At 40.9% G+C, this 144,179-nt stretch overlaps 1 protein-coding gene and 1 long non-coding RNA gene across 3 annotated transcripts; both read left to right on the top strand.

The window, feature by feature from the left end:
- The first annotated feature begins 50,311 nt into the window (after window positions 1-50,311).
- Window positions 50,312-112,038, top strand: LOC126483760 (cAMP-dependent protein kinase type II regulatory subunit). 2 transcript variants are annotated; one of them, XM_050106905.1, is made up of 8 exons: window positions 50,312-51,010; window positions 59,524-59,612; window positions 67,996-68,079; window positions 68,187-68,293; window positions 68,375-68,636; window positions 80,052-80,210; window positions 80,290-80,392; window positions 108,905-112,038. In XM_050106905.1, exons 1-8 carry the CDS (start codon window positions 50,797-50,799, stop codon window positions 109,033-109,035), a joined length of 1,149 nt encoding a protein of 382 aa, XP_049962862.1. In that variant the 5' UTR covers window positions 50,312-50,796; the 3' UTR covers window positions 109,036-112,038. The 2 variants fall into 2 exon arrangements, with proteins under 2 accessions (XP_049962862.1, XP_049962863.1); XM_050106906.1 differs by lacking the exon at window positions 50,312-51,010 and adding an exon at window positions 51,287-51,323.
- Window positions 112,039-135,394: 23,356 nt separating this feature from the next.
- On the top strand, window positions 135,395-136,042 carry LOC126485088 (uncharacterized). Its single transcript, XR_007587905.1, has 3 exons — window positions 135,395-135,415; window positions 135,570-135,680; window positions 135,840-136,042. It is a non-coding gene; the product is annotated as an uncharacterized LOC126485088 (long non-coding RNA).
- Window positions 136,043-144,179: the final 8,137 nt, after the last annotated feature.

Below are 144,179 nucleotides of genomic sequence, written 5' to 3'. Positions count from 1 at the left end.
GTCTTACCATTTAAAACCTGGTCCCTAAATCTCTGTCTTACCATTATATAATCTATCTGATACCTTCTAGTATCTCCAGGATATACAAACATAGTGATAATTATCACCTTCAGAGAAGATCAGCATGTTTGCATGCAGCTCACGCTCACCAGAAAATTTTGAGAAATGGAGGGGGCCAATGACGATGTGCTTGTCTTGTTCATCTGACTTGCTTTTCTTCTCCAGGTCATAAACATTAACCGATATGCCCATATTCTGGGCCTCAAATTTAGGTATATCCTGGATCTTGACGCCAAACTCTATATCATCAAAGTTATAACACCTACATGGTATGTACTGGGATACTCAGGATGATCTCTGTAATTGTGCTTTCCTTTGCAAGCCAGGATTGACCCTTTCTATTTTCAACATTAATGCATGCATGCTTATTAGCTATATCTTTGGGGTGCTTGATACAGCTAGACCCTCCATTTACCGGATCGTAGACATGTATATGGATGTCCAGTGTCCAGGTGTAGGATTCTGCTGAGTACTTTAGCTGAGCCTTTCACTTCCATCTCTGAAAACCGGCCCAATATAGCACTCAAGGTGGATTTACGAAACCACTTGGCGATTGATGTGCTCCATGTTGTCACGTCATTTTGCCCTCCAAAGATAGTGGATACTCGTCTCTTCAAGACCAGACTCAACTTTTTTTTTGGGGGGGGGGGGGGGGTGCGATAATTCAATGCAGAGCACAGCACAGCATTTAATGGCGGGATACAGCGGATCATTGACTACCATGAGAAGCTCTGTTTCCACAACAGGAAGGCATGCGCTTAGAAATTCAACAGCGGTACACTCCTGCCATGTTTTCGATCCTAGTGAACGAGACTCACTCCTCAAAGGCGTCGGCAATCACCAAGTACTGCAACTATGGCACGGTGTCACTGACCTGATGTCTTTCACTAAAAGGGCAGGGCAGAGAACTGCCACTATCCACAGGATCTTCAGTAATACTATTACAACTAGAACTAGTTGGTATGCTACCTCGCATGATGGCGCAGGAGAAGACTCCTGCGAATCGAGCTGTGGTGAGAGAGCAGCAGCCTGTGGAGGCCTGAGCGATGGGGTAGCAGCGGCGGTCGGTGCAGCAGCGGCCAGCCCCCAGTGAGAGTGGCTGGTGCTTGATGCAAGTGCCAGTGGAGCATAGCATATGACGCTAGCTCTTCCCCCACCATCAATTAGCCTGTGGTAAATTACAGATGTGCTTGCAGTCACCTGCAGGCTTTGATGTGCAACGATAAACGGGTTCCGAACGTCTCTTTGATGGCTGTTTAGCCACCGCCACCGGTATGCGCACAATGTTATGTTGAGATGTGACCGCTGTAGAAGAAGAGCAAGTAGAGATAAAATAAACAAGTACATTGTCTGCCGGTGCTGGCACGGTAAAAAAATGAATTCTAACGATAACTCATGGTTATACAAGCAAAGTGAGTAATTAAATTTTTCGGTCTGGCTCCAGGGCATAAACAATTCATCTGGTGACTCAACCACACCCTCAAAAAATGATCATAATCGTCGTATAGAGGTGACTGATCATCGCCTAGAACAGACAAGATATATAAATCGATTTGTTAGAGAAAAAAACAAAAGTTCCTATACTACTACTAGCACTACTAATAGAGAAAGGTAATCTTTTCTTAAACTTACAAGTATGCTGCCTGGCCATCTCATTATTATTTGCTGGAGGTTGCTCCCGCATCTGCTGATGAACAGCCTCCAGCTGCCTGTCTAGTAAATCGAGTTCGTCTAGTGCTGTTCCTGTAACAAGATGAGAGATAATTTTATTTATTTTGAATGCTGGGTTACACTGAATGGTCACGCACATGGATATTTTTCTCTATGCTTATGTGAGTGATGTTCTCGGTTACCTACAGTTGGTAGCTGAACACCATTATGTAGTGAGGCAGTGCTACGTCGAACAGCAAGCAGCTCTGCCTCCAACTCGATTTGAATTTGTCTAAGGTGATCTAGAAACAAACAAAAAATGAACACGTAGCACATAGACATTAAACACAGACACAATCCATTAAAGAACGCAGCAGTCTGTGTAGACCGTGGTCAAAAACAGATATAACACAGAGACATTGAACACATACACAATCTGTTAAAGGACACAGCAGTCTGTGTAGACTGCAGTCCAAAACAGACATAACACAGAGCCATTGAACACAGACACAATCCGTTAAAGGACGCAGCAGTCTGTGTAGACCGTGGTCAAAAACAAATATAACACAGAACATAGAACACAGAGATATTGAGCTCAGACACAATCAGTTAAAGGACGCAATAGTCTGTGGATTGTGACCGAAACGGCTATTTTGAACTCTGAAGAAGTACTTACGAGGTAATTGACTGTCGTCTCCTCGAAGGCGCTTGCATCCACTGATGCTGCTGTTGCTGCTGCTGGTGCCACGCTTCACGTCAATGATTAAAATGGAGTCGATAAATCTCGTACAAGCACAGAAGCAGACTGATGGTGAGTTCGGTTATGGTTTGACTTATATAGCTTTTAATACGCCGATTCACATCACTGATGCAGTAGCCAATAGGAGCGTAGCATTCTAGAGGTGGTGGGGGGTTGGTGGTGCTGTGTCATGAATGAGTGAATGATGACCCCGCTGCTAGTGAGAAAAACATCGAACTTCCCATTTGATCATTCAATCTCAAAGTGATATAGCCGGTTATCGAATGTGATTAAAATAGGATTAGAATTAAGTACTTCGTTAGATGCGCGATGTGTCGCAAGTGTTCTGGTAGAACGCGATCTCTGGAGTCAGTATGCACGTGCAGGCTAGACGCTATGACGTGAGCATTCGCAGGCGGGAGGGCTATACACGTTAGGTGTGGTACGTTAGGATGGTGGGGAAAGAGGAAGCACTGCGACATCTCTCTCTCAGCACTTGACTACAGGTGGGGCGAGGGGTGACATGTCTTTCACATACTGCAAGCGACGATCTTGGATTACACAATGAAAGTGTGCTCTTGTTGTGTCCTAGACCGCGTGGTGAACACACTGCTTGCCAACATCTTGGGTGATGTCACAGACGACAGCATCCTCTGGTGCCAGTACTGTGTAATAAACCACATGGTGAATATGCTGTTTGCCGTCCACTGGGTACTAGACCTCGTGGTGAACACAATGTATGCCACCATCTTGGATAGCTGTACTCGCGTCGTCACCTTGGAAGACAGCGCCCTCTGCTGGTGGTACTGTGTACTAAGTCAGTTGGAGTCCGCACCTTGTGGTGAACATACTGGATAGTCGTAGTGGCTCAAATTGTTTAAGTAAAGACCGGTGAATGATTTCGACAGTTGATGATTAGCAAGCATGTTTCCAGAGTCTTTTAGTGGTTTGCATGTCTGTAGGCAATCCATGGAGAGGCGCCACACCACCTCTTCTGCAATGAAAAAGTTCAAAGCTACCTCCTCAACCGGTAAAGTCATGACAAAGGTCTTCTGGGACTCTGAGGGGTTTATTCTGTTTCATGTCCTCCCTCATTGTGCAATGAACAACTCTGAAGTGTATTGTGGTACTCTCAGGAAACTGAAGAAACAAATTCTGCATGTTAGCCGCAACAAAGTTGCATAAAACTTCTCCTTCCCGAAAAAAGGCCTCACACAAGACTGCAAACCTCAGAGGAGCCCACAAGATTTATTGGACTGCAAGATGAAAGCAGAGCTGACCATTTGCAGCACAGTCGACAGAACCGATTGTGGACCTCTGGTACAGAGCCAAGTGGAGGGTCTGAATCAGAGACTCATCTATCTATCTATCTATCTACATCCATACGCCGCAAGCCACCTGACGGTGTGTGGCGGAGGGTACCTTGAGTACCTCTATTGGTTCTCCCTTCTATTCCAGTCTCACATTGTTCGTGGAAAGAAGGATTTTCGGTATGCCTCTGTGTGGGCTCTAATCTCTCTGATTTTATCCTCATGGTCTCTTCGCGAGATATGCGTAGGAGGGAGCAATATACCGCTTGACTCCTCGTTGAAAGTATGTTCTCGAAACTTCAACAAAAGCCCGTACCGAGCTACTGAGCGTCTATCCTGCAGAATCTTCCACTGGAGTTTATCCATCATCTCTGTAATGCTTCCGCGATTACTAAATGATCCTGTAACGAAGCGCGCTGCTCTCTGTTGGATCTTCTCTATCTCATTAACCCTATCTGGTACAGATCCCACACTGCTGAGCAGTATTCAAGCAGTGGGCGAACAAGCGTACTGTAACCTACTTCCTTTGTTTTCGGATTGCATTTCCTTAGGATTCTTCTAATGAATCTCAGTCTGGCATCTGCTTTACCGACGATCAACTTTATATGATCATTCCATTTTAAATCACTCCTAATGCGCACTCCCAGATAATTTGTGGAATTAACTGCTTCCAGTTGCTGACCTGCTATATTGTAGCTAAATGATATGGGATCTTTCTTTCTATTTATTCGAAGCGCATTACACTTGTCTACATTGAGATTCAATTGCCATTCCCTGCACCATGCGTCAATTCGCTGCAGATCCTCCTGCATTTCAGTACAATTTTCCATTGTTACAACCTCTCGATATACCACAGCATCATCTGCAAAAAGCCTCAGTGAACTTCCGATGTCATCCACAAGGTCATTTATGTATATAGTGAATAGCAACGACCCTACGACACTCCCCTGCGGCACGCCTGAAATCACTCTTACTTCGGAAGACTTTTCTCCATTGAGAATGACGGTTCTGCGGCCGTGTAGGCTGCAGATTCTTCGACTCGTGCCAGAGGATGGTTGGGTTTCGGGTTCTGCTGAATAGGTAAGGTGTCCACTATATGCAGGAGGCGGCTACACGCATAGCAGGCGCTGTGTGGCGTGGACTGGGTGGTTTTTTAGGTTAGAGGGTCTCGAGAAAACACAAGAAGGGCTTCAGTCACAAAGGGTGCAGGCTGAACACGGGAAGAACGTAGATACAGCAACCATTGGTATAACAGTTGTAAAATTGTCGTAGCTGTGTTGGGAAAGTACCAGAGCTCCAAGGGCTAATAGAGAGCACTGATGCTCAAATCGTTATAGGCACTGAAAGCTGGCTAAAGCCGGATATAAGCTCAGCCGAAATTTTTGCGAAGAACCTAATAGTGTTCCGAAAGGATAGGCTAAACACGATTGGCGGTGGCGTATTTGTTGCTGTTAGAAGTAGTTTATCTTGTCGCGAAATTGAAGCAGATACTTCCTGTGAGTCAGTATGGGCAGAGGTCATTGTTGGCAACCGTAATAAATTAATAATTGGGTCTTTTTAGCGACCTCCGAATTCAGATAATACGGTTACTGAAAGGTTCATAGAAAACTTGAGTATGATTTCAAACACGTACCCGACTCAAACGATAAAAGTTGGTGGTGACTTTAACTTACCTTCAATATGTTGGCGAAAATACATGTTTAATTCCGGAGGCACGCATAAAATATCATCTTAAATTGTGCTAAAGGCATTCTCTGAAAATTATTTCGACCAGTTAGTTCATGAGACCACAGGATTAGTAAACGGTTGTGAAAACACACTTGACCTCCTAACAACAAATAATCCTGAGTTAATAACGAGAATCAAAACCGATTCAGGGATTAGTGAACGCAGGGTTGTCGTAGCGAGATTGAATATTGTAATCAAAAAATCATTGAAAAATAAGCGAAAAATATACCTATTCAAAAAAGCAGATAAAAATTCACTTGACGACCTCCTGAGAGACAATCTCCACTTATTCCAAATTAGTAATATAAGTGTAGACCAGATGTGGCTTAAATTCAAAGAAATAGCATCGGCAGCAATTGAGAGATTTATACCAAATAAATTAACAGAGCTGATCCTTCTTGGTATGCAAAACGGGGTAGAAAACTGTTGCAGAAACAACGAAACAAACATGCCAAATTTAAACAGACGCAAACTCCCCAAGATTGGCGATCTTTAACAGAAGCTCGAAATTTAGCGCGGACTTCAACAGTTTACACAACGAAACTTTGTCTCGAAACCTGGCAGAAAATTAGAAGAGATTCTGGTCGTATGTGAAGTATATTAGCGCCAAGAAACAATCAATGCCTTCTCTGCGCGATAGCAATGGAGATACTATCGAAGACAGCGCTGCCAAAGCAAAGGTACTAAACACAGCCTTCCGAAATGTCTTCACAAAAGAAGACGAAGTTAATATTCCAGAATTCGAATCAAGAACAGCTGCCAACATGACTAACGTAGAAGTAAATATCCTCGGAGTATTGAAGCAACTTAAATCACTTAATAAAAGCAAGTCTTCTGGTCCAGACGGTATACCAATTAGGTTCCTTTCGGAGTATGTTGATGCATTAGCTCCATACTTAACAATCATATACAACGTTCGCTCGACGAAAGATCCGTACCCAAACGCTGGAAAGTTGCACAGCTCACACCAATATTCAAGAAAGACGGTAGAAGTAATACACTAAATTATAGGCCCATATCGTTAAAGTCGATATGCAGCAGGATTTTGGAACAAATATTGTGTTCGAACATTATGAATGACCTCGAAGAAAACTGTCTATTGACACATAGTCAACATGGGTTTAGAAAACATCGTTCCTGTGAAGCACAACTAGCTCTTTATTCACATGAAGTGTTGAGTGCTATTGACAAGGGACTTCAAATCGATTCCGTATTTCTGGATTTCCGGAAGGCTTTTTACACTGTACCACACAAGCGGTTCGTAGTGAAATTGCGTGCTTATGGAATATCGTCTCAGTTATGTGACTGGATTTGTGATTTCCTGTCAGAGAGGTCACAGTTCGTAGTAATTGACAGAAAGTCATCAAGTAAAACAGAAGGTAGTGTTATAGGCCCTTTGCTGTTCCTTATCTACACTCCTGGAAATTGAAATAAGAACACCGTGAATTCATTGTCCCAGGGAGGGGAAACTTTATTGACACATTCCTGGGGTCAGATACATCACATGATCACACTGACAGAACCACAGGCACATAGACACAGGCAACAGAGCATGCACAATGTCGGCACTAGTACAGTGTATATCCACCTTTCGCAGCAATGCAGGCTGCTATTCTCCCATGGAGACGATCGTAGAGATGCTGGATGTAGTCCTGTGGAACGGCTTGCCATGCCATTTCCACCTGGCGCCTCAGTTGGACCAGCGTTCGTGCTGGACGTGCAGACCGCGTGAGACGACGCTTCATCCAGTCCCAAACATGCTCAATGGGGGACAGATCCGGAGATCTTGCTGGCCAGGGTAGTTGACTTACACCTTCTAGAGCACGTTGGGTGGCACGGGATACATGCGGATGTGCATTGTCCTGTTGGAACAGCAAGTTCCCTTGCCGGTCTAGGAATGGTAGAACGATGGGTTCGATGACGGTTTGGATGTACCGTGCACTATTCAGTGTCCCCTCGACGATCACCAGTGGTGTACGGCCAGTGTAGGAGATTGCTCCCCACACCATGATGCCGGGTGTTGGCCCTGTGTGCCTCGATCGTATGCAGTCCTTATTGTGGCGCTCACCTGCACGGCGCCAAACACGCATACGACCATCATTGGCACCAAGGCAGAAGCGACTCTCATAGCTGAAGACGACACGTCTCCATTCGTCCCTCCATTCACGCCTGTCGCGACACCACTGGAGGCGGGCTGCACGATGTTGGGGCGTGAGCGGAAGACGGCCTAACGGTGTGCGGGACCGTAGCCCAGCTTCATGGAGACGGTTGCGAATGGTCCTCGCCGATACCCCAGGAGCAACAGTGTCCCTAATTTGCTGGGAAGTGGCGGTGCGGTCCCCTCCGGCACTGCGTAGGATCCTACGGTCTTGGCGTGCATCCGTGCGTCGCTGCGGTCCGGTCCCAGGTCGACGGGCATGTGCACCTTCCGCCGACCACTGGCGACAACATCGATGTACTGTGGAGACCTCACGCCCCACGTGTTGAGCAATTCGGCGGTACGTCCACCCGGCCTCCCGCATGCCCACTATACGCCCTCGCTCAAAGTCCGTCAACTGCACATACGGTTCACGTCCACGCTGTCGCGGCATGCTACCAGTGTTAAAGACTGCGATGGAGCTCCGTATGGCACGGCAAACTGGCTGACACTGACGGCGGCGGTGCACAAATGCTGCGCAGCTAGCGCCATTCGACGGCCAACACCGCGGTTCCTGGTGTGTCCACTGTGCCGTGCGTGTGATCATTGCTTGTACAGCCCTCTCGCAGTGTCCGGAGCAAGTATGGTGGGTCTGACACACCGGTGTCAATGTGTTTTTTTTCCATTTTCAGGAGTGTATATAAACGATTTGGGAGACCATCTGAGCAGCCGTCTTCGGTTGTTTGCAGATGACGCTATCGTTTATCGACTAATAAAGTCATCAGAAGGCCAAAAGCAAACTGCAAAACGATTTAGAAAAGATATCTGAATGGTGCGAAAAGTGGCAGTTTGCCCTAAATAACGAAAAGTGTGAGATCATCCACATGAGTGCTAAAAGGAACTCGTTAAACTTCGGTTACACGATAAATCAGTCTAATCTAAAAGTTATAGATTCAACTAAATACCTACGTATTACAATTACAAACAACTTAAATTGGAAGGAACACACAGAAAATGTTGTGGGGAAGGCTAACCAAAGACTGCGTTTTATTGGCAGGACACTTAGAAAATGTAACATCTACATCTACATCTACATCTATACTCCGCGAGCCACCTTACAGTGTGTGGCGGAGGGTACTTATTGTACCACTATCTGATCCCCCCTTCCCTGTTCCATTCACGAATTGTGCGTGGGAAGAACGACTGCTTGTAAGTCTCCGTATTTGCTCTAATTTCTCGGATCTTTTCGTTGTGATCATTACGCGAGATATATGTGGGCGGTAGTAATATGTTGCCCATCTCTTCCCGGAATGTGCTCTCTCGTAATTTCGATAATAAACCTCTCCGTATTGCGTAACGCCTTTCTTGAAGTGTCCGCCACTGGAGCTTGTTCAGCATCTCCGTAACGCTCTCGCGCTGACTAAATGTCCCCATGACGAATCGCGCTGCTTTTCGCTGGATCATGTCTATCTCTTCTATTAATCCAACCTGGTAAGGGTCCCATACTGATGAGCAATACTCAAGAATCGGACGAACAAGCGTTTTGTAAGCTACTTCTTTCGTCGATGAGTCACATTTTCTTAGAATTCTTCCTATGAATCTGAACCTGGCGCCTGCTTTTCCCACTATTTGTTTTATGTGATCATTCCACTTCCTAAGTATTTTACGGTCGTTACTGCTTCCAATGATTTACCACCTATGGCATAATCGCACTGGAATGGATTTCTGCCCCTATGTATGCGCATTATGTTACATTTATCTACGTTTAGGGAAAGCTGCCAGCTGTCGCACCATGCATTAATCCTCTGCAGGTCCTCCTGGAGTACGTACGAGTCTTCTGATGTTGCTACTTTCTTGTAGACAACCGTGTCATCTGCAAATAGCCTCACGGAGCTACCGATGTTGTCAACTAAGTCATTTATGTATATTGTAAACAATAAAGGTCCTATCACGCTTCCCTGCGGTACTCCCGAAATTACCTCTACATCTGCAGATTTTGAACCGTTAAGAATGACATGTTGTGTTCTTTCTTCTAGGAAATCCTGAATCCAATCACAAACCTGGTCCGATATTCCGTAAGCTCGTATTTTTTTCACTAAACGTAAGTGCGGAACCGTATCAAATGCCTTCCTGAAGTCCAGGAATACGGCATCAATCTGCTCGCCAGTGTCTACGGCACTGTGAATTTGTTGGGCAAATAGGGCGAGCTGAGTTTCACATGATCTCTGTTTGCGGAATCCATGTTGGTTATGATGAAGGAGATTTGTATTATCTAAGAACGTCATAATACGAGAACACAAAACATGTTCCATTATTCTACAACAGATTGACGTAAGCGAAATAGGCCTATAATTATTCGCATCTGATTTACGACCCTTCTTGAAAATGGGAACGACCTGCGCTTTCTTCCAGTCGCTAGATACTTTACGTTCTTCCAGCGATCTACGATAAATTGCTGATAGAAAGGGGGCAAGTTCTTTAGCATAATCACTGTAGAATCTTAAGGGTATCTCGTCTGGTCCGGATGCTTTTCCGCTACTAAGTGATAGCAGTTGTTTTTCAATTCCGATATCGTTTATTTCAATATTTTCCATTTTGGCGTCCGTGCGACGGCTGAAGTCAGGGACCGTGTTACGATTTTCCGCAGTGAAACAGTTTCGGAACACTGAATTCAGTATTTCTGCCTTTCTTCGGTCGTCCTCTGTTTCGGTGCCATCGTGGTCAACGAGTGACTGAATAGGGGATTTAGATCCGCTTACCGATTTTACATATGACCAAAACTTTTTAGGATTCTTGTTTAGATTGTTTGCCAATGTTTTATGTTCGAATTCGTTGAATGCTTCTCTCATTGCTCTCTTTACGCTCTTTTTCGCTTCGTTCAGCTTTTCCTTATCAGCTATGATTCGACTAATCTTAAACCTATGATGAAGCTTTCTTTGTTTCCGTAGTACCTTTCGTACATGATTGTTATACCACGGTGGATCTTTCCCCTCGCTTTGGACCTTAGTCGGTACGAACTTATCTAAGGCGTACTGGACGATGTTTCTGAATTTTTTCCATTTTTGTTCCACATCCTCTTCCTCAGAAATGAACGTTTGATGGTGGTCACTCAGATATTCTGCGATTTGTGCCCTATCACTCTTGTTAAGCAAATATATTTTCCTTCCTTTCTTGGCATTTCTTATTACACTTGTAGTCATTGATGCAACCACTGACTTATGATCACTGATACCCTCTTCTACATTCACGGAGTCGAAAAGTTCCGGTCTATTTGTTGCTATGAGGTCTAAAACGTTAGCTTCACGAGTTGGTTCTCTAACTATCTGCTCGAAGTAATTCTCGGACAAGGCAGTCAGGATAATGTCACAAGAGTCTCTGTCCCTGGCTCCAGTTCTGATTGTGTGGCTATCCCATTCTATACCTGGTAGATTGAAGTCTCCCCCTATTACAATAGTATGATCACGAAACTTCTTCACGACGTTCTGCAGGTTCTCTCTGAGGCGCTCAACTACTACGGTTGCTGATGCAGGTGGTCTATAGAAGCATCCGACTATCATATCTGACCCACCTTTGATACTTAACTTAACCCAGATTATTTCACATTCGCATTCGCTAATAACTTCACTGGATATTATTGAATTCTTTACTGCTATAAATACTCCTCCACCATTGGCGTTTATCCTATCCTTGCGGTATATATTCCATTCTGTGTCTAGGATTTCGTTACTGTTCACTTCCGGTTTTAACCAACTTTCCGTTCCTAATACTATATGCGCACTATTTCCTTCAATAAGAGATACTAATTCAGGAACCTTGCCCTGGATACTCCTGCAGTTTACCAATATTACGTTAACTTTTCCTGTTTTTGGTCTCTGAGGACGGACGTTCTTTATCAACGATGATAATGTCCTCTCTGGTAAGCCGTCAGGTATTTTATCGTTTCGCCCAAGGGGGGGTCCCTCTAACCTAAAAAACCCCTGTGTGCACGCCACACGTACTCTGCTACCCTAGTAGCTGCTTCCTTTGTGTAGTGCACGCCTGACCTGTCTAGGGGGGCCCTACAGTTCTCCACCCAATAACGGAGGTCGATGAATTTGCAACCATTATAGTCGCAGAGTCGTCTGAGCCTCTGGTTTAGACCCTCCACACGGCTCCAAACCAGAGGACCGCGATCGACTCTGGCCACTATGCTGCAGATATTAAGCTCAGCTTGCACTCCGCGTGCGATGCTGGTTGTCTTCACCAAATCAGCCAGCCGCCGGAAGGAACCAAGGATGGCCTCAGAACCCAAGGGGCAGGCGTCATTCGTTCCGACATGTGCTACTATCTGCAGACCTACTAAGGAGACTGCCTACACTACGCTTGTCCGTCCTCTTTTAGAATACTGCTGCGCGGTATGGGATCCTTGCCAGATAGAACTGACGAAGTACATCGAAAAAGTTTAAAGAAAGGCAGCACGTTTCGTATTATCGCGAAATACGGGAGACAGTGTCACAGAAATGATACAGGATTTGGGCTGGACATCATTAAAAAAAAAAGGCGTTTGTCGTTGCGACGGAATCTTCTCAAGAAATTCCAATCACCAATTTCCTCCTCCAAATGTGAAAATACTTTGTTGGCACCGACCGACATAGGGAGGAACGACCACCACGATAAAATAAGGGAAATCAGAGCTCGTACAGAAAGATATAGGTGTTCACTCTTTCCGCGCGCTTTACGAGATTGGAATAATAGAGAATTGTGAAGGTAGATCAATGAACTCTCTGTCAGGCACTTACATGTGATATGCAGAGTATCTATGTAGATGTAGATGGTTTTCTTCGTCCATTCCATGACGTGGATCTCACACCTCCCGACTTCCATCTGTTAGGTTCAATGAAGGGTCCCTTCTATGGACAGCAGTAAATAGGTGGTGGGAAGGTTATTGATCCAGCAAGATATTGGCTCTGATGTCCACCAGTAAAGTGTTATGACGTCAGCACACAGGCGCTCCCAGTAACATGGCATAAGGCTGTCACATTGAACGGAGAAATAGGGTTTTGTAGCCAAAAGACTGGGGAATAATATGGTTTATTGGAATCCTGAATAAAAACAAACTGCTTTCAGAAAATAAAGAGTTGCGTTACTCACTGAACACCCCACGTGCACAACCTGGCACGTCTGGCATTGTGACATCACGGTGCCTGTCCAGTATTTCAAGTTTTGGATTCTGACGTCATCGAACATGACCCATTATTGAAAGTGCGCACCATTTCGAATTTTCCGCCAATTCATACTTACGACAACAGCCTACTTCCTTAAGAAACACACCAGCACAATTGAGAGTATTTTGATTGCCTGCGAAAATTTGCATTTGTGGCGGGGTGAAACATGTGAATCATAGATGACGTCATTGATGTAATAGAGGACATCATCAGTGACGCCATAGGAGGAGGGGAATCATCATCCTTTGTTGTCTGAGAACTCTCCTGATTGTCAACTAACCACTCTTTGCTCTCCATTCAGACTCCATGGATGTCTGCAATGCATTTCTGATTGCAAAACACTGCCTAGACTTTCCAGCGCTTCACTGGTAAAATAATGGAGACTCATCTACATCTACATCTACATGGTTACTCTGCAATTCACACTTAAGTGCCTGTCAGAGGGTTCATCGGACCATTTTCATACTACTGCTCTACCATTCCACTCTCGAATGGCGCGTGGGAAAAAGGGACACCTAAATCTTTCCGTTCGAGCTCTGATTTCTCTTATTTTTTTATGATGATCATTTCTCCCTTCGTAGGTGTGTGTCAACAAAATACTTTCGTATTTGGAAGAGAAAGTTCGTAATTGAAATTTCGTAAATATATCTCACCGCAAAGAAAACCGCCTTTGTTTCAGTGACTGTCATCCCAACACACATATCACATCAGTGATACTCTCACCACCATTACACGATAATACGAAACGAGCTGCCCTTCTTTGCACTTTTTCGATGTCCTCCATCAATCCTACGTGGTAAAGATATCACCCGCGCAGCAACATTCCAGCAGAGGACAGATAAATGTAATCTAGGCTGTCTCTTTAGTGGGTCTGTCGCATCTTCTTAGTGTTCTGCCAACAAAGTGCAGTCTTTGTTTCGTCTTCCTCACAGTATTATCTATGTGGTCTTTCTAATTTAAGGTGCTTGTAATTGTAATTCCAAGGTATTTAGTCGAACTGACAGCACTTAGATTTGTGCGATTTATCGTGTGCCCAAAATTTATTGGATTTCTTTTAGTACCCTCGTGAATGACCTTGCACTTTTCTTTGTTTAGTGCCAATTGCCACTTTTCACATACATAAATTCTCTCTAGATCATTTCGTAATTGTAATTGATCGTCTGATGATTTTACTAGTCAGTAAATTACAGTGTCATCTGCAAACAGTCTAAGGGGGCTACTCATATTATCACCTAGATCATTTATGTAAATCAGGAACAGCAGATGGGCCTATGACACTACGTTGTGGAACGCCAGATATTACTTCTGTTCTACTCGATGACCTACCATCTATCACAGTAGTGGGACAACCTATGTATCACCCCACATTCCATTGTTGCCAGATGTATCCAAGATGGCGGCGATGACGTCATCAAAGATGGTGTCGTGTAGACTTGGCAACACTGCAAGATGTCATTCAAGATGGCGACCAGAGTTAGCATTCGAGTGTGGATCCGATGCATGTTACATCCGGATTGGTGTTGAGCTGCGGATCCACAATATGCCATGCATGGGATTGGGTTTGGAGGTGGATCCATTGCACGCAATGTACAAAGCGTTGTTTAGGATGCAGATCCACAATCTATCACACCTGGAGTTAGAGTTCGGGTGTGGATCTCTCATGAACTATATATACGGAGCTATGTTTGGAGACTGATTCACCATGCACCAGATCTACTATAGGGTTCACAGGTGGACCAACCACGCACTACATCCGGACACGTATTCTGTGTTCAAAGTTTGGTCGACCAGCGGATGGGACTGGGTCCTGATAGCCGTCCACAAGGCGTGCATATACACAGACATACAGAAAGCAGAGCAAATGCTCTCTGAATGTGCAGGTGACTGGATACAGTCGAGTGCAGTGCTATATTACACGTCCCGATCAATGCATTTGGGCTAGGTGGTGGCAGCTGTGCTACATTTACAATCAATTTTACAATGAATTATGTAATGATTGTATATATAGATTTGACCTCAAATCGATACAATTGCGAAAAGTGACGAGGGAATAGGTATATATTGATCGAATATAGAGCCTAATGTGGTGAATTGAGGAAGTACTTTGCTATCATATACAACAATTTGTATATGGGACCAAGTATGCTGCAACAGGAGGAATCCTGGAAAATATGGACATCGAAACAAAGGGAATAAGGGAGGCAGTCAATTTTCTTTTCCCGTTGAGGCTGCATTTTACTGTATGTCTATTGAGGTACCAGTGATTCCAGATGCATCAGTCAAGTGACATAGCATGTATTCTACTCGTATACAGCTATGCATTCCGTATGTGTTTTAAAGCACCGTCTACTTGCGATCTTTAACGGTAAACCTGTCGGTCATCAGTGGACTTCCTTCTCATGTGTGAAGAAACTTGACACACTCCTCTAAAGGAGCTTTGATTTATGTGATCGCCCCTGTTTCATCTTGGGTGTAAAATCGAGACTTCAGGGTCATAACTAATGTAGCGGTAAGAGCTTGTGATGCGGAGCAAAACTCTATGTACTCATTTGCCCGACTGATGCGCTGTTTACAGAGTCAGTGACGGAATGACTTGTAATTTTCACGTTGGATGCTGCTCCTGTGCGTTTATCTGTTTCCTTGTAGGATGTATTCCCTGCTACTAACTATCATTTTATGTAGGCCTTATGCAGGCATCGTATAATTTCTGAACTGTGATCGGATTTGAACAGTGGACGTTATATGTCTCCACAAAGCTATATTGCGCTCGTATCATGCAAAGCAAATGTTTTACGATTCGATAAAGTAGTTCAACATAGAGAAACTGTGAAGAAGGATGTGTGTCTGATAGGCTGGAAAGATATTCGATCTAACATTATAGCCCGTTTTTAAGTGCAGAACGTTGTAGTCTTAGGAATGTGTGTGTTTATGTTCTCTATCTTACCAGTACCTTCCAGGTACAGATCCCAGACTCTAGAACAATAATTTGGAGTTGATAGCTCCGTTGATTAAGGTAAAAATGTGTCCAACTCAATTTGTCTCGAACTCCATCTCGTATAAAAATAAGTCTTTTCTTGTTCTTCTTAACTGTATTGTATTACATTACGGCACTTTGAAATCTGTTACTGTACATCGATAAGGAGTGCTAAGCCCCTCGACATGGTCACATCTTGAGAAATCTCCTGCACTTGGATGGGTTGGGATTTGGAAAGCTATATTCATTCACGAGACGTGGAGTGTAGCGCTCTTCTTCTGATCGCTTGGAGATTAATTCTCTAATGGTGCTGCAGGGTGGGTCAATCAATGACTGTGTGAGGTTGCTCTTTTACGCTAAGAGGGTGATAATGCTCTCTGACTCCCATATTCTGAGAGATAGATCGTAAATTATAGACTATGCTCGAGGTGATAGAAATATGTAGAGAACTGTCTTGTATACTTTGATGATTTATGTGTTCGAGAATTAAGAGTTAATGGACATTCTGCTCAGTCATCTATCGATGTTCCCAATGATACTCGCAATGTGGAGAGGGCATGGTTTAGCTATGATTCTGAAATTGGGGAAACATGCTGTCACATCATTGGCCGGTGCTGAACTTAGTGTAAAATTCTTTGCACTATCAAGTCTGTTGGTTAATATTACAGTACAACGATGGTTTCTTTTCCATCACATCAGCACATTGGTTACCACATAATGATTGAGTGACAATAGCTTGTTTGAGTTGGGGAAGAAGTTTTGTGGGTGGGTGGCAACTTCTGGGGGTTGCTAGCAGCGATCACGTACATGAGTGCAAAATTACGAATAACTCGAAAGGGAACGCCGAACCATCATCTATTCCGTCATGGTGACATATGAATTAAAATGTAGAGGACATGAATCACTTTCGGGCCGTAGTTGGGAAGCTCTCGACAAGGCTGCCAAACTCTTCTAGTTTCCTCATGCTGTAAGTGTGTTTTATTTAAAAATGATTCAGTGTTATGCTATCCACCGTAAGAATATGATTTACGTCATGTGATGTCTAGTTTTCTGTAAGAGGTCGTGGATCAGAGCGTCTTAATGTCAGTTTAGAATCTGACACAGATCTCGAAGTCGTGGCAGAAAACGAAATGCTTGGTGTTGTACAAAAGCGTGTTAGAAAGCAGTGTTTGAAACAGGAGCAGATTGAGAGTCTCATACTATAATTCGCTTAGAGTATAGGTGATGAAAATTTAAAGTGATCTATGCGGTGTTTGTATGTTCAATATGATCGTCTCCACATAGGCAGCTGCGGTTTGATGTGTCGGACTTGGTGAACCCTTAGGAATGCCGTGGTGGCTGCACGCTACACTATTCTGTGGAAGTATTGCGAAATTTCTTTCTCTGCGCTGGAGGCCCACTGCAGCTATACGTAACTGCACGCGCATCAGTGCCTAGGTGACTTGTAAATAGGATGAGCTTTTATAGTTAGTAATTTGTCTATGTTGGAGGGGTAGAGAATAATGATGATATCATGTCTGGCTGATTGATTTGAATGGACGCGGATGTGTAGTACTTGTATCTAGTTTGGGGTCGTAGGACACATAGATGTGTAGAGCGTGACTAAAGGAGGTTGTAATTTTACTGTAGCAGGCAGGTTCGAGGAAGTTGACTCGTTTAGAGATATGAGAGTGCGTGAAATATGATTGAAATGTGGGTGTGAGGCTATGCAAGTATGTATTGAATGGAGAGACCTCATTCCAAATGATGGATATAATTTCTAACATACAGCGTAACACTAGTGATCTGAGAAGCTAGTGTACGTTTTTCCCCTTAGGACCTCAATCGACACATCATCTACTACTACTGTTTGTGCTCCTTCTCAATCAGTCATCGCCTAGAACTCAGTGGATATATCGTGGAACGTCTGATATGGTCTCGAGACAGAACGCGATGGAAATAGTATAAAAATAATAATGAGCGTATGGCATTGGTGGCGGGGAGACCTTTAACGCCACTATGGCCACTTGCGAGTGAATGAGGATGAAATGATGATAAGTGACACACAACGGAACCCAGTCATCTCGAGGCAGAGAAAATCCCTGACCCCACCAAGAATCGAACTCGGGACCCCGTGCGCAGGAAGCGGGAACGCTACCGCAAAACCACGAGCTGCGGAGGAAATACTACAGAATTATACGTTTGAAGGAGTCGCAAATACCATGTTCCTTGGCAAGAACTTCCAAAGTTTATTGATTTTATCACGAGGTTGAATCGTTGGCTCATAATATGTATATGTACGATCACTGTCACGGTATTTGCCAGGAAAACACCACCTCATTCAGAGGTAATGTTTTACCTCGATTTGTAAAGCAGGTATAGCATTTAACATGGATACTTGTGTGCACCTGTATAACGAAGGCTGCATGTGACAGAAACATGCAGCAACTGTTGGGATAGAGTTTTTTGCTTTAACATCCAGTCGATTACGTCTGTGACATGGTGGTAGGACTTGCAAGAAGAACTTAAGACACATGCACATGAACCGTTGATTTTGGGTCAGTATTATTTCGTATCGTAGGCAAACACGTATTCACGAAATATATAATTTTTCCGGATGCTATACAGGTGCAAAAGATAACTGCACTGTTTCTGTAAAATGTGTATATATTGAATTGTAAAGTTAGTGTGGCTTACATTGTTTAAAATGTGAAATGTGTATATATTGCATTGTAAAGTTAATATGGTTTATGTTAATATGGCCTGACTAGAGAGGATGATTGTGTGTCCGTGAGGGACGTATAGATTGAGCACATCGATAAAGACTAGGGTATGAGAGAGTTTTTAGGTGGAAAATTATAAGCGCTATAGATACTGAAGAACAGCCATCGAGAGGAGCATTACGTGTACAATGATTGATGTCAGGTTGTAGCAGCAATGGTGATATTTAATTGTAGTTAGATTGGTAAATATATTCTGGACTTCGAATATTCTTGTCAATCTGGTATATATTTGATAAGGTGGTGACAATTTTGCAGGTTTAACTGACAATGCAATTTAGTGATCTGTGTAAAATAACCACTGGAAGTCGGAGAAAGAATACATGGATGGTGCTTTGATATCTGCGGCATAAGTAATACGGCGTTTAAATTCGGTAAGAGCCAATCAGAATGCTCGATTCATTGACATCGTTTGTGGTGTGATATAGGAGTCTCTACGTAGCAGAGGGATCGTTTGCGTAATTTGAAATCTGGAAGGGTAAGACGTTAGGATCGCTGGGGAGAATGCATTCGGCGTTATTATCATAAACAGGTTCTGTTAGTTACAGTGTATTGATAATTTTTACTTATGGACCGTCTGACAGCAACTGAATAAAACACAATTTTAGTGCCATGCGCGTTTCGCTTTTATTTTCTGCAAGGCATCATCAGTGGCCTGGAATATGTACATATGTTAGCTATTTAATTTTAATTTTTCTCACTGTGCCTATAGGTTATAAACAGTTCTGGTGGTTGGTATTTCCTATTAAGTAGTAATGTTTTGAACTGTACTTACAGGTTGCATGGACAATTTCTTACATATTACGCTCCTGTTGCATTTTTGGTGTTGTTCTTGTTCTTAGGAATGCCAATTTGCGGTTTTTTTCCCACATTCCACAGCACTATGAAGTGAACGCTTGTTTCAATACAGTGTTTTGGTTTCTGTTACCGACTGTCAAATGTTTTTGCCAAAGATCGAATATTATTGCCAAACTTTCGAGTGTAAATATTGAAGCATCTGTGATCTGTTCCTGGCTGCATTTGTGTGTGTGTGTGTGTTAAGGTGTATTGTGTATTTGTTTTTGTTTTCTGGTTCTGCTTATGTGTGTGTGTGTGTGTGTGTATTTTGGTGTGGTATTTTTTTTGTGGGCTGTGTGTGTGTGTGTGTGTGTGTGTGTGTGTGTGTGTGTGTGTGTGAGAGAGAGAGAGAGAGAGAGAGAGTGTGTGTGTGTTTGTGTGTGTGTGCGTGTGTGTGTGTGTGTGTGTGTGTGTGTGTGTGTGTCCAGATGGTGTGCGGAAGAATTTTTTTTGTTTTATATTATCATTTCCTTTATTAAGTGTAGTAGGGAGCCTGTGCTGATGTGTGTGTGTGTTCATTTATCACATGTTTCAGAAACACACACACACACACACACAAATGCAGACACGAACAGATCACAGATACTTCAATATTTACACTCGAAAGTTTGGCAATAACATTCGATCTTTGGCAGAAACATTTGACAGTCGGCAGCAGAAACCAAAACACTGCATTGAAACAAGCGTTCACTTCATAGTGTTGTGGAATGTGGGAAAAAAACCGCAAATTGGCATTCCTAAGAACAAGAACAACACCAAAAATGCAACAGGAGCGTAATATGTAAGAAATTGTCCATGCAACCTGTAAGTACAGTTCAAAACATTACTACTTAATAGGAAATACCAACCACCAGAACTGTTTATAACCTATAGGCACAGTGAGAAAAATTTAAATTAAATAGCTAACATATGCACATATTCCAGGCCACTGATGATGCATTGCAGAAAATAAAGGCGAAACGCGTATGGCACTAAAATTGTGTTTTATTCAGTTGCTGTCAGACGGTCCATAAGTAAAAATTATCAATATACCGTAATATTACACGCAACTGAGGAAGAGAGGACTACAAAAGTTGAAGAGGTTCTGTTAGGGTACGAATTTCCGTGGATACAAGCTGAGGCATCAAGAAAGCAAGCATTAACTATTTCTGGGACACTATACAATTCCCGAGAGGGCGACTTGGCAATTATTTTTTTACAAAGCGATTTGGTGTAAGAATAACATTGGGAACGTTGGTAGATCAGTTTCTAATTATGCGCGCGGATTTGGCGGTGTTGTGTCGGTCACGCTAGGGCGGGTATGTGCGGTTGAACGCGTGTGTCATCACGCTCTGTGCTATTCTGCTTTCAATGGTAAAGACAAGTGGCGCCTGGAGATGCCTCGAATATGAGACTGGCGTGAACGCGCTTTGGAATGCTATGACAGTATAACGATGACTGCATACAGGGTGTTACAAAAAGGTACGGCCAAACTTTCAGGAAACATTCCTCACACACAAATAAAGAAAAGATGTTATGTGGACATGAGTCCGGAAACGCTTAATTTCCATGTTCGAGCTCATTTTATTTTCGTCAGTATGCACTGTATTCCTCGATTCACCGCCAGTTGGCCCAATTGAAGGAAGGTAATGTTGACTTCGGTGCTTGTGTTGACATGCGACTCATTGCTCTACAGTACTAGCATCAAGCACATCAGTACGTAGCATCAACAGGTTAGTGTTCATCACGAACGTGGTTTTGCAGTCAGTGCAATGTTAAAAAATGCGGAGTTGGCAGATGCCCATTTCATGTGTGGATTAGCACGGGGCAATAGCCGTGGCGCGGTACGTTTGTATCGAGACAGATTTCCAGAACGAAGGTGTCCCGACAGGAAGACGTTCGAAGCAATTGATCGGCGTCTTAGGGAGCACGGAACATTCCAGCCTATGACTCGCGACTGGGGAAGACCTAGAACGACGAGGACACCTGCAATGGACGAGGCAATTCTTCGTGCACTTGACGGTAACCCTAATGTCAGCGTCAGAGAAGTTGCTGTTGTACAAGGTAACGTTGACCACGTCACTGTATGGAGAGTGCTACGGGAGAACTAGTTGTTTTCTTACCATGTACAGCGTGTGCAGGCACTATCAGCAGCTGATTGGCCTCCACGGGTACACTTCTGCGAATGGTTCATCCAACAATGTGTCAATCCTCATTTCAGTGCAAATGTTCTCTTTACGGATGAGGCTTCATTCCAACGTGATCAAATTGTAAATTTTCACAATCAACATGTGTGGGCTGACGAGAATCTGCACGCAATTGTGCAATCACGTCATCAACACAGATTTTCTGTGAACGTTTGGGCAGGCATTGTTGTTGATGTCTTGAATGGGCCCCATATTCTTCCACCTACGCTCAATGGAGCACGTTATCATGATTTCATACGGGATACTCTACCTGTGCTGCTAGAACATGTGCCTTTACAAGTACGACACAACATGTGGTTCATGCACGATGGAGCTCCTGCACATTTCAGTCGAAGTGTTCATACGCTTCTCAACAACAGATTCGGTGGCCGACGGATTAGTAGAAGTGGACCAATTCCACGGCCTCCACGCTCTCCTGACCTCAACCCTCTTGACTTTCATTTATGGGGGCATTTGAAAGCTCTTGTCTACGCAACCCCAGTACCAAATGTAGAGACCCTTCGTGCTCGCATTGTGGACGGCTGTGATACAATACGCCATTCTCCAGGGCTGCATCAGCGCATCAGGGATTCCATACGACGGAGGGTGGATGCATGTATCCTCGCTAACGGAGGACGTTTTGAACATTTCCTGTAACAAAGTGTTTGAAGTCACGCTGGTACGTTCTGTTGCTGTGTGTTTTCATTCCATGATTAATGTGATTTGAAGAGAAGTAATAAAATGAGCTCTAACATGGAAAGTATGCGTTTCCGGACACGTGTTCACATAACATATTTTCTTTCATTGTGTGTGAGGAATGTTTCCTGAAAGTTTGGCCGTACCTTTTTTGCAACACCCTGTAGAGGCATGAAACTTTCACCGGTGTTCGGTGGCGGTGGCTGGCGGGTGCGGCGCATTGCGCGTCCCTGGCCGGTCGCGCCAGGAGCTGCGTCTAGGTTAACACGTATTTGGATAGGAAGGATGTATGTAAGGGGTGTGGTCGCCTCATGCTCGCGCGACCCTAGCGGGAGCCTGTGCGTCGTTTGCGAGCTAACAAACGCCTCACTTCGCGGTCCTGTGGGCAGGGTGTGGCGGAGGGTGCTTGCAAGTGTTGATTGCATTATTTTGCGAGCGTGTCTGTAGGCTGTGCTATGCGTTATTTGGACAGTTTACATGTACTGAGCGTCTCTACACATCACTGTGCTGCATTATTTAGGGGGAGTCTGAATGTCTGTACTTAAATTATTTGCGTAAAGTAAGAGTTGTTGCGTGTCTGTAGACTGTGTACTGTGACCCCTAGCATAAAATGACGAGTGTTTTGTGTCAATGTGATAAATGTATTCGATCCCTAAATAAAATGTTTCAAACTAAATAGAGTGCACTCCTTCTTTACTCCCACCAGCAGCCCAGCACAGGCTGAGTCGTTTTCCCACCATTATCCCTCACCATCTTGGTTTACGTCCCGAAACGATCGACAGCATCCTCTACTGGTGGTAGTGAGTACTAGACCCCGTCGAGAACACACTCTTTCCTGCCATCATGGATAACTGTACTTCTACATCTACATCTACATCTACATCTACATTTATACTCCGCAAGCCACCCAACGGTGTGTGCTGGAGGGCATTTTACGTGCCACTGTCATTGCCTCCCTTTCCTGTTCCAGTCGTGTATGGTTCGCTCGAGTCTCTCTAATTTTACATTCGTGATCTCCTCGGGAGGTATAAGTAGGGGGAAGCAATATATTCGATACCTCATTCAGAAACGCACCCTCTCGAAACCTGGACAGCAAGCTACACCGCGAAGCAGAGCGTCTCTCTTGCAGAGTCTGCCACTTGAGTTTGCTAAACATCTCCGTAACACTATCACGCTTACCAAATCGCCCTGTTACGAAACGCGCCGCTCTTCTTTGGATTTTCTCTGTCAACCCGACCTGGTACGGATCCCACAATGATGAGCAATACTCAAGTAAAGGTCGAACGAATGTTTTGTAAGCCACTTCCTTTGTTGATGGACTACATTTTCTAAGGACTCTCCCAATGAATCTCATCTGGCACCTGCTTTACCCACAATTAATTTTATATCATCATTCCACTTCAAATCGTTCCGTACACATACTCCCAGATATTTTACAGAAGTAACTGCTACCAGTGTTTGTTACGCTATCATATAATCATACAATAAAGGATCCTTCTTTCTATGTATTCGCAATACATTACATTTGTCTATATTAAGGGTCAGTTGCCATTCCCTGCACCAAGTGCCTACCCGCTGCAGATCTTCCTGCATTTCGCTGCAATTTTCTAATGCTGCAACTTCTCTGTATACTACAGCATCATCCGCGAAAAGCCGCATGCAACTTCAGACACAATCTACTAGGTCATTTATACATATTGTGAAAAGCAATGGTCCCATAACACTCCACTATGGAACGCCAGAGGTTACTTTAACGTCTGTAGACGTCTCTCCATTGATAACAACATGCTGTGTTCTGTCTGCTAAAAACTCTTCAATCCAGCCACACAGCTGGTCTGATACTCCGCAGGCTCTTACTTTGTTTATCAGGCGACAGTGCGGAACTGTATCGAACGCCTTCCGGAAGTCAAGGAAAATGGGATCTACCTCGGAGCCTGTATCTTAATATTTTCTGGGTCTCATGAACAAATAAAGCGAGTTGGGTCTCACACGATCGCTGTTTCCGGAATCGATGTTGATTCCTACAGAGTAGATTCTGGGTTTACAGAAATGACATGATACGCGAGCAAGAAACATGTTCTAAAATTCCACAACAGATCGATGTCAGAGATATAGGCCTATAGTTTTGCGCATCTGCTCGCCGGCCTTCTTGAAAACTGGAACTACCTGTGCTTTTTTCCAATCATTTGGAACCTTCCGTTCCTCAAGAGACTTGCGGTACACGGCTGTTAGAAGGGGGGCACGTTCTTTCGCGTACTCTGTGTAGAATCGAATTGGTATCCCGTCAGGTCCAGTGAACTTTCCTCTGTTGAGTGATTTCAGTTGCTTTTCTATTTCTTTGACACTAATTTCGATGTCAGCCATTTTTTCGTTCGTGGGAGGATTTAGAGAAGGAACTGCAGTGCGGTCTTCCTCTGTGAAACAGCTTTGGAAAAAGGAGTTTAGTATTTCGGCTTTACGCGTGTGATCCTATGTTTCAATGCCATCATCATCCCAGAGAGTCTGGATATGCTGTTTCGATCCACTTACTGATTTAACGTTAGACCAGAACTTCCTAGGGTTTTCTGTCAAGTCGGTACTTATAGTTTTACTTTCGAATCACTGAACGCTCCACGCATAGCCCTCCTTACGCTAACTTTGACATCGTTTAGCTTCTGTTTGTCTGAGAGGTTTTGCCTGCGTTTAAACTTGGAGTGAAGCTCTCTTTGCTTTCGCAGTAGTTTCCTAACTTTGTTGTTGAACCACGGTGGGTTTTTCCCGTCCCTCACAGTTTGGCTCGGCACGTACCTGTCTAAAACGCATTTTACGATTGCCTTGAACTTTTTCCATAAACACTGAACATTGTCAGTGTCGGATCAGAAATTCTCGTTTTGATCTGTTAGGTAGTCTGAAATCTCCCTCCTATTACTCATGCTAAGCAGATAAACCTTCCTCCCTTTTTTTATATCGATATTTACTTCCATATTCAGGGATGCTGCAATAGCCTTATGATCACTGATTCCCTGTTCTGCGCTTACAGAGTCGAAAAGTTCGGGTCTGTTTGTTATCAGTAGGTCCAAGATGTTATCTCCACGAGTCGGCTCTATGTTTAATTGCTCGAGGTAATTTTCGGATAGTGCACTCAGTATAATGTCACTTGATGCTCTGTCCCTACCACCCGTCCTAAACATCTGAGTGTCCAAGTCTATATCTGGTAAATTGAAATCTCCACCTACGACTATAACATGCTGAGGAAATTCATGTGAAATGTATTCCAGATTTTCACTCAGTTGTTCTGCCACTAATGCTGCTGAGTCGGGAGGTCGGTAAAAGGAGCCAGTTATTAACCTAGCTTGGTTGTTGAGTATAACCTCCACCCATAATAATTTACAGAAACTATCCACTTCTATTTCACTAAAGGATAAACTACTACTAACAGCGACAAACGCCCCACCACCGGTGGCATGCACTCTATTCTTTCTTAACACTGTCTGTGCCTTTGTAAAAATTTCGGCAGAATTTATCTCTGGCTTCAGCCAGCTTTCTGTACCTATAACGATTTCAGCTTTGGTGCTTTCTATCAGCGCTTGAAGTTCCGGTACTTTACCAACGCAGCTTCGACAGTTTACAATACCGATTGCTGCTTGGTCCCCGCATGTCCTGACTTTGCCCCATACCCTTTGAGGCTGTTGCCCTTTCTGTACTTGCCCGAGGCCATCTAACCTGAAAAACCGGGCAGTCCACGCCACACAACCCCTGCTATCCGCGTAGACGCCTGCTGGGTGTAGTGGACTCCTGACCTATCCGAAATCCCAACACCCTATAGAGCAAGTCGAGGAATCTGCAGCCCACACGGTCACTGAACTGTCTCAGCCTCTGATTCAGACCGTCCACTCGGCTCTGTACCAAATGTCTGCAGTCAGTCCTGTGGATGATGCTGCAGATGGTGAGCTCTGCTCGCACTAGCGAGACTGGCAGTCTTCCCCAAATCAGATAGCCGCCGGAAGCCAGAGAGGATTTCCTCTGATCCATAGTGACACACGTCATTGGTGCCGACATGAGCGACCACCTGCAGATGGACTCACCCTGTACCCTTCATGGCATCCGGAAGGACCCTTTCCACATCTGGAATGACTCCCCACGGTATGCACATGGAGTGCAAATTGGTTTTCGTCCCCTCCCTTGAGGCCATATCCCTGAGGGGCACCATTACGCGCCTTACGTTGGAGCTCCCAATTACCAGTAAGCCCACCCTCTGTGACCGCCTGGATCTTACAGACCGAGGGGCAACCTCTGGAACAGGACAAGCAGCATCTTCAGCTAGTGTCATGGAGTCGTCCTCTGGCGTCGACGAAATGTACTAAGACAGTTGGGGTCTGGAGCTCGTGGTGAACCCACTAGGTGGTGCCATCTCAGATTACAGTACTTGCGTCATCACCTGACGTCACTACAGCATCCTCTAGTGCCATTGATATGAACTAAGTCAGTTGGGCACTGAGCTCAGTGGCGACTACACAGGGTGGTGGTGCTGCCTCTAATTATTTAAATGAAGGCTGGTGTATGATTTAGACAGCTGACGATTAGCAAGCAGAGTCTTTTAGACGGAATATTATTTTGACAATTTACGAGTTGTCTGGCTATCTGGACGTAAATGTATTGCATTATTTACGAGTGGATCGCGTATCTGTAGGTTGTGCAATGCGTTATTTTTGACGGTTTACCATTAGGAAGCGTGTGTGTAGAGCCTTATAAATGAGTTATGTGGGAGTGGTTTGCAGGTCTGTATGCTGTGGGGCTTGTCAGTGCGTGTGTTCTGTGATACATATACTCCATCCCTAAATAAAATGCCCCTAAATAAATAACGTATATTCCTTCCTCTCTCCATCAGCCTAGTGCGGGCTGAGTCCTTTTACCAGCAGCCCCTAGGAAGAGGTTGCGTCCTGGAGGCTTAGGTTAGTGGTGGTGAGCTTGGTATGCAAAAAGTTTGTTAGGATGGCAGCGAAAGGGCAAGTGACCTTTCTTTAGTGCAAGAATTCAAACTCGGCGCCGGTTCCTAGGAAGAGGTTGTGGTCTGGTCCTTGAAAAGTATTTGAAACTAGATAGTTAAAAGCGTAGCATATCACTTTTCTTACGTATATGAGGCTTTGGGGCGATTTACAGTTATGCTTCCACAGCAGGCAGGTGCACGGTGCGCTGTTAGTGTGGGCCCATGCGCCAGCTGCGGGAACCGAACAGTCCCACATGCTCGTTAACTGTCAGACGACATGGCGGCTGTCAACAGCCCCAAAGTGCTTGGGAAAGTCGGACGGCGTGGCGTGTTCGGGATGTCAGAGAAATCTTGAATAACGGTACTCATGTGATAAGCTGACGTCATGACAGCGTCCTCTGTGTACCAAGCCGCGTGGTGGATACACTGGGTGCAGCCATCTTGAATAACGGTACATGCATCATGATCTGAAGCCACGGTGGCAGTCTCTGGTGACAGCTATATGAAGTAGACTCTAGACCTCGTGGTGGACGCACAGTTTGCCACCATCTTGCATAACGGTGCTTGCGTCATCATGTGACGTAACGGTATCATCCTCTGACGGTGGTGCTGTGTACTCAGTCAGTTGGAGTCCAGACCTCGTTGTGAATACAGTTGGTGTCGCCATCTTGGATTACATGACAGATAAGAGTGCCCTCTGGTGGTGACGAACACACCTGCATGAAATTGTTTAAATAAAGACTTATGCCCAAGTCCTTTTCCTACGAATCCTTAGGAGGAGGTGGCGGTCGGGTGACTTAGGTTAGTGGAGGTTGGCCAAGTGAGCTCTCTACCCACGTTTTTCTTTGCTTAGTAGAGGAAAATGGGATGTGGTACATTATCCTGTCGGAATTTGAACTTCCCGTCATTTTTCTTTGGGAGATGGTCAGGTTCGTGGATGTAGCCCAGTTGACCTATCTTCCCGCCAAAATCCGCCATCTTGAATGACGTCATGTGCTGTTGCCAAGTCTACACGACGCCATCTTTGATGATACCATTGTTGCCAACTTGGATACATCTGGCAACAATGGAATGTGGGGTGACACATAGGTTGTCCCACTACTCATCACTACGAACTGTGACCTCTCTGAGATGAGATCATGAATCCAGTCACACAAATGAGACGATACTCCATATGAACACAATTCGCTTGTGAGGAACGGTATCAAAAGCCTGGTGGAAATCTAGGAATATGGAATCGATCTGAGATCCATAGTCGACAGCACTCATTACTTCATGGGAATAAAGAGCTAGCTGTGTTGCACAAGAATGATATTTTCTAAATCTGTGTTGGTTAAGTATCAATAGGTCAGTTTCTTCAAGGCGATTCTTAATGTTCGAGTACAGTATATCTTCCAAAATCCTAAAGCAAATTGAGGTCAGGTCTTGTCTGCAATTCAATCGGTTTCTCCTATTTCTTTTCTTGAATATTGGTGTGACCTGTACTACTTTCCAGTCTTTAGGAACAGACCTTTTGTCAAGTGAGCGGTTATATATGATTGCTAAGAAAGATGCTATTGTGTCTGCATACTCTGAAAGGAACCTGATTGGTATACCATCCGGACCGGAAGATTTACCTTTCTTACGTGATTTGAGTTGTTTTGCAACACCTAAGATATCTACTTTTATGTCACTCATGATTACAGCTTTTCTGGTTTCGAGTTCTGAGATATTTACTTCATCTTCTTTCGTGAAGGAATTACTGAAAACTGTATTTAGTAACTCCACTTTAGTGGCACCATCATCAGTAACATTTCCATCGCTATCACACAGTGACGGTATTGATTGTTTTTTGCCACTGGTGTATTTTACATATGACCAGAATCTCTTTGGGTTTTCTACTATATTTTGAGACAATGTTTCATTGTAGAACCTATTAAAAGCATCTTGCATTGACGTCCGCACTAAACTTCGAGTTTCTGTGAAAATTAGCCAGTCTTGAGGATTTTGTGTTCTTTTGAATTTGGCATGCTTTTTTTTGTTGCTTCTGCAACAGCGTTCTGACGTGTTTTGTGTACCATGGTGGATGAGTCCAGTCTCTTATTAACTTATGTGGTATGAATCTTTCTATTGCTGTCGATACTGTATCTTTGAATTTGAGCCATATCTGGTCTACACTTCCATAATTAGATTGGAAGGAATGGAGACTCTCTCATCAAGCGAATTTTTATCTGCTGTTATAAATAAATATATTTTGCGTTTATTTTTCGTGGTTTTGGTCAGTATGGTTTTGAGCCTCGCTACAATGAGCTTGTGTTCACTAATCCCTGTATCCGTCATGACGCTCTCTATTAGATCAGGATTATTTGTGGTAAGAGGCCAAGTGTGTTTTCGCAACCATTTACAATTCGTGTGGGCTCATGAATTAATTGTTCAAAGTAATTCTCAGAGAAAGCATTTAGTACAATTTTGGAAGATGTTTTCTGTCTACCATCGGCTTTGAACATGTATTTCCGCCAACTAATCGAGGGTAGATTGAAGTCTCCACCAATCATAGCTGTATGAGTGGGGTTCTTATTTGTAATGAGATTCAAGTTTTCTTTGAACCGTTCAGCTATTATATCATCTGAGTAGGAGGGTCGGTAGAAGGAGCCAATTATTAGTTTTGTATGGCTGTTGAGTATAACCTCTACCCATAGTAATTCGCAGGAACTATCTATTTGCCGGCCGAAGTGGCCGTGCGGTACTTGGTGCTGCAGTCTGGAACCGTGAGACCGCTACGGTCGCAGGTTCGAATCCTGCCTCGGGCATGGATGTGTGTGATGACCTTAGGTTGGTTAGGTTTAACTAGTTCTAAGTTCTAGGGGACTAATGACCTTAGAAGTTGAGTCCCATAGTGCTCAGAGCCATTTGAACCATTTTTTGAACTATCTATTTCAACTTCACTACAAGATAAACTACTACCAACAGACAGAAACACAACATCACCTACTTCTTTAATCGATCCTTTCTGAACACGGTTTGCACTTCTGTAAAAATTTCGGCAGAATTTGTCTCCAGCTTTAGGCAGCTTTCTGTTCCTATAACGATTTCAGGTTCAGTGCTTTCTATCAGCACTTGAAGCTCTGGTACTTTTCCAACACAGCTACAACAATTTATGTCTATATTGGTCACCTGCTTGTAATAACAAAACTTGAGGCAGAGCACCTGGCCCATCTACAGCAATTTCTCATTAGAACATGACTTAGTTTGATTAACCCATCAAAATGTACCTTTGGTGGGATGGTACCTTGCTAGTTTTTTTATTCATTTATCTAACTAGATCTGATTAGGGCCATTAGGCCTCTCTTACATTGGACCATGGTTTCACTCATAAAATACCTTTTTCACGTAATAGTTTCCTAAGATACAACAATTTTATTTTGACAAATAATATTATAATGATTTCAGTGACTCAGGTGGCAATGTGAGTAAATAATACTGGCTATGAACTGATAAAGTTAATATGGCAATACTTATGCTGCAACAGCTGCTGCCATTGATAATAATAATAGTAATAATAACAATGATAATAATAATAATACTGACAATAATAATGACAGTAATGTCTGTAATGATAGTGACAGATATATAAAGAATTTCTAGGTATACAAGATATAATAATAATAGTAATAATAATAATAATAATAATAATAATAATAACAATAAAGAATTTCTAGGTATACAAGACATAATAATAATAATAAACCCCGTGGAGGCCCGGGAAAAGAATAGGCCTCCGGTATGTTCTGCCAGTCGTAAAAGGCGACGAAAAGAACAAACCACTAATAGCGCTAACCCCCCTTTTAGTGTGATTAGTTGGTTCAGGACAGAACTAAAGAAGCCTCGGACCAGCGCCGTCATGGTCGGGGACGACGCTTGAACCCTATGCCCGTCCACAATGGTAACGACACTGCTAGCCACATGGCAAACGATTTAAATCCAAATAGAGGTGTTTTGCAGGATATGCTTCCTGCAACCACTCTAGAAGGAAAACAAAGACAGAGGATGAGATGGTCAGATGAAGTTAACCGACACCTCATGTTCTGTTATTACGAAGCAACAAACTTAGGAACCAACACAACTGGATACACATCACAAGTATACACAACATTTATTACCAGATACCCAGAATTAAATTTTTAACAGAACAACGACTAGCTGATCAGATTCGTGTAATAATCAAAAATAACAGGATACCCCAGTCAGAATTAGAAAACATCAAACAACAAGTACAACAAATACTGGAACAAAATAATGTGCAATCAGAAGAAAATACAGTAATGGACTCAAACATCCCAAAGCAAACAAACAATGAACAACATGCATCTATTAAACAATCAGAGAAAAATGAATTCTTAAGACAGCCACCAGAACAAGCACAAATAGAACATGAAGTGACACACATTTTATATATAGAAGAAAAATTTCAGTTGACATATATAGAATACAAAGACACAAATACAGACATTAGACCATTCTTGCATAGACCACCAAATAACCCACAAGTCGAAACAACAATAACAACTATCAACAAAATAAATGAAAATACAACTATGCAAGAGTTACAACTACTGGTTTATGTAGGAGCACTCACTACACTAAATATACACACTAGGCAGAGATTGGAACCAACCAACACACAGAAGAAACCTACAAAACCAGCATGGCAACACAGGCTACAGATCAGAATAGAAAAACTGAGAAAAGACATCGGACAGCTAAAACAATTTAAAAGAAATGAAATATCAGACAAAAAACGAAAAAGGTTAGGTAAAATCTCACAACAAGAAGCAATTAGATGAAAAGAAGCAGAAATTACAAGCATTGGCCAAACGACTTAGAAGACACAAAAAAAGTGAAAATAGAAGGAAACAAAACCAAACATTCAACACAAACCAAAAGAAATTCTACCAGACAATAGATAATGCACACATTAAAATAGACAATCCACCAAACATAACAGACATGGAACACTTCTGGAGCAACATACGCTCAAACCCGGTACTACATAACAGGCATGCACGGAGGATACTAGCAGAAACAGACACATACAAGATGATACCACAAATGCCTGAAGTGATAATTTTGCAACATGAAGTCACCCAAGCAATTAATTCTATTCACAATTGGAAATCCTCTGGAAAAGATAAAATAGCAAATTTCTGGCTAAAGAAGTTAACCTCAACACATTCACATCTAACTAAATTATTTAACAGTTACATTGCAGACCCATACACATTCCCTGATACACTTACACATGGAATAACTAATCTGAAACCTAAAGATCAAGCAGACACAGAAAACCCAGCTAAATATCGCCCCATAACATGCCTACCAACAATATACAAAATATTAACTTCAGTCATTACACAGAATGTAATGATGCATACAACACAGAACAAAATTATAAATGAAGAACAAAAAGACTGTTGCAAAGGAGCACGAGGATGTAAAGAACAACTGATAATAGATGCAGAGGTGACATATCAAGCTAAAACTAAACAAGGTCGCTACACTACGCATACATTGATAACCAAAAAGCTTTTGATGGTGTACCCCACTCATGGTTACTACAAATATTTTAAATATACGAAGTAAATCCTAAATTGATACAGTTCCTAAACATAGTAATGAAAAATTGGAAAACCACACTTAATATCCAAACGAATTCAAATAATATCACATCACAGCCAATACAGATTAAGCGTGGAATATACCAAGGAGACTCATTAAGTCCTTTCTGGTTCTGCCTTGCTCTGAACCCACTATCCAACATGCTAAATAATACAAATTATGGATACAAAATTACTGGAACATACCCACACAAAATCACACATTTGCTATACATGGATGATCTAAAACTGCTGGCAGCAACAAATCAACAACTGAACCAATTACTAATGATAACAGAAGTATTCAGCAATGATATAAATATGGCTTTTGGAACAGACAAATGTAAGAAAAATAGCATAGTCAAGGGAAAACACACTAAACAAGAAGATTACATATTGGATAACCACAGCGACTGCATAGAAGAGATGGAAAAATCAGATGCCTATAAATATCTAGGATACAGACAAAAAATAGGAATAGATAATACAAATATTAAAGAAGAACTAAAAGAAAAATATAGACAAAGACTAACAAAAATACTGAAAACAGAATTGACAGCAAGAAACAAGACAAAAGCTATAAATACTTATGCTACACCAATATTGACCTACTCATTTGGAGTAGTGAAATGGAGTAACACAGACCTAGAAGCACTCAATACACTCATATGATCACAATGCCACAAATATAGAGTACATCACATACATTAAGCAACAGAAAGATTCACATTAAGCCGAAAGGAAGGAGGAATGGGATTTATCGACATAAAAAACCTACATTATGGACAGGTAGACAATTTAAGAAAATTCTTTCTAGAACGAGCAGAAACTAGCAAAATACACAAAGCAATCACTCATATAAATACATCGGCTACACCACTGCAATTTCATAACCACTTCTACAACCCTTTAGATCACATAAAATCAACAGATACGAAGAAAGTAAATTGGAAAAAGAAAACACTACATGGCAAACACCCATATCATCTAACACAGTCACACATCGATAAAGACGCATCCAACACATGGCTAAGAAAAGGCAATACATACAGTGAGACGGAAGGATTCATGATTGCAATACAGGATCAAACAATAAACACCACATATTTCAGCAAGCATGTTATTAAAGATCCCAATACCACAACAGATAAATGCAGACTTTGAAAACAACAAATAGGAACAGTAGATCACATCACAAGCGGATGTACAATACTAGCAAATACAGAATACCCCAGAAGTCATGACAATGTAGCAAAAATAATACATCAACAGCTTGCCTTACAACATAAACTTATAAAACAACACGTTCCCACATACAAGTATGCACCACAAAATGTACTGGAGAATGATGAATACAAATTGTACTGGAACAGAACCATTATAACAGATAAAACAACACCAGATAACAAACCTGACATCATACTCACCAATAAAAAGAAGAAATTAACACAACTAATCGAAATATCCATACCCAATACAACAAATATACAGAGACTGGCAATGGCAAGGAAAGCGTTTCTGAAGAAGAGAAATTTGTTAACATCGAGTATAGATTTAAGTGTCAGGAAGTCATTTCTGAAAGTATTTATACGGAGTGTAGCCATGTATGGAAGTGAAACATGGACGATAAATAGTTTGGACAAGAAGAGAATAGAAGCTTTCGAAATGTGGTGCTACAGAAGAATGCTGAAGATTGGATGTGTAGATCACATAACTATTGAGGAAGTATTGAATAGGATTGGGGAGAAGAGAAGTTTGTGGCACAACTTGACCAGAAGAAGGGATCGATTGGTAGGACATGTTCTGAGGCATCAAGGGATCACCAATTTAGTATTGGAGGGCTGCATGGAGGGTAAAAATCGTAGAGGGAGACCATGAGATGAATACACTGAGCAGATTCAGAAGGATGTAGGTTGCAGTAGGTACTGGGAGATGAAGAGGCTTGCACAGGATAGAGTAGCATGGAGAGCTGCATCAAACCATTCTCAGGACTGAAGACCACAACAACAACAACATACAGAAGAAAACAGGAGAAAAAATTGAAAAATACATCCAACTGGCTGGGGAAGTCAAGGACATGAGGCATCAGGATAAGGTTGACATTATACCAATTATACTATCAACTACAGGAGTCATACCACACAATATCCACCAGTACATCAACGCAGTACACCTACATCCAAACTTATATATATACAACTACAGAAATCTGTAATTATTGATACATGTTCAATTACCCGAAAGTTCCTAAATGCAATGTAACATATACCGTACAGTTAAAAGGAAGTCACGCTTGATCAAGGTCCGTGTCACTTTCCATTTTTGACCAGACATAACGTCTGAGAAAAGAAAGAATAATAATAATACTGACAATAACAATTACAATGATGACAGTAGTAATAGTGGCAGATAAATAAAGAATTTGTAGGTGCACAAGACAGATGTTTTCTGATACAGTGAATTCTGGAGAAAAGAAATTTAAGGAATTGCACTAGCTAAGAATACTGGGAAAAGAGGAAGATTTGCTTGGAAAGAAGGATGTACAAGGAGAATGAGTGTGTACAGGGAAAATGGTAATCCTTATTGCTGGTTTACTACTAACTGTCTATTGAAGCTGGGCTGCCTTATTAATACACAAGAAAGGCTTCCACCTCAAGGGAGAGTGGAAGCTGTTTATCAATTTCCAAAGCCCACAACAATATGTAAAAAGCTCCGTTTGTTGGACTTGAGAAATGTTTATTAACATTATGTGTGCAGCTGTGCCTAGATGGCAACACGATTCAACAAATGTTTTAAAAGTTAGCATAAACTTGGAGAAATGTTGCAATGCACTGACGAAAAGGAAGCATCGCTCAAAAGAGTGAAAGCTGCTATGGACTAGCTTGCTTAAATTAGCTCATCTTCCTGTTCACATGCCTTTTGCAGTTATGGACGGTGTGTCATCAGTACCACTGGACTGTATTACAACCATGTGTACAGCATGACTGGCAAACTCTAGTCTCTTTGAAGAAAAATTATAACCAACGAAAGCAAACTATTGAAGATACAACTACGAAAGCTATGGAACATGTATCACAATCCAAGTATTTAAGCATATACTCAAAGGTAGACTGTTATCACAGACCAAAAATCACTAGTTTTCGCCATACCAGATCCAGCATTTGGATTTCATCACGCAATTAACTAAGGACTACGGTGAAAAGAATATACCAGTAGAATCACAATTTCACATGAACACCAAAGTAAAGGAATTTGAGTTTATAGCACTGCTTTACGTTCAGGAAGGAGACAACAAACCGAAGCATTCCATTAGCATCATCAGACTTACAGCTCTGATGTATTCAAATATCACCCTTTAACATGTCTCTACACTGTGAAATAGCTTCTCAAGCATGGCAGTTTGTTGTGGCAAATTTTCGTCAGCAGGTAATTCCCTCTCTCCACAGTCTCTCTTATCTAAGTTTGAAGGGGCGTTCACATGATGCCTTTTTCTGTTCAATGTTGTGCATGCACATAAATTTCCAACAGCACACATTTGTGTATCCATATTTTCTTGGAAATTTTGGCCTTGTATAAAGATCACCACTTTACGCCTTCAGTGGGAACTGTTGTCCTTCTTAGCAGATGACAGACAGTTGGGGCCCATGTGTAGAATTGCATAGTTTGTTGAGAATATGCTTTGAAGTGATTTATGTTCAATAATGTCACTCCAAAGGGAGTGTCTGTCTGTTCATCTCATCCTTCCACCTCTATCTGTCTACCTCCTCCTCCCATTCTCTCTCTTTCTTAATCTCCTCCTACCCCTCTCTGTCCATTTCCTCCACCTTCCTCTATCTGACCATATCTTCCTTCCCCTCCCTCTGACAATATACTCCATCCCCCCTCTCTTTCCATTTCCAGCTCAACCTCTTCCGTTTCCACATACCCACCTTCCACCTGCCTGATGCATCTCCCCCTCCTGCCCTCTCTCTGTTCATTTACTCCTCCCCCACACTCTGTCCATCCCATCCTCTGTTCATCTCTGCCTGCCGCCTGCACTCATCAGCACATGTAGACCCTTCAATACAGCTCAGTAAAACAGGCCAATACTACTCCAGTGATACATCTGTCATGCAGGGCATGCAGGACGTGCTACACATAGGGGATCTGAAAATCATTTATTAGCCCCTGACATACAGGTCGCCAACAAAAACAGGTTGATTTAGTAGGCCTGTACTGTCCCCACACAAAATGCCTGTTATGCAGAGCCAGAGGATTGAAAAACATGTTTTTGTCCATACCTCCATTCCTACTGGAACTAGGAGGCTATAAACCCCATACAGCTGATACTTGTGAGGCCTGTTGTTCCTGTCCAAATTTTCGTTGAAATCAATACAGAGGTTTGGCATGAGATTTTGGACACACACTCTGCTCCAGATGTGCACCCTGAGCATTAAGTATTAGATGAAAAGAGTCTGTTATCTGATAATTTCACTGTAAATAATAGGTACTACGAGTTTCTATGTAAAAAGCAGAGAAGAACATGCTAGAAATTTATGAAAAGTGTATATGAAAACTGTGGATGAAAATTCATGCTATGGTGACACAATAGCACAATAACTGAGAAGGTTGACATCTGTATGTGTCACTTCACAACAAACTACTAGAAATTAAGAACATTGATGATGCAAAAAAAGAAGATGGAGAACATAACCTCCATTCCAGTGGATTCTGCCTTCTTTGAAATCGCCAGATTTGTTGAGTCTGAAGATGTGGATCGACATGTAAAATTTCATAATTGAAGTTGTGTAAACAATTTCTTTTATAAAATACATTACAAATGATACATTGAAAAATTAATTAACCTTCACATAACAACTATTAATCTCCTCTAGTATTTCTCAATTTCAGGAATAATCATTGAAGTTGTTTGTTTTTAAATGGAAAGTAAATAGTTCAGACTGGTGTATAACTCACTAGTTATCCACTAATGGAATATTACTGCAAACTTTATAGCTGCAGTTTCCCAAGCAGAAAATCTAAACTCTCTCTGTGACCTTCTTCTGAAATTTGTTAATAAAACATTATTGTCACTTTGTATTTCTCGTACTTCCATTGTTTAAATACTTTTTTAACTACAGTGGCTTTTATTACTCTTTTTCTGACGTCTTTTTACCACAACAACTACATCACAAGCTCTGAAGCAAACAAGGGGATCCATATCAGACTGCTTACACAACAAGACAATGAATGGACACCAGTATGTCCATGCGTACGTGTGTTCTTTCCACAAATTTTTGTGCATGTCCTTTTATTCCCGTGTGTGTGACATTCTGCGTGATGGAAGAGCCATCACGTGGGCGTACCTTAAGAGTAACTCAGCAACTAGCGAAAAAAACAATATTGAAAAGTTCTACGAAACATTTGTCGGCCAGTGCAATGTTTGCTGGAGAAAAAAATTATAACAACTCAGTACGTACTGCTTGGTACTTAAACCACAAATAGTCAACTATTAGAGCATGTCCATATTTACATCGCTGTAGCATTACCGCTATCAGAAGGGTGCCAATACTGCCTGATACTGACTATCGAATGAAAGATGCGACAGCAACAACTGTGCCCATAGTCTTCCTTCGTGAGTGGAATGCTTGCCTCTGCATTTTTCAACATGTAACTACCAATCACCACAAAAAGTTCACGTCATACCTTTTTAAAGTACTTTCAACATTGCTTGGCATCAACTGAACCCGAATCTGTACCTACGGCCCCATGCTAAATGGTCTCTCAGAATGGTTCCACTTTCAATTAAAGGCTTCACTCACACTCACTCGATAGGTCAAAGAGCATTGGACTGACAGTTTCCATATTATTCCACCATCTTTTGGACATGCATCTGAGGTAGTATTATTTCATGTTCCGGTATTTCGGCTGATACATGTACAAACTTCTTCAAAACAAATTGGTGACATGTCAGCGTGACACCATGCTGTGGAGAAAATGTACATTTATACTAGAATTTTTGTTGAAAAGTTTTGATACATTTATGTTTTGATTTATGTATATCACATGTTTGTAGGTAAGCTAGCACACCACATATCAAAAAGTACACAGCCTTTAAAGTACAGAAATGCATTTATTACTCACAATACAAGATACAAAATTTGTGCCACATGGAAACGCTAGACAAAGAGAGAGAATCCAAAGATACAATTTGATATTAAAGGTAGCATTATAACGGTCGACTGCTAGATCGATTATTCCCACGCAGCGCCCACATCCTCCCTAAAGTGCGAAGCCCTTGGAAAGTAAGGGAGCTGAAACTTTATTTGCTGGTCAACTCCTGTATGGATCGCTTGTCGTGATGCAGATGTGGCAGTAGGGTTGTTCGGCACTGCGCAGAGCACAGGACCATTTTGACGTCGAAGTGATGCAAGTCACTGCTTGGTGCAATAAGCTGAGAGGGGCGCCCGAACTGTTAGAACACTTCACCAAAATGTTCAAAACATAAATAATAAAATAGGGGAACTAGAGGTAATATTACAGGAATATGGGTCAAACATTCTAGTAGTTACAGAACATGGGCTAAAATAAAATCACATATTAATTTAAAACTTGAAGAATCATTTGAAAGTAGCCAGTTTTTTGCAGCACTTCCTATAAAGGTGGTGGGGTTACCATTTTTTCTAACTATAAATCAACTAAAGCTATAAACGTAACAAACTATCCTATAGAATTGAGCTTTGAAGATACAGCACTGGAAACTAAAATTGTGGGAATTTAAGTTTGTATCGATCACCAAATGGTGTAATTAAAACCTTCTTTGAACAGCTGGAAGATATAATCCAATACCTCTCAAAAACATAAGCTTATTTGATCACTATAGAAGATCTGAACATAGACACAAGTAAAAATACAGACAATACTAAGACCCTACTGGACGTATTGTGCATATACAATCTAAATATAAAAATAGATAGACCAACCAGAGTAACAAAGCATAGTGAAACTATAATTGATCATTTAATAACAAATATTCCTAGATGCTATTGTGACACACAGGTAATAAACTCCACATTAGCAGACCATTTTGCAATCATGACAGACATAAATATAAAGACTAGTGATTCAGTGCAGATATGGGAGATGAGAAAACAGAACTACCCACATAACATAAATCTGCTAAAAAAGATGTTAGAGGCAGAAAACTGGGATGCAATATATGCAGCTAAAGATGCAAACACCAAATGGAACCAGTTTTTTTAATTATTCAATTATTATTATGATGCTACATGTTATGTTAGTAAAAGGCTTGTGAAAAAGCAACAAAAAAGAAAAACTGGGTGACTGGAGAAGTAATCCATGCCAGAAATAATCTGAGAGGGTATTATGAACTCCCCAAACAGAAAAATACTGAGGCCTACAACACACTGTATAAAATAAAAAAGAAAGAGTACTGTAGTTTTATCAGAGAAACTAAAGCATCATTCATCCAGATGTCTATAGATAAGGGAAAGAACTACTCAAACGGTTTATGGTCTTGCATTAATGAAGAAAGAGGAAAAGTAACACATCGGGCAGAGGACACCTGCCCACAGATGAGTGGGAAAAGCAACGCAAACCTTCTAGAAATAGCCAATACTTTTAACAGATTTATATTATTGTTGCAGACGAATTAATAAGACAAAATAAAACAAATGCAGCAAGTAAATTGTTAAACCCCCCACATACTAATCATACTATGGTTTTCATACCTACAACAGATACAGAAGTGTCAAACCTAATAAAACAACTTAAAATTACACATTCATGTGGCTTGGATGGTGTCACATCACATGTCATAAGGTAATGCTGAGAATGTATATTAAAACCATTGACACACATGCTGAATGCTGCGACAGAAGAAGGTATATTTCCAGATTCACTGAAAGTAAGTAAAGTGAAGCCAATATTTAAGAAAGGGAACAGGGATGAATTAGGAAATCACAGGTCAGTATCACTGATCTCAACATTTGCTAAAATCTATGAAATGATAATAAAGAATAGAATTGTAAGTTTTATAACAAAGTATAGTATACTGCATTCATCACAACATATTTTCAGAGAAGGGAAGTCGACAAAAACAGCATCAACAGATGTAATTGAGCACGTTCTTAATTTCCTTGACAGGTAACAAAAGACATGTGGGATTTTTATGGACCTACCTAAGGCATTTGATTGTGTGAACCATTCAAAATTAATGAAGCAATTATATCAGTATGGAATTAGAGGAAAATGCTATGACATACTTAAATCATACATTACAAATAGGAAACAATGCACGGAAATCAGACATACTAGTGGGGGAAATATAACAAACTACAGATCATAATTGCAAACAGTTAAACATGGTGTGCCACAAGGGTCGGTGCTTGGGCCAATATTATTTATACTCTATGTAAATGACTTCCCTAGCTATATAAATCAGAAACTTATAAAGTATGCTGACGACACAACAATCTTTTGCACAGCTGACACAAAGGAGGAGCTTGAGAAGGAAGCACTCCTGAATATCGAAAATGCAAATAAATACACTCCTGGAAATTGAAATAAGAACACCGTGAATTCATTGTCCCAGGAAGGGGAAACTTTATTGACACATTCCTGGGGTCAGATACATCACATGATCACACTGACAGAACCACAGGCACATAGACACAGGCAACAGAGCATGCACAATGTCGGCACTAGTACAGTGTATATCCACCTTTCGCAGCAATGCAGGCTGCTATTCTCCCATGGAGACGATCGTAGAGATGCTGGATGTAGTCCTGTGGAACGGCTTGCCATGCCATTTCCACCTGGCGCCTCAGTTGGACCAGCGTTCGTGTTGGACGTGCAGACCGCGTGAGACGACGCTTCATCCAGTCCCAAACATGCTCAATGGGGGACAGATCCGGAGATCTTGCTGGCCAGGGTAGTTGACTTACACCTTCTAGAGCACGTTGGGTGGCACGGGATACATGCGGACGTGCATTGTCCTGTTGGAACAGCAAGTTCCCTTGCCGGTCTAGGAATGGTAGAACGATGGGTTCGATGACGGTTTGGATGTACCGTGCACTATTCAGTGTCCCCTCGACGATCACCAGTGGTGTACGGCCAGTGTAGGAGATCGCTCCCCACACCATGATGCTGGGTGTTGGCCCTGTGTGCCTCGGTCGTATGCAGTCCTTATTGTGGCGCTCACCTGCACGGCGCCAAACACGCATACGACCATCATTGGCACCAAGGCAGAAGCGACTCTCAACGCTGAAGACGACACGTCTCCATTCGTCCCTCCATTCACGCCTATCGCGACACCACTGGAGGCGGGCTGCACGATGTTGGGGCGTGAGCGGAAGACGGCCTAACGGTGTGCGGGACCATAGCCCAGCTTCATGGAGACGGTTGCGAATGGTCCTCGCCTATACCCCAGGAGCAACAGTGTCCCTAATTTGCTGGGAAGTGGCAGTGCGGTCCCCTACGGCACTGCGTAGGATCCTACGGTTTTGGCGTGCATCCGTGCGTCGCTGCAGTCCGGTCCCAGGTCGACGGGCACGTGCACCTTCCGCCGACCACTGGCGACAACATCGATGTACTGTGGAGACCTCACGCCCCACGTGTTGAGCAATTCGGCGGTACGTCCACCCGGCCTCCCGCATGCCCACTATACGCCCTCGCTCAAAGTCCGTCAACTGCACATACGGCTCACGTCCACGCTGTCGCGGCATGATACCAGTGTTAAAGACTGCGATGGAGCTCCGTATGCCACGGCAAACTGGCTGACACTGACGGCGGCGGTGCACAAATGCTGCGCAGCTAGCGCCATTCGACGGCCAACACCGAGGTTTCTGGTGTGTCCGCTGTGCCGTGCATGTGATCATTGCTTGTACAGCCCTCTCGCAGTGTCCGGAGCAAGTATGGTGGGTCTGACACATCGGTGTCAATGTGTTCTTTTTTCCATTTCCAGGAGTGTATTTACCATAAAACAACCTGTTTAGGAATCAGTCTAAAATAACGAATGTAGTATTTCAGACCAAGTGTAGTGAAAATTTTAATATAAATGTTAATATAAATGGAAAGACTATTAAAGAAGTAACCAGCACAAACTTTCTAGGAACTATAGTAGTCAAACATTTGGCATGGGGGAGCACATAGATGCACTGTGTAAAAAGATAAACAAACAGATCTTCATCATGCATAAAACAGCTAAGACTGTGGCTGATGAAGTCCTCAGATCAATGTATTATGGACTTCTCTTCCCACATTTGTCTTATTCAATTCATATATGGGGAAGTGCACAAGCTGGCTACTTAAAAAGAATATTCACAATTCAGAAAAGGGCAGTGAGATGCGTTGCAAAAATACCACCAAGACAGACCTGTAGGCAAGCTTTTGTACACTATAATATTATGAGAGTAAATTCACTCTACATAGACCAAAGCATAATGGCGGTAAGGTCAAGCAATAAACACCTCCTAAATAAAGATGTACACAAACACGGTACAATATGAAATGAAAATTACTACATGATAAACAGAAATCTGAAACTGTCTATGACTGCCCTGAAGAAGCAGGCAAATGGTTTTTTAATAAACTCCCCAAAATCATTAAAAAAGAAACAGACCTAAAATGTTTTAAAAATGATTTGAAACTATATCTCACAGAGAAATGTATTTACAGTTTGAGTGAATACTGAGATGGTGTTTAAATATGTTATGTCATTACTGAAATATACCTTTAAAAATTATCATTTCTGTATGTTGTTTGGATTTGTGCGTATATATAATGTGAAACATGTAATACCTTTGTATGCTTATGGACTATTTCTGTTTAACTATTTGTTTCATTTATATATAATGAAATCAAGTTTGATGTTAATAGCCTATTGTATGACACACTCAATACTCTCAGCTGGATTTTCAGCTGGAGTCCATGGGCAAAGAATAAATAAATAAATATAATATTTCCATGCAGGACATGTACCAGCTGAGAGAGGCGTGTGACGAGCCGAGGTGCGAGATATGTGTATAAAGAGTATCACAATTAGTAACGAAAACTGATGCACGTGAAAGCTTACGAGTGAAATGGAGAGAAAAGGGTGATGCCAAACGTAAAGTTGCTTCTCTGAAAAAATGTTCTCGAACTGGTTCCAGCATAGTGGTTTGGTCTATTAGGACTTAGAGTTGTTGCACCAACTCTGACAGTTTTGCTGGGAATGGATGAAGTGCAGTTGTGAGACATTCAGCAGAAATGTGTCCAATGTCCAGCTTATACAAGTGTGTAAATTTTTCTGTGGCCCATTTTAAAGAGCTTCTGAGTTGGATGCTCGATCAGTGCAGTTCATATCACTAGCCCTAACTACTGAAGATTCCAGTGCAACATGCATGCTTTTCATGAGGGCATGTGTTTTTTCTCTTCTGTTTCATATTGTTTACCTCATTCAGTGATGATATTTCATCTGGTTTGCTGTCAGGTACTCACTGGGCTGGGAGTGTGCTGACATATGAGAGCATGTCAACCAGTAAGATCATGCCCGTATGACCATCTGATACATACAACTTTTGTGAAACAGTGGAACTTGTTGGCAGCTGTAGTATGTGAGGAGTTTTTGTGGATGATACACTGCTGCTGCGGATGTAAGAACTGTTATGGTGTGGTTTGTTTATTGCTGTGCAACGATGTTGGATTTGGAGCTGGTGTTTCTTCTTGTTCCGCAGTATTGCCGTTTTGGTAGGCGCAAGGTATTGTGCTATGCTTGTAGATCAAAAGGCCTGGTGATACCAGTAAATATGAATTACATTTTCCCTGTTGCTTGCAGTCCCATGGATGAGGTTTTGTAGTCGAAAACGCGTATGTTTACTGGCTCGCCCTGTTGCTGCTGCATCTGGAACTGCCTGGCTAGTGTCTCAGATGTGGCGTGTAAATGATGGAGGTCGTTGGTAATACTTGGTATATGTTGGGGCATGATGTTGGGGTATTGCAGTGTCGTCTTTTCAGCCAGGCTCAGCGTCCATAGGATGGAGTTGGCAGATGCGTCGTTTGCTGGTGACGTCATGGCAACTATTGCCAGTTACTCCAGTATTGCATGCACTCTATCAACCACTTTGACCTACTTATACAATGGTTGACCATGTTGCATGGACAATGAAACTTGAACTTTTGATGCTACTTGCAGTTACCAAATATGTACAAGTCGTTGGCAACTGTTTATCATACCTCATAGATGCTTCAAAAATTCCTAAGGGCTATGTTACCTAGTCTGCTTTTTTCTTTTTTTGATAAAGGACTTGTCTGAACCTTTCGTCTGGAGATTTGGTGCTATGTGGAATTACATTAATTTTGAAGACAAACTAAGTTTGCTGACGAGGTGGATGTGAAATAATGTCTGAAGTAAATGCAATTGCCTTCTGATCCATTTTGTTGACTCGTGAGGTAAATTGTTCATGATCACCTGAGATGTACAGAAGCACAAAAATATTTTCAATGAATGCAAACCAGTTTTTAGGTTGGTTGGGCGTAAATGACAGGTGCCCTTAACAGCAGATGGCATGAAAGAGCTGTTTGACCCAATGGATGTATAGTTTATTGTTCATTAATGCGGTTGTGTAGTGGAAGAAATCTCTGTAACTGACAAGTTTGACTTAACTTTGCCTCCTGGCATGCCAGAAATATCTAATGCAATGTGGTGTGAAAACGGTACTGCTGCTTATGTTTGTCTAATAAATACTGTATTTCAATTTGGCTCTTTACACTACACTGTCTCGACAGTTTCCTATGGCACAAGAGAGAGTTCCAAACCACTGGATCTCATAGCGAATTTCTTGAATATCGGCGTCAATGGCGTGCAACAGCTTGTGTTTGTCCTGCATTATGGCATTGTATTTTACTGACCATAAAATAAATGGTCTACACAGTAACTCACTTTTTCTTCATTGCTGAAGTCACCAATTATGGGTGTAAGACTGGTACAGTACATATAAGAAGTAAATGGCTTTTAAGCTTACAGAAATGCCTTTATTACTCACAACACTATATACACGTTATCTTGTTATATGAGTACACAAGATATAGATATAGAACTCAAAGATGCAAGTTAATAAGAAAGCTAACATATACCAAAGTCGATTGTTAGAACTGTTGTTCCCCACAGGCTTTCAGGGCCAACAATTGTAAAAGCTAAATCTCTTTTGTTTCCAGATATATGGCCTCTTTTGTGGAAGAACATTCACATTCATCTTCAAAGTGAGTCAATGACATAATGTAAACCACTCGACCCAATACTGCCTAGTAGATGTGCATTTAATGTTGTCACTAACTCACCCTGAAGATGGCCGTACAGCAATCAGCCAATATATCGGAAGAAGAAATAATACTATCCCAGATGTACTCCCAAAATGTGAAAGAATATTTTGAGAACTAGGAAAACTGCAAGAGCATCCTCATTGTCCTAATAAGACTCCGAATGGCTTTCAGATAACATCACAACACTGAAATGGCAGAGTTAGTATGTGGCCAAACATTCTGACTGCCAGGAGAATTCCTCACTGACATATCAGTCAATATCATTGTTGCATCAAACGTTACATAACATGAGTGCTTACAGGTCAGAAAGTCCTGCCTTGCAGGATAGTATCAGTATTAAGTAACTATCAGTGAAAGAGTTTATTAATGGATAAAGAAAAGTCCATATGACAAACGTTGTATGGTACATTTTTCCAACCTGCTGAAAAGTGAAAGAAATATTTCATAACATAGAAATATTTCACAACATCAGCACTTATTTTTTAAAGCATCTAACAATATTTAGAAGGTAAAATATCAAGCCTTTTTTAACATACCCATTGTGTTTTCTTTCTAAGTACCAAATAGCAAAAATTAACCTCTGATTTTTCTTCTTCAGTAGTGTAGACTTTTTCACTCTTAATAAAAAGGTATTTATTAAAAATTGTATGAGCAATTTATGTTCTTGTTTATGTGTAGTGTAGGCTTTCATTGGGCAGAAGCTTAATCATTCGCTGGTTTCAGATATTTCGCCTTTCTTATGGAAGAATGCTATCATGAAAAAGTCGAAGTCCGCATGAACCCTTCACGAAATTTCATGAAAACGAAGAAAGCAATGAAACAAAGATTCGAAAAACTGAAGTTTCACACCATACAGATATCTTATCTAAATCATTTTGCAATTCGTTTTGGTCATTTGATGAATTTACAAGCTGGTAAATGAATGACAGCATCATCTGCAAACAATCTAAGAGGACTACTCAGATTGTCTCATATGTTGTTAATAACTTCTGATGTTAGCAGGTGACACTACTCTCCCCCCTCCCCCTTATCACACGGTCCTATTTGAAGTACTTTATCCACCATGTACTAGTGGAAGTAGTGCTATATTTATCCAGATACAATTTACATTGGTCGAATTTCATCAGAAAATACATAGCATAAAAAAATAATAATAGAAGGATGGGTTGTGTAGTACCTTACACAATATAACATTCAAAACTGCATATACGACTTTGATTAATTACATAAATGTATGAAAAAGATATCTTATACAGAATACATTATGCAGTTAACATTTCCATACAAGTAAATAAGAGTTCTAAAATGTTTGTTCAAAATATAGATTCATGTCATAGCAAGCATTTGATTGAAAATACTGTTGACATTTACTACATGGATGTAATTATTTGCTACAATGTTAATGCAGATATTTGGTCATACTATAATAGCAGTTGGTCATTAAAAATTGGAATACTACTTTCTTAAATGAGGACAAGTTCTTTCTATTTCTTTTATCTGTGCAGAAGTTTGTTGCATAATATAGTATTTTGAATGTTTGTTTGTTTTTGTGCTAAAGGCTTGTTTACTCTTTTTACGTGAATGTCATGGCACATTCTTGTATTGTAAGAATGACAATCTGAGTTAGTTTTGAATTTTGAATGTAGTGGTACCTGATATTAATTGCACTGTTTTTATACAAAGCCATGACAAGGGTAGAGTATTCAGCTATTGAAATAATTACTTGGCGAGTATTGGCCTTCAACTATCGGTAATTATTCTAATAGTTTGTTTTTTTGTAGAATTATGGTGATTTTCACGTTTGTAATATTATGAGCCAAAAAGCTCAGACCATACATAACGGCAGAATGGATACAAGCAAAGCATATATTTCTGCTACACTGTCTAATACACACAGAATTATTATGAACAATGCAAAGCATGTAGAACTTAACTTGTTAGTGAGCTAGAGAATGTGGGCTTTCAATGTAAAATTTCATCTATATTCACACATAAAAATTTTGTAACAGCTGCCCCGTCAAATTGTTTATTTTGAATTCTGAGGCCCATATCATAGTGTGAATTTGTTTTCAAATTATGACTATAATTATTTTTCAAAATATTTAGGGTTATATTGTTAATCTCAAACTAAATTCCTACATTGTACATGTTGGCAATACTTGGATTATATCAGTTACAACAACTTTTTGCCATCAGTAAATGGGTATATGTGAGTACTATTTAATGGAATCTTGATATGGTTGGTTGGTTTGTGGGGGTTGCGGGGACCAGACTACAAAGTCCATCAGTCCCTTATCTTGATGTGTTTTACATGTATATGAAATAAGGGAGGTACAAAAACACAGCCCTATGGTATCACAATTGGTACACTCTGAATATCAGACCAGTTAATGACACCTTGGTTTTTAATGTTTGTGGAAGTAATTTCTACTACCTGTCTCCTATTATGGACATATGACCGAAACTATTGTTTCTTCAATTCTCGTATAGCAGTAGCTACTAATTGGCCCAGCAAAATATAATGTTCTCATTATCAGATCCCTCCGATAAGTCCAAGTTTATTCCTAGAGTACTATGGCTTCTGTGTAGTCCCTCTATAATATTTTCAGTGAACTGAATAATAGCTCATTCTGTACACATGCCTCTGCAAAAACCTTGTTGATTAACAAGCAAGAGACTGAACTGTTCGAGGTGATTTCTAATTCTATGTTATATGACTGTCTCTCTTACTTTTGAAAATAGAGATAACAGAGCTATTGGTCTATAGTTGCCCACTTCATATATATTGTCCTTTTTATACAATGCTTTTCTTTTTGAATTTTTATGTGTTCGTGACAAATGAGGATGGTTCTGATATGACACAAACACATGATTGAAACAGGAATCCCATCAGTCCTTGAAGACAATTTATTCTTCTTTGTTTTTGTTATTCTAAGAGCTTCTAATTTATTTGGGGGACATTGCAATATTGAATTATCACTTTGTTTTCTTGGGACTGATTTTTCACTATTTCTACAGCAATTTTTGTTCATGTTGACTAGAGTATGTACAATGTAGTCATTTATTGGGTATGTATTTTGCTAGAGTAATATTTGTGAGTCACACTCAGTGACCATCTGTTAAAACAATATCATCTTAATTTTTAACATTTTCGTTTATTTCTTTTTTTTACTACATTCCATATTGTTTTTGATTTGTTTGCTGTCCTTATAACTGTGTTGTCATAGTGCATTGTCTCAGCTTTTTTCAATCACTTTCCTATAAATTTCTTATATGTGTAAATGCAAAATACTCAAAAGCTGGCCTTTTCCTTCACTTTCAAATAACGGGTTGATGTTAAAATTATCTCATAGCCTAACAGTAATTGGACTTCCTTTTTACAAAAAGTGTTTGTCTCCATTTTTTAAATATATTTTTATCGTCCAGTGGTGAACTATGTGTTACATGACAATTAATTTTTTGCTCTTTTCCTCAGATTTTACCTATGTGACACACGATTGAAAACGTTTTTAAATAATTTGATGGTCCACTTCCGTTTTTGTTACGTGTAATCCTACGCTTCTGTCAGTACATGTTCCATTTTTAAAAACGTTAAGGCAATGGTGATATCCTAATGTAAAACAATTCATTAACCTTGCACCAGTGTTCACATAAATGAGGAGACATCAACAAAATAATTTAAACGTGCTTCTAAATCTAACACTTGTACATGGTGGATTGTTTACAGCTCGTTGACCTCCATCGCGAATAAAACGTTGCCCGATCAATTTAACATGCACTGCATGCAAACTCAATTTCTGTCTCAACTAAAATTTCTTTCTCAGGCACCAAACGCTGGAAAAGGAAAAAAGTTTATTAATACTGTGTAATTGAATTCCCCTTTAAATTCATTTATAATGATATAGCATCGCGAATTTCAAAATTTCCACGTTTCGCAACAATGGTTATTTGTTTAAAATTCCTCCAAATTATGGAAACAATCACGTTACTACCTTGTTTTCGCCGACCAATGGACAAAGGCGTCCTTAGCGCAGTTTAAACGTATGTTTAATCCAAAATTATTTAATTTTTTAACTTGCATTTGTTTTCGACGGTTTGGTATGTTACATTTAAGTGCTTTTTACTGCCATAGAATTTCAACCAGCAATAAGATTACGGAAGTTAATTACAGATTTTATTAAGTGGTGAATGGTTCACACACTTTTATTACCATCCAGAAATAGAACTGTTTCAAAGTATTGTAAATCCTTTAAAGTTTTCGGTATATTTGTAGAAATTTTTGAGGAAACAAGTGCTTGCTGTAATTGACTTTTCCGATCGTCCGCCATTTTATATGTTCATTGGAGAGCGGGGTGGATGGAGAGTGAATTATAGGGTGTATTCCGTTTTGTGCTCATGTTTTTAATGTAATATTTTCCCTCCTCAAATCTGAATTTTTATCGACGGGCGAGAAATGAAGAGATAAAACAGCAGCTTAAAGTTTACTGTAATAATTATCTGTTTCCTCACTGCGCAGTGGAGTGAAGTCACCTGATAGTGTAATTCGGTAGTTTAGTGGCCCAGAAGTACGATTTTGGGACATTAATTACTGTGTGTGTATTACATTGCTTTAAAACTGAAGACCTACACGGGAAGCGACATGAGTCGACCCGAGTCGGGGAAAATTACAGTTCCCGACGAACTGAGAGAAGTCCTTTTAGAATTCACCATTAGTTATTTATTGGAACAACCTGGCGATGTTGTAGAGTATGCAGTTGAATTTTTCCAAAAACTGAAGGAAAATAGAAGTACTCAAATCATTAGACTGGATACAGCGGGTTCGCCTGACGAATCTGTGATATCCACAGAAGAAGGTGAGTGAGTTAGTGACAAATTTCAGCTGTTCAGGATTTGCAGCAAATACGTAATATAAAAAGCGCATGCAGGATGGTTTTCACCAGGCATTTGGTGTAAGCAGACAGCCATTGAAGATCTTTTTTATGTACATATCTGTCATTCACTTACGATTATATTGACACGTATCGTTGTAACTATCAACATTATAAGAATATCGAACTGACGTAAGCTTCTGCAGAAGCGATGTTGTCCATACACAGCCAGTTGTCATTCGATTTCGATCAAATGCAGAGGATAAACTAGCTATATACCTTATCTCCATGACCTTAGGTAAAGAATGAAATTTTGTTAAGATTTATATTAAGAACTCGACTATGAATTCTTTCCACAGGAGATGCGAATATATACGTCACGATTCTACAACAAATTTTGAAGTACCCAAAGTCACAAATGCATAAAATCACCGTACAACTTCCTTGTTTTTTCTCATAGTAGGTCCGCTTGTTCTCTGAGTGTGATATTATATTTAAGGTATCGGTGTAGCCGAATGTGCGTCACACGTAGGCCTAATGTGGCGCGCGCACCTAGTTTGATTTATACATACCTTTGTGCCACAATGACAAGTAAATCTGACAATATTTTGTTTTTTTAACATTTCTTTTGTATTTTATATATAGTTTGGAAGCTTTTTGTAGGTAAATTTAAAATAACTTACACATGCAGCCTCGCATCTACTTGAGTGAATTTATGAACTTATTTGATCAGTGACACACTAATTTTTTCGTAACTATAAAGTAAGAAACTGCCATATAGAAAAAAGTAAAGGCTAGTAAACTCAAGACTATATTGGCAACATCACATTCCACAGTAACAAGTTTGCTTTTGCAATGAGTGTTGTCATCTTACCTTGGACTATTTTCAAATCATCATCATTTCCATCATTCCTTATCACATTTTACAGTAAACGTTCTTCAGAAAATTTTTAATAAATAGATTAGCATCAACTGCTGTGAAATGTGCAGCTGGTTGCAAACCACACAAAAACCCTTAACTTGAGTACCTCACAAGCAGTAATTGGTTTTTTTCCCCCCTATTTATAGTTGGTATACAAATTCCAGAGTCGAAAGCAAATATTTTCTTGGCCTGGTTATTGACTAAACCAAATCTTATTAAGTTTGCCCCGACCAAGCAAAGAAGTGTCCTTCATTAAAGTTTGATTGTGCATTGAAATAAATGTTTAATGGACAAATCAAAACGAAGATTAAAAATCCTTCATTATCTCCTGACCATGTTCAAAAAATTGACAAACAATAGTGAGTACACATTGTATGTGTGGAGGGGGGGGGGGTTTCTAATTTTAATTAATTTGCTCTTTCTGTTACTTGGTGTCATACACTTTAAAACTTCCACAATAAAAATAAATCAAACCACTTCCAGCTATAGGACAAACAGAAAAAAGATTAAGTTCATATCAGGTATCAAAAGAAGTAAGTTGTCAGTTACTGTAAAGCATACAGTAAGAGTGTAACAATTTAGACATAAATCAATATCATGATCAGCTATCCAAAATCTGCTGCTGGTTAATAGTAGTCTTTGCCAGGCATTAGTCTTCATGTATAAGCATCAGTGTTGTTCAGACATGTTTTCTACTGACCTTGCAGTAGGTCATCATCTCAAACTTTTCATATTTCTTGGGATTTAGGAAGTAACTTCTGTAATAAATCTACTATCTCTACACTTATGTAGTATGTATCCCAGTCATGCATATATTATTTTTATGGGCCCTACACTTCCATTGTCCACACCATTCTCTTACCCTATCCAGTTGTTTTTCATCTATTGCCCTCAGCAGTCGCCTTTTTTAATTGTTTTTGCACGAAATGCCATTGCTACAAGTTGTGGCTGATGATATACATTCAGTGTTAGCATTGTGTTTCAGATACCGTATATTAGAAGCTTAATTTTTGAAACTCTTATTTTATTTGCTAAAAATGTTTCAGGCCATTTTTGCTTGCTCTGTTATTATTATTATTATTATTATTATTTGCACACCCATCCTTCATCTTCCTCAGCCATAAAGACAAAAGTCCTCAACTGGTTTGCTAACATCTTTGTTATGTGGTACTATATTCTCTTCATTATGTTAATTATACATGATGTTAGCTTTGTTATAATTGATTTTCAGGCCGACTTCCAATTTTGCTGTTTTAAGTTCTTCCATTTGTTGTTTAGCTTTATCTCTTTCAGAGCAAAACAGCACAGTGTCATAAGCAAAATTAAGGTAGCTGTCTGATATGTATGTATAACATGTATACCATCATTGTTTAATTAATTTATTTGTTTTAGAATTTGAAAAATTCTTTTAAAAGGATGATGATAGTTGATGCAGAATCTACAACCTCATGATTAATCTGCAATTCACTATTAAGTGTGTGACAGAGGGTTCATTGAACTATCTTCAAGCTATTTTGCTACCGACCCATCCTGGAAAGGCGCACGAGAAGAACGAGCATTTAAGTCTTCTTGTATGAGCTCATATTTTATCATGATGATTATTTCTCCCTGTATAGGAGTGCATGCCAACAGAATATTTTTACTATTGAATGAGAAAGTTGGTGTTTAAAATTCCATGAAAAGATTCTGCCACAATGACAAAGGCCTTTGTTTTAATGATTGCCACCCCAATGCATGGATCATATCCATGGCACTCTCCCCAATTTCACAATAATAGAAAACAAGCTGCCCTCGTATGAACTTTTTCAATGTCATCTGTCATCCCTTCTGATGCATGTCCCATGCTGCACAGCAGAATTTTAGAAGAGGGTGGCCAAATGTGGTGTAAACATTCACTTTAGTAGACCTGTTGCACTTTCTAAGTGTTCTGCCAATAAATCAGTCTTAGGTTTGCTTTACCCACAACCGTATCTGTGTGATTGCTGCAATTTATTTGTAACTGTAATCCCTAAGTATGCAGTTTATAATTCCTCGTAACTCTGGTGCCATATCTACTAATCTTTAGCATCAACTTTTAGGCCCTATGCTTCAGTATACTAACACAGGTTTGAATCAGTATCTGGTTTGTTAAGTGTGTAGTTCAGATTTTATTGCAGCAGACTCTAAACCTTCTCAAAATCTCTGAAACCTGGATGCACAAGTAATTCATACTCGTTATTCTGTTTGGTCATTGCATTCACAATTTATAATTAGTCCAGTGGATTATTTTCTAAAATCAGCCATTTCTTTCGTCAATGACCCCCCCCCCCCCTCCCTCTGCCCATGTTGTTGACAGTAGTTTTAGTAAACATGTTGTTCATTATGGGTAGGATACATATGTCATGTTCTTTTTCTTATGAAGTTGAATAATTAAATGCTTGTTCCTGTTTTGTGGAACTGTCTTCCTCTGCAGACATTATGTTAATAACACTGCAAATACCTTTTGTAATGAATTACATTTGTCTTTAACCATTTTTATTGAAACACCTCCATCTCCTGAATCTTCTTCTTTTTGTACTTTAATTGGGTTTATAAACTAAATTGGGCAGAGCTTGTGGAATGGTGTAATTTTCATCAGTAACTATCTGTGTTTTTGATCCATGTGCTATAAAAACTTTCGAAAAATTGAGGAATGCTTGGACAATTCTCTCTAGATCTATACTGAGAAGCACATCACTGTCAGATGCACAGTGGAGGTTACATCCAATTGTACCATGTATAAAGATTTCTTCCCATTCCATTTATGTACGGCTTGTGGCCATTAATGACAGTTTAAATGTCTCCATGCCTTTTGTAATTAGTCTAACCTCATGTTGACAGCCACCAGGATGGTTGGCATCAATTATCAAGCACTTGCCACTTCAGATTTTTCATCGTTTCTGTGATGTGACCCAGTAAGCCAAGCACACCTGTGACTTTTTACTTTCTTTATGTTCTGTACTCCTGTTAATCGTGTTTTGTGTGGGTCCCATACACTTGAAGTACTGTATGAGGCGGCACATGAGTGTTTTGCATGCAATTTCCTTTGTAAGTAACCTCCTTTGTAGACTTATTCTATTTTCTTGATGTTCTACCAATGAACCTAAGTCTACCAACTGCTTTACTTACAACTTAGTGTATGTGATCAGTCCATTTCATATCGCTAAAAAGTGTTAAATCCAGGTATTCATAATATGCAGTTACTCATTCCAGTTATGGCTCATTAATATTGTAGTCATGAGATACTACACTTTTGCATTGTGTGAAGTGCACAATTCTACATTTCTCAATGTGTAATGGAATTTGCTAATGACATTACTACTTTGGAATCTTACTATGATCTGCCCGTTTTCAGATAGTAGCCTAATTCATGATCTACTGCATTGTCTGCAAAAAGTGTGAGGTTACTGTTCATATTGCCCTCAGTTCACAAATATACAACATGAAGAGTTAGCGTCCTAACTCACTTCCCTGGGCCAAGCATGAAGTTACTTTTACATCTCTTGATGACTCTTCAGCCAAGATAACATGCTGCATCCCACCAACCACAAAATTCTCAATCTTGTCACAAATTTAGTTTGATACCCCGTACAATTAAACTATTGTTGATAAGTGTTGATATGACTCTGAGTAAAATGCATTTTAAAGTTAAGAAGTATTGGATCTGCCTGATAGCCTTGATTCATGGAATTCGGGATGTCTTATAAGAAAAGTGCAAATTGTGCTTGCTGTCATGGAAGAGGTCATTATATTCAAAATGCCTTATTGTGTTTGAACTCGGAATGTATTCTAATATTCTACAACAGATGAGTGACAGTGATCTTGAACAGCCATTTTGTGGGCTCTGATTGTGGTTAAAAGAGGGCTAACTCAGCTGTAAAATCCTTGTAGAATCTCTTTGTTGTGAATTACTCTGGTATCTGCATCTTAGCTGAGGAAATGATTGTTATCCAATATAAACCTGTTTTGTCTTCATTGTTCTTTGTTTTCAGCTGTATCAATAATTTTGTTTAATTCAACATGTTCCTATTATCATTTGCTTGTATCTGCTGCCTTCATTTTAATAGCTACTTTACTTAAGATTTTTCTTTCTCTTATTTTCTTCACATTTACAACATCCATTGCTGTTTGCCTGAATACTTTGTTAAAAAAATTTCACTTTAATCTAATCTTAAATTTACAAAATATTGAAGTCGTTGCTTGATTCAGTCTGTTACATCTCCCTAAAGTAAAATGTAATCAATGGAAAGGTTGGTTTATAGACAAGTGTGCTTTAATAAGCATGGTCTTATTAGATGTTTTAACTGACTTACCCAGCCTGTTGTAGGGGGACTTACAGTTTTAATGTTGACTCTAAACCATGATGGCACCCAGGATTTTCACAGTAACAAAAATTGCCAGCAATGAAAGAAATAAATGTCAGATACAAATCCCTAGGCCTGACCAAGGATCAAATGACAGATCTTTAGTCTGCCACTGAGTCACCTTTTCTGTTTTCAGATAAATTCTCATACTCTGCTTTCCTGACTTCCTGCCTGATAAGTCTCTTTCATTCTTCGCTTGAGGTCTATTTTTACGCTTCATCTTAAAAGTTTGTGATCACTGGTAACTCAAGTGTGCTTTAAGATTGTCACATCTCGTACACTTTCAGTTCTTATTTGATAAAAAGCAGTGAATTTCATTTTTAATTCCATTTAGTTCTTGCAAAGTCCATGTAGTATTCACTCTCATGTGAAAAATTTATTAAGAACGAATATGCTACAGTTCTCAGCAAATTCTGCTATTATATGAGCTCTTTCATTTAAGGTATCATAATAGGACTTTTCTCACTGAAGAATTGTTCATTAGCTTTTGTCCTACTCATGCTAAAACTCTTGTAGTTGGATTTGCATTCATTTATCACTTATGTAAGATTTTATAATGTGAGCATGTCACTGTGTATAGTCGAATGATTTCCATGGAGTATCTTAAGTTTATAGTTAAAACCGGTATATTCCTTCAGGGATTACTTCAGTATGTATAATGTTGGTTTTAATTTTCTTGATGAGAATAAATGATGCTTCTGAATTCTCCCTGTTGTGGATTGGCAAGACAGCCAACCCACTATGAGAGGAAGCCGAAAGGCACGTGTTTTAGCTCACGCAGGCTGGCGTGAGGTCTGGAACAGGTCAAGGAAATGAGACTAACAAAAAACGTACGTAGCTGCTGGAAAACTTAACTTTAATCCATAATTGGTGAACATCGCTCTTGACGGTACATGTTTTACAGCATCAATAGTAACTGGTAATGGCGCCTTGCTAGGTCGTAGCAAATGACGTAGCTGAAGGCTATGCTAACTATCGTCTCTGCAAATGAGAGCGTATTTTGTCAGTGAACCATCGCTAGCAAAGTCGGCTGTACAACTGGGGCGAGTGCTAGGAAGTCTCTCTAGACCTGCCGTGTGGCGGCGCTCGGTCTGCAATCACTGATAGTGGCGACATGCGGGTCCGACGTATACTACCGGACCGCGGCCAATTTAAAGGCTACCACCTAGCAAGTGTGGTGTCTGGCGGTGACACCACACTCCCCCCCTCGTTTTGTTCATTTGTAGTAAACCATATGTTTTGTTTGTGAGTCTGGCTGGTCCTTTCTCTTTCAGCCCACATTTGTATTCCATTAAATTTTGTTTATTTGTCTTCCAACTCCATTAAACTATTTGCAATGATTTGATGTCTGCCAGATAAAGTGATATACACATTTGATTTCCTAAGGTACATGTTATTTCCTGTTTAGCCAAAACTTCTTGTAGCAAGATGTGTGTGCACGAAAGTAGCTGGACATGCCAAATAGCCAGAAATCATAGTCAGAATATCCTCAGTCCCAAAATTCTTTGATCCTCTCTGAGACACCAATGTCTATTTACACATGGTGGTAGGGCAGACCTCTTACAATTGTGTCCATGATGTACTTGCCTGCCAAGGCCCAAAGAATTTTTGCGAGACACATGAACAGTGCTAAATCTGGGTAGAGCTATGCTCACAAGTGCTTCTAAATCTCAGAATGCAGGGTCAGCACAACTGGTTCAAGTACTGATTACATTCCAAGAAAGCCCTCAAGGCTTCAGTCAATAAATATTGCTTTTAGGGAAAAACTTAAACTTTTTTTAAATGGAAATAATTGAGATGGTACAGTTATTAAAGTACTACATTCACTTTCATTTTTGAGAGCTATGAGATCTAGCAACAATTCTGCAACCTAAATTAAGGTTTCTGTGGCTTTCAAAAATTATACCAGTTTAGTGAATGTACAAGGATTGTCCAGAAAGTATTGCACCATTTTTTTTCTCACACAGAAACAATGCTATAAATGTGAAATGTTAAGGTGTATTATTTGAAGTATACTGAAGCTTCCGTCACTTCCAACAGATAGCTTAGCTGCAGGACAGTTTCAAACTGGTGTCTGTAGGTGAGTTACATTACACATCTGCTGTTGACAGAAGTATAGTTAGTCACTGGGCATGGAGGGTGAGGTCCTCAGAAGGCGGTTCGGAGGAGCTCCACGATTTGCTCTGGTTGGCAAGACCATCCACAGCTGTCAAACCTGACATATTGCAGCAAGCTGATGTCATTTACGAGGACAGATGCATTGCGACTTGGTAGTTGGCATTGCATCTGTCAATCAGCGAAGGAAGTGTGGATGCAATTGTCTGCCACACACAAGTCCGAGGACTGCTGAACACATCGCAAAACAGGGTTGGATACTGTTACCCCATCCACCTTACAGCCCTGATCTAGGCCCCCCCAGACTTCTGCTTGTTTGGGCGATTAAAGGATGCCATTTGTTGAAGACCTTTTGAGGATGATGTGATTCAAAGAGTTAAGCACTGGCTGTGCCACCAGGACAAGGATTGGTACCGACAGGGCATACACACCCATGTTTTGTGCTGGAGGAAGGTCATAGAACGGGATGGAGAGTATGTGGTAAAATAACGTCTTTAGACAAAACATCATTCTTTTTTGTGTACAATTCTTATTATGTTAAAAAAAATTGTTTAAGAAAAAAAAATGTGGTGCATTACTTTCTGGGCATCCCTCGTAGGAATCTTTAGAGTGTATGTAACTAAATAATTCCTATCTCCATTTCCTTCAGAGATAGCCCATCTGCAGTGATCTAGTTTTCAATGAGATGCATTGCAACACTTCCCTACATTTGGTGAAAAGAAAAAACAAATTTAGAGGTCTAAAAGTTCAAAGTAATGATATTTTAGTTCACAGGAAAACTTCAAGTGAAAACACCGTAATAATGTGATATCTTTATTTTTATCAGAGCCTTTTAAAAAGGTAATTGATTTACTATAGCTACTTCCATGAACAATATCTGTGTGTCAATGTTGCATGTGATTCTATCAAGTAAAGAGGAAAAAAAACAGCTTTGTTTGTCTAAAAATGATATGGCCCATTTCGTAATGCATTCTTATTGAATTATTGGTATATTTTTACTTTGATTATTTTAATGTTTACACCAAAATTGTTGAAGAATTAGTGTAATACTTATGCATGAATAATTCTGTCCTCCTCAGAGCCACCTGTGGCGAGATTCTCGACACGACGTAAATCTGTTTTTGCAGAAGCGTATAACCCTGAAGATGATGAGGATGATGGTGAGAAGGTAAGGAATCATAGTTCGTTATGCATAATGAAATCTGTTGTTAATCTGTGTTAATATGTTCTTAGTAACTGGTTTTCTGTGAGATGTTAACCTTTTCTTTAAGTAGTACAGTCCTTAATAAATAAATACATACATGACGGTTGTAGGTTCAAATTTTATAAGACCAGATATTTTCAACATACTTCCTAAACATGAACATAAAAAAATGCAGTGTAACCAAAGATGCCTATTCATCTGTTAGTTTTTAAAATGTGGCCAGTAGTAGGAATGGTACATAACCACCAACATTGAATCAGGATTCATGAAGTATCTTTACCTTCAGCATTTTTGCTTTCCCTGTGCACTCCTTGCTGCCTATTTCTTATTCCTGACAAATTTTGTGCTTAATTTTTAGTGTTTTATGTGGACCCAATGGGTGCTTGTTTTTTAAGCCACTAAACAGCATTGTTGAATCACAAAAGGTAAACCACTGTGAAAAGAATGAGGGAAGAGACAACCAGTTATATTAAATCAAATAGGTCTGTGACTTCTGTATTATTTCAATCAGTATAAACTAAGGACCTAGTATGTTTTTGTAAAAAGATCAAGCAATAAAAATATAAACTATGTTTCTGGATGAGGATCCTTTTTCCTTCACAATTGAGTTTTGAATAAATGTTGAGCAGTAGGTGTCCCTTTTTAAAAAGTTTGATACTCTTACCTCAGTAAACAATATACCCGTGACTTGTTTATATCACTAAGAAGCACACATTTTAAATTGGGTCACTCATGGATTATACGTATCAGTTTCACATAGATACAAACCTGAAGGAGCTAAAACACGTTGTAACTTTCTTTAATGTCATACATGTCACTGGTACATTTGTTGTTTTCTGTTCAGTGGAGCTTAGTGAAAAGTTTTGCCAATATAATATTCATGAGGAATGTTCGCAAAATACATAATTAACTTGTTACTGCGACACTTGCTTTTTCTTGGTGTGCTCTTTCACTTGTGAGTTTGAATGTTAATGTCAAAAAGGATGCTGTTAGATACTGGTCAAGGACATGTAGATCAAGAAACTTGTGGCTCTGTCAGAGGTCTTTCTGTAGGATAAATGTCAACAATTCACAGAAGAAAGCCCATCAGGGGGCTTCCAACTCTTTCATGAGAATGTGTGTGACAAGCACAGGTCCCCAAGCTATTGCAGCACTTACCTCCTTTTTTGTGCTGCAATCTCCCATCCCTGACTATCCTTATTTCCCAAACAATGGTAACTCCAGATAGGAATGTAGGAAAAGGCCGATTGCTAGTTACCATAAAGAAGACACATTAAATTGCAGACAGGCACTATTAAATGACACTTACATAAGCTTTTGGCCACAGTCTTCATCAGCGAAAGAGAAATACACACCATTCATACACACAAACAAGCACATCTTGTGCACGTATACCGCCAACTCCATTATCTCGGGCCTTAATGTAACTATCACGTGGGATGCAAGCAGCTATCCAGAGGGGACAGGGAAGGGAAAGGGATAGTAATGTACAGATGGGAATAGAGATGAACTAAGGGACTAGAACGCCAACAAGCGTAGCATCAGGAGGTTGTCAGCCGAGGAGGAGGGGAAAAAAGGAGTGAGAAGGGAGAGGAGCAGGGAAAGATGCGTGGGTGTGTTGGCAGAGGGCGGCAAATAAACAGGGTGGGAGACGACAATGGGGAGGAGATGATATGACGCACGGGGTGGAAAATGTTGGGTGGAGGGTGTGGGGACAGTATGTTACTGTAGGTTGAGGCCAGGATAATTGTGGGTGTGGAGAATATGTTGTAAGGATAACTCCAATCTGCGCAGTTCAGAATGGATGGTGGTGCAGGCTGTTGAGCATGTTATGCTCAGCTACATGTGGTGCCACAGGGTGGTCTACTTTGCTGGTTGGCCACAGTTTGGCAGTGGCTGTTCATCCTGGCGGACTGGCAGTTGGTAGTCATACCAATATAAAAAAGCTGGCAAAGATTGCAGCAGAGCTGGTAAATGACATGGCTGCTTTCACAGGTGGCCATGTCTCTTACGGTGGGATAAACCGGTGACAGGGCTGGAACAGGAAGTGTTGGGTGGGTGGATTGGGTTGGTCAGGTCTTGCACTTGAGTCTTCTACAGGGATATGATCCTTGTGGCAAGGGGTTGGGATTGGAGGTGGTATAGGGATTGACTAGGATGTTACGGAGGTCGGATAGGTGATGGGACACCACTTTAGGAGTGGTGGGAAGTATCTTGGGTAGGATGTGTCTCATTTCAGGACATGATGATAGATAATCAAAGCCATGGCGAAGGATGTGGTTTAGTTGTTCCAGTCCTGCGTGGTACTGAGTGTCGAAGGGGACACTCCTTTGTCTCTGGTTTTTGGGGGTGGTGGGTGGATTGGGGGTGTGAGGGGAAATGGTGTGGGAGATCTGTTTGCGGACTAGATGTGGGGGGGGGGGGGGGGGGGCGCATAGTGTATCTCTGTGAACACCTTGGTGAGACCCTCAGCTTACTGAGCAAGGGAGTTCTTATCACTGCAGATACCCTGTCCCTGGGTGGCCAGGCTGTGTGGGAGGGATTTCTTGGTGATCCTTATTTCTCTTTCTTTCTCATGGTGGCAGCGTTAGATGTTGACCGAGCTGCTTCCCTAGGTTCTGTTTTCTTTGGTCAACATCTTCATTCATTTCTGTTGCATCACTCTTTGGCTGAAGTAATTGTGATCCCCTTTTAGGTCTGACCTAAAGTTTTAATTTTTTTTCTATAATGTGAACTAAATTGGGAAGAATGCCTTCAGTAGCACATGTTGCATACAGTGTTGATGACTCTCTGCTCACATTAACTTTGAAGACTCATCTATATGCCAACACAGTGGCTAGTCTAAAGTGGTACGTGCTCTTATGGTAAAGCCCCCTGACGACACAGGGATCACACTTCTGGTGCACGAGCTTATAGTTCCCACGCATGCCAAGGTGTACGTGCCCATCCTCCTGGGGGATCAGGATTTTGGCAATGGCCAAATGCTAGATGACTTTTGCTGTGGCTAGGTACAGAACCTTTGATTGGAGGAGGTGCCATCAGGGCCGACATTTTGCAAATGAAACGTATCAAATTGAACCAACACGATGCCCATTCTGGAAAAATGTACAGTGGGTAACTATTGATTAAAACCACCTCTGCTGCTCGATCTTAAGCTCTCTAGGCCTGTGACCAGCTGGATGGCACACCAGTGACTAATACCTCGCATAAAACTTTTGAGTATGATGGAAGAAGTTACCTTTCACAGAGACCTTATGTTCCAGACAGACAGGGAACCGTGAGCTCATCTCAAATGGCAAGATGTACATTTTTTCTGACTCTTACAAGAAGGTTCTAAGTATAATCTAACAGATAAGGGTGCTTTCATCTTAGACTCTGAAGGAAATTCCCTGCCAAAAATAGTTAAAATTATGGTGTACAGGTGTGACATGGAACATGCCCGCCATCCTCGACGTGTTTCTGATGTTTATTCTTAGGTAGTATGTCATCCAACTGTGCAACAAACCCAAAGTGTGGACAATCACTCCATGAAGGTCGTCCTGTGAGCCAGTCGTGCTGAACACCATCCTCAACATTCACCCATTTGCCCAGTATTTAAAAAATAAAATAACAAAATATAAATCATTTGATTGCCTGTCCTACGAAGACTTATTATGCAAAAGTCACTTCCCTCTCCTCCCCCTCCCTCCCGCCTCACCTCATCTGTTTCCAAAACAGAGCTACCATTGCCCTCGACACTGATGTTTCCTGTGACACCATCTTAAGAGAACCGTTTCTCATGCCTAGCTGGAGAAGCAGCTTCCTCCTTTGGCATCTACTAGTGCCAGGGTTTCTTCTTAGGACACCTTTCCTTGGAAGCTCACATATCAGAGGCCTGACTCCAGTCAGTGGATGAAGGAGCCATGGCCTATGGGTACCAGGGCTGCCCACTCTTCACCTGTCCTCACTCCGACAGTGAATAAGCCCTTGCAAGAATCTTGGCCATCGGATGTTGCAAAAGGGGGGCGGGGGGCTACTTGAGTAACCTCATAGGAGCCAGATTCCCGCCAAGCTGTTGGATTCTGAGCCAATGTGATCGCTGATGATGTGCCACCCACGCCAGTGGCAGACAGCGGTCCTTGCACATGACCGGTCCTCCTGACCCCTTTACACCTAATCAGGACGCTGTCAACATGGTGATCCAGTAGAACTGTTATTTATTCTGTCTGCATTGCCATTCAAGAAATTTGCTTCACAAATGACCATTCCTTAATGCTTTATGGTTACTGTTCATTCTGTTGGAATAATACTGGCTTCGGGAGGGTGACTGGAGGAGTCTGTGTGTTTGTTTGCACAGATGTCTGTGAGTGGATCCACCAATAGCCGAGTGAGTGCAAACTACCCCTGGAATCACTGTTTGAAACATGTATTTACCATCAGCAAGGCCGCTCATTTCCTTTTAGATAACCTCATAATCCAACAGCTCACTCCCCCCCCCCCTTCCCCCATTGTCCTTCTATGGCATTTCAGTGCCATCCTGTGTGATGAAATAACACCTCATCAGGTATGAGCCTTTCAACGGATCCCAACTCCTGTCAGATCTCAGTATGTCTCCCCTCTGTGAGTATCAACTCCTACCCACTTCAGTGCTGCTCATGACAACTTTCCAGCTATCAATCTTATCCTCTGTCACAGGGGCTTTCAAGACCCACTACTGGTTTTTATTTGTCATTTTTAACCCATCGGTTGCTCTGGGTTAGAGTTGGCCCTTCATTCAGCTCCCCACGAGTCAAAGAGAACGGCGTCCCATAGGACTTTGTGTTGTGTCAATCTTTTCTTCATTGCCATTGATGGTTTACTGACATCTGTTGGATCACTGGTCACCCCTGTGTTGTATGTCAATGATTTTTGGATTTGGTTCAGCTTTCACTCGGTAGCCTCAGCTGAATGCCAGCTCCAAGACGCCATCCAGCACTCCTCTGCATCGCTCATTCCCCTGGTTTCCAGTTCTCCTTTACAGAAATATTTCTGCTGTTGTATCACGGTCCACCCTGACCTGGAACTCAACTTAGGTACCCACCACCTGGTGCTACAGCACAGTCCTGTTACTTTGGCCTCCATTTTGATAAAAGATTAGCTGCAGGTGGAAGCTTAATGCTGTCTGCTTCCTTGCCCACACATTTGGGGGTGCAAATCTTGCTACTCTTATCCATATTTAGGTCCTGGTTTTGTCCCTACTGGACTATGTTTGCCAGCTTTATGGCTCAGTAGTTCCTTCAGCTTTAAAATTGTTAGGCCCAGCCCTTCGTTGTGGCATCTGTCTGCCCACTGCTGTCTTTCAGGCTAGTCCTTTAGACAGTCTCCATGCTGAAGCAGGAATTTTCCCCCTCTTGCTTCAGATTCAATGTTGCCAACTCTTGGTCTCACTTCTTGGGGTGCCGATCGAACCCCCCTCCTTCATTTGTAGCGGTCCCTTCTCCGTTTGAAACTCGACTGTGGGTGCTTTGTTTATGCATCTGCACACCCATCCCTTTTACACTGTCTCAGCACTATCCATCATTGTGGCATCCATTTGGTGACGGGGGCCTTTCACACCAGCCCGGTTGAGAGTCTGTATGCTGAAGCTGCTGAACTACCACTGTCCTACCGCCATGACTTTCTCCTTGGCAGGTATGCATGCCAGTTTTGTTCCATGCGTGGCCACCATTCCTGTGCCTCCTTCTTTGATGACTCCTTAAATCGTCAGTATGGGGCTTGTCCGTCTTCCCTGTTACCTCCCGGAGTCCGCTTTCACCTCTTGCTACGGCGGCTTAACTTCACGCTACCTGCAACTTTCCCTGTGGGTGTGGGGTGTGACCTTGGCTTTGAGAAGAGGCCCATGTTAACCTTGGCCTTCATTCGCTTCCTAAGGACACTACTCCAGCCTCGGTCTATCGCCTTCAGTTTCACGACCCTCACATGGAACTTAGCGATAGTACCTTTATATACACTTATGGCTCTCGGACTGACTGTGGGGTTGGGTGTGCATTCATCATTGGCACCCATGTCTTTCAACATCGGCTTCCAGCCCATTCCTCCGCATTTACAGCTGAGCTTTTCGCCATGTATCAGGCCGCGGAGTACATCTGGCACAGCCTTCCCAGTTGTGTTCTCTGCTCAGACTCACTCAGCGCCCTCCAAAGTCTTTGTGCGCTGTACACTGCTCATCCCTTAGTGCAGTGGGCACACAAAAACTGTCACTTGCTCACTCTTGGTGGAGCCAATGTCGTGTTTCTGTGGGTCCCTGGTCATATCAGTCTGCCAGGAAACGAGGCTGCTGACGCTGCTGCCAGAGTACCTCAATTCCCTCTGATGATCTCTGCATTGCCATCTGTCAGGTGGTGGTGTCCCTCTGGCATCGGCTGTGGTCCTCCCTTCGCGGGAATAAGCTTCGGCTTATTAAGCCTCTTTCGGCACCTTGGATGACCACCTCTCGGCCCTCCCGCCGGGAGGAGATTGTTTTAACTCTGCTGCGTATTGGGCACTGCCTTTTTAGCCATCATCATTTGCTCAGTGGCGCTGCACCACCACCTGCCAAAGCTATATGGTGAAGGCCATTTAATTTTTAGTTTTGGATCTCCTTTTTTGCTTTCCCCCCATGTGCCTTGTTTCGATGTCTCCTATTCTTTCCATTGGTACTGACATATAGTCCTTTCCCTTGTCTCTGTGTTTGCATTGTATAGTTTTGACTTGGGCTCGTATGATCTCAGTTGTTTTTTTTTTTTTTTTGCCCTAAAACAAAACACACACACTCACTCTTGGTCTCTTATGCAATTGCCATTTGATAGTCCCCTGATCATCCCATGTATCCCACTGTCTTTACATACGAGGGATGTCATTCTTCTGTGACACTACCAGTCGTAATGCACCTCGCTTCCTTCTGCCAAGATCTCCATCTCTGGTCTCCGTATTGTGCTCCTCATGTTTTCTTGCACATTCCCCCTTTGATGGTGCTCAATCATGGATTAAGACCAATCTCTTCCAAGGTCCTAAACTGACCGATGCTATTCTTGCTACCCTTTGATGACCACTGTTCATGACCTTGTCACTGACATTCATTATGCTGCCTGCTCAGTTGTCTTTCTCTGGGCCCCAAGATGTGGGTATCCCAGGGAATGAACATTCTGACTGTTTGACCAGAGCAACACGTACTTGCTCCACCACCATTTTGCCAACTCCAGGTGTGGATTTGCGGGTGCACATGAGATCTCTGCTTGCTCAGAAATGGAATGGCATCTGGCGGGCTACTGCTCCAGCTAATAAACTCTTGTACAATCAAGGAGACTACTGCAGCATGGTGCCCTACCTTCCGCATCTCCCAGAAGGAATCCATAGTCCTATGTTGTCTCCACATTGGCCATAACATATTAATTATTTATTTATTTTATGTAAAGAGCCACCCCACATTGTGGTTGTGGAGCCTTACAGACTGTGGCCCATTTCTTGGTGGAATGCCCCCTCCTCCTGGCCCTACACCCTAAGTAAGGACTTCCGGACTCATTGCCTCCAATATTGGTGAACAGTTCATGGATGGCTGAATTGATTCACAGTTTTCTCCATGAAAGTAGTTTTTATCCTCAGTTATAAGGTTCTGATCTACCTCCAGAACAGGGCAAGGATGGTTGGGGATGGGGCATCTCTTGCTTGCTGTGTGCTAGGTCTGGGGAATCCCCAACCCTACTTCCTTGATCAGGCTACTGTTTCATTCCTCTTTTACTCTGTTTTAATCACTTTTAGATTTGGTTTGCCTCCTCCTTACTGCACCCAGTTTTCTATTCTGGGTTTTATCACTTTGTTGAATAGTTGGTGCTCTTGACTGCAGTGGATCAGGGGTGGGACAGCTGTGGATTAGATCTTTCCTGTCGCATGCAGAGCCTTGTAGGCACCTGCCTGCTGACTTCACTGTCTCCTTCATCATGCTTTTATTATTGGCGTTATAAAATATGTCCATTATGTTTTTAGCCTTCTCGCGTTTACTGTTATGAATTTCCCGACTTGATTAGAAAATGTCCTCAGTGGATGTCTCTGGGTGCACCACTCGTGGATCGAGCGACTAATGACCATGTTGTGTGGTCCCTTACTCACCAATCAGCAAACCAACTAACCAACCAACTGATGATCTCACTGTTTGGTCCCTTAACCCCAACCAACCAATCTTTGGGAAGTGAGTTGATCTCACTGTTTGGTCCCTTAACCCCAACCAACCAATCTTTGGGAAGTGAGTTGATAAATCTTCAACAATTTTGAAGACTTGCCCACTTCAAATTTGACCACAACTAATTTTTTATGGCTGTTGTAACATGTAAAATAAGGATGTAATTGTTTTCAGGTTATTTATCCAAAATCTGATGGTCAGAGACAAAGATTGGCAGATAGTGTGAAGCATATCCTTCTTTTCCGATCATTGGATAAGGTGAATACAAAACATGTTCTTTTTAATTTCATCATTCTGTGGAATTAGTGAACACATTTCAATAATTTTTCCTCTGTTTTGATGTTTAAGTGTGGCTTTCTTTGCAGGAACAAATGCAGGATGTATTGGATGCAATGTTCGAAAAGAAAGTGGCTGCTGGAGAATACATTATAAGGCAAGGAGATGACGGTGATAATTTTTATGTCATTGAGAGGTGAGGGCCAGTTTTATACGGAATGTTCTTTAGTAGTCTCTAGTTTATTTTATTGTATGATAATGTTTTTCATTTATTCAGTGGGATCTACAATGCCTATGTAGCAACAGAGCCAGGAGCAGAACCTAAACATATCCATACATATGAAAACAATGGTAGCTTTGGTGAGCTGGCTCTTCTGTACAATATGCCCCGTGCTGCCACAATTCAGGCAGTTACAGATGGATCTCTATGGGCAATGGACAGACAAACATTCAGACGCATATTGCTGAAGAGTGCATTTAAGAAGAGAAAGATGTATGAGACCCTTATAGAAAGTGTACCTATGTTGAAAGCCCTCCAGGTTTGTAATTTTTGGTGTCACATTTGAGGCATATTGTTAAGAGTATTCTTTTAGTGCACTAGCATATCTGCATGTTACTGTTAAACTGAGATTGTATGAAATGTGTTGATTTGTATTCACCTTGTAGCTGCACTCCATAATCAGTGATATACATTTACATGAATGTAAAATCAGATTTATTGTACGATATTGAGTAGGCTAAATATGTAGAGTGGAGTGTTTCTAGCCTTTGGATTTATCTGTGCTTCATGATGTGGTCCCAAATGATTACGAGAAATGCGTAGTACACACACTTAAATTTGCATTGTACTAGTGAAGATAAATGCAGTCCTGTTTGGCCATCTGCAGCAAAGTAAAGCTGAGGTATAAGGTGACATAGATTTTCAATCTTTGCTGCTTATAATTTTCATATTCTTCCCCATTTGTTGTCCCCTCTCTTGGATGGGTGGCTTTTGGTTCTTCTGATGAAGTAAAATTAATGAATATGAGACAAAAAATAGCAAACGGAAAGAGCATTGATGGTGACATTGAATGGATAACCAACAGTATTACAACCATGCAAGTGTACAGATGCATCTGTAGTTGGCACAAACACTTGCATGGTTGTAATACTGTTGGTTATCCATTCAATGTCATCATCAGTGCTCTTTTCATTTGCTATTTTTTTTGTCTCATGTTCATTAATTTTATAATTAATATTATTAATATCCCCCCCCCCCCCCCCCCCCGATTCTCACTAAGGGTAATATAGATACCGCCTACAGGAAAATTAAAGAGACCTTTGGAGAAAAGAGTACCACTTGTATGAATATCAAGAGCTCAGATGGAAACCCAGTTCTAAGCAAAGAAGGGAAAGCAGAAAGGTGGAAAGAGTATATAGAGGGTCTATGAAAGGGCAATGTACTTGAGGACAATATTATGGAAATGGAAGAGGATGTAGATGAAGATGAAATGGGAGATACGATACTGCGTGAAGAGTTTGACAGAGCACTGAAAGACCTGAGTCGAAACAAGGCCCCGGGAGTAGACAACATTCCATTAGAACTACTGACGGCCTGACAAAACTCTACCATCTAGTGAGTAAGATGTATGAGACAGGCAAAATACCCTCAGACTTCAAGAAGAATATAATAATTCCAATCCCAAAGAAAGCAGGCGCTGACAGATGTGAAAATTACCGAACAATCAGTTTAATAAGTCACAGATGCAAAATACTAACACGAATTCATTACAGACGAATGGAAAAGCGGGTAGAAGCCGACCTCGGGGAAGATCAGTTTGGATTGCGTAGAAATATTGGAACATGTGAGGCAATACTGACCCTACGACTTATCTTAGAAGCTAGATTAAGGAAAGGCAAACCTACGTTTCTAGCATTTCTAGACTTGGAGAAAGCTTTTGACAATGTTGACTGGAATACTCTCTTTCAAATTCTGAAGGTGGCAGGGGTAAAATACAGGGAGCGAAAGGCTATTTACAATTTGTACAGAAACCAAATGGCAGGTATGTGAGTCTAGGGGTATGAAAGGGAAGCAGTGGTTGGGAAGGGAGTGAGACAGGTTTGTAGCCTACCCCAATGTTATTCAATCTGTATATTGAGCAAGCAGTGAAGGAAACAAAAGAAAAATTCGGAATAGGTATTAAAATCCATGGAGAAGAAATAAAAACTTTGAGGTTCGCCGATGACATTGTAATTCTGTCAGAGACAGACTACTTGGAAGGGCAGCGGAATGGAATGGACAGTGTCTTGAAAGGAGGATATAAGATGAACACCAACAAAAGCAAAACGAGGATAATGGAATGTAGTCGTTAAGTTTGGTGATGCTGAGGGAATTAGATTAGGAAATGAGACACTTAAAGTAGTAAAGGAGTTTTGCTATTTAGGGAGTAAAATAACTGATTATGGTCGAAGTGGAGAGGACATAAAATGTAGACTGGCAATGGCAAGGAAAGTGTTTCTGAAGAAGAGAAGTTTGTTAACATCAAGTATAGATTTAAGTGTCAGGAAGTCGTTTCTGAAAGTATTTGTATGGAGTGTAACCATGTATGGAAGTGAAACATGGATGATAAATAGTTTTGATAAGAAGAGAATAGAAGATTTCGAAATGTGGTGCTACAGAAGAATGCTGAAGATTAGATGGGTGGATCACATCACTAATGATGAAGTATTGAACAGAAGAGGAGTTTGTGGCACAACTTGACTAGAAGAAGGGATCAGTTGTAGGACATGTTCTGAGGCATCAAGGGATCACCAATTTAGTATTGGAGGGCAGCGTGGAAGGTAAAAATCGTAGAGGGAGACCAAGAGATGAATACACTAAACCGATTCAGAAGGATGTAGGTTGCAGTAGGTACTGGGAGATGAAGAAGCTTGCACAGTATAGAGTAGCATGGAGAGCTGCATCACACCAGTCTCAGGACTGAAGACCACAACAACAACATGATAATACTCATTAACTCATTAAACAAAGGGGACAAGAATTTAATCATAATTAGAGACTGGAATCCATTCATCAGTGAAGGTAGGGAATAGAAAATAATGGGATACAGCTCAGAAAATGAAATCAAAGGAAAGAAAAATTAATAGAATTTTGCCCAGGACACAAGTTACTCATTGGGGATACATGTTTAAGGACCTTTTGACAAGAAAATGTATGTGAAAGATTGAAGGTCAAAGAAGATATCAAATTGAATATATTTCGCTGAAACAAGACTCAGATATCTTCAGGATTCCAACAGTTACCTGACAGTCATAGTGACAATGGCCTAATACTGATAAACGTGTGTTCAAATTCAAAAAGTTTAAGAGAAAGCAGCGGAAACATTGGAATCCAAACAAGTTGAAGGAGGTAAAGTCTCAAACTACCATGAAAGAACATGTGATAAAAGATTTAATGACCCTTCAGGGAGTTACTGGTGTGAAAAACAATGGTGTAATAAATGTACCAGAAAAATACTGGAATTGAAAAATCCACAAAAAAAAGGCAGCTGTAGTTGAGATTCAGAAATTAGTGAAGAAATCTACACCTATATTCTGAAAAACATTGTGAAGTACATGGTAAAGGGTATGTCCCATTGCACCAATTGTTATGGTTTCTTCCTATTCCATTCTCATGCAGAGAACGGGAAGAATGATTGTTTAAATGTTTCTGTCCATGTTGTAATTAATTTAATCTCACCCTCAGGACCCCTGTATGAGCAATATATAGAGTGCAATATATTCCAAGAGTCATCAGTCAGAGCTGGTTATCGAAACATTGGAAGTAGACTTTCCCAGAATAGTTTTTGTCTACCTTAAAGAATCTGCTGGTTCAGTTTCTTCGGCATCTCTGTGACACTCTCCCACAGGTCAAACAAACAACTGACCATTCATGCTGCCTCGCTCTGTACACATTCAATATGCCACGTTAGTCTTCTTTTGCATGTGCCCCACACACTTTAGCAAAATTTTAAAATGGGTCGCATGAGTGATTTGTAAGCAATTTCCTTTGTAAACTGGTTGCATTTCCCAGTATTCTTAAAAAAAAAAGTCTGAATGTACCCCACCTGCAGTACCTACAACGGAGCCTATGTGATCATTCCATTTCGTATCCCTATCCTCGACTCTGGTATTTGTATGAGTTGACTGATTCCAGCTGTAACTCATTGATATTATAGTCATAGGAAGCTTTGTTTTTTTGTTCTGTGAAGTGTGGAATATGACATTTATGAAAATTTAAAGCAAGTTGCCGGTCTTTGCACTGCTTTGAAATCTTACCAAGATGTGCTTGAATATTTGAGTAACCGAGGTGCAAAAGCAACTAACTGCATGATAAGCAAAACTAAGGTAATCACGAAAACCTTGTTCCATCCAAACTATTAAAATTAAAGACATCATTTCTTTTCTGAAAATAATAAAAAATAATTAATTACACACTATTAATGGCAGAAATTTGCAGTTATGTTTTATATGTTAAAATCTTAAGTGAAATATTGACTGCAGTTTTTGCTCCCGATTTATGCAGTTAGTGGATTTTGCAAACATATCAATCCAATTAAAAAAAAAAAAATAAATAAATAATAATTTGGTTGTGAAATTCGCTATTTGGTCATACAGGAATGACAGAAATGTGAGATTTAACTACTGCGACTATAAACAGAGTATGTTTTACTTCAAAGAGAAATCTGAAAAATTGTACAAAATTGGCATATAAAAATACGAAGGTGACATTATTTTACGAGGAGAAGCTGACTTGCATAACTTCAAAAAGGGAACAAATATATATATATATATATCATCAGGAAAGAGGGAAGGAGAGGGAAAGACGAAAGGATGTGGGTTTTAAGGGAGAGGGTAAGGAGTCATTCCAATCCCCGGAGCGGAAAGACTTATCTTAGGGGGGAAAAAAGTACGGGTATACACTCGCGCGCGCGCACACACACACATATCCATCCACACATATACAGACACAAGCAGACATATACAGAGGCAAAGAGTTTGGGCAGAGATGTCAGTCGAGGCGGAAGTGCAGAGGCAAAGATGTTGTTGAATGACAGGTGAGGTATGAGTGGCAGCAACTTGAAATTAGCGGAGATTGAGGCCTGGTGGACAATGGGAAGAGAGGATATATTGTAGAGCAAGTTCCCATCTCCGGAGTTCGGATAGGTTGGTGTTAGTGGGAAGTATCCAGATAACCCGGACGGTGTAACACTGTGCCAAGATGTGCTGGCCGTGCACCAAGGCATGTTTAGCCACAGGGTGATCCTCATTACCAACAAACACTGTCTGCCTGTGTCCATTCATGCGAATGGACAGTTTGTTGCTGGTCATTCCCACATAGAATGCATCACAGTGTAGGCAGGTCAGTTGGTAAATCACTTGGGTGCTTTCACACGTGGCTCTGCCTTTGATCGTGTACACCTTCCGGGTTACAGGACTGGAGTAGGTGGTGGTGGGAGGGTGCATGGGACAGGTTTTACACCGGGGGGCGGTTACAAGGGTAGGAGCCAGAGGGTAGGGAAGGTGGTTTGGGGATTTCATAGGGGTGAACTAAGAGGTTACGAAGGTTAGGTGGACGGCGGAAAGACACTCTTGGTGGAGTGGGGAGGATTTCATGAAGGATGGATCTCATTTCAGGGCAGGATTTGAGGAAGTCGTATCCCTGCTGGAGGGCCACATTCAGAGTCTGATCCAGTCCTGGAAAGTATCCTGTCACAAGTGGGGCACTTTTGTGTTTCTTCTGTGGGAGGTTCTGGGTTTGAGAGGATGAGGAAGTGGCTCTGGTTATTTGCTTCTGTACCAGATCGGGAGGGTAGTTGTGAGATGCGAAAGCTGTTTTCAGGTTGTTGGTGTAATGGTTCAGGGATTCCAGACTGGAGCAGATTCGTTTGCCACGAAGGCCTAGGCTGTAGGGAAGGGACCGTTTGATGTGGAATGGGTGGCAGCTGTACCTCCATTATGACATTATCTTCCTGTTTTTGCTTTTTGTTAACAAGATTCTATTTGGTTTTTTGAATCTGGAAAAGCCAGTTACCAATAACTTTCACTAATCCTTTCATGTGTGTCATAACAATTAGTGTCAACACAGTTTTCATTGCATAACATTGCTTTAATAATACTTTTCCTGTTTTGGGAGCATTTCTTTTCCACTGATCAGGACATCTTACTTTCCTGGGAGGGACCGTCGTCCTCTGTCTCATTTTGGTCATTTGCAACTAAAGTGATGAGTTTGACTCCTTCCAAAATTCCTACTATTTCAATTACTCTTACTTCGTTTGTACTATCCTCTGCATTTTAATCACCCACATAATCACTTATTTCCTTCAAAACACTCATGAATATGTCAGCAGACATTCCACTTGAACTGCGATTACCAGCATATATTTGGACAACACATTGGCAGTGAGAGCTTCATTGTTCTGTACATATTTGCTGCAGTGCAGCCAGCCTAACTGTGAATGATAAAAATATCTCTTTTAATCATAACAAACTGAAAGGTAGCTTTGAATGTCTAGATTCTTAACTCTGATGTCAGTTGGCCTGCTGCTTAGAATCTGAACGTGGCATGGCGACTGCCATGCCTATTGAACTTTGCAAGTTTTGCAAACATTGGATGTTTAGCGGGCTTTGCACGTGAAAACATGCAGTTAATGGCTTTTGCAAACGAATACAATTTTCTGCAGCCAGTTTCAATGGTTTGTAGTTTATTTTGCACCCTCATGTAGGTGCTAAAAAAGTCTATATGGTTGAGTGCTCAATGCGAAATCGGATTTTGCATCTGGCTACTCATTTATGCAACTTCTTTCTGGTGGTACTTTGTTGTAGATAACTTTGTCATCTGCAAAAAGTCTGAGGTTACTATTAATATTGTCCACAAGGTCTTTAATGTGCAGCATGAACAACAAGGGTTCCAAAACATTTCCCTGGGCCACACCCAAAGTGACTTCTACATCTGATGATGACTCTCCTCCAACCAAGATAATCTGCTGTGTCCTCCCTACCCAAACATCCTCAATCCAGTCACCAATTTCACTTGATACAACATACGATCGTGTTTTTGACAATAAGTGTAAATGACGTACTGAGTCAAATATTTTTTGGAAATCAAAAAATACTGCATCTACGTGACTGCCTTATTCAGTGCTTTCATTCTGTCATGTGACAAAAGTGAGAGTTGGGTTTCACAAGAGTGATGTTTTCGGAATCCATGCTGGTTGCCATGGAGGAGGCCATTCTGTCCGAAGTACCTCATTATGTTTGAGTCAGATTATTTTCTAAGACTCTACAAGAATATTGGACAGTAGTATTGTGGGTCACTTCTACTGCTCTTTTTGTAAATAGGTGTGACCTTTGCTTTCTTTCAAATTCTGGGCATCTTTTTTCTGGGGGATCTACAATAGATTATAATTACAAGGTGGGCTAACTCAGCTGCAAATTCAAAACAGAATCTAATAGGGATACCATGGGACTGCAGAGCTTGGATCAGTTTTTAAAATTTCAACTATTCCGCCACACCACAGAAAGTAACACTTACTTCACTCATCTTTTCAGTGGTTAGAGGATTAAATTGGGATAAAAATGTTGAACTTATACAGCAACAGTATTGCTCACTTGGAACTGAAATTGTCAAGAAATGTACAAAAGCCAAAGAAGAATAAATGAAGGAAAGTTGTCTGAGACATAAAAGACTGGAACAAGCTAATGTAGCTGCTGCACATAGACTAAGAAACAGACAATTTAGGAAACACAGGAGGTGGTGTGTAGTGATTAGAGATGAAAAAGATAATTGGGTAATAGAAATAGAAAAAGAGCAAAAAGATGGAAATAATCATGGAGGAACATTATAGTTGGCCATAGAAAATAAGCTAATTTGAAACGAAGAGTACATGGTGATGATATAAATTCAATACTTATTTCTGAATTTAGTATCAGCAGTAAGTGTGACAACACTGCTACTAGACATTGTCGGCACAGGTACTACACATGCCGACAGTGATTCAGTAACGACTGGGGAACATAATCGTGAATGGAATGAACTTGCCGTGCTAATTGAACTATGGGAAGCAGAGCGTCTGAACCAACATAGATACATGCACAGTAATACACTCAGCACATGGCTGGTGAAGGCAGCTAATTACTGAGCACATGGAAACTTGGCACAAGCACAAGGCTAGGTTCAAGTCAGTTGAACTGCAGTGGAACTCTGGCCTGCCACTCACAAGGAATCACCTCTGTCAACGGGTCTGCCCATATGATGTGACCTAGGTCTGCGGCAGTTGAACTTCGCAGGAGCACTGTCCTGGAGCTCTCAAGTAAACATTTCCATCAGCAGGTTAGCCCATATGACATGACATATGAACCCTCTGTGGCAGCTTTCTTAACTACTCCACCATTTTACCCATGTCAGCCCGTCGGGACGTCTACTGGCAGGGGTACTAAACTGAGTATCAAAAAGCTATATGCAAACTCAGAAGAGGTGAATATCGGGCATTATTTATGTACCAAAAATACAAGCATAAGGCCAAAGTCAGAACAAGAACCATGCAAACTCCTGAATAAAATTTATGTAACTCGAGAAGTTTCACCACATTTTGAAAATATTTTTATTGTTATATTTCCAGAGAAAACAAGAGCATATATATGTGAAAATAGCCACACAATTAGTGTAATATCTAATGCTTTAAAAATACTGTGAAGAGCTGACTGAATATGTGTGATATTTTGAGATTGACTGACTCCATCCAGTCCAGGTAATGTTAAATGTAGACAATCAGGAAATAACAGTGTAAGATCCAAAGAAGTGCCTCCACATGCAAGAGTAGCAAAATCCTAGTGATTAACAGCCAAAGCATCCACAACAAAGTGCCAGAGTTGAAGCACTCATAAAAAGCAGTGGAACTCACATAATACTAGGTTCAGAAAGCCGGTAGACACACAATTGATAGCAGTGAGATTATTGGGCAAAATTTAAGTGTACATCGAAAGGATGGGCTAAGGAAATAGAGGTGATGTAGTTGTTGCAGTAGACCAGAAACTCAAATCCACTGAGATACAAATAGAAGCTGCATGTGAGATGATTTGGGCAAGACTCAGTATCAAAGGTGCACATAAACTTGTAATTGGATCCTTCTATTGACAGTCAGATTCCCCATCCCCCAGATATATTGGAAAACTTTCAGGCTTGCTTCAAAAGAGTGGTTTCCCGCGTGGGCAGAATGTGTTATTGCCCACCGCACTCAGTCATAGCCAGAACGCAGACAGGACACAGCAATCAGGTTGCAGAACGGCACTCATTGAGAGTGAGTCAACTGCTATGCAGTAAATGTGATTAAATGACCAGCTGTTACTTTTATTTGTGAACTCTTTGAGGAAACTAAGAAATTGGCTACATTACATTAATAGTAAACTGAAAGAGTATGGTGACATCCGCCATCTTTGCAAGGAGCTATGGCTCTGTGAAGACAGTTACAGAGCTGTTTTCTTATGTCTTCTGAACAATTCAAAACATTGCTCATGCTCACTGAACCTAAAATTGTGCATCATTTTAGACATCCAAGAATTTTATTAAATTATCCTCCAGAACAATATTGTTTTATTATTCTGTGCAGCTCCGGTAACTGCTTAGGAATTATTATGAAATACACTGCCTGACAAAAATGTGAAATATCAAGAAGACATGGTCAGAAGTCAGGGTAACACACACCAAATCAAATAAGTTTTGTTTTCGTACAACATTTCAGCGGTAACACACACCAAATCAAATAAGTTTTGTTTTCGTACAACATTTCAGCGGGTTTGCTTGCCGCAGTCACAATCAGCCAGCAGACCGCTGTGGGTGTGAGCAGTTGAGGGTAGCTTTTTTGCCCAGGTTAGTACAGCACATATAATGCCCTCTCTGTGTTTGACTGAGCCTTCAGAGAAAACCACAGTTCGCTTTTACATAATTTCCCCTGTAACACCGTAATTGTCAGGGCGAACTTTTAATCATCCATCAATCCATTAGAATTATTACAATTCTGTAAATAATGGCTGTTACAAGACATCCTGCAAAACATTACAAAATGCCTTCTCTGAAAACTACCCGGACTAGATTTTTCAGAATCCCACTTGTGAGGGAAATATATTGAATGTAATGGCAGCAGATAGACCTGACCTCTGAGATGATATCCACATTGATCCTAGTATTAATGACTATGAGGCAGATGTTGCAACAATGATTACAACTAAAACAAGTAGAAAGATTTCTCTCAGTGAGGAACTTGAAACATTTAGCTCAGGGAAGGGGTGTGTAGTACGGAAAAATAGTAGACTATGCACTTATATAAATGTACATAGTGAAACTGTTCATGATTGGAGGGTCCCCCTATGCTGTACACCAGTCACATAAAGTAACTTCTAAAGAAACTGACTGCTGCATAACATGTTTAAAGCAAAGCATTGGGCTGTATGTAAAGACATGCTGAACGAAACATGTTCGCCTGCCAAGAGGGGAATGCGTAAAACCTTCAGTGACTTATCATAACAGAACATTATTCAAAAATCTGGTCATATGTAAAGGTATTTAGTGATATTTTTAGTGCCCAGACACTTGTAAACAAGACAGGAAATGAAATTGAGAGTACCAAAGCAAAACCCGAAATGCTCAACTGTGTTCTCAAAAGAAAATCTAGGAGCATTGCCCCATCATATTACTGGGAGTACTACAAAGTTGATTGAAATACATATTAGTTTCAACGACATTGAGAAACAGCTGAAATGATCAAAATTGAACATGGGTGCAGGGCCCAATGAATCCCTAACAGTTTCTCTACCAAATTTGCAGCTGAGTTAGTCCCTCTTTTAATCAAAATCTACCATAGATCACTCGAATAAAAAAGCTGTGTCCATTAGTTAGGTTTATGTAGTTCTAAGTCTAGGGGACTGATGATCTCAGATGTTTAGTCCCATAGTGCTTAGAGCCATCAACAGGATAATTGTCTGTGCCTGAAAGCCAGAGCCACGCTGCAGTAGTTTGAACTGCATGATTGTGAACTCACATAGATGTCTTGACCACCAGATTCACCTGATGTGAATTTGATGGAACTCGCTTGGATCATTATTGGGCACCATCACAGTATTCACAAATCAGCGGCCATTTATTTACTGAAATTACATGACTTGTTTATAGACATCTGGTGCCACATACCTTCACAAATATACCAACAATCTGTAGAATCAATGAGATGCAAAAATGGTGCTATATAGTGTTATGAAGACGGCCCAATGAGCTGTTAAGCAGTTAGTCATAACATTTTGGCTCATCAGTGTGTTTTGCACGTGCTCGAACCAGTTGGCGCAAGGCCATGGCTGTACAGTCACATATGTTACAGCCCAGCTGCCGGTCTGCCCATGCATCACTTGTTTGCCTACCCCTGCCTACTGCTGCCTACTACAAGCACTCAGCCGACTTTGAGCGAGTGCTCAAACTGGAACAGCCTAGTCTAGCCCATCCCATTCTGCAGTCTGCCCAGAATATCAGCGTGAACTGTCTAGGTGTCTGATGTGTTTCATATTGAAAGAGCGCGGTGTATGAATACAGCCGCGTTCCAAACTCAGTAATAACATTTTTAATAGAAATCTTAACCCAAGACGTGTTGTTTAACTCAAAGACTGTCACAGTCTTCGCATAACTGTAGGAGCATCCTCTTATTATGATACTGATGTCATTTGTGCTATACATGTAGCAGTATCACACACACACACACACACACACACACACACACACACACACACACACAAAAACTGGCTGAGATATTTGGCATGTGTGTTACTGCATGACCTCCACTGTCTTTCACCCCTGTAAATAGTTGGTAATACAGTACAGTGTTCTGCTATTCAATGAAGAATATTATTATTTTTGAAGTATTTAACTGTGTGAAAAATTATTTCCATTCTAGGCATATGAGCGCATGAACTTGGCAGATGCACTGGTCCCTCGTTCATATACAGATGGTGAACTCATAATAAAGCAAGGTGATCAGGCAGATGGTATGTACTTTGTGGAGGATGGTTCTGTGAAAATTACCATTGTTGGAGACAGTGGGCATGAAGTTGAGGTATGTTATATGAAGACTTTCATGTATTTGCAGTTATGTAAATAAACATGAATGTTTAAAAATAAAAAATAATTTGCAGATTAATCGGATTAACAAAGGAGGATACTTTGGTGAACTGGCACTTGTTACCCATAAACCAAGAGCAGCATCAGCGTACGCTGTTGGTCAGATTAAGTTAGCATGTAAGTACCTTAAATATATCTATTGAATTCATCTCTGTTTGTACCACTTCTTTACTTGTACCACATTGTTATTATTGATGTAAACAGGTTAAATTTTTAGCTGTTAATTTAATATACTGTATTTACCTGAGTATAAGACGATCCTTATGTTTTCAAGAGACATCTTGAGAATTTTTAAAAAAAATTTATTCTGACTAATCAAAATTATTAACTATTTTATTGATACAAATTATCTGCCTAAAAAGTTAGTATTCTACCTATCCTAAATTTGTGCCAATTATTGCTTTTCTACATTTTGATAATAAAGGAGAAATAAAATAAATGAAAAGAAATGGTGTACAATTTGCAGTCTGCTATATTTCTACACTTTTCACTTATTGAACCATCGCCTGTAGTATTTTTAATTATCATCGTCCTAATAGCATAGCTATGAAATTTATATCTTTGTTGTTGCAAATATTTTACTGTTTCTTCCAAATATGTTGCAATTTCTGAGGTTGTGGTTACCATGGAACCTGAGAACACAGCTGTTTTTATCCAAATACATATCGATTGTGCTTCTGTGGTGGTGTGGGGATGTTACAAGGTCTCTTGTTTTCAGACTTACCGTCTGCCTGCTGCTCTCTCATTGGCTGTGTAGAACCTGCTGTCACGTCATTTTAAGCATAACATTGCAGCCGAAAACACCTAAGTACACCACAGGCCCCTATCTAGACTTCTGTCTCCAGCTGAAAAGAATACTGTTGTTCTCAGTCAAACTGGTATCACTGTTCCCCTTCCAGCCTTCCTGTAGTGCTATGCTTGAGTAAGTGCGAAACACAGACTGCAGTATCTTCTTGAGTGCAAGTTATATGTAACAGCAGCAACAATTCATAAATAAAAGATCGCAATCATGATTCATTACAGTTTTCGAACTTTCACGTGTCCTACAGTCTACTGATGTCTGTTGGTACTATCTCCATAAAGGTCCTGCCACTGTAATTTATTCTCATGCCAACAATTACAGTCAGATAATATAATTTATTCTATTTGTTAAACAGTTCATTCAGGATTAACTTTCCTTCTTGTTTCACCTTAATGTCGCCATCATGTTCTAAAGCTGATTAAAAGCTGATCATGTTTGTACCCGGTGCTCTGATACATGAAACTGAATTTCTCACTTGCAACCCAGTTAGCAAATCATTACAGTCTCCCATAATAATAATAATAATAATAATAATAATAATAGTAATAATAATAATAATAATAGAAGTTGATTTGGTTTAGAATCAAGTAATATTTTTGAAAGACAACGTTTTTGATTTTGAATGTTATTTTTACTTAAAAAGGAACATTAATGTTTGTACATGGTATCCATACATGTATGAGAACTTTTACTGAAAACCTGTTCAAATACAACAAGAGTGGAGAAATATATTGTTATAGTGGCTAGTCATAGTTTTTCACATATCCCTTGCACTAGCACTGTGCGAGCCAAATTTTACATGATGGTTCAAGCAACAACGATACTGTATCAAGCTCTTTGGCGTATCGCGAAGTCTTGAATCTGTTCGAACGCGAGTATTGTTTGCTCAGCCCTGCTCTTCTGGACCTGCACGTGCCCTCTATAGCCAAAGCTTCATCTGTAAATGTAAGACAACCCCTACATGCTCTATTAACACAATGTAAAAATGGTAACCTCAACATCAATAGTTTAATCTGTGAATATAAGATGAGCCTGTATTTTTTGAATGACGAATTTGGGGAAAAGCCTCATCTTATAATCGAATAAAATTCATACATCCACAGATTTAAAAGTTACATAGGTAACTATTTAATATAAGTAAGATATTGAAGAGTCAGGATAGAACTGAATAATGAAACTGATAAATCTTGGCTGGAAGCAGTTCGTATTTCACAGTGAAGAGGGTGACTAAATTACAATAAACTCATTACATTTAGTTATATGAATGTGCCTCGATTGGTAATGAATCCACCACCTTCAGTGCGGATGCACAGTTATGTTCGACCTGTGGGAATCTCAAAGCAGTGGACATGGAGGACATAGGAGACTCGATACAGGTGACACTGAGTGGAAATGTTGTTCACCCAGGAGGCGTGATTAGATAGTCTATGCAGTTGTGATAAACACTGTGTCTGGGTGGTGCAGTGGCTGACACAACTGTCTAGAAAGCAGGAGGTCCTGGGTTCGAATCCCTGTCTGGCACACCCATTTGCACTCATCGCTGCAGATTCCATACAAAGTCCCGATGCAGTGGATATCTTATAGTCCCCCTGTGGGTCCGGGGTAAGAATAGGCCCGAGGTATTCCTGCCTGTCGTAAGAGGCGACTAAAAGGAGTTTCAACCGTTTCGGCCTTCCATGTGATGGTCCCCCTTGGGGTTTGACCTCCATTTTTCAAAATTCTACAGAAGTACGAGCCTTTTGGGGAAGGACACCTTACGTGGTGTACAACTGGTCCTAAGTGCACTAAGACCTTGGCACTCAGCATTGTACCGGCGTTGTAACCATACCCACTATTCCTCAAATTGGGCCTAAACGCCTGATGGGTTGTCCAAGTTACGCCCGTAGTGCGTCCCCATCTGCACCTACGATCATGATGGACTTTCCATGGCACCAGAAATCCAGCACGGTAGCCAGCCGGTTGTGGTGGGGTCGTCATGTACCCTCTAGGTTGTAGCCCCCTGACAACACAGGGATCGTACTGCCGATACCTGAGCTGCACCCTCCCCACGTCGGCCAAGGAGTAGATGCCCGTCTCCTTGGGGCATCAGGACTCCCGGCAACGGTCATCCTGCCAGGTGGCCCTTGCTGAGGCTGGGTGGCGCCCGTGGGGAGAGCCCCTGGTCGGAGTGGGTGGTATCGGGGCGGACGTTTCGCAGATGAAACGTCAACACGTATCAGGTCGCTCTGCGGCCGAGTCTTTCAAAAGAAAAGGTACCGTTTCTAGTTCTGGTTCTCCTGCCCTTTCCCCCTTGGCCACTCCCTGGGAGGAGGGACAGGCCCGCCGGCTTGGGGCGAAGTACTTTCCCTGCTATTTGGTCTGTTCTCGAACCGATGGGGGGACGTTCGCCACCTCCAAGCCCATGTTCTTTGTTCAGCACATTGAGGACATCTTCGGGGAAATCGAGGCTCTCAGCAAGATGCGTTCAGGGTCCGTTCTTATCAAGACCACCTCCGCCACACAGTCGGCGGCGCCCAGGCATGCGACCGCCTAGGGGACATCCCAGTGTCCATTGTCCCGCATCTGGCACTAAATAGGACGCAGGGGGTTATTTTTCATCGTGACCTCCTGCTACAATCTGATGAGGAGCTCAGGGCCAACCTGGAGCGCCGAGGCGTGCATTTCGTCCGGCGAGTCCAGCGCGGCCCCAAAGACCGTCGCATCGACACCGGGGCCTTTATCCTCGCCTTCGAGGGGGACGTTCTCCCGGAGAAGGTAAAGGTGACGTGCTACCGGTGCGACGTGCGATCTTACGTCCCGCCTCCTATGCGCTGTTTTCGGTGTTTGCGCTTTGGGCACATGTCGTCACGGTGTGAGGCTGAGCCCCTTTGTGGCGATTGTGGACGTCCTCTTCGTGAGGAACATACATGCACCCCCACCACCTCGGTGCATTAATTGTCCTGGCATCCACTCGCCTAGATCCTCAGACTGCCCCGCATATCAGAAGGAGAAGAAGATACAAGAACTCAAAACTTTGGATCGGCTCTCTTATTCTGAGGCCAGGAAGAAGTATGACCGCCTCCATCCCGTGCCATTGACCACTTCGTTTGCCTCAGTTGTGTCCACTCCTTCCGCGGTATCCTCACCCCTATCCTGTCCCCCCTCCGCCTCCTCCGCCCATCAGGGGGCTCTGCCTCCGCCTCCCAAATCCCTCCCTTCCAAATCCTCCTCCCCCGTGGCCTCCACCCCCTCTGCCCCAGGGGCCACCCTTCCTCCTCCCCCTCTCCCCCCCCCGCCACCTGAGAAGCGATCCTCTTCTCAGGCATCCATCGGGGAAACATTCCGGACCCCAGCTTCCGAGGTCCGGCGTTCCAAAATGGACCCCGCACGTGAGGACCTTCTTCGGGTCCAGCCCACCATCCCTGTGCCTCCTCGGCCTTCCAAGAAGGCCTCCAAGAAGAAGTCTCTATCCCCCTCTCCACCCCGGCGCGTTTCGTCTGACGCTCCATCTGTGAGTCGCTGCTCCCGGCCGTCCTCAGTTTCGCCGGGACGCTCTGCTGCCAGGCGCTCAGCTGGCCTCTCGTCGGCAAATGATGCTGCCCCTCCTACACAACCAGGGACAGCGGCCGCAGCTGGCAACGACTCGATGGAACCGGATCCGCCTCCCGCCGGTTGTAGCGTTGTTCCCTCGCAACCTGGCCCTCCGCGGCCGTCGAGGTGACCAGCTCTTCCCCCGTCTCGTTCCCCCAACTTTTTGACTAGCGATGGCCTTGTTACATTGGAACATAAGAGGTATTCGATCTAATCGGGAGGAATTACAACTGCTCCTCCGCCTGCACTGTCCGCTCGTCATTGGTCTCCAGGAAACCAAGTTGCGCCTGACTGACCGTATTGCTTTTACCCACTATACCTCGGAGCGGTATGACCTCACCCCTGTGGACGGTATCCCAGCTCATGGTGGGGTCACGTTGCTCGTTCGGGACGATGTCTATTACCATCCCATCCCATTGACCACCCCACTCCAAGCAATAGCTGTCCGTATTACTCTTTCTGCTTTTACTTTTTCAGTTTGTACCATCTACACTCCACCGTCATCTGCTGTTAGTCGGGCTGACATGATGCACCTGATCGTTCAGCTTCCCCCACCGTTTTTATTGTTTGGCGACTTCAATGCCCATCATCCCCTTTGGGGCTCTCCTGCATCCTGTCAAAGAGGCTCACTCTTGGCGGATCTCTTCAACCATCTCAATCTTGTCTGCCTCAATACCGGCGCCCCGACTTTCCTCTCGGACTCTACTCGTACCTAGTCCCACTTGGACCTCTCAATCTGTTCTACCACTCTTGCCCGTCGGTTCGAGTGGTATGTCCTTTCTGACACCTATTCGAGCGACCATTTCCCCTGTGTCGTTCGTCTCCTGCACCACACCCCATCCCCACGTCCTTCGCGCTGGAACATACTGAAAGCTGACTGGGGACTTTACTCCTCCCTGGCGACCTTTCCGGACCACGATTTTCTCAGTTGTGACAGTCAGGTCGAATACCTCACGGCTGTTATCATTAATGCTGCCAAACGTTCCATTCCTCGTACGAATACCTCACGGCTGTTATCATCAATGCTGCCAAACGTTCCATTCCTCGTACGAATACCTCACGGCTGTTATCATCAATGCTGCCAAACGTTCCATTCCTCATACTACCTCTTCTTCACGTCGCGTTTCCGTCCCCTGGCGGAACAAGGCTTGTAGGGACGCCATCCGTGCTCGACGACGTGCTTTACGCACCTTTTGCCGCCATCCTACATTGGCGAATTGTATTGAATACAAACGACTCCGAGCGCAATGCCGTAGAGTCATCAAAGACAGCAAAAAAGCTTGTTGGGCCTCTTTCACCAGCTCCTTTAACAGTTTTACTCCCTCTTCCGTCGTTTGGGGTGGCCTGCGCCGGCTGTCGGGCATCGAGGCCCACTCCTCGGTACCTAGCCTGACCTCAGGTAATGAGGTCCTTGTTGATCCTGTGGCTGTCTCCAACGCCTTTGTCCGCTTTTTCGCGGAGGTTTCAAGCTCCGCCCATTACCACCCTGCCTTCCTTCCCAGGAAAGAGGCAGAAGAGGCTCGGCGACCTTCCTTCCACTCGCTGAATCTGGAAACTTATAATGCCCCCTTTACTACGCGGGAACTCGAACGTGCGCTTGCATTGTCCCGGTCCTCTGCTCCGGGGCCAGATGCCATTCACGTTCAGATGCTGGCACACCTTTCTCCGGCGGGCAAAAGCTTCCTTCTTCGTACCTACAATCTCGTCTGGACCAAAGGTCAGGTCCCAATGCGTTGGCGTGACGCCGTCGTTGTTCCTATACCCAAACCCGGGAAGGATAGACACCATCCTTCTAGTTACCGCCCCATTTCTCTTACAAGCTGTGTCTGTAAGGTGATGGAGCGCATGGTTAATGCTCGGTTAGTTTGGATTCTTGAATCTCGACGACTACTTACTAATGTCCAATGCGGCTTTCGTCGCTGCCGCTCCGCTGTTGACCACCTTGTGACCTTGTCGACATTCATCATGAACAACTTTTTGCGAAGGCGCTAAACGGTAGCCGTGTTCTTCGACTTGGAGAAGGCTTGTGATACCTGTTGGAGAGGAGGTATCCTCTGCACTATGCACAGGTGGGGCCTACGCGGTCGCCTGCCCCTTTTTATTGATTCCTTTTTAACGGATCAAAAGCTTAGGGTACGTGTGGGTTCCGTATTGTCCGACGTCTTCCTCCAGGAGAACTGAGTGCCTCAGGGCTCCGTCTTGAGCGTAGCCCTTTTTGCCATTGCAATTATGGATTGTATTCCACCTAATGTCTCAGGCTCTCTCTTTATCGATGACTTCGCGATCTACTGCAGTGCCCAGAGAACATGCCTCCTGGAGCGCTGCCTTCAGCGTTGTCTAGACAGCCTCTACTCATGGAGCGTGGCAAATGGCTTCCGGTTCTCTGAAGAGAAGACGATTTGTATCAACTTTTGGCAATATAAAGCGTTCCTTCCGCCATCCTTACATCTCGGTCCCGTTCTTCTCCCATTCGTGGAAACAACTAAGTTTCTAGGGCTCACGTTGGACAGGAAACTGTGTTGGTCTCCACATGTCTCTTATTTGGCGGCCCGTTGTACACGTTCTCTTAATGTCCTCAGAGTTCTTAGCGGTTCATCTTGGGGAGCGGATCGCACTGTCCTGCTTCGCTTGTATCGAAGCTGGATTATGGGAGCTTCGTCTACTCGTCCGCTCGGCCATCCCTCTTACGCCGGCTCAACTCCATCTACCATCGGGGGATACGTCTTGCGACCGGAGCCTTCTACACTAGTCCTGTCGAGAGTCTTTATGCTGAAGCTGCCGAATTACCATTGACCTACCGGCGCGACATACTGCTGTGTCGGTATGCCTGCCGGCTGTTGTCTATGCCCGACCACCCCTCTTACCAGTCCTTCTTCGCCGATTTTCTCGACCGTCAGTACGGGTTGTATGTGTCTGCCCTGCTGCCTGCCGGAGTCCGCTTCCGTCGCCTGCTTCGACAATTGGATTTTGCCCTCCCTACCACCTTCAGAGAGGGTGAGAGCCCGACACCACCTTGGCTCCAGGCTCCGGTTCATATTTATCTCGACCTCAGCTCACTCCCGAAGGAGGGTACTCCGGCTGCAGTGTATTGCTCACGGTTTGTCGAACTTCGTGCTCGACTTGCCGGTCACACCTTTATTTACACCGATGGCTCCAAAACTGACGATAGTGTCGGCTGTGCCCTTGTCGTCGGGGCCGCCACCTTTAAATACCGGCTCCTTGACCAATGTTCGAGCTTTACGGCCGAGCTTTTTGCTCTCCATCAGGCCGTTCAGTATGCCCGCCGCCACCGCCATTCATCGTATGTACTCTGCTCTGACTCACTCAGTGCTCTTCAGAGTCTTGGAGCTCCCTATCCGGTCCATCCCTTGATTCAACGGATACAGCAGTCCCTCCATTCTTTCGCTGATAATGGTTCTCCTGTCAGCTTTCTGTGGGTTCCCGGACATGTAGGAGTGCCTGGGAATGAGGCTGCGGATGCTGCAGCCAAGGCTGCAGTCCTCCTGCCTCGGCCAGCCTCCCATTGTGTCCCGTCATCTGACGTTCGTGGGGATGTATGTAAGAGGCTTGTGTCGTTGTGGTGGGATGCTTGGTCGTCCCTCCAAGGAAACAAGCTCCAGGCAGTAAAACCGCTCCCAACTGCTTGGACGACCTCCTCCCGACCATCTCGGCGAGAGGAGGTCCTTCTGACCAGGTTGCGGATTGGGCATTGCCGGTTTAGCCACCGCTACCTGCTCTCCGGTGACCCAGCCCCGCAGTGCCCTTGTGGTCAGGCATTAACAGTGCGCCATGTTTTATTGTCGTGTCCCCGTTTTAGTCAATTTCGTGTTGTCCTGTCCCTGCCATCTACTTTACCAGATGTTTTAGCTGATGACGCTCGAGCAGCTGCTCGTATTCTGCGTTTTATAACTTTAACTGGCTTGTCCAAAGACATCTAACCTTTTTACTTATCTTATCTGCATCTTTGTCAGGTCCTTCTGGTGTCCCCCCCATCCCCTTGAGTTTTACTAGATTCCATGTGCTCTAACAAGTGACTGGGCACTAATGACCTCAGCAGTTGCGCGCCCTTAAACCCCACAAAAAAAAAAATCTTATAGTTCCTTTCCTTTCTCTCCCCCTCCATCTTTAATATACATAACATTACATTATAGTCTATGCAGTTGTGATAAACACTGTGTCTGGGTGGTGCAGTGGCTGACACAACTGTCTAGAAAGCAGGAGGTCCTGGGTTCGAATCCCTGTCTGGCACACCCATTTGCACTCATCGCTGCAGATTCCATACAAAGTCCCGATGCAGTGGATAGCTTATAGTTCCTTTCCTTTCTCTCCTCCTCCATCTTTAATATACATAACATTACATTATAGTCTATGCAGTTGTGATAAACACTGTGTCTGGGTGGTGCAGTGGCTGACACAACTGTCTAGAAAGCAGGAGGTCCTGGGTTCGAATCCCTGTCTGGCACACCCATTTGCACTCATCGCTGCAGATTCCATACAAAGTCCCGATGCAGTGGATAGCTTATAGTTCCTTTCCTTTCTCTCCTCCTCCATCTTTAATATACATAACATTACATTCAGTTTCTCTCTAACACACATGCACAAACAATACCAGAGAAGGAAAGTTGCTACTCACCATATAGCGGAGATGCTGAGTCGCGATAGGCCCGTGCAAACGCAACTTGCACACATGTCTGCAGTCTCAGAGAGCTGAAACTGCACCATTGTTTGACCCAAGGACAAACCCTATTTATGGATTGACCAAACAATATGAGCAGAGGTCTTTATAGTGTAAATTAAAATGCTATTGAACACTCTTGTTCAATCCAGTGGGTGAGTTGTGTTGGTGTCAGATGCAACAATAATATATCTGAAGAATGTGTAAGTTTTGTCATCTTGTGGTACTAACTCAGCCAACACATGAACTGGCAGTGTATAAGAGGACTGGTGTAGTGGCACATTTGGGGCCATCCAGAGAGAGAGAGAGAGAGAGAGAGAATAATAATAATAATAATAATAAAAAAAACGGACAGCATAAACCTCAACATAGCAAGTTACATAGTATAGTGGTTAGACACTTCTGCAATGTGCAGTCTGTGGGGATTTTTATGAAAATTTCACAGGTTAAATTTGATTTTACCTCTTAAAGAATAAAGGTGCAAAAGACTGAATGTGCATGATTGGCAACTTGCTCTAAATGTAAAATTTTGTACTTCACAGAATGAAGAAATAGTATCCTATGGCTATAATATCGGTGAGTCATTGTTGGAATCAGCCAACTTGTATAAATACCTGGGTGTAACACTTTGTAGGGACATGAAGTGGAATGATCACATAGGTTCAATCATGGGTAAAGCAGGTGGTAGACTTCGGTTTATTGATAGAATACTGGGGAAGTGCAATCAGTCTACAAAAGAGATTGCTTACAAATCACTTGTGTGGCCCACCTGAGAATATTGCTGAAGTTTGTGGGACCCGTACTGGACAGGACTAACGGGTGATACTGAACATATGCAGAGGAGGTCAGCATGAATGGTCACAGGTTTGTTTAATCCATGGGGGAGTGTCACAGAGATACCGAAGTAACTGAACTCTTGAAGACAGATGTAAACTATTCCGAGAAAGTCTGTTAACAGAATTTCAAGAACCACCTCTAAATGATTACTGAAGGGATATACTACACCCCCTAAGTATCCCTCACAAAAAGCTCATGAGGATAAGATTAAAATAATTACTGCATGCACAGAGGCATTCAATCAATCATTCTTCTCACACTCCATATGTGAATGAAGCAGGAAGACACCCTAATAACTGGTACAATGGGAACTACCCCTCTGCCGTGCACCTCATGGTGGTTTGCAGAGTATAGATGTAGTTTTTGAGGATTAGGTTACCGTTGAATGAATTGTATCTCCTTTCAGTGCTCCCATTATTGTTGTCATTTGTATCGGGCACCTAAATAAGACATGACTGTAATCTGTTCTTGAGGTTTCGGTCCAAGTAATGTTTCCTGTCATAGCAAATTCATTATCAATAGTGTCTAAACATAGGCCATATGTGGAGTTTATTCAGAACTCTCATGTAAATATTTATCGATCTTAGGATTCTTACATTGAAGATAGCAATACAGCTCTGCTTCTATGGAATTGTTATTGGCAGACATGAGATTTATTGTTAACAATATTCACTTGTGTATAAAGATTGCTTGCAACCATTCAGCGAATGCAGTACACAGAAATAATCTATAGTGATTAGTGATGGAGAAAATTGAGCATTGTGCTGCAGCATGTACCTTCTACAAGGTTCTGCAAACAACTTCCTTTCATCTCAAAGAGGAAGACATTTTTCTTTGCAAATTCTCGTTCCCTGCAAGAATATTGCCACGAGCTGTGATGCACACATTCTGGTGTAGTGATAAGTGCCACATACTGGTGTCCTGTGTATCGGTATCGCCATTTCAGACCTGACCACCAACAATTATTTGTTATTTGATATTTATCAATTCTGGAAGGATCTTGAAATACCTTTGTAATGTTTGTATATTGTGTAATATTAGATTTATGTATAAATACCAGTGTTCTGGAATATTTGAAGTTCGTATAAATAGCTGCACTCTCCATCGAGGAGTTCAGTTCTGTTCTGGCTGTACGTTAGTGTCGGTAATAAACATGCTTTCATGTTCGAGTCTCGGTCCGGCACACAGTTTTAATCTGCCAGGAAGTTTCGTATCAGCGCACACTCCGCTGCAGAGTGAAAATCTCATTCTGGAAACATGCTTTCAGCTTTCATTGACGAAGCTACCTTCGAATTTGGATTTAATTTGGTTTCAATGTGACATTGTTTGGTGGAGATGCCTTATACTTCAGTCCATCTCCATCCCCATGGCTCCAAATAGGCAAAATAGAAGCCATGGAAAACATGGACAGGAATAGGAATATCTGTGTATTAAGAAGATAGATGGATTCCAAATCAGTAGTAAGTCAACTGAACATCAAGCATCCTTCATAGTTTCCTAGAGACAGTGGTCAGGACCCAATGAAATGGCTGAAACGATTCTATCCAGTCACCAAATACAACAGGTGGGATGGCATGATGTGTTTGACAAATGTCTGCTTTTAGTTGGGCAGCACAGCCCAGCAGTGGTTTTTAGAACAACGAAGATAAGCTCAGTAGCTGGGACAAATTCCAGGCCATTTGGTGACAACCAGCAGCAAATCCACTTAGCAAAAGAATTGAAGAACAGGACCTACTGTTATGGCAAAATGACACAGTCATACATACGAAATGGTTTCTCTCTTTTAGCATTGTGAATGACAGTGGCAGAAGCTGACAAAATCTCACATTTGACGAAAGGAGTCACAGACAACATGTACCAAGCTCTTCTAGTTTTTGCTAAAGGATCTTACAGCATTGTAAGAATTCATCAGTTAGTGCCAGCGCATCATGGAAAAGAGTCAGCCAAAAGAGGAATGATCGTGTCTCATGTGTAGTCCTTATGGCTGTTGTGGAAGACCACTGTGAGCTTGCCTCTTTCTTATGCTAGATGGTAAGAGAAGGGATGCAGCAGTGTATGGCAGCCAGAGCTGTCAAACCGAATACACACGAGATAGAAGCCATGAACACTGACCCCCACATGTCAGAGGTAATAGAGAATGTTGAGAAAGAGGTATATCAATCTTTGGTACCAATCTTCACCTCCAGTCAAACATGACATGAAGAATGGACTTGGCCAACTGAGACCTACACTGCCATTATCAAATGACAACCCAGCATCTGACCAAGACAGGTACAACCAACTCCGCCAAGTTTAATGAACAGAAGAATAGACATTTGGAGGACAGAAGACAACACGCTGGTCTGTTATCGTAGTGGATGTCCTGGACACGTAGTATGCTACTACAGAGAAAGATGACGAGGTTTTGCACAGCTGTTACTCCACAAGACGTCAACCATCACAATACTCCTATTCATGTCACTGCCAGATTATTATAGTCAACCTGTGAGCTGAAGCTAATTGTCATACTCTGGATAAGGTTACTTCCGAATATGTTGTAGCTGCTCCCAGTTGATGGACAGAGATACCAGCTGCTTGCCTATTTGCCTTATTCAGGAAAACTAAGCGAGGCGACCATCTGCGGAGGTGAAGCCACCACAGATGGTGCTTACATGGACTACAGTTACCAGTATGACAGGAAATATCCAAGTTATCATCAACAGGTAACCAGTCCGAGCACTAGCAGACATGGGGACTTCTTTTTAGATAATGTTGAATGCTTGTCATCACCAGCTAAAGAAGACTATAAGTTCCATGATACGAAAGTGATTGTGCTGAAGGTGGCAAATGGGAAATATGACCAGCTGACAGATCCATGTATTGTGGAAATAGCTGTCACCAACGGAACACAGCCCTTTGAATTTGTCATTTTAAGAGAACATGATTATGGTATCATTCTCGGACTGGACTTCTTGCAGGTATCGCAAGCAGTCACAGACTGTGGGACATCACAGTTTAATAAGCCTTGTAAGTGGTTAAGATCATCAGATCTCTTAACTGCCACAAGCAGCCTCAACTCGCGCTAAAAATATTTGCAGAGGGACAGCCAAACTGGACCAGGAAGGGCAACTTAGTGTCACCAATGAAGAATTGTGCTCCACTATTACTACTGACAGTGTAGGGGAGGAATCTACTACTGAACTGCCAATAGGATCTTGCCTGACTGAGAAACAACATTAGTGAGTGATAGCCATTCTGTGTCAGTTTTTGGATGCTTTCAAATCCAGAGTGAAGAAAAGTCAGCAAGCAGGCCATGGTAAAATATTGTATTAACACTGAGGCTCATCCACCAGTTAGCTAGCTCTCATATGGTGTGTCTCCAATTGAGCAACAGATAATCTGGGAGCAAGTGGAGATGACGTTGCAAGATGACATTGTTGAACCTTCACAGAGTCTTTGGTCCTCTCCTGTGACCTTTGTGAAGAAGAAGGATGGTACCAGGCGTGTCTGTGTTGACTACTGGTGGCTGAGCAAAATCATGAAGAAAAATGTCTGTCTATTGCCATGCATTTATGTCATCCTACACTGCTTGAAAGGACTTTTAGATGATTACTGGCAAATCGAGGGTTGGCGAGGCTGACCATGAAGAGACTGCTGTTGTAACTTCTGACAGCCTTTCAGTTATGCTGTTTGGACTGTGTAACTTTCAAGCCACCTTTGAATGTATGATGGACAACCTGCTTTGATACCTTTAATGAATGATGTGCCCTTGTTATCAGGATGATATAATCACTTTTTTTAAACATCTAAGTTGTCTGACAAGCATATTGAAATGTGTTCAGACTGCCAGTCTCTGCCTGAAACCAAAGAAGTGCCTGCGTGTTGCCTGAGAAATAAAAATTTTGGGGCATCTAGTTGATGGTGGTAGAGTCTGTCATGATCCAGAGAAAATAAGAGCAGTTGTCGATTTTCCAATTCCTCAGTACATTCAGGATGTGAGAAGTTTTCTCAGAATATGCTCATACTACCATTGGTTTATAAAGGAACTTCTGTACCATGGCATGCCCCTTGCAAGAACTGCTGAGAGGAGATGCCAAATATTTCTGGAATGGTGCAAAAGGTAGATTTTTTTCCCTCCTCCTTGAAGGAGTGCTATCATCATCTCCAGTTCTAGCACTGAATGACGAGAGTGCTGAGACGGAATTTTGCCCCAACACTAGTGTCTGTGGGATTGGTGCAGTTCTAAGAAGTGATTCTTATTTTTCCAGGATACTCTTCAAACCTAAGATGCACTATTAAACAACTGAGAAAGAGTGCCCTGCAGTTTCGCCTATCAACAAGTTCAGGCCATATTTATTGGCGAACCGTTCACCATTGTGACAGACTACCACTCTCTATGATGACTGAGTAGCCTAAAGGATCCATCAGACAGGCACTGGGGCTTCAGGAATATATCACAGTGATATACGTCACTGGCACCTAGGCAGAATCAGCTTCCATCAGAAAATGCACCAGGCTTCCACCCTGTCCAATGAGCTCTTCAGTGAGTTGCAATGTTTTGGAGCATTACAATGTGCTAGAACCACGTACTGTACACGATGGTCATCCCTCCAGTAGTGTCATGTGACCGCCTGGAGCCTAGTCATCTTGCGACTGTACACTCTCGTGACTACCGCTGCCAGCAATCGTGTACAGTGGCTACACTCATCCCAAGTCGTTATGCAATATTGCAGAAGACACATCCAGCTTTTTGTAGCCCTGTAACAAGATCTCATTCAAACTTGGCAAGGTGTTGATATGGTGTCTTTGTCATCTTAAAGGAGTTTTTGACGAACACCAACTCATCACTTCCAATTTCAAAGGTAACTAATGTCCACAACTATTACAGCATGTATTTGAAGCAAACCTGAGTTGCATCCTCATAGTGGCACTACTAGCATCACCCTCACATGACAGGCACAAAATTTTAATAGATATCATCTTTCAGACGCAGAAACATTCCCACCTACTTTCATTTATGTTGCACAACTCCACCTTGGCATTGAGATTTTTCTTTTCCGTCAGTGTATGTGAGCCACTGTAGGGAATCACAATGACAGAAACATGTCATAATTACCTCCAGGGTTTCTGGTACCAATAGCATGCAGCATTTCCATTCCACTGAACTGGAATTGATCTCTTAGGGATCTTCCTAAAGTTGACAAATGGAAAATTTTGCTGACACCAAAGCTGTGCTGACTGCCGAAGCTCTGGAAATTGTCAAGTTCCTTGTAGAAGATAATTTTGAAGCACGGAACGCTTCCTGTTTTCCGGCTGATACTAGTATCAGAGATCGTTTCACATTATGGCCTCACCCACAGGATGGCAACTGCCTACCATCCACAGATGAATGGCCTCGCAGATCAATTTAATAAGACTTTGGCAGATGTGCTTTTGATGCGCGCTGATGTCGGTCAGAGAGACTTGGGATACAGTACTCCCATCCACCTCAAAGCAGGACGCTACAGGCTACACATTTTTTCTGCTTCACAGTTGTGAGGCTGAAATAAGAGTGGACACATGGTTCCCATTTGAACCAGATGACACTGAGGTTGATTGTGTGAAACACCTCATTATAAGGACTGAAGAAGCAAGACAGCTGGCTCATATATGGGCTGTGGATGCCCAAGAGTGAGACTGAGAACACTTAACGCCAAGCACTGACCAGTGAGATACAGATTGGGAGACTTAATATGGACATTTACTGTCGAAAAAGTTACTAAAGTGTTATTTTGGGTTGTCGTGTATCCTTCGTCACTTCTTGGACATGAAATTGAGATTTATGACCTTCCATCCAGAAGACAAAAGTGTTGTGATACTGTCCATGTCTCCTGTATGAAGCCCTACTAGAATCCAGAGGCGCAGATCGATGATGGGAGGTGCAAGGAAACTGAAGACCCGCTCGATGACTGCATAAACTTTTGTATGAAAACCTACTCTCTCCATTCAGGAGGCCGGTTCTGTTCTGACTGTATGTTGGTGTGAGTAATAAACGTGTTTATAGAAACAAATGTGTTTCCAGTGCTAAGCATTGTATTTCATTGACTCTGCCATTGGATTTGAGCTTGCATGTGGTTTTGGTGTGACAGTATCTAACTGCCATTTAATTGTAATTGTAGTCATTAAAATAAGAGAAAAAGTTCTAGAGAGAACTGAGAATTTTTACCATTACACCTATCCAGAGTTGACTTTCCCCTTATGTCCCGACATATAACTGATCTGATCAAAAGTGTTTGCACACCTATTAGTGGATGTAAATATGAGGGTTTTCGGCCCTTCACTTTTATTGTAGGTTAAACTCTTCTGGTGGCACTTTCAGTGAGGTTTCTGAATATATATATGGAGAAATGGCAGTCCATTCTTCCTCAAGAACAAAAACCAGAGTAGATAGTGATGTTGGACACTGGGATGTGGAGTGAAGTTGACTTTCTAGTTCACCCCAAATATGTTTCATAGGGTTCAGGTCATGCCTCCGGACGTGCCAGTCCATTTCATGAAAGTTATTGTCCACAAACCATTGGCTCACAGATGATGCTTAATGACAGGTGCATTGTCTTGTTGATGCAAACAATCATTGTCTCCAAACTTCCTCTACTGTACACAGTACAGAGTGATGTAAAATTTGTTCATATCCTTCTGCATTTTGTGGCTTTACAAGTACAGTAAGAGGATCACAAAGTAACCATGAAAAACACTCCCATACCGTAATACCACCTTCACCATACTTCACTATTGGCACTATACATCACGACATATGCCAATCATTTGACAAATCCAAATATTCCTATCAGATTACTGTGGGTATAGCATGATTCATCACTCCAAATGTATTATTACCAGTCACCCACCATCTAGTTGCTTCATTCTTTACATTGCCTCAAGCATTGCTTAGCACTGACTGCTGAAATGTGTGACTGAAGAGGAGCTGCTTGACCATTGTACCCCATTGTTTTTGTACTCCCTGTGCACCCATTGTGCTAGCTGGACTCCTGGCAGCACTTTGGAACTCGCAAGTGATTCCCTCTGCTGGTTTCAAGCCACACTCGACAATACTCGATGGTCCCCGCCTGTCTGTATGTGAGGTTTTCCAGGTGTTGGTTTAAGTCTGTCTGTTCCTTCACGTGTCCATATAATACTCACATCACCAGTAATCAACTTCGTCAGCTTTAGGAGGGTGGAAATATCCCCAATAGATGTGTTACTCAGTTGACATCCAGTGACTTCTCCACATTCGAAGTCGGTGAGCTGTCCTCACCAAGCCATGCTGTTACTACCCCCTGCCTCCTTTTATAATGATGGGTCAACCTCTTGTGTCATCTAGTGGCCAATTCTGGATTTCATAGGGCTGTCCAAATTCTTTTGGTCAGATAGTGTGACAAAGATTTCAGTCAGTGGGCCATTTTCGCACTTTGACATTCTCCATTCCCTGCCCTTTATTAGTAATTTCAAAGTAATGTGTCGTCCAGCTATACAAGTATTATTTAATATTCATATTAGCCAACTACGGTGACATAACAACTTCAGTTTGAATTTTTTGTTAGGGGTTCCTGTTTTTACAGTACTCCATCCTCTCGCATGTTGTCTTTTTTTCTTCTTTCCATGGTGGTCTTCATTTATTATTTCCTAGTCCTTTCCCTGCGGCTTTGCCTGAGTATACATACAACCTCACCTCTCTGTGTCCATGTCTTCCTCCATCTGTCTGTCCACCTTACCCTCCCATCTCTGTCTGTCTGTCTGTCTCCTCCTCCTCACTTTCTCTGCTTCTTATCTTCTCATCTCCCTCTCTTTGTCCATTGCCTCCACAGCCCCCTCTCTGACCATCTCTTCCTTCCCCCTCCCTCTGATCATATCCTCCTCCCCCCCCCCCCCCCCCCCCCTCTCTCTTTCCATCTCTGCCTTCTCCTCTTCCTTTCCCACCCATCCACTATATCTCCACATGTTCCATCTGCTTCATGCATCTCTCCCTCCACCCCACTCTCTGTCCATTTTCTCCTCCCCCTCATTCTGTCCATCCCCCCCTCTATCCATCTCAGCCTGCCTTTAGCCATGATCATTGGCACATGTAGCTCCTGCAATACTACTCCCACAAGACACCTATCATGTGGGGCAGGCTCTCATCAGAGGCTTGAAAATCATTTATTCATCTCTGATGTATAGGCCACCATGCAAAGCAGGTTGATACAGCAGGCCAGTAGTATTGTCACAGCATGCTTGTCATGTACGGCAGCATACATGTCAGGGCCCAGAAAGTCATTTCTTGCTCATGACATGCAGGCTGCCCTGCAGAGCAGGTTGATTTAGTAGACATATACTGTTCCCACACAACATTCCTATTGTGCAGGGCAGCCTATATAGCAGGGTCTGGGAAAAACTAGTTTTTGCCCCTATCTCTGCTCCTATTGGAGCTTTTTTTTTTTTTTTTTTTCTTCATCAGTCTACTGACTGGTTTGATGCGGCCCGCCACGAATTCCTTTCCTGTGCTAACCTCTTCATCTCAGAGTAGCACTTGCAATCTACGTCCTCAGTTATTTGCTTGACGTATTCCAATCTCTGTCTTCCTCTACAGTTTTTGCCCTCCACAGCTCCCTCTAGTACCATGGAAGTCATTCCCTCATGTCTTAGCAGATGTCCTATCATCCTGTCCCTTCTCCTTATCAGTGTTTTCCACGTATTCCTTTCCTCTCCGATTCTGCGTAGAACCTCCTCATTCCTTACCTTATCAGTCCACCTAATTTTCAATATTCGTCTATAGCACCACATCTCAAATGCTTCGATTCTCTTCTGTTCCGGTTTTCCCACAGTCCATGTTTCACTACCATACAATGCTGTACTCCAGACGTACATCCTCAGAAATTTCTTCCTCAAATTAAGGCCGGTATTTGATATTAGTAGACTTCTCTTGGCCAGAAATGCCTTTTTTTGCCATAGCGAGTCTGCTTTTGATGTCCTCCTTGCTCCGTCCGTCATTGGTTATTTTACTGCCTAGGTAGCAGAATTCCTTAACTTCATTGACTTCGTGACCATCAATCCTGATGTTAAGTTTGTTGCTGTTCTCATTTCTACTACTTCTCATTACCTTCGTCTTTCTCTGATGTACTCTCAAACCATACTGTGTACTCATTAGACTGTTCATTCCGTTCAGCAGATCATTTAATTCTTCTTCACTTTCACTCAGGATAGCAATGTCATCAGCGGATCGTATCATTGATATCCTTTCACCTTGTATTTTAATTCCACTCCTGAACCTTTCTTTTATTTCCATCATTGCTTCCTCGATGTACAGATTGAAGAGTAGGGGCGAAAGGCTACAGCCTTGTCTTACACCCTTCTTAATACGAGCACTTCGTTCTTGATCGTCCACTCTTATTATTCCCTCTTGGTTGTTGTACATATTGTATATGACCCGTCTCTCCCTATAGCTTACCCCTACTTTTTTCAGAATCTCGAACAGCTTACACCATTTTATATTGTCGAACGCTTTTTCCAGGTCGACAAATCCTATGAGTGTCTTGATTTTTCTTTAGCCTTGCTTCCATTATTAGCCGTAACGTCAGAAGTGCCTCTCTCGTCCCTTTACTTTTCCTAAAGCCAAACTGATCGTCACCTAGTGCATTCTCAATTTTCTTTTCCATTCTTCTGTATATTATTCTTGTAAGCAGCTTCGATGCATGAGCTGTTAAGCTGATTGTGCGATAATTCTCGCACTTGTCACCTCTTGCCGTCTTCGGAATTGTGTGGATGATGCTTTTCCGAAAGTCAGATGGTATATCGCCAGACTCATATATTCTACACACCAACGTGAATAGTCGTTTTGTTGCCACTTCCCCCAATGATTTTAGAAATTCTGATGGAATGTTATCTATCCCTTCTGCCTTATTTGACCGTAAGTCCTCCAAAGCTCTTTTAAATTCCGATTCTAATACTGGATCCCCTATCTCTTCTAAATCGACTCCTGTTTCTTCTTCTATCACATCAGACAAATCTTCACCGTCATAGAGGCTTTCAATGTATTCTTTCCACCTATCTGCTCTCTCCTCTGCATTTAACAGTGGAATTCCCGTTGCACTCTTAATGTTACCACCGTTGCTTTTAATGTCACCAAAGGTTGTTTTGACTTTCCTGTATGCTGAGTCTGTCCTTCCGACAATCATATCTTTTTCGATGTCTTCCCATTTTTCCTGCAGCCATTTCGTCTTAGCTTCCTCAGCGACTTGTATTTCTGTATTCCTGATTTTCCCGGAACATGTTTGTACTTCCTCCTTTCATCAATCAACTGAAGTATTTCTTCTGTTACCCATGGTTTCTTCGCAGCTACCTTCTTTGTACCTATGCTTTCCTTCCCAACTTCTGTGATGGCCCTTTTTAGAGATGTCCATTCCTCTTCAACTGTACTGCCTACTGCGCTATTCCTTATTACTGTATCTATAGCGTTAAAGAACTTCAAACGTATCTCGTCATTCCTTAGTACTTCCAAGTATACCTCCTCCTCTTGTGATTCTTGAACAGGGTATTCGCTATTACTAGCTGAAACTTGTTACAGAACTCAATTAGTCTTTCTCCTCTTTCATTCCTTGTCCCAAGCCCATATTCTCCTGTAACCTTTTCTTCTACTCCTTCCCCTACCGCTGCATTCCAGTCGCCCATGACTATTAGATTTTCGTCCCCCTTTACATACTACATTACCCTTTCAATATCCTCATACACTTTCTCTATCTGTTCATCTTCAGCTTGCGACGTCGGCATGTATACCTGAACTATCGTTTTCGGTGTTGGTCTGCTGTCGATTCTGATTAGAACAACCCGGTCACTGAACTGTTCACAGTAACACACCCTCTGACCTACCTTCCTATTCATAGCGAATCCTACACCTGTTATACCATTTTCTGCTGCTGTTGATATTACCCGATACTCATCTGACCAGAAATCCTTGTCTTCCTTCCACTTCACTTCACTGACCCCTACTATATCTAGATTGAGCCTTTGCATTTCCCTTTTCAGGTTTTCTAGTTTCCCTACCACGTTCAAGCTTCTTACATTCCACGCCCCGACTCGTAGAACGTTATCCTTTCGTTGATTATTCAATCTTTTTCTCATGGTAACCTCCCCCTTGGCAGTCCCCTCCCGGAGATCCGAATGGGGGACTATTCCGGAATCTTTTGCCAATGGAGAGGTCATCATGACACTTCTTCAAATACAGGCCACATGTCCTGTGGATACACGTTACGTGTCTTTAATGCAGTGGTTTCCATTGCCTTCTGCATCCTCATGTCGTTGATCATTGCTGATTCTTCCGCCTTTAGGGGCAATTTCCCACCCCTAGGACAAGAGAGTGCCCTGAACCTCTATCCGCTCCTCCGCCCTCTTTGACAAGGCCGTTGGCAGAATGAGGCTGACTTCTTATGCTGGAAGTCTTCGGCCGCCAGTGCTGATTATTTATCAAAATTTAGGCACTGGCGGGGATCTAATCCGGGACCGAAGACGTTTTGACTATGAATCAAAGACGCTAAGAGGTATAAAACCCACAGTGCTGATACTCGTGAGGTGTTGATGTTTCTGTGCCAAATTTGGTTGAAATCAATCCAGGGCTTTGGGAGGAGGTTCTGGACTCTCGCAAACATAAACTGTTTTTTATTTGTATCCACGACCTCCTCCCAAACCCCTGGATTGATTTCAACGAAATTTGGCAATATATACATAGCAGATTATACCTAACTTTCAGTCTTAAAATAAATACCACTCATTTAAAATAATGAAATGCTTCATGAAGGTGTGACAATGTTATAGTGATTCTGTGGAATGAAAATTAACATCTGATCATGTACCCCGTGTTGTGCTGTCTTTCATCCTGTTCTGTAACAAAATTATGCCAGCTTACACACACAAATTATACATATAAGAAGTTCCTTAATGTTGAATACAAATGCAAATACTTACGTACTTTATGTGTTTGTATTTGACACCAAGGAACTTCCTGTTAATGTGATTTCTGTACTGATTATTTCTCTCAAAAAAGATCCATACAGCAGTTTTGAATAGTTTCATGATGAAATTTTTGAAATCATTAAAAACTGAGAAGGATTTTGTGTGTGTGTTACATCTTAGGAAAGTCCAGACCTCTTCAGCTTAATACATCTTGGGCATGCCAAGGAAGCAGTAGTGTCTTGTCATACAGAGATAATCTTGTTGCAATATGGTCCGAAACACACACTATTTTCCACAATTTTTATGACTTTCAATAGTTGTTGAGAGTACCCCACAGCCGAGCCCAGTATAAAATTTAATCATGCCTTAAAGTGCTCTAGAATGCAAGGCATTCAAATGATGTAAAATTTGATAATTCACTGTAAAAAAATATGGATCACCTTTCTCTAGCATCTTGTGCATCCTCAGTTACTGCAATTCACATTAACTCAGGCTTCATTATGGTAACTCCATCATAACTTAAGTACAATTCTTCTGTTTTTTCTGTGGATATGTGTATATTTTTTTCTTGTGTGCTCTGGCCTATATGCAGTGCAAATTTGCTGTTAATGTGATCAGTTTATCATACTTCTAGCAATGAGACAGGAGGAACAAGAGAGGCCTGAAACAGATAGGGACATAATCAGTTGTCTGACAGTTAAACAGAAAAAAAGAAAAAAAATGGCCAGGTGCAAGTAGGATTCACACACTGAGGATTCTGTACAAACTTAATTATGTATATAGATGGTTCATCCATTCCGATAATTGAGAATCTCGGCCATTTTTGCCTATGGTCGGCATTGATGCTCGCAAGAAATTGGTCCAAGGGATTCAAAGATTTTTGAGAATATTTTAATTTCAACAATATAAATGTGACATGCAGGAGGTAGGTGACCATTATTATAGTAATCAGTAGTTCTGCATTGAGGCTGGCTGGGTCGCAAAGGTAAAAGTCAAACATCAGACAAGGAATGACTTTATTGCTTATATGAAACATTTTGGAAGTTATCCATCAGTAAATACCCAGGATTCATTACTGCACATAGGTATGGTATTTCAAGTTGTATGTGAAATGCCATAGCTACATGCAGTACTCATTTGCTGGATATCTGGAGATGGATAAAATCTGAAATGCATTATATGAGCATTAAAATCATTCCTTGCCTGATGTTTGACTTTTGCCATTGCAGCCCAGTCTGCCTGAATACAGAACTACTGATTGTTTTAATTTTAAGTTTGACGTCAGGTAACAAATGACAAAAGAAATGTTTTTTTCGTGTGATACCAAATTTACAGTTATCGCAGTTTTCCTTTGGTTGTACTGTGAAGCTTTGCTTCTTGCAAAATTTCATAATTCTGGTCCAACAGGAAGTATGCTAAAGGTTTTGATGAGTAAGTTTGTGAGTATCAAAATACCAGACATAAATGGCCATATCTTTTGATTGTACTGACTTAGAAGCTTCAATGTTTTGCACTGCCAATGGTGCACCTCAGTATGTGACATTCTAAAATTGAAAGTAAGAACAGGTGTAGAGAATATTAATAATGGGCAATGTTTGAGCCATGTATGAACATCTACTTCTACAATTACATGGCTACTCTGCAGGTAACACTTAAGTGCCTGGCAGAGAGTCCAGCGGACCACCTTAACAGAGATTCTCTATCATTCCACTCTTGAACAGTGTACAGAAAAAACAAACACCTATATCTTTCCGTGTGAGCTCTTGTTTTCCTCATTTTATTATGGTGATGATTTCTCCCTATGTAGGTTGGTGCCCAAAAAAATATTTTCACATTTGGAGGAGAAAGTTTGGTGATTGAAATTTTGTGAGTACATCCTGCTGCAACAAGAAACACCTTTGTTTTAACCCTTTGAGTGCTGCACTGGTGTGTGCAGCTGGCCGTGTCAAACCTGCCCTTGGGGCCCCCTAATCCGTGTACCTGTGCTGGCAGCCACTTCCGCGAACTATTGTGTGTGCCTGAGCTCTCCACTCTATTTCTGAAACCACGGCAGTCGTGACAGTCTCGCAGTTAGTGTGATTGCCGACGTTACAAATAAACGCAGGATATCTGGATACGTATTCCATAGCTTTGAATCTGGAGATGAATTGCTCGACAGACCTAATGTACACTGAAACTGCTTACGCTGCTAACACGTAACTCCTCATCATAGGCTTTCTTTCATTTTCAATTAGATCTTGAGAATCACCATAAGGTCTCAGTATACATCTGTGTTTTATTTGGCGTACTGATACTTCATTATCAGATTTTTGTATGCAACTTACGATGTAAACGCTGTAGAATCTGTAAATGCCATGACGTTCTTCTGTACTAGCGCAATAATTCGTCCACAAACAACATTCGAGGGGGAGCGTCTGGATGCCGAGACACACTTCTAAAGCTAATCACTATATTTTGAGAGCATTAACCTAATAAATTATCCCCAAGGAAACTTCAAAATCAAAATTCAACATTTCTGAATTCTTTTTATATGGGATGCAATTGTTATTGCACAGAAGAAATAAACAATGATTTATAACTTTTGTTTAAGAATTAGATAAGGAAATACTAAAGTTTCTAAACTACCTAACCAAACATCACCTTTAATTCCTAATGACATTTTGTGCTTCAGAAACGGGTGAGTGTGTGTAACTGACCGACGTGTGCCAAGACACCCTTTCCAAGTGTAGACCTACAATTTTTTCACAAATTCAGTGTCCTGGAATAATAGGACAGCAATCCATTACTGAATATTACAAAAAAATTGTAGCCTGGGTTGCGGTAAAAGATATTTATTTAAGCGGCGACTAGTTTCGAACGAAGCCCAATTTCAAACAGCCCTGTCAAAAAGGAATGTGACAAACACATATTAACTGTTAATAAAACCATAGAATATCGATAGCTATCCATCTTCTATGGTTTTATTAACAGCTGTAATGTGGTTGTCACAGTCGTTGTTTTACATGGTGGTTTGAAAATGGGCTTCACCCGAAACTAGTCGCCGCTTAAATAAATATCTGTTACCGCAACCCAGGCTACAATTTTGTAGTAATAATAATGCTAGAATTTTTTGTTTAATTACTGATACTTGCACCAAGTTTAAGGTTTAACTTCTGCCAAGAAGTTATGGAAGAATCCATAAATTTGTACTAAGTTGTATTTTTGCACCTTCTGTTCTTTTTAAACCAGTTATGTTTCCCATCCTTCTTTCTCATCCGGGCTTAGGACTGGCAATGGCGAAGTTAAAAAATTATTTTTTTTTTTATTTTTAAGTAATTTTTTCCAGAAGTAAGGGCTTCATTTCATCTTCCAGCTGTAGTAACTTGACTAAAAGTTCTTCTTTATGTGGTATGTTTCAAAACATGGGTCAACACACAAAGGTACATTGCATGTTTTGCATTCATATTTCATTTCTCGACACACTCTCTGTTTCGAGCAGACTGCACATCAATGCCATAGTCCATGTTTCGTGGACTGGTTGCTTGGAAAGTGCCTCCCAGTAAAGTGAAGAGGATTGTCGTCATCAGAGTGTCTTCCTTTCCTATCTCTTCTCCGTTCTGTAGCAAATTTTTCCACAAGTTCTCGTACCAGACGTAAATGAAAATCTGCTAATGATATTTTGCTCACTGTCACCAATCAGTGAAGAGTGCGAGCATTCATTTAACAGATTTACGCACAGATACAACAGAGCTTAATAGCATATCGGAGTGCTCTGCTGTTCCCATATTTGCATTGTAATCAACAACACATTGCAGCTTCATTTCTTTTTCGCCAGTCGTCCTGTTTGTCTTTCCTGTGTCATGCATTTCTGTAGTGTTGCAGGTAGTCAGCATGAACACTTCTCTCTTGTCGCACCACTTGATGGCAAGCATTGCGTCAGTTGACAAAAACTCAACTTCTCCTCGTTTCAGTTTCTTTTGTAGCTTCGGAAAGCTATGCCTGTTCCTACTTACAGTACCGCATGCTGCTGTTCTCTAGTTGTTCAGCCAGAGGAACAAGGCTGGACTTGTATACCAATTGTCGACATACATGGTATGACCGCGTTCGAGCTATGGCTTCATTAGTGTTGCCACACTATCACCAGATTTCCCCAAATTATGGACTTCAATTTCTGTTGTTGCGCCTGTGTGTACAATGAAATCCAAGACGTATCCAGTTTTACAGTCAAATGTTTTGATTCTAAATCTACTTCGTTTCGAATGAATGTATTGTTTAAAAGATAAGTGACCTTTGAATAATAATAGGCTTTCATCAACACGGTTTTCTGCATGGATTAAATGCACTGAGGAATGCCACATGAACTGTATCAATTATTTTCCTAATTTTAAACAAACTGTCATCTCCACGATTGGCCAAGTTGTCAATAAAATGCAACATTCTCAAAAATAACATAAAAAGGTCACGGGACATAACTTCGCCAAAAATTGAAGTACTCGGAATTACATCTCTGGACTAATATTCCTTTGTTCTCAACTTTTTAACTCTAGCCATGAGAAGCCAAATACCAAGGAAGCTATACATTTCCTCAAAACCAGTATCTTTCCAGGTGGATAGTCAAGAATGAACTGATTCTGACGTATTTGCCATGGTGAGTTTGTTCAAGTGCTATAAATTTCAACAGATCTTCTGATAGAAATAGCATGAAAAAGTATAGAATGATTGAATCAGGTGCTAGTTGGCAATTATGTCCTGAAGATGGGTCATCAAATGCATGAAGTACTGGATTGAAATCACGTTTTTGCCAATCAAATTTCTCATTCTCACTGTGGCGTGGCCTTTTACAGGTCAATTCGTCTTCACTTTCAGGATCTGAAGAAGAACTGTCCTGGCGAGCTCTACTAGGCGAAGTACGTGGAGTTTTATTACTACGAGATTCTTCTGATGAATCTTCATAGTCACTACATTCATTGAAGATGCCACACTCACTGTCACCTTGTCAGTATTTCCAGTATCTCTTCGTCAGTGCAACAACGCCAATGTAACAATTGTCTGTGTGGAACTCAAAAGTGACAGCACTCTAAAAATCCTGATGAAACGGCAGATAGCCAAACGACACCACATAAGCAGAATGCAGATCATCACATGAACCAGCTAGCACGAATGTCGAACAGCAACTGCGAAATCCATAGCAGAGTGTTTCCCAGATAGCAGGGACACCGGCACACAACAATAAGTAGGGTACGTCCATCTCAGGGAGTGCACGGGACGAAAGAACATGTGACAGGCCGTCTTGGAGCCCTGAGCGGCTATTGACGTGCGCAGGCCCACAGGCAGTGGAACCGGCTGCGGTATAAGCCGTCATTAGGACTCAAGTACTGGCCAAGCCACGTGGCGAATGCCATCTACAGGGCCCACGGGAAAGCCCACTTCAACGGCAAACAACGTCCGCAGGCCCCCTGCGGCAAGGTGGAGCGCCGCGGCATATCTCGTCTGCAGTACTCAAAGGGTTAATGATGTCCACCTCAAATGTCAAGCTGCTATCAATTTAATTTTATACTTATGCCAAAGTAACATTATAAGGGATGTCAGGAAAAGTATTGAGACAGAGTCCAAAAAGTTAGTTTTACTGTAAACAAGTTAATATACTATTAATATTCCTGAGAATAACATAATTGAGCACCAGTACACAATTTCTATTGGTTGCAGCTTGATCTTGAACCTTATGTTTTGTCTTCCACTGTGAATCTGCAGCCTCCTACTAGGATGATGCACATGTTTAACAGTTACAATGTGTTGTCCTTCAAGACTTCATATCAGTAAGTTAGTCCTCATAGTAGTAAGGATGTGGCATTGACCTAGTTTGGTCTCTCTTCTGTTGTTTGACTGAGTGAGGCAACATAATGAGGATGAAACTGGACTTTTATTTGTGAGAATTAGGGCACCAATCATGGACCGACTGTCCTGACTGATATTTTCTGTGATTTCCCTAAATTGTTTAAGCTGAATTTTGGGATAGTTCCTTGCATGAGGTCACAGCCACATTTCTTCCCCTATCTCTATTGGAGTCATGTCTATGCTTTTTCTGTAATCACCTAATTTTATACAGGAATTTAAACTCAAATCATCCTTTCTTTTTTGTGTTTGCATGACACTCAGAAACACACTTTTTTGCCAGTTGGCTTTTGTTACAGAAACATGACTCACTTATCTATCTACACACTGGTGATAAATTTTCCTTTTTTTTTTTTTTTTATTATTATTATTGCTGAAAACCTTTGGAATCAAACTGAAACAAACTTTTCACTGCAGAAATTAAACAAATTTTCTATTTGGTCAACTTTTAGTATAGTAGTTCGATATCCATTAGTTCGGAACCAATTTTGAGTGGGAAAATTTTATCGGCATCCCACATATTCCCTCATCCTAGGGAACTTCCTTTCCACTCTGAACACTTCAAATTACCTAAACATGTTTTGTGATGAAACCTAATTATTGCATGCTTTGTGGTTTATAGCAGTTGTCTCATGTACATTGTTTTCAAGTAAGACATTATTACTGATTAATTTTACCAAGAATTTTGACTTGTGACGCGTTACTAAATCACTAGCGGATTAGAAAGTTATCTGCACCCGTTGTAAAGCCTCTGAGGTAAATGTGAGGAGTTGGATTATTTATTTGCGATAGTATTCTTCGTATTGCAATTTTTCTCTCTAGTCTACCTTCTGCTGCCCAAAAATTATCAGTCTTGTTGCTTTCCCAGCTTATCTCATACTTAAATTCTTGTTTCTACTAATAGTTTTTAAATGTATTTTTCATTATTTTTCAGTTCTGGACGTGGAAGCATTTGAGAGACTATTGGGGCCATGTATGGAAATCATGAAGCGGAACATTGATGACTATGAAGATCAGTTGATTCGCATTTTTGGCTCAAAGTCAAACATTAGCGACATTCGATGAAGTATCATTACTTTTAGTTACTAGTCCCTCGGAAAGTACCTATTTTCATACTGTGTTCTCTCTTTTATTTATTGTATGTAGCAACATACCTAGTTGTACAATTTTAAAACAATATAAAATATTACGGAATACATTAATGTTATGCATTGCATGTTCAATGGTAGGTGACAATTTCAGTTAGACTTAAAAAACAGCTGTTGCAGGATTGCTTTTAAAGTAAACTGCTTTATTGCAGTATAGCTCAGTTTAGTTCCCTGGTTATCTCTTTTTGTATCAGACTTCTTCACCTTATGCAAGAAACATACTTAGTGTTCTTCATTCTTTCTTCAATTCATTGTGTATAATAGACTGAAAACAAATGTTAAAGAGCATGGCTGTTGCACAGACAGTTGAAAGCCTGTGCCATAAGTGCGTCAGTAGCTTGTGCTTGTAGTTAACGAAGTTACTGCAGAAGTCTTCCTTGATCCCTGCACGATAGAAGTTGAAAATAACTAAGTGTATATTCATTCTGCCTTTGGTGCAGGTGGACATTAATAATTAAATATTCATTCAGGCCATTTACACCTTATATACGGTTTCAGCTGCTGTATTAGGGATTTGTGCAGCAGCCCATCAGTTGCTCTATTTGCAATAAAAGATGATTGTGTCGTAAAATTTTGTAATCCATTGATAGTACAGCATTTAATAGTAACAAGCGTTTTAATGAAGATATTTTTCAGTAATTATCGTACGTGTTATTGTCGTTATTCATCAGATCAGTCACTGCCATAAAATTCAAGCACTGGCTTTTTCTCTAATGTTGTTAAAATTTTCCTGATTTTGAAAGATTCTTTATATTAAATGGATGATTAAGTGTTGTCAGAATGACTGGAAGTGGAATTATTATGGTCCAAATGATGTTAACATTTACTGTCTAAACTTATTGTGTGGCACTTTTGTGGTAAGGAGGTTAAAGTCCTTCAAGTTTCTAGTCACCCATCAGACAAAGCACACTACAATGTCCAGATTTTATTTATTGCATAAATGTAAGAAAAGTATGTGTTTCCCTTTTTTAAGATTGTTATCTTTTGCAAGTACAGAGAGGATCCAAATTACTTGCCACTTCGATTATTATGTAAGTTTGCAGACTTGCTAACAGAGAGAAAGTTACAATGGCACCCACTATGATCATCTCGGGGGCACATGGTGAACTATTGATTGCGCATTCCATTTATAAGTTAGTACATGTAAAGTAAATAATATGCAGAAATTGACATTATATTTAAATGAAACTTGTTTGATGAAACAAATTTGGGAAGAAAAAGATAACCAAAAACAGAGACGTGAAATAGTATAACAGGTTAAAAAAGAAATTCTAATGAGGCAAATGTGATTTTGGAGTGCACACTAATGTAGTTAATCGTGAAAATATTCAGTTTACCTGTACCTGTAATTTTGGACTTAAATGCTGTCATATTTGTGTTTTTAAATAGGATAACACTCACCCATGAGTTGTTGAGTACAAATGCATATACTCAAACTAATTTGTGAAATTATTATGTAAAACTAAAATAATTTGTTAGTAATGCTAGTCATACAAATACAAGTACCTTATTTATTTCCTTAATCGATGAATACAAATTAATTTCTAATTTTGTAACACTGAGTGTAAGTAAGTTCTCATGGAGTATTTGATGAAAGGTTGAAACTGCTACCCAACAAAAATGCCCTAATGTGATTGATTGTGCTATGTAACTTGAATCTCTGGAGCTCAAGGTTTCCATAATCTGAATGAAGAAGTGGTGGGAAGGTAGACAGATGTAACTGGTGAAGTTGAAATAACTGGTTTTTGGTGGTCTTTTCCTCTGAGGTAGTAAAGTGGTCCCTACAAATGTGCAACCTAGTTTGTGTCTCTGCTGCTACATCTGTTCACAGACAGAATTATAATTTTTAAATACAAAGTTCAACATGAAATAATTATTTTGCATATTTTCATTGCCAGCATAATTTTAGTAACATTTTTGAGATCATGGTTGGGCCATCTTTACATAGTTCCATTTACTAACTGTTAACAGTATTTTGTAATTACTTGAGAATTTTGTGCTATTATTATTATTGTTATTATTATTATCATTGGATACGAAAATTTGATTTTTATACATTGCAGTCACTTTCTCTATGATTACAAATGATCAGTATTGAAATTATATAATACTCAAATTTGTTGTTGTTTTTGTCTGATGGTAAATATTTCTGTTATGAAATGTTTTTAGAAATGTCCAGTACTTTTATTTAACATTTTGAATTGTGTGTGTGTGTGTGGTAGTAAATTATGGTGTCATGTTATTTTTTCTTAAATGTTTACATATTTGTGCTAAGAACCATATTGTTATGCAAGTACTATTAGACTGGAAAGTTGGTGTTGGTTGACTGTTGTGCTTTAAATATGATTATACCAATAATTTTTCTTGCCATATTTATATTTAAAGATTTAGTTGAAAATAGTGCCATTGTGTTGTTAAATATTTAAATTTTAATGGTGTGTTGAGTAACAAGTTCTTACATTAATGACAATAATCAGTTATTAAATGTAAAAATAAGTATGATTTATAATACAACAAAGATAGAAAAGACTACTAACTACCCAAGTGGCAGTTAATGCATATGCCTTAGAAGATTTTTCTATCTTTATTTGCTTTAGTTAAATTTTGAAGATCCTTTTAACTACAGATCTTTGAGTACGATTTAATGTTTAAAATGACTCTTTATGTTATGCACGTCATATGGTATAGAGTATCTGTTAAGCACGTAATTTCCAAGATAATATGAAACAACTTTTTTAACAATTGAACTCTGATAACTAAAATATTTGATATCTGATGGCTATTAAAATTGCTTTTTAGTGTGCCTGTAAGATGATATCCAATGTTACAGTGCCCAATATCTGCAACATATTTTGATTTGTAATTGTTTTTTGGAAATGGTGTTGTATTTTTAAATTGCATTCAAACAGGTTGAAAAGTAGTTCAGTGAACAACAGTCCATTTAGTATGTATCCAGATGCCAGAAACTTTTTACTGTATTTCAGTGGTGCTTGTGAAGATACATTCATGCTGTCTGACATTAGTAAATCTCACCTAAGTAATCTCGAGTAAGTTTTAGTGTAGAACATAATTATTTTAGATTGGCCACCATACCTAAATAACACACACTGGTTGGCAATAGAAGACATGTAGGCTTTTGATCTGAATCTCGAAGTTACTGGACTGCTATTTTACAATTATCGTACCTATAGTACAATAAGAAACAGCAGATGACTACATGTTATCAAGTCAGCCTTTTTTTTTTTTTTTTTTTTTTTTATAATGAATAAAGGCAGTGGTCGTTACTCTTTCCTCTTGTGTAATTTGTTACATTCAGTGGCTGTTACCTGAGTGCTGTCAGGGGCTTCACTGTTAATTCCAATGTTTAGTTTCTGCAGATATCTTGCCCACAGTTTTAATGTAAACCATTTATCTTTGGTGTTCAGATTTTAGTTCTGGAGTACTTTTGAAATGTTGGGTGACAGGTGAATTGATGGGCATTTCAATTTTGTACTTACTGTATGACTTGAGCTTTGTAGTATCTGACTTCTCATTTCACCAAAGTTAAAACAAATATTGTTACTCAAGTGCAATAATATTTTTCGATACTGTCTGCTTTTATATTACAACCATCATATATTTAATGCAGTCATTATATATTTTAGAAGAACATTATGCCATGTGACCACAGCATTAATGACATAGTGTTGTATTAAAGTTTACTCAATAAAGCAAATATTTGAATTTCCCTAAAAACCAGAGTTTTACTGTGGTATTAAATACTTCTAATAGTAGAAGTCAGATCATTAAAAAGAACACTCTGAATAATCTGTGGGCACTTTTATCTCGACGCTGGAGAGATCATTGCAATCTTGAAAGGCTGCTAAGTTTGATTCTTTTAGTTGTAAAAAGCTGCTGTGAAGTAATAGATAATTAGAGGCTTAGCTTTACTGCATGCGCAGTTGTGGAAATGTTAATGTAATCATATTTGTAGTAATTAACTATCGGGAAGTCATAATACTCTGCAGCAAGTACTGTACTCGAACATTATGAATCACCTTGAAGAAAATGACTTATTGATACATAACCAACACGGATTCAGAAAACATTGTTCTTGTGCAACGCATCTAGCTCTTTATTCTCATGAAGTAATGAGTGCTGTCGACAAGGGATCTCAGATCGATTCCGTATTCTTAAGATTTCCAGAAGGCTTTTGATACCGTTCCTCACAAGTGACTATTAATCAAATTGCGTGCATATGGAGTATTGTCTCAGTTGTGTGACTGGATTCATGATTTCCTCTCAGAAAGGTCACAGTTCATAGTGATAGACAGTAAATCATCAAGTAGAACAGAAGTGATATCCGGCATTCTGCAAGGTAGTGTCATAGGCCCTCTGCTGTTCCTGAGATTATATTAGATTAATACTTGTTCCATAGATCATGAATACGACACTTCGTAATGATGTGGAACGTGTCAGGTTAATAAAAGATGTCTGTACAAGATATTACATTACACAAAATATTGCATGATTTTTTTCCCCCTCCCTTAATTTATATCTAAAAATTCAGCCAATGAGTAGAAGGAGTTGTCATCTAGAAATTCTTTTAATTTATTTTTAAATTGTGGTTGACTATCTGTCAGGCTTTTGATGCTGTTTGGTAGGTGACCAAAGACTTTTGTGGCAGCATAATTTACCCCTTTCTGTGCCAAAGTCAGATTTAACCCTGCATAGTGAAGATCATCCTTTCTCCTGGTGTTACAGCTATGCACACTGCTATTACTTTTGAACTGGGTTGGATTATTAACAACAAATTTCATAAGTGAATATATATACTGTGAGGATCCCTAGATCCTTAAATAGATGTCTGCAGGATGACCGTGGGTGGGCTCCAGCAATTATTCTGATCACATATTTTTGAGCAATGAATATTTTTCTGCTCAATGATGAATTACCCCAAAATATGATGCCATACGAAAGCAGTGAATGAAAGTAGACATAGTAAGCTAATTTACTGAGATTCTTATCACCAAAATTTGCAATAACCCTAATAGCGTACGTAGCTGAACTCAGACGTTTCAGCAGACCATCAATGTGTTGCTTCCAGTTTAACCTCTCATCAATGGACACACCTAAAAATTTTGAAAATTCTACCTTAGCTACAGACTTCTGTTCAAAGTCTATATTTATTACTGGAGTTGTGCCATTTACTGTACGGAACTGTATATACTGTGTTTTATCAAAATTTAAAGACAGTCCGTTTGCTGAGAACCACTTAATAATTTTGTGAAAAACATCATTTACAATTACATCACTTAGTTCTTGGTTTTTGGATGTTATTACTATTCTTGTATCATCAGCAAAAAGAACTAACTTTGCATCTTCATCAATGTGGAATGGTAAGTCATTAATATATATCAAGAACAGTAAAGGACCTAAGACCGAACCCTGTGGGACCCCGTACTTGATAGCCCCCCAGTTTGAGGAATCAGCTGTTGTTTTAACATTACATGAACCACTAATTTCAACTTTCTCCATTCTTCCAGTTAAGTATGAATTAAACCATTTGTGCACTGCCCCCCCCCCCCTCAAACCATAATGATTTAGTTTATCTAAAAGAATTCCATGATTTACATAAATGATCTAGGTGATAATCTGAGCAGCCCCCTTATATTGTTTGCAGATGTCACTGTAATTTACCGTCTACTAAAATCATCAGATGATCAATTCCAATTCTAAAACGATCTAGAGAGAATTTCTGTATGGTGCGAAAAGTGGCAATTGGAACTAAACAAAGAAAAGTGTGAGGTCATCCACATGGGTACTAAAAGAAATCCATTAAATTTTAGGTATACGAGATAAGAGATTATTCAGGTAGTGAAGGGAGACGAAAATTTAATATTCATGGGTGACTGGAATTAGAGAGTAGGAAAAGGGAGAGAAGGAAACATAGTAGGTGAATGTGGATTGGGGCTAAGAAATGAAAGAGGAAGCAGCCTGGTAGAATTTTGTGCAGAGCATAATTTAATCATAGCTAACACTTGGTTCAAGAATCATGAAAGAAAGTTGTATACACGGAAGAACCCTGGAGATACTAAAAGGAATTAGATAGATTATATAATGGTAAGACAGAGATTTAGGAACCAGGTTTTAAATTGTAAGACATTTCAAGGGGCAGATGTCGACTCTGACCACAATCTATTGGTTATGAACTGTAGATTAAAACTGAAGAAACTGCAAAAAGGTGGGAATTTAAGGAGATGGGACCTGGATAAACTGACTAAAACAGAGGTTGTACAGAGTTTCAGGGAGAGCATAAGGGAACAACTGACAGGAATGGGGGAAAGAAATACAGTAGAAGAAGAATGGGTAGCTTTGAGGGGTGAAATAGTGAAGGCAGCAGAGGGTCAAGTAGGTAAAAAGACGAGGGCTAGTAGAAACCCTTGGGTAACAGAAGAAATATTGAATTTAATTGATGAAAGGAGAAAATATAAAATGCAGTAAATGAAGCAGGCAAAAAGGAATACAACCATCTCAAAAATGATATCAACAGGAAGTGCAAAATGGCTAGGCAGGGATGGCTAGAGGACAAATGTAAGGATGTAGAGGCTTATCTCACTAGGGGTAAGATAGATACTGCCTACAGGAAAATTAAAGAGACCTTTAGGGGAAAGGAGAACCACTTGCATGAATATAAAGAGCTTTGATGGAAACCCAGTTCTAAGCAAAGAAGGGAAGGCAGAAAGGTGGAAGGAGTATGTTGAGGGTCTATACAAGGGCGATGTTCTGGAGGACAATATTATGGAAATGGAAGCGGATGTAGATGAAAATGAAATGGGAGATATGATACTGCGTAAAGAGTTTGACAGAGCACTGAAAGACCTGAGTCAAAACAAGGCCCCCGGAGTAGACAACATTCCATTAGAACTACTGACAACCTTGGGAGAGCCAGGCCTAACAAAACTCTACCACCTAGTGAGCAAGATGTATGAGACATGGGAAATACCCTCCGACTTCAAGAAGAATATAATAATTCCAATCCCAAAGAAAGCATGTGTTGACAGATGTGAAAATTACGAACTATCAGTTTAATAAGCCACGGCTGCAAAATACTAACATGAATTCATTACAGACGAATGGAAAAACTGGTAGACGCTAACCTCAGGGAAGATCAGTTTGGATTCTGTAGAAATGTCGGAACACGTGAGGCTATACTGACCCTATGACTTGATCTTCGAAAATAGATTTAGGAAAGGTAAACCTATATTTCTGGCATTTGTGGACTTAAGAGAGAAAGCTTTTGACAAGGTTGACTGGCATACTCTCTTTCAAATTCTGAAGGTGGCATGGGTCAAATACATGGAGCGAAAGGCTATTTACAATTTGTACAGAAACCAGTTGGCAGTTGTAAGAGTCAAGGGGCATGAAACAGAAGCAGTGGTTGGGAAGGGAGTGAGACTGGGTTTTAGCCTATCCCCAATGTTATTCAGTCTGTATACTGAGCAAGCAGTAAAGGAAACAAAAGAAAAATTCGGAGTAGGAATTAAAATCCGTGGAGAAGAAATAAAAACTTTGAAGTTCACCGATGACATTGTAATTCTGTCGGAGACAGCAAAGTACCTGGAAGAGCAGCTGACCGGAATGGACAGTGTCTCGAATGGAGGATACCAGATGAACACCAACAAAAGCAAAACGAGGGTAATGGAATGTAGTCAAATTAAGTCAGGTGATGCTGAGGGAATTAGATTAGGAAATGAGACACTTAAAGTAGTAAATGAGTTTTGCTATTTGGGGAGCAAAATAACTGATTATGGTCGAAGTGGAGAGGACATAAAATGTAGACTGGCAATGGCAAGGAAAGTGTTTCTGAAGAAGAGAAGTTTGTTAACATCGAGTATAGATTTAAGTGTCAAGAAGTCATTTCTGAAAGTATTTGTATGGAGTGTAGCCATGTATGGAAGTGAAACATGGAGGATAAATAGTTTAGACAAGAAGAGAATAGAAACTTTCGAAATGTTGTGCTACAGAAGAATGCTGAAGATTAGATGGGTAGGTCACATAACTAATGAGGAGGTATTGAATAGAATTGGAGAGAAGAGAAATTTGTGGCACAACTTGACTAGAAGAAAGGATCGGTTGGTAGGGCATAATCCGAGGCATCAAGGGATCACCAATTTAGTATTGGAGGGCAGTATGGAGCATAAATATCATAGAGGGAGACCAAGAGATGAATATACTAAACAGATTCAGAAGGATGTAGGTTGCAATTGGTACTGGGAGATGAAGCAGCTTGCACAGGATAGAGTAACACGGAGAGCTGCATCAAACCAGTCTCTGGACTAAAGACCACAACAACAACAAAATATAAAAACCAACCCATCTTTAAATCGCCTAACATTAATAAAGAATAGTTACCTATTTATTTTATTTATCTTAGAAGGCCTGTTTCCTGCAGTGGTTTGATGGTAGTGTACTAACTCATGCTTCATTAAACTGTGAGTCGCATGATGTATGGTATGTAGCACATGGGATGTGACTAAGTAAGGTAACATGAATGGGTAGTTGTGTGAGCACAGGCATCATTGATGGTTGTGTCTACATTGCGAATTTGTCAGAGTAAATTAATTAAGACTTAGACTCTGTGGTTTTGATATTATTGTTTTGATATGTATCTACTCTGCCTAGGTAGCTGACTTGTATTTAAATTTCGTACTTTTTTTATTTTTACATGTATTTTTTTATTTAATTAGCGGTCCTCCAATGCAATGACGCTTGGATCAAAATATTAGTACTTGTATTAAACGTAAAGCGGCAATACATATAATTCTTTTTTACTTTTTAGAGGTTTTTTGTGTCAGGGTATTTTTTAAATTTCAATTTAAGTTTTATTTCATTCTTTTTAAACTTTGTATTCTTTTTAAACTTTGTATTTTACTAGTAGACATGGTACAATTGACATACTATCCCCACATTCACACAAATGCTTTCTGTGATGAAACATGAAATTGTGATGCGAGATCTTTTTCACTTACGCCATTAACATGTTTCTTTATTTAATACACGTAAACATTCATTCACTGTGTTTTAGTACATTTTAGCTAACGTGGGTAGCATAAGCATGAACAGTGACGATAATTCTAAATCAAATTGGAGAAAGTGGGCTGCCATTCCATTCACTTGCAATAGGCTGCTTAAACTATTAGGACAAAATCATTTCATTTAGTTCTGAATTGTAGACCCCAAAAAGAATGGGAAAAAAGTCAGTGAGAGCTTTTGTTTATTTTTTACAGTTGAATCAAATTGCCCTTTTTCTGCTTTGTAGGTGCAGAAATGGGCGACTTCTAAAGCCAAAAGTCATCATTGTTGGTTAACCTCAAAAAATAAACATACGTCCTCACAGACTTTTATTTACATATTTTTGAAGCTCTACAATCTGGTACTCTGTAACTTGATGTATTCTGTAGCATATTCCAAGAGAGCACACTGGCAGAATACATTTTTACTTAATTTGGCTGTTGAAGTTCGAATGGCGGAACGGAATTTCACGGGATATAGCTAAGAACCATTCCAATTAAACCGAACAACAAATTGTATTAAAATCGGACCTTTTGTTTGGGAGCTACTATGCCACGGACAGATACACGCATTAAACTTATAATACCCCTCTGTTTTGGCTGGGGGTTACAAATAAATGTCATCACAATGAACAAGTGTAGAAACTGATTCACAGTAGTGAGAAATAGTTGACAGAGTGAAATGTGCCCGCACTTTTTTCATGTAGGACACTGTGGAACAATCTGCTTGGTAGAATATGTAAGACACCTTTGGCACTTACAAGGGGACCATATGGTCTTGAAAACTGAGCTCTAGATGAGACTTCAGGGGTGTCCACCATTAAAAGCTGAAAAGTTCACTAGCCAGAAGATGTGGAGAAAAAAGGCTAAAAATTTTACATGCAGCTCTTGTACCAGTTGATCTATACACTTTGACAGTACTGCTAAATGGCTGGACCAGTAGCAGGCTTGCTTGGCATGTGGGCCATCTGCATTCAATCTTGCTGTCAAGTAACTTTTAATTTTGTTTTTTTAATTGTTTTAAAAATTATAACAATTAAATAAAGGACCTAAAATATTATCTTCAAAATATGGGAAGCTAACGTCAGGACTGTGTACTGACATTGTCAACTGTTGTTTAAAGTCTTACTTGAGAAAAGAACAGCTTCTATGAATTATTGACCCTTGGGGAGGACAAGCAAAGCTTAAATAACATGGCAAAATCTTTCTGGATGATGAGAAATCACTGACATGTACAATGAAAGTGATTCTTCTGAAATTTACTCCTCTTGTTCAGTCTAGTGACAGATAAAAGAATGTAATAAAGCATATGCAAAATTGCCTTATCTGATTAAATAATAGATAAATAAACTCACATGAAGACTATAGTAAAATACACTCAATAGTGCATCAGCAGCTGCCATCGCCAATTTTTAGTTAAATGTTCCAAGTTTTTTGATGAAAGAGAAGTTTTCATGAATATTAACAGAGTACATTGCCCAACAGATCTTAAAACGAGAAGTTCATGTTAACAAATGTCTTTCATTTATTGTGCAAGATGTCAAAATATTTTCTGGTCCTAATCTTATTGTGGTAATTATCACTCTGGTGCTTGTGTGTAAATTAAGAAACTGACAAATAAAGATGACGATGTAAAAAATTTAATATAAAAAAAATCTACCTGAAATTTTATTACAGTAATAATTAAAGCTCCAATTTACCTTCATTACATTCAGTTGAAATTATTCAACTTGAATTTACTTGCATCTGAAATTATTCTACTTTTTAAAAAGAAAATTTAATTGTAATTCTCATTTTACTTTAATTAGCTGTAACTGTTATTTCACAAATTAAGTAAAATTCTTTGATTTAACAGATAATATTTTGTGCCATTAACTTTTAAATAAAGTCATTGTAATTGGTAGGATTGAACACACATCACTTGTGTGGTAAGGGAGCTAGCTACAGGCACAGCCATTTTGCAGTGCTGCCACAACATATAAATTGATCACTATATGAGCTACGCATTGAACTATAGACTCTTTTTTTTCTTGGAATCTTCTGGCTGGTGCGCTTTACAACTTTTATTTAACAATGAAAATAATCGATTATTGATAATATAACGAATGGATAGATAAAAAATCTACACACCAAGCAGTGGCTGGGGAACACAAACACAAAAGGATTTAACTTTAACAAGTTTTCAGAGCCAGTGGCTCCTTCTGGCAGAAGAGTTAAAGTGGAAGGAAGAGGGGTGAAGGAAGGAGGAGGACTGGAGAGGTTTAGGGAAAGGGGTGTATTTCAGAAAAGTCACCCAGAACCCTGGGCGACTTTTATGAAATATACCCCTTTGCCTAAACCTCTCCAGTCCTTTTCCTTCACCCCTCTTCCTTTCCCTTACAACTTTTACAGATGGACATCTCTCTGCTATACTACTAACCTGCGAAGTCTCATCCCAAACTGAATTCCTGAGACTGTAAGGTCCTCGATCACAGTGGACAAGTATAGAAACTGATTCAGAGTAGTAAGGAATGTTTGAAAGTGTGAAGTTTTTCTGCATTTTTTTCATGTGGAATGCTGTGAAACAACCTTCTTGGAAGAATATGGGGCTGGGTTTTGGCACTTATCAGCTGTGCTTATTGCTCCATCGTTTGAATGAGGAGCTGTTGTTAGTAAAACTCAGAGCTGATGTGGCTGTAACATAAGTGGAATTAGATCAGATGAAACATGTCATTGGCAGCAATAAAATTAAGTGTGGGGTAGAAGAATGAACTCTAGACAAACTTGCCAAATCAGGGAAGAGGTTTAACCAATTGACCCAACAACCAATTTGTTCTTCCATAACTTTTTGACTTTTAAATGGCATTGCTCCAAATTTGATGACTTTGTTTTTCTAAACTTTCTAAATACCTTAAAGCTCATAAAGTTAAAAAAATTTCTTTTCTCCCCCTTGCTAAAACTGAATTTGTTCCACTTGCATTCCTACAGTCAATATGACTAGGCGCTTAAAATTTCACAGAATGTACAAATATCGCAGTAAAGTTTTATTTCATGCCCGAGGTGTATGCGTAAATATTTTTTATTATGACGAAGTAAATATCTGAATCCTTAATATTGAAATGTGCGCACGCTACACAGCAATGAAAGTCTCTGATTGTATTCAGATTATCATAGCACATTGTCACTAACAGTTTCATTTTATCAGTTGTGTGCAGACACAGTTTGTGTATCTGACATAATAATTTCTTTGTAGCTATCATGACAAATAGAGTTCTTTCTGATGAGCAGTTGGAAACCTTAGTTGATGCATCTGACAGCCAGGAGAACATTTCTGAAGAAGAAAATCACACCATTGATAACAACAGTCATCCTTCCCCTGAATCGGAAAACATTTCAGGTATTGATATCAGAAATGACAATGTGCAAGCTGATTCACTCTAAATAGAAAAAAAAAATCATGTGGAGCTTAGAACCTTTTCCACAAACCAGAATATCTTCTAGTGAAAACATTATAAAACTGACTCCCAGTCCAATAAGATACATAATCCCCAGAGTAAGTATTATAAAATCATTCGATGACAAGTCTGATCGAAGAGTAAATGCCAAGTTGGCACCTTTATGAGTTCTGTGGGATAAGTGGGTGGATGTACTTTTGCACCTCTACAATCCTGTAACTGTGGTTGAAGAGCTGGTGGCTATCCAAGGATGATGTCCATTCAAACAATACATACTGAGCAAACCCTCAAAATAATTGGGTAAAAACATGCATACCACTGGCCATTAAAATTGCTACACCAAGAAGAAATGCTGATGATAAATGGGTATTCATTGGGCAAATATATGATAATAGAACTAACATGTGATTACATTTTCACGCAATTTAGGTGCACAGATCCTGAGAAATCAGTACCCAGAACAACCACCTCTGGCCGTAATAACAGCCTTGATATGCCTGGGCATTGAGTCAAACAGAGCTTGCATGGCATGTACAGGTACAGCTGCCCATGCAGCTTCAACACGATACCACAGTTCATCAAGAATAGTGACGCGTTTTGTGACGAACCAGTTGCTTGGCCACCATTGACCAGACGTTTTCAGTTGGTGAGAGATCTGGAGAATGTGCTAGCCAGGGCAGCAGTCAAACATTTTCTGTATCCAGAAAGGCCCGTACAGGACCTGCAACATGCAGTCGTGCATTATCCTGCTGAAATGTTTGGTTTCGCAGAGATCGAATGAAGGGTAGAGCCAGTTGTCGTAACACATCTGAAATGTAACGTCCACTGTTCAAAGTGCCATCAATGTGAACAAGAAGTGACCGAGATGTGTAACCAATGGCACCCCATACCATCACGCCAGGTGATATGCCAGTATGGTGATGACGAGTACACGCTTCCAATGTGCGTTCACCGCGATGTCGCCAAACACGGATGCAACCATCATGATGCTGTAAACAGAACCTGGATTCATCCGAAAAAATGACGTTTTGACATTAGTGTACCCAGGTTCGTCGTAGAGTACACCATCGCAGACGCTTCTGTCTGTGATGCAGCGTCAACGGTAACCACAGCCATGGTCTCCAAGCTGACAGTCCACGCTGCTGCAAACGCCGTCGAACTGTTCGTGCAGATGGTTGTCTTGCAAACGTCCCCACCTGTTGACTCAGGGATTGAGACGTGGCTGCACGATCCATTACAGCCATGCAGATAAGAAGCCTGTCATCTCGACTGCTAGTGATACGAGGCCGTTGGGATCCAGCACAGCGTTCTGTATTACCCTCCTGAACCCACCAATTCCATATTCTGCTAACAGTCATTGGATCTTGACCAATGTGAGCAGCAGTGTTGCGATACGATAAACCGCAATCACGATAGGCTACAATCCGACCTTTTTTGAAGTCGGAAACGTGATGGTACGCATTTCTCCTCCTTACACGAGGCATCACAACAACGTTTCACCAGGCAACGCGCTGTCAACTGCTGTTTGTGTATGAGAAATCGGTTGGAAACTTTTCTCCTGTCAGCATGTTGTAGGTGTCGCCACCTGCACCAACCTTGTCTGAATGCTCTGAAAAGGTAATCAGTTGCATATCACAGCATCTTCTTCCTGCTGGTTAAATTTCGCGTCTGTAGCATGTCATCTTCGCGATGTAGCAATTTTAATGGCCAGTAGTGTACATTTTGTGATAGTGCTACTTCTTATGTTTTGAAGAGAAAGATCTATACAGGAAAACCACCTGGGCAGGCATATGAAGAAAAAATCGAGCTATTGGGGTTGTCATGGCTCTGAAAAATGAGCTAAAAGGACAGAACATCATACGTGACAAATTCTTCACATCATGTGCTTTAGGTCAAGGACTTCTCTGACATCTTACAATGCTTGTGACAGTGAGAAAAATTAAGCCTGAACACACTAATAATATATGAAGCAAAGTGGATGTTTACACTTCAAAGTTCTTTTATACCAAGGATACCACAATCATACCCTCATGAGCCATGGACCTTGCCGTTCGTGGGTCGGCTTGCCTGCCTCAGTGATACAGATAGCCGTACCGTAGGTGCAACTGCGACGGAGGGGTATCTGTTGAGAGACTAGACAAATGTGTGGTTCCTGAAGACGGACAGCAGCCTTTTCAGTAGTTGCAGGGGCAACAGTCTGGATGACTGACTGTCCTGGCTTTGTAACATTAACCAAAACGGCCTTGCTGTGCTGGTACTGGGAATGGCTGAAAGCAAGGGGAAACTACAGCCGTAATTTTTCCTGAGGGCATGCAGCTTTACTGTGTGGTTAAATGATGACGGCATCCTCTTGGGTAAAATATTCCAGAGGTAAAATAGTCGCCCATTTGGATCTCCGGGCGGGTACTACTCAGGAGGACGTCGTTATCAGGAGAAAGAAAGCTGGCGTTCTATGGATTGGATCGTGGAATGTCAGATCCCTTAATCAGGCAGGTAGGTTAGAAAATTTAAAAAGGGAAGTTGATAGGTTAAAGTAGGATATAGTGAGAATTAGCGAAGTTCGGTGGCAGGAGGAACAAGACTTCCGGTCAGGTGAATACAGGATTATAAATACAAAATCAAATAGGGGCAATGCTGGAGTAGGTTTAATAATGAATAAAAAAATAGGAGCATGGATCAGCTAGTATGAACAGCATAGTGAACGCATTATTGTAGCCAAGATAGACACGAAGCCCACACCTACCGCAGTAGTACATGTTTATATGCCAACTAGCTCCACAGATGATGAAGAGATTGAAGAAATGAAAGATGAGATAAACGAAATTATTCAGAGAGTGAAAGGAGACGAAAATTTAATAATCATGGGGGACTGGAATTCGATAGTAGGAAAAGGAAGAGAAGGAAAAGTAGTAGGTGAATATGGAATGGAGATAAGGACTGAAAGAGGAAGCCACCTGGTAGAATTTTGCACGGAGCATAACTTGATCATAGCTAACACTTGGTTTAAGAATCATGAAAGAATATTGTATATATGAAAGAAGCCTGTGTAACAGTGGGAGGTTTCAGATAGATTATATAATGGTAAGACAGAGATTTCGGAACCAGGTTTTAAATTGTAAGACATTTCCAGGAGCAAATGTGGACTCTGACCACAACCTATTGGTTATGAACTGTGGATTAAAACTGAAGAAACTGCAAAAAGGTGGGAATTTGAGGAGATGGGACCTGGATAAACTGACAGAACCAGAGGTTGTAGAGAGTTTCAGGGAGAGCATTAGGGTACAATTGACAGAAACAGGGGAAAGAAATACGGTAGAAGAAGAATGGGTAGCTTTGAGAGATGAAATAGTGAAGGCACCAGAGGATCAAGTAGGTAAAAAGCCAAGGGCTAGTAGAAATCCTTGGGTAATGGAAGAGATATTGAATTTTATTGATGAAAGGAGAAAATATAAAAATGCAGGAAATGAGGCAGGCAAAAAGGAATACAAACGTCTCAAAAATGAGATCAACAGGAAGTGCAAAATGGCTAAGCAGGGATGGCTAGAGGACAAATATAAGAATGTAGAGGCTTATCTCACTAGGGGTAAGATAGGTACTGCCTACAGGAAAATTACAGACCTTTGAAGAAAAGAGAACCACTGTATGAATATCAAGAGCTCAGATGGAAAACAAGTTCCAAGCAAAGAAGGGAAAGCAGAAAGGTGGAAGGGTCTATATGAGGGTGATGTGATTGAGGGCAATATTATGGAAATGGAAGAGGACGTAAGTGCAGATGAAGTGGAAGATGTGATACTGTGTGAAGAATTTGACAGAGCACTGAAAGACCTAAGTCGAAACAAGGCCTCGGGAATAGACAACATTTCATTAGAACTACTGATAGCTTTGGGAGAGCCAGCTATGAAAAAACTCTACTATCTTGTGAGCAAGATGTATGAGACAGATGAAATACCCTCAGACTTTAAGAAGAATATAATAATTCCAATTACAAAGAAAGCAGGTGTTCACAGGTGTGAAAATTACCAAACTATCAGTTTAATAAGCCACGGCTGCAAAATACTAACACGAATTCTTTACAAACGAATGGAAAAACTGGTAGAAGCCGAATTCGGGGAAGATCAGTTTGGAACACGTGATGCAATACTGACCCTAAGACTTATCTTAGAAAATAGATTAAGGAAAGGCAAACCTACATTTCTAGTGATTGTAGACTTTAAAAAAGCTTTTGATAATGTTGACTGGAATACTCTCTTTTAAATTCTGAAGGTGGAAGGGGTAAAATACAGGGAGCAAAAGGCTATTTACAATTTGTACAAGAACCAGATGCCAGTTATAAGAATTGAGGGGCATGAAAGGGATGCAGTGGTTGGAAAGGGAGTGAGACAGGGTTGTAGCCTATCGCTGATGTTATTCAATATGTATACTGAGCAAGCAGTAAAGGAACCAAAAGAAAAAATTGGAGTATGAATTAAAATCCATGGAGAAGAAATAAAAACTTTGAAGTTTGCCGATGACATTGTAATTCTGTCAGAGACAGCAAAGGGCCTGAACAGAATGTACAGTGTCTTGAAAGGTGGATATAAGATGAACATCAACAAAAGCAAAACGAGGATAATGGAGTTTAGTCTAATTAAATCAGGTGATGCTGAGGGAATTAGATTAGGAAATGAGACACTTCAAGTAGTAGATGAATTCTGCTATTTGGGGAGCAAAATAACTGATCATTGTCGAAGTAGAGAGGATATAAAATGTACAGTGTGTTAACTGTAAGACGGCAGAGATGTGAGGGGAGTGGGGGGAGAGGAGGAAGCAAGCATTGGCTCGCGAGGGGAGGGGTGATGAGCCTTTGGGGGAAGGGGGGGGGGGGACAAGGCACGCCTACCAGTTGCACTGCTGGCACTACAAATTACACGAAAGCAGACGAAAGGCGCTTTAAATGTTGTTCGTAAACGAAACCGAAATCGTCATGTACATTAAAATCTATCTATATATAACCATTCATCCGATTGCAATGAAACTTTGGTGAGTTGGTCTCCGAACGCCCGAAAAGAGTAATGGATAATCTCCTACTATTAGATCACTGTACTGCGCGTAGCGCAATTGATTAGGATTAGGCTTGTCAAGCAGCGTACCCGGATTCAATTCCCCCAGCTCGCAATTTTTTTTAATTATTTATTTTATTTCATCACCCGCAATGTTAAACTATTAATTATAATTCCCCGTAATAGTAAACTATTAATTATAAAATTTAAATATACTTAAACAGGTCATATAGTATAACGTAACTGTCAATCTCTATATATAAAAATGAATGTATGTATGTCTGCCCTCTATGCGTTTCCAAACCATTCATCCGACTGCGATGAAATTTTGGTGATTTGTTCTCCGTACGCCCACGAAGGCTCCTAGCCGAAAAAAACCAAATAAGACACATTCTTGAGGAGATATGACGTCATTAACAATGAGATGCCACCGCGGGAAAATACCCAGATTTATGCATCCACTATTTGAGAATGAGAGCACTTAGCGACTAGCAACAAACGTTACATACAATTTCAAACCCTTATGAAAATTTTTCTCGCTCGCACCCCGCACAAAACAATGAAAGGAAAAAAGGTTGTCGCTTACTACATTTTCTCAGTACATACTGTAAATCTGTCGCAGTAGGCATAACGTTTTAATGTATTATTTCGTTACTATTAACTCTAATCGCAACATATTTGGCATACAGTATCCACATATATCAGTAAATGCACCGGCAAATTTATGTCTCTTTACGACATATAATTCAGGAGATATGACGTGGTGAACATCGAGATGTGTGGAAAAGTGCCGCGTCAGGCATAACGTTTTGTTCTATTATTTCTTCAGTACTAACACTATTCGCAACACGTTTCGCAAACGTGTTAAAAAATATATATAAAACCACGGGCATATTCCTAAAAAAAGTTGTGCCAAGATTTTAAATCAATCGGTTAACAACTTTCCGAGATTTCTTCCGATGCGAAGCACGGGCATACAGCTAGTGTTTAATAAATATCTTAACTGCAGCAATGAAGTACGCTTATCGCAAGGAAAGGAAACAGTCTGAAATAGAAATAAAATTTACGACGCAATGAATGGCAGATTGTTTTTCCTATTTATTCGAGATGTCATACTTTTGCAAAAACATTTAAAGCCATGTGGTCCACCGCTTTCACAGTCACTATGTTCCGTTTCTGTGTTTGATTGAAATAGAACAGAAATACAATTTGCAACAAACTAATAGGAGATTGTTTTTGTTATTTATTCAAGCTGTGATCGTTTGTAAAAACATTTCACGCCATGTGATCAATCGCTTTCACTGTCACTGACTTCCGTTTGTGTGTCTGAGTCTTCCTCACTTACATCTGATGTGGCTGTGTTAATGATAATTTCGTCTACAGCAATTTCGACGACACCATCACGTGCCCAATATTCTTCTTCTGTTTCTTTAACTTTCTTGCAATATCCCTTCCAATCATTGGCAGTAACCGACTGGAAAGCTGCGTCCACAAGATTCAGCATGTTTGTGGCAGCCAAGTCCCCTGATATGTTGTGCTCCCTAACATGCCTTTTTATCTTCGCCCATGCTAATTCTATTGCGTTTGAGTCGCAGTTGTAAGGTGGCGAGCGAACGACCTGCCTTTGCTTTCAGCCAACAGGTTTACAGCAAAAGACTTCTCAGCTGGCTTATTCGCTCGTACTTTTGTTGTGTTTCCCTTTGAACTTTTTTTCTCTTTTGTTCCTTCTCGTCGCTGCTGCTTGATGAATCATCAGCTGTTGTGGCAACGAAGTCAGGATCAGCAACAGAGTCATCACTATTATCCAAACACAATGTATCAATTAATTTTTAACTATTTCCTGTTGTCATCACTTCAGCTATTTATTTATTTATTTATTTTATTTATTTACGTCCTGAATCTTTGTGGTACATATACCATACCTTAGATGTTGGACATAATGATATTACATTAATATACTGTTACATTGGTTTATACATTACGTTTATAAATTGTTACATTTTTATATTGCTATATTGTTACATTACATTTTTATATTGTTACAACCAACTTATTTTTCAAGATACTGTGTTACTGAGTAAAAACAGTTTTCCAAGAGATATGATGTTACAGATTTTTTAAAGCTATGGATTTTGTTTATGGCCTTTAGGTTACTTGGCAGCTTATTAAACAAATGTGAACCTGAGTGATATACACCTTTCTTGCACAGTGTGGTATAACAATGATGTCTGTGTATGTCACTATTTCCCCTTGTATGGTGTTCATGTACAGATTTATTTTGAATAAATACATTTCCATTTTTTAGCATGCTTTTTTTAGGAACATTACAACTTCTAGTATATAGATACATGGTAGGGGTAGAATCCCCAGTTCTTTAAAGAATGGTTTGCATGATTTTCGGCTGTTGGCATTTTTCATTACCCTCACAATCTTTTGTTTCCGTAATGTGGTTATGCAATGAGGAGAATTTCCCCAGAATATGATGCCATGTCTTAATAGGGAGTGTATGCAAGCGTAATACACTGCTCTAACTGTTTCAGGACTTGTGTTGTTCCATATAATCCTCATCGCATAAGTCATTTTGGATAGTTTAGAATTTAATGAAGTGATGTGGGAATTCCATTTAAGATTGTCTTGTAAGTAGATGCCAAGAAATTTTGCTTCAGTGACACTGTTAATTCTTTGGTTTTCCATTGACATGTTTGGTTTTAATGGGTTTTTATTTTGTTGTGTATGGAAGTGTAAGGCGACTGTTTTTTGAGTGTTTATCAGTAATTTATTCCTCATAAACCACTCTGAGACATTTTCACTTGTGACTTTACCATTTAAACTTGAAGCCATTTCATTTTCACCTTCAATTAATATGCTCGTGTCATCTGCAAATAGCACTGGTTCGGAGTGTTGAACGTGTAGGGGGAAGTCGTTTATGAAAATTAGGAAGAGAAAGGGACCTAAAATTGAGCCTTGTGGTACACTGTGGGTTAATGTGGAAGGTTTCGATTGATAAGCTTGGAGTTAGTTTTTTCCCATGTGTTTTACCTCTGTTATCTGAGAGCGATTTTCTAGGTAGGATTTCAGCCACTCATGTGGCAGGCCTCTTACACCATACCACTCTAACTTTCTTAGGAGAATTTCATGGTCTATTAGATCAAATGCTTTTGTTAAATCCAGGAAAATCCCCGAAACATTTTTGTGATTATCCACTGAATTTAAAATACGATTTATGAGGCTAAAAGTGGCTGTTTCAGTACTGCACTGAGGCCTGAAGCCATGCTGACATCCTGAAATCATATTTTTTTTGGTAAAGAAATCAGTTAGTTGTAGCAGAACTAGTTTTTCAATGATTTTTGAAAAACCTGATAGGAGTGACACAGGCCTATAGTTGACCATCTGCTGCCGATCGCCCTTTTTGTAAAGGGGTACAACTTTTGCAGTTTTTAACTGTTGTGGGAAAATACCACTTGATAGTGAAGAATTGCATATATCTAGCAGTGGTGCGAGTATCTGTTCAGCTGATACTTTTATAATATAGTCTGGCACATCGTCGACTGTGGCTGAATATTTATTTTTTAATGACTTTATACTGTTTAACAGTTCTTTCCTACTTATTGGACGGAGGAACATGGATGTATTTGTTACACTATTTCCAGAAATTTCCTGTAATATTTTGTTTGATGTTTTTCCCATTTGTTCCTTCGCTAACTCACGAGCAATATTGGTGTAGTAAGAATTGAAGTGGTTAGCAATTAATATTGGATCAGTGATCTTGCTGCCCGCCTGTGACAATACAATATTTTTGTGTGTTTCCACCTTTCCAGTAAGTCTCTGTACCGTATTCCACATTGTCTTAGCTTTGTTTGATGATTCCATGATAAGTTTGTCATTTTCCCTTAATTTTGCTTCCCTTATTACACGACTCAGAGTTAACTTGTATTTTTTGAAGTGGTGAGCAAATTCAGGGCTGCTATCTGTTTTTGATAGTGCAAAAAGTTCCCTTTTTCTTCTGCATGATACTTTGATCCCTGATGTAATCCAAGTTTTGAGTTTGCTGGGGCCTTTACAAATTATTTTCTTTTTTGGAAATGCAATTTCGAAACAATGTCTGTAAATTTCCATGAAATTATCCAGCTTTTCATCTGTGTTGTAACTGTTGTAGATTTTATTCCACGAGTGGGTACTTAGCATATGTTTGAAGTGCTCAATATTTTGCATGCTGAATTTTCTCTTGTAGATAACACTTCCATTCCTGGACAAATCAACACTTTCGCATATGGCAAGTAGCTGTGCATTGTGGTCACTGTAGCCGGTATTAAAGTTTTCTGAGGTGTGCATGTCAGTGTTTACAAAGATCGGATCAATAAGTGTAGCACTAGTTTTTGTTACGTGTGTAGGGGAGTTTATTTTAGTGCATAGGTTATATTCTTGAATAATATTAAGGAATTTTTCTCTTTGGTGGCTGTGTGTTAAGAGGTCAATATTAAAATCGCCACATAGAACTATAGTTTTGCAAGTATTTTTAAGTTTCCCTAGTGCAAGGTCAAGTTTTTTAAAGAAAATGTTTACATTGCTGTTGGGTGATCTGTAAACACACATTATTAAAGTTTTTCCTGATGTTATTTCAATAGCTGAGGCTTCAAAGTGTTTTTCGCTTCCTAAGTGATGTACACAGTCTATTATCTTATAGTCTATGTTTCCTTTTACATAAATGCAGCTGCCTCCAAGCTTTGATATTGATCCGCAAAAGTAGTTTGCCAGAGTGAAACCGGTTATGTTTGAATACTGTAAATGGTCCTTCTCTAGCCAGTGCTCACAAAAACATAAAACTGATACCTCCTTCCACTCATTCCTAAGAAGTACATTTATTTCATCAAGTTTGTTTGGTAGAGACTGTACATTTTGGTGAACGACTTTTAAAGTGTATGTATAAGTTTGTTCTGTAACACATTCCCCTGTGGCACCCTCAGCTACTCTAAAAAACCTCTACCTGTCCCTTGGAGTGTGTTTCTTCCCAGCCATTTATCTAATATGTTTTGGCCCATTTTTGTGCTATTCGTTCTTTCCTTGGGTTTCATCCTCCCTTGTGAGTCAATTTGGACCCCTTTAACATGTTCTGCTTTGTTTTTTGAGCTTTCATTGCCTGTTAAGAGCCAATTATCCAACGTACTGGTAAGTTTTCTAGTGTAATGCTTTACAAAATTATATATTTTCTCTGTTAGGTATTGTTTACCAGCATAATTTAGATGAAGTCCGTGTCTGGTGTGCATGGATTTTTCAAGAGTGCTTACATCTATTACATTTGCATGCTCAAATTTTCCACAAACATCCTTTATGTCAGAGTTTGTCTTAATCACTAATTGATTCACACATGACCAGGAAGGTAGGTCACGTCTCTGTGGTTGGTTAATAACTAACACATTCGTGTGGATTGTCTGCTTCAGTACACATTTAAGAGCTATTTTTATTTCGTTGGCTTGATCCCTTGTAACATCGTTCGCACCTCCAAAAATTACCACGTAGTCTGATGGTCCAAAGTTTTTACAAGAGTTTTTAATTGGTTTTGTTACTTCCGAAAAACAAGCTCCTGGTTTCACGAAACCCATGACATTGTAGCCTACGCCGGCCGCGGTGGTCTAGCGGTTCTAGCCGCTCAGTCCGGAACCGCGCGACTGCTACGGTCGCAGGTTCGAATCCTGCCTCGGGCATGGATGTGTGTGATGTCCTTAGGTTAGTTAGGTTTAAGTAGTTCTAAGTTCTAGGGGACTGATGACCACAGATGTTAAGTCCCATAGTGCTCAGAGCCATTTGAACCATTTGAACATTGTAGCCTGGTAAAAGGCTAGACACTCTTTCTGCAATTTGACGACTGTGACTGTCGGCGAGTATAAGGACCTGTCCATCATTTTTACACAGTCTCAGCTGGTCGATATTGTTTTGTTCTGCGTTGTTTATCAGAGCGGTACCCGAAATGCATGTTTCTGTATATTTTTTATTGTTTGAAACAGATGGGCCTTTTTGGGTGATGCTATTTATTGACATACCGCGATCTGGACAGTTTTCACTATGCAACACTGACCTTTACTGCTTGAACAAAGTGAACGTTTTTTAGTTATAATATTTGCGGTCTTAGCTTGGGAAATGTAGTTTTGTGCAAGACTTACGTGCAGGTTAGATTTTGAACTCGTTTTCCCTATGTGGACTCTGTTCTTCTGATCGTTGTTTACATTGCACTTGGCAGGTTGTTTGAGGTTATGGTCTTCACATGTCCCATGGATGACTTCTTTCTCTCGCAGTTGACTTCTTAAGGCGGCGACTAACTTTTGTAGTTCGTTGATTTCACTGTTTTTCACCGTTAACATGCGGTGATAATCGACACATTGGTCGCAAGGATGAAATACTCGCGTGTTTGCATCTGTGACTGTTTTGCTTTTCGATTTTGACCTAGTTACGATTTCGTTGGCGTTTTTAACTTTCAAATAACAACGGCGGCACATTCCAGGATTCTGTGACATCATTGGGACGAACGTTAGAAAACCACGAACTAGTGCACCCAGCATCGGTGAGAAGTGATTCCCTTTTATTTGCACTTCCGTCTCCTGTAGAAAGACGCGAATGGCGACAACACAATTTATTTGTAGCGCTAAATAGAACTGTAGCCAAAAATTTACGAAAAATATTCGTAATTTGTACATAAAACGAGAAAGAAATCGTAATTATTTTTGTTGTCTATAGAATTTCGGGGCTTTTTCAGGTTTTCAATTGTATATACTAAATTACGTTCTTTATCATTGTTACAATAAAAGAAAATGAGTACTTACGTTCATCATCTTTCGTTGGGTTGAGAACCATGTCCATTATCTTTAATGCTCTACTTGAGTACATAATTATCCAAAAACGTAATAAATGATACTAATTACAAAAGCAGCACACTCGGAACCCGTTCACACAGATGTTTATCAATTAATGTGCTAAGCGAAATACACTCCTGGAAATTGAAATAAGAACACCGTGAATTCATTGTCCCAGGAAGGGGAAACTTTATTGACACATTCCTGGGGTCAGATACATCACATGATCACACTGACAGAACCACAGGCACATAGACACAGGCAACATAGCATGCACAATGTCGGCACTAGTACAGTGTATATCCACCTTTCGCAGCAATGCAGGCTGCTATTCTCCCATGGAGACGATCGTAGAGATGCTGGATGTAGTCCTGTGGAACGGCTTGCCATGCCATTTCCACCTGGCGCCTCAGTTGGACCAGCGTTCGTGCTGGACGTGCAGACCGCGTGAGACGACGCTTCATCCAGTCCCAAACATGCTCAATGGGGGACAGATCCGGAGATCTTGCTGGCCAGGGTAGTTGACTTACACCTTCTAGAGCACGTTGGGTGGCACGGGATACATGCGGACGTGCATTGTCCTGTTGGAACAGCAAGTTCCCTTGCCGGTCTAGGAATGGTAGAACGATGGGTTCGATGACGGTTTGGATATACCGTGCACTATTCAGTGTCCCCTCGACGATCACCAGTGGTGTACGTCCAGTGTAGGAGATCGCTCCCCACACCATGATGCCGGGTGTTGGCCCTGTGTGCCTGGGTCGTATGCAGTCCTGATTGTGGCGCTCACCTGCACGGCACCAAACACGCATACGACCATCATTGGCACCAAGGCAGAAGCGACTCTCATCGCTGAAGACGACACGTCTCCATTCGTCCCTCCATTCACGCCTGTCGCGACACCACTGGAGGCGGGCTGCACGATGTTGGGGCGTGAGCGGAAGACGGCCTAACGGTGTGCGGGACCGTAGCCCAGCTTCATGGAGACGGTTGCGAATGGTCCTCGCCGATACCCCAGGAGCAACAGTGTCCCTAATTTGCTGGGAAGTGGCGGTGCGGTCCCCTACGGCACTGCGTAGGATCCTACGGTCTTGGCGTGCATCCGTGCGTCGCTGCGGTCCGGTCCCAGGTCGACGGGCACGTGCACCTTCCGCCGACCACTGGCGACAACATCGATGTACTGTGGAGACCTCACGCCCCACGTGCTGAGCAATTCGGCGGTACGTCCACCCGGCCTCCCGCATGCCCACTATACGCCCTCGCTCAAAGTCCGTCAACTGCACATACGGTTCACGTCCACGCTGTCGCGGCATGCTACCAGTGTTAAAGACTGCGATGGAGCTCCGTATGCCACGGCAAACTGGCTGACACTGACGGCAGCGGTGCACAAATGCTGCGCAGCTAGCGCCATTCGACGGCCAACACCGCGGTTCCTGGTGTGTCCGCTGTGCCGTGCGTGTGATCATTGCTTGTACAGCCCTCTCGCAGTGTCCGGAGCAAGTATGGTGGGTCTGACACACCGGCGTCAATGTGTTCTTTTTTCCATTTCCAGGAGTGTAACTAGTTATACTCGTACTGATGACCACATCTACAATGAACATACTTATTGTTGGCTACAAACAACCTGGGACGACAATGCTAGCAACTAGTGATGGGCTAAACTGCGATTTTCCGATATCAGTGATTTCTGTGATTGCTACTTTTCAGTATCTGTTATTCTTAACTGTGATTTGTCGCAGTTAAGAAACATAGGTCGTGTATCCCTCCGCCACTGCTACTTCCGCGATTTCTGCTACTTCTGCGATTTCTGTGACTTCTGCTACTTCTGCGATTTCTGTGATTCCTGCGATTTCTGCGACTTATCACCGTATGAAAAAGTTACATCTGTCAACACAGAAAATTGAATCTCAACAAACCTGTCATTGGCAAGTATGTTTTACGTTTTTTCTTCTGTTGGCTTTAATTCTGTGTTAAAGAAACAACTGTGAAAATATTAATAGTGTAATTAATATGTAAGTAGCCGTACAGTACCGTAATAGTTCGTATTTAGAAAATGAATTCTAAGATATTGTTATGTTCACAGGTACCTGAACTACATTTCAGTCACTCAGTAAAGTGATAACTCAAAATATCATTGTCAACAGATCTGAAGAAATTGCCACTGCGTCTTTAGACCGTTTTCGTCAGACGAGAGGTTAGTTTCTAAGCGTTTCGATGGACTTAATTACTTCAGTGAGATCGTTCTTGCAAATGTGATATTCATTATAGCAAATATTAGCAATCTACTCTGTCAATTATATTGCTAGTAATTAATGACACCAAAAATTGTTTAATAATCCTTGTGTTTTTGCAGACACAGTTCTGACTCTGATTACTGGTTGCTGTACGTATCTATCCACATCAAGGCTGTTGAGAGAGACTCGTGAAGATTCAAGACAGCTCTTAGAGGATTTGCAGTTTAAAAGTGAAATAATTGTGAAATAAGTGTGTGAATGATTAAACTGTGTTTTATTGAAGTTGTTGTGCGATTTTAAAGGAATAATAAATGTCAAATACAGTGAGTGAATAATAAAAATCTCATTTTCCACATGTTTAAGCCGTCCTATACCCATAATTTTCCGCCACTTACTTATTGGTAAACACTTGTTGGAGAGTGACATGCCACACCCCCGCCCCCCCCCCCCCCTTTCTCCACAATCTTGGTGTGACACTGACCTGTAACATATCTCGAAGTCTACAATATGCATTTTGAGGCTGTTGATATGAAAGTGGCAGGTACAGATCTTCCAGTTAAATCAGGAATAGCTTAAGTGCATTACTTGAAAGTAACACAGGAAAAGCTTACTTATGTAGGTGGTAGTAGTGTCGGCAAAAAGTTCTTGTGTGTGAAGTTGCCATGTAGAACACCAGGTGTAAAACTTTTCTCCCGAGTCTTGAACTGTGTCGGAACAAAAGTGAGGCATTCATATGACTGTTTTCATTTCTCTACACTTATACAGATGTCTGAGTTCTGCTGTGTTAACATTGCAAAGTCCTGTAGGCACGTGGAGTATTAACCAAAACTGTCATATTGGAAGCAGAATCAAACACATTTGTTACGTTACTTGATATTTTCAGGAGAAAAAGGCAATGTTGCTTCTTATTAATATAATACATTCAGAGTCACAGCAGTATTTGACCAACTATAACTGATGCTGAATGTGCATGTCGTCATATAATATGAAGGGCTTATTTCAATAGTGGTACAAGTCCATTACCTCCACTTTTCTGTCTATAATGCTTCTGAAATTAGTGATCCAAACAAACATAAATAAAGGTTCATCTCTAGCAAGAAGCCATATGCTTGAATATTTCTGGTATCTCAACTGCAGATTTTTCAGCGCTCATTTAACTTTACGACTCTGTATCTCAAAATGGACTTGTACCACTATTGAAATAAGCCCTTGCCCTTCATATGCACACACAGCCCACCGATCTCGTGAGGCACAAGGCTCTCATAACGAAGTACATACGTCGGTCAACAGATGACACTAGGAAAAGTATGTTAACTGTGCTTTTTAGTTGCTACTTGCGACTCTTAGTTGCGACTTGTCACAGAAATCGCAGTTTGACTCTGTAGCGAATAGCGTAGTATGAACTTTGCTCATCAGATGGCAGTGCTAACTGCGCTTTTTAGTTGCTACTTGCGACTATTAGTTTCGACTTGTCACGGAAATTGCAGTTGGACTCAATAGTGTATCGCAGAGATGGGCGTAGTACGAACTTTGACCTACAGATGGCACTGTTAACCGCGCTTTCTAGTTGCTACTTGCGACTCTTAGTTGCGACTTGTCACGGAAATCACAGTTAGACTCGATACCGTATCGCAGAGATGGACGTAGTACGAACTTTGGCCAACAGATGGCACTGTTAACTGCGCTTTTTAGTTGCTACTTGCGACTCTTAGTTGCGACTTGTCACGGAAATCGCAGTTGGACTCCATAGCGTACCGCAGAGATGGACGTAGTACGAACTTTGGTCAACAGATGCCACTGTTAACCGCGCTTTTTAGTTGCTACTTGCGACTCTTAGTTGCGACTTGTCACTGAAATCGCAGAAAGCAGTGCTAAATTCGACCAATAGATGGCTCACGTCTTTGAATGTGAAATACTACTTTCGACTGCTAACTGTGACTGAAATCGCAGTTAGATTCTGTAAAGTTGCTACTGTGATATCTGTGACTTCTCAGTCACTTTGATTTCTAACAGATACGCGATTTCCTGCCCACCACTACTAGCAACTTAATGCGCGAGTGAAAAACATCGCATGCATCTACACAGTAAAATTTTCCTGTACAAACATCGTAACTACAATTGCGATATTTGTTCCGGTACAATTCTCCCAGGAAAAACATCGTAACATAACTTGCGATCATTATCATTGGTGAAAGAGCCCCTTGGCTGACTTACGATATTCTGAAGATTGCTATTGCCGCTTAAGTTGCACCGCTAGAGATACGATACTTATACAGGGGAAAAGTACGGAGGCAACAATTCTGCCGAGCATCGTAACTCAAGTTAGCGATTTTTGGACTTATGATGTTAATACTTGGAGCCGTCGAAATACTTTTGAAAACATTTCATGACACTTAAATCTATACTCTATATAACAAATTTCTCTTCTTCAGAAACACTTTTCTTGCCATTGCTAGTCTACAGCGCGTAAACTTTTAGATGGCAGACCTCTCCCTAGTCCTGAATCGGTAGAAGTCGGTAAACGTCGGGAGGCTTAGGTAGGCGCGCAATTTCGACTGCTGCCAACATTACGTAGCTGACTGTGTTGTACAAGGTAGCCATTGTCGTCTGCTTCGTTATTGTTTTGCGCTGTACTGTTCTTTGTGTTTTTATTGTGCAGTTGTGCTAAACATTATCAAAATGAGTGAAGAGGCAGTTGCTGGCCCATCCCGGGAGTCGCCAACAACCCCTACCGGTAGGCCTACGGTTAGAAGGAAACCAGTATTACGTAGCGATGCTCGCAAAATTATATTGCGTGTGATTGAATGCTGCGAAAGGGAAAGGGAGTAGAAAAAATTGCTTCACCCCATTTACAAATCTTCAGTGAGAGCTGCTACATACACAGGATAAAGCATGCGTAGCATTGGAAGATTCAAACAGTTTTCCAAGAATCATCCTGGCGTATCACCACAAACGCCTGGCAAGAAAAGGTGAGTTTCCATTTCAGATATTTTGTTCGCGATCACTTTGAAGGAGCCCCCTATTTCGTCCGAATTACCTTATATTTCATTTTTCCTTGCTACCGTATTGCTTTGTATGGAAACACCAGTGGTTACTGTATTATTTCGAAACACATTCATATTACAGCACATTTCCAAATTGGAAAAAATACATGCAGTGCAGAAGGCATTTTCTCCTAGTAAATCTTTCTCTGTCTTTTAACTTAGGAAAAGAAGCGGAGAAATCGAAGTGATGATCGATGATTTCAACCAGCGTGTCATTCGCGACACGATAGCGGAATTTTATTCAGTGCGGAAGATTGTGCCGAGCCTGCGAACACTGCTTCCAGTTTTGCACGACAAAATAGGCTGGAAGTGGAGTATTGTCTCGCTGAGAAAAGTGCTTTTGTCTACGTGATTCATATGGCGTAAGGTGGAAAACAAGAGGAATGTGTTAGAACGTCCAGACATTGTGCACTGGCGATCTCGTTTCATTGTTGACATGAAGAACTTCAGGGAAGCAGGCAGAGAAATACTTTATCTCGATGAATCGTGGATCGATAATAACTTAACGTTTAATAAATGTTGGCAGAGGAAGGGTAACTTACGTGAAGAGAGTGTCGTTGGTGTCACTGCATGGGGGAGCTCACCGAGAAGACTTATAGTTGCAAGTGTCGGCTCCAAGAATGGGTTCGTCAAGGAAGGGCAACTTATGTTCTGGGCAAAGCCGAGAAAGGGCGATTATCACGGTCAGATGAATCCGGCAAACTTCGAGAAGTGGTTCGGCGAGAAGGTACTGCCAAATCTCCCGCCTAATTCAGTAATAGTTATGGATAACGCTCCTTACCATAACAGGCAAACAGAGAGAACTCCAACGAAGTTTGACACGGAAGTGCGAATGCTGGAGTGGCTGCAACGCAGAAATATCCCCTGTGATGAGAGTATGAGGAAGGACGAGCTGTATGCAGGGTAAACAATAAAGGTTTCTGTGGCATAGTACATTTCGCAAAACAATATAATATAGGCATTTTATTTTAAAATTAATCATTTTTATTGCAGGAGAGATCTCCTTACAAACTACTGGGAAACGCTTAAATCTTTCTCCACCCATATCCACAGCGGAACGTAATACAACTATATCCTCACCAAACACTGTTAGCACACGACGATGTGAAATTAAGGATTAAAAGACCCGTAAAAGGAGTAGGAACCCAGCCTCATGGATAGTAAATAGAGCAAAAGAATCTCTCAACAGAGTTTTTGCACACATTGGTCGAAAAGGTGCTGAAATAAAAGCAAGAGTAATGAAGCCTGGATGCGATCCTAACTTATGCCGACTAAAACGTCGTAACAAGCTAACTCAAAAAATCAAGCAGGATATTTTTGACCAGTTCTGGCAGATGGGGGATCATAGCAGACAACGAGAGTTCGTCTGTCGACATGTGAAAAATGTAAGCAGGAAACAGATTCGATATGTGGCAGAATCAAGAAGAAAGTGTTCAACACAGTATTCTCTAACAGTCGATGGGAATATCATTAAGGTGTGTCAGAAAATGTTTCTGCGCACTCTCTCTATTACAGATATGTGGGTGAGAACTGTCATGCAAAAACTGAGAACAGATGGAATTCTGTCACCTGAAATGAGAGGAAAGCATTCCAGAAGGGGAAATACAATAGGGCCTCAAATAGAGGAGTCAGTGCGAGAGCATATAAATAGCTTTCCTTGTGTAGAGTCACATTACTCAAGAAAAGAAACAAGCAGAAAATACCTTGATGCAAAACTGAGCATTGCAAAAATGCACAGAATGTACCACGAACGGATCAAGGAAAGAAAATGTGCCACCATGTATCCTGCCACATTAAGGCAATACACTGATATATTCAACAAAGAATATAATTAGTCATTCTTTTGGCCTATGTGAACTACGTGAGTTTTACGATAGTTCCTCTGGAGAGGAGAAAGCAAAGTTGGAAGACAAATACATGTCTCACATTACCAATAAAACTATTGTCAGGGATCTGAAAGAAAATAACAAAATGAATTCAATCTCGGACAAGTCCATCATTAGTGCATGTTTCGATCTGCAGAAAGCGTTGGCTACTCCTCAGTCTGATGTGAGCCCTTACTACTACAAACGGAAATATTCCACCTACAATTTTACAGTATACGACATGGGAAACAAGGAAGGGCATTGCTATGTTTGGCATGAGGCCATTGCCCGCCGTGATCCAAATGAAATAGCTAGCTGTCTTTACCATTTCTTGCAGATGAAAGCTTGCAAAGGTGGAAAAACATTCAACCTGTACTCTGATAGCTGTGGAGGCCAAAATAGGAACAGATTCCTACTTTGTATGTTCGTCATTGCTTCTGTTAAGTTTGGGATTTCAATCACACATCGCTTTCTAGAACGAGGTCACTCCCAGAATGAAGGTGACTCAATGCACGCTCTGATCGAAAGATGAAAGAAGAATCAATCAGTGTATGTTCCGGGTCAATGGGTCACTCTACTTAGAATGAGTAAGGTCACTGGAAACGAGTCAGGACTTACTTTACGACTTCAAGAAAGTAGTGCAGAAGCAACAGTGGATGTATGACACTAATCAAAATAAGGTGATGAGTATAGTACGGGAAATGGCTGTCTTTGAAGGCCGACCACACAAAGTGTACTTTAAGTACACTTACCAGGAAGAAGCAAAGTGTATCTTTGTCCAGAAGCGTTCTAGAGGACGACAGTTACCATCCTGCGACATCCTTGAACCGGCATATCACGGAATCTTACCGATCAGTGAACTGAAGTTGAAGGATCTCTTGTCCTTATATGACAGCAAGTGCATCCCAAGTGTTTATCATCCATTTTATCAAAGCCTGGTTTCAACACAAACTGGTACACAGTACAACATGACAATGATGTGTCAAGTGCAGATGAACGATGAGCTATTGTCAAAAGTGCTCCAAAAAATTTTAATACCTTATTTAGTCAGTTTTTGTTATCATAAAGCAATTGTAACGCAAGTTAGATAGAAGTATTCTGTATATTTTCCCAGAGAACAACATCGTAAGTCCAAAAACTATACTTTTGGAAAATGGTGGAGCACATTAGTATAGTACATTTAAATCTTTTCATTTCTAGCTTTTTACCTGTGAAGTTTCATTACAATTTAAATAAATTCTGATTTGCACTGTTTACTTAAACTTTCTTTTGCTTCTCCTGTAAAACTGACAATTTTGAGTTACGATGTTAATACTTGGGGCCGTCGATTTGTGTGGAGTGTAGCCACATATGGGTGTGAAACACGGACGATAAATAGTCCGGACAAGAAGAGAATAGAAGCTTTCGAAATGTGGTGCTACAGAAGAATGCTGAAGATTAGATGGGTAGATCACGTAACTAATGAGAAGGAACTGAATAGAATCGTGAAGAAGAGGAATTTGTGGCACAACTTGACTAGAAGTAGGGATTGGTTAATAGGTCACGTTCTGCGGCATCAAGGGATCACCAATTTAGTGATGGAGGGAAGCGTGGAGGGTAAAAATCATAGTGGGAGACCAAGAGATGAATACACTAAACAGATTCAGAAGGATGATGGTTGCAGTAGTTACTCGGAGATGAAGAGGCTTGCACAGGATAGAGTAGCATGGAGAACTGCATCAAACCAGTCTCTAGACTGAAGGCCACAACAAAAACAACATCTTATATTCCAAGGAAGAACAAACACATTGTCCTGATGCACAACAATGAGGAAATGAGCAATACAGAAGAGTAGAAACCAGAAATGATATTAGACTACAGTGCAACTAAGGGAGCGGTTGATACAGCGGATCAGCGTATTGGCAGCTACACATGCAAGAGAAAAACCAACCACTGGCCAAAGGGCACCTTCTACAGTATTATTGATACTTTTGCCTACACTGTTTTTGTGCTGTAAAGAAAAATAAATCCATGATGGGAAAAAAAGTCTTTTATAAAAGAATATTATTTCTCAGTGTATTGGGAAGACTTCTAGTTACTCCTTACATTGAAGCTAGAAAAATTGCTGCCATTGTGAGAAGAATACAAAGTCCATCAACACCAAGCTGTGGCACTGGCAACCAAAACTGCAAATGTGCCAGGTGCAAATTTGTCCGTCAAGTTGTGACAACAAGACACCAATGAAGTGTTTAAATAGTAACAAACATGTTTGTAAAGCTCACATTAGATACCACTTCCCAAATTGTGGTATTTTTCCTATGATCGACAGTTTATACACTAAGTAAAACTCTTTTGTGCAACAGCTCGTTGAGGGGCAGAGCTTACATCATTTTTGAGATTTGTTTATACTGAAATTTTTAACAATTTGTGATTATCATGTTCTTACAATATCATAACGAATTATTATGGCCCAAAAGAGCATTTGTGTATAGCTTTTCTAAGGAAGGTAGCAGGGTTGAGAGATACTCGAAGTCAGGTGAGTGTAATTTAGGTGTTTCCAAACGGCTTCAGTGTTCTGTATACTGTGCATAAAAGTATGCAGACAACCCAAAGAGTTCAATAACTCAGACAAGACAGTGAAAAAATGCATGTCTAGTGTAATAATAATCAGGCACTTAGAGACCAATATTATTTTTCTGCTCAGGAGCAGTCATGCCTGGCTAAAACTAAATAAGAAAAATTACCATTTTGACATTTTCTGAGATACTGCCAAAACATTTTCTTTTCTGGATCATGCCACGTAAACTAAAATGTTATGGTGTTAATGGCTCTCACTTGGCATGGATGAAGTCATACTGTAACAACAGAAAACAGAAGGCACATTACCAAAAGATGTAACAGAAATAATACTGAATTCAGAGTGGGGTAACATGAAATATGGTTTCCCATAAGGTGTCGTTCTTGATGTGTTCCTGTTCTTGATTACTTAAATGTTTTATCAGGGGTATTGGAGGTCTCCTAAAAATTGTTATGTGTGCTCTGATGACACAAGTATAGTGATGAAGGACCCAAACAGTAATGAGAGTAATGGAACAGACTTACAACTGGTTAACAGCAGACAGTCTAACCCTTAACCTTACATTCATATTATGCAATTTGAATGAAATGAAAATGTCTTATTATTACCAGAAGTGAAAATGAATGGGTACTCACTGAGTGAGGTTCTGTGACTAAAGTTTGTAGAAATCCAGGCGGAACAAACAAGAGGTGGCAGCAGAATGTGGCTAAGATAACCAAAAAGCTCCTTCACCCTGATTTTCACTTAGGAACCTCTCACACTGTATAGACCTATGGATTGAAACTTGTATAGGCATGCGTATTCAAATACAGAGATATGTAAAGTGTCTGGTGCAGTTGCTACATCGGTTACTGCTGCTACAATGGCAGGTTATCAAGAGTTAAGTGAGTTTGAATGTGGTGGTATAGCTTGTGCATGAGTGATGGGACACAGCTTCTCCGAGGTAGTGTTGAAGTGGGGATTTTCCCATATGACTATTTCACGAGCGTACCG

This window comes from Schistocerca serialis, chromosome 6 (assembly GCF_023864345.2).
Source record: "Schistocerca serialis cubense isolate TAMUIC-IGC-003099 chromosome 6, iqSchSeri2.2, whole genome shotgun sequence".
In the NCBI taxonomy this organism is placed as follows: Eukaryota; Metazoa; Arthropoda; class Insecta; order Orthoptera; family Acrididae; genus Schistocerca; species Schistocerca serialis.
The sequence above is the reverse complement of the archived record's forward strand: the minus strand, read 5'-3'. Positions and strand labels throughout refer to the sequence as shown.

Bases quoted from the DNA above. Each gene is read 5' to 3' on its own strand.
- LOC126483760 (XM_050106905.1), top strand. From the start codon at position 50,797: ATGAGTCGACCCGAGTCGGGGAAAATTACAGTTCCCGACGAACTGAGA. The intron at 51,011-59,523 runs GTGAGTGAGTTA...TGTCCTCCTCAG, and splicing joins TGTGATATCCACAGAAGAAG to AGCCACCTGTGGCGAGATTC. The intron at 59,613-67,995 runs GTAAGGAATCAT...AATTGTTTTCAG, and splicing joins ATGAGGATGATGGTGAGAAG to GTTATTTATCCAAAATCTGA.